This window comes from Paroedura picta, chromosome 4 (genome assembly GCF_049243985.1).
Source record: "Paroedura picta isolate Pp20150507F chromosome 4, Ppicta_v3.0, whole genome shotgun sequence".
In the NCBI taxonomy this organism is placed as follows: Eukaryota; Metazoa; Chordata; class Lepidosauria; order Squamata; family Gekkonidae; genus Paroedura; species Paroedura picta.
This window is the reverse complement of record NC_135372.1, coordinates 114,033,446-114,147,053: the sequence shown is the minus strand read 5'-3', so window position 1 is coordinate 114,147,053 and position 113,608 is coordinate 114,033,446. Positions and strand designations below refer to the sequence as shown.

At 45.2% G+C, this 113,608-nt stretch overlaps 1 protein-coding gene across 4 annotated transcripts; it reads right to left on the bottom strand.

The window, feature by feature from the left end:
- Positions 1-15,032: 15,032 nt before the first annotated feature.
- Positions 15,033-113,011, bottom strand: MTCL2 (microtubule crosslinking factor 2). 4 transcript variants are annotated; one of them, XM_077335250.1, is made up of 15 exons: positions 112,007-113,010; positions 84,884-85,108; positions 74,699-74,857; positions 61,176-61,238; positions 53,125-54,354; positions 50,694-50,861; positions 49,415-49,540; positions 48,364-48,594; positions 45,309-45,416; positions 43,235-43,402; positions 33,304-33,555; positions 32,200-32,271; positions 31,408-31,478; positions 27,971-29,414; positions 15,033-26,015 (listed from the first exon to the last, which is right to left on the bottom strand). In XM_077335250.1, the coding sequence occupies exons 1-15, from the start codon at positions 112,742-112,744 to the stop codon at positions 25,866-25,868; spliced, it is 5,205 nt and encodes a 1,734-aa protein (XP_077191365.1). In that variant the 5' UTR covers positions 112,745-113,010; the 3' UTR covers positions 15,033-25,865. The 4 variants fall into 4 exon arrangements, with proteins under 4 accessions (XP_077191365.1, XP_077191366.1, XP_077191364.1 ...); XM_077335251.1 differs by having other exon boundaries at positions 43,235-43,405; positions 50,694-50,858; XM_077335249.1 differs by having other exon boundaries at positions 43,235-43,405; positions 112,007-113,009.
- Between the last annotated feature and the right edge of the window lie 597 nt (positions 113,012-113,608).

Genomic DNA, 113,608 nt, shown 5'->3' with positions numbered 1-113,608 from the left:
AGCTGTGCAAGATACAGTTTAGGGCCTCAATTTTTGAAGAACCTGTAAATACACAAACCAAAACTACTGCAAATTACTAAATTACCATTTTTGGTAATATGGTGGGGCCTCTTAAACTTGCCATAGCTTAGGGCCTCAGCATGTTTTGATCCACCCTTGTATGCAGTAGTTAGTCCTTAACCCACTGGTACTTGGCAGTTTGCCTTTGCCATTCCAAGCAACTTCACTGTAATTCAGAACAGCATTCTCTAACTTCCATCAAATGGATTCAGGCTTCTTCGGAGGTCAATTTCTTACCGTGTGCTGTGTATTCACTAAATACAGTGCCTAGTAAACTCTGTTCAAGAGGGATGCTGTGTAGATCTGTTTGTGTGTGTTCATGTGTCTATGGGTGGGTGAGGTTTTTTTTTTTTTTACTAAAAATAAGTCACATTGCCCATTCCACAGCTCAATTTTCCATTTGACTCCCCGCAAACTTTGGCCTGGAATCATCCTTTTTGATTGATTATTTTATTTATATCCTGCCATTCCCACACAGTGGCTTGTGGTGGTTCACAACAACAAAAGCCCTCAATAAAATATTCTGCTAGAGAGAACTTTTTTTCTAATGGATCTTCTTTCTACTATGAATGGAAGACAATTTATTTGAATATATATTGATAGATATTGATGTTGTCTAAAATGACCGATGAATCTTCCCTTCTTGGTCCTAGCTGTCATGACAGTCATTAAAAATTAAAATAAGTGGATACGATATCGCCTGAACTAACAAATATTTTGATATGAGTTCTCCATTATCAGAGTACAGAACTTCTTTGCTTTATTTCATTTACAATCCTAAAAACACTTTCTTGAAAGTAAGCTCCATTGAACAGACTTCAATCTACTACAAAAATCACCTGTCAATGACCAGGGCTGAATCTGCACTGGGGTTTTTATCCCTGGTGACCCTGAAGTAAAGAAAGTCGTCTACACATTATATGATTTCCATTTTGCTATTTAGCGCTTTAAATATTCCCTCTGCAACATCTATGATTGATCTGTGGTGACACTATCTTTCCCCCGTGATATTAAGGAGCAGATATAAGTTGCTACATTTGACAAAACTGTTCTGAAACCTGTGGGCATATTGGGATGCGGGTCCCTTTAGCACCTTCCAGTGAACTTTTGCTGCATCAGCCAAGGTTGTATTTCACACACTATGTTGTTTTCCCTTTTTAAAATTTCCATCACATCTGTTTTACACTATGCTGCCGTATGTGTTTGCCTTCCATGCCTGGAGGTCAACCATCATTTTAACTGGTACAGGGCTGGTCACATTTTATCTTCTAAATGATTGAAAGGCTTGCTCAAGGCCTTATCACTTAATGTATCTGTTGGATGATAGCAGACAGGTTGGCAATAGGGCACCAAACGCTGACCTGGCGAGCCCTTAAGAGAAGCAAAACAGTTTTCCCTGGGGGCCGCAATAACCTACACAAAGCACCTAAAAACCACTGTGAACTAAAGAACAAAATGGAGATGTGTTTCCTTTGAAACAGGCTGGAAGAGAAAGTACAGCCTCAGTCTACGGGAGCTGAAGAAGAAAAGACCAAGGCAGCTGGAAGGAACTCATACTGACATTGGCAAATGCTTGTCGTGCCTCTGCAGTTGGGAACTATGGAAAGACCAGGCCAAGCCTCACTGAGATGGTGTCAGTTTACTGCTTGGACCATGAGGATGCGATCAAGGGACTGGGGAGTTAAGCTACAAAGGACTTGCCGGCTCCAGTAAGTTTCCACGATCAGACTTCTGTGTCAAGAAGCATACAAGAGGACACGAAGAAGACTTTTATGAGCCCACCTAGAAAAGCTGGAAGAAAGTTGAAAGTAAAGCATCATGTTTTTAATTCTATATAGTGGGTCTCTTTTCTAGGGTGGGGTTGCCAACCTCTAGGTGGTGGCTGGAGATCTCTTGGGATTAAAACTGATCTCCAGGTAACAGAGATCTGTTCACCTGGAGAAAATAGCTGATTCGGAAGGTGAACTCGATGACGTTGTGCACTACTGAAGTCCTTCCCCTCCTCAAACTTTGCCCTACTCAAGGTCCACCCCCAAAATTTCCCAAGCCAGAGCTAGCAACTGTATTTAAAGATCATTAAAATGTTCTTTCTTTCTTCCTTAACAACTACCAGTGGAATCCTAAAAAGAGTTACACCCTTCCAAGTCTATTGATAGACTTACATCAGTGGTCCCCAACCTATTTTTGGCTGGGGACCGGCAGGGCGACGGCCACGCCCGCGCATGCGCACATCTGATAACATCTCAGGTTAGACACAAGGCCGGGGTACGCTAGGAACTGCTGGCATGTTGATTTCCTCTGGCTTGTTGCATCTTGGCCTGGAAAACTCTTCATACTGCTCTCTGGTGGCCAGATAGCAATAAGCAACCTTCTCCCAAACGGGGTTTTTATGGAATGCATAATACTTGGGGCTTGTCTGTTTCCAGAGCTCTCAGCAGGCCAGCTTCACCTGTTCCATTCAAACCATTCCCAGTCTTGCTTCTACTGCTGCTGTCCTGCATTCAAAAACACACTATTTGAGTTGCAGATTTACTTTAAAATGCACTCATGACTTGAATCTTAGTTTAAAATTGGTAGTTCTCTTTAAACTCATGGTGAGGTAAATGCAATTGTGGGGGAGACAGTAGCCTGCAGAGTCCTTCTGTAAGCTAAGCAGGTGCAACATTAGACAGACGCACCTTCCAGCAGCACATTACCCACCTCTGTATGCCACCAGGGTGGAAAGAAGATTCAGTCCAAGCTGTGTATAAGTGACTTTCTCATTTCCTTCAGGCATTAAAACTGAAGGCCAGCATTGGTTGTGAAGTAAATTTCACCAGAACCCCAGTATTCATGTTCCTGACAGGTTGTGAGACATGCTAATTTTTTTGTGTTGGCAGATGCTACTGGCTTCGTCATGTGACTGAATAGGCCCACAGAGAGATTATAACCCCCCCCTTTTGGTAAAGAGTAACCTGTCCCATCTAAGAGAGGGCCATAAAAATGGAGGCGCAGGAAAGGGCAGGTCTGCAACAAACCACACAGACACCTCAACTGCAGGACCCCTTTTTGCGTGACCTAGGTAGAGCTGGAGCGATGCATTGCTTCAGGTCAGAAGTAGACTGTACAATTAGAGCGTGTAGGGCAGGGGTAGTCAAACTGCCACCCTCCAGATGTCCATGGACATCTGGAGGCCTGTAGTTTGACTACCTCTGGTGTAGAATTCTGGTGTTTGAAACATCTGTCTCAGGGTCAGTCCTAAGCAGAGAGTTGTAACCTTCTAAGTATTTTACAAGCAATGGTCTTGGAAGACCTGGTCCTGTTTAGATTGCACTGTCAGTCCTGAAACTGGAATGTTTTGCTGGACAGAATGAGAGACCTGTCGTGATTCGCGGCCCGGCCCTGATTCCCTTTCCCCCCGTCCTGCAGTAAGAAGCTTCCCGGGCCGCAAGCTTGCGGCCCGGGAACTTTTTTACTGTGGGGGGGGCGGGGAGAGGGAACCGCGGCCCGGCGCCCTTGCCTTCGCGGCCCGGCAGCGGGCCGCGGACCGCAGGTTGGGGACCACTGTCTTACATGACTTCTTGTTCCTTTCTACTTTTGGAGGATAAAAAACTTAGCAAGGCTATTCTCAATCCAAAACTGGTTTTGATGAAAAAGCATCAGTAAAGGGGAACCAATGGTGCCTGGTTTTGAAGAGGCTGAGCTACAAAGCAGGAAATCCCAGATTCAACTCTCTCATTAACTTGGTCTCAGCCTCCCTCTTGCAATATAAATAAGATAGCCAGCTCTGAGTTGGGAAGTTCCTAGAGATTTGGGGGGTAGAGCCTCAGAGGGCAAAATTTTGGGGGCGGAGGGGCTTCAGCCGACTATAATGCCATAGATACTAATTCCTAGAGTAGCCATTTTCTCCAGAGGAACTGATCTCTGTGGGCTGGAGATGAGTTGTATTTCCAGAAGATTTCTAGCAACCAATTGGAGGTTGGCAACCCTAAGTATAAGGAGAACAATGCTGGCCAAATGTACAGGACTGTTATACAGATTATAACCAAGTAAAGTATGAGAAGAGCCTAAAGCAGGGGTAGTCAAACTGCGGCCCTCCAGATGTCCATGGACTACAATTCCCATGAGCCCTTGCCAGCAAATGCTGCAGTTTGACTACCCCTAAAGCAAACTGAAAATGCTGTTTCACAAACTCTTCCTTGCTTTTTTGTTTATCCCAGTTATTCTTCTGGCCTACACCCAATCTAGTAGGAATGAGTTTTTCTAGTACACCCAATCTAGTAGGAATGAGTCTTTCCTTCAAAGAGCTCGGGGGGGGGGGGGGTACGCTGCTCTGTCTTCCTCTGTTTTGCCCTCACAATAATCCTGTGAGGTAGGTTAGCTGACCCCAAATCACTCAAGTTTCATTGTAGAACAGGGGCCTGAAAGTAGGACTCCCGGGTTCTAACACAATGCTTTCTCCACTCTACCACACCAGCTTTCAACACAGTTATGAGCTGTGTGAAACCCACTCGCTGTGTTTTCCCCAGAGGCTTATTTGCTCGCAAATTATAGTCAGAGGGCTTCAGGCAGGGAATTAAGTTGCTGTACTGCTATTTTCCAGACTAAAACAATAACATGGGAATTAACAATTTGCTAAATGTAAACTGTAGGAGATTTTTTATGCCGAATATTGCCTCCCATCTCCGAATTACATGTGTAGTAGCGGCCACAAGAAGGCATGCACGGAAGACTTAGAAGTAGCTGCAAAACTGAAATGTGGCATACCATCAACTGTCCAAGGAGCACTAATTTGCTTGTACTGGCAAACCACCCCGCATTGAGTCTGCCATGAAAACGCTAGAGGGCGTCACCCCAAGGGTCAGACATGACCCAGTGCTTGCACAGGGGATACCTTTACCTTTATACTATGAATGGTTTGCTGATTTCATTACTGTACCTCTATCCCTCTCTCAAGGTACATAGCAGATCGGGGGGGGGGGGGGCTAAGATTCAAAACTGTGCTGGGAAAGCTGAAGGATGGGAGAGATGCAATTAATCAGTGATTTGATTACTAAAATGGGAGGTTCCTACATTTATACTTCCCTGCTAATTTCCTTCTCCAAAGCTGAAAACAATCCCCTATTACTACAAAGAAATAAGGGAAACACTCTACACAGGCACAGTTTGTTTACAGTCTCAGCATTCAAAGTAGAGAGTATTCTTGGCTCCGCCTTTTTTTTTTAGATCTTCCCTACAACCTGGTTTTTCTGCAGAGAGATGATGGCTGTTGAGACTGCCTGGACTTTATGCTCCTTCAGCCCTTTTGCCTTCCACAGTGAAGTCCATCTTTCTCTGTACTGTGAGGTTCTCGAGCTTAATCTTGCCTGAGCATTATGCCTCTTCAGTCCATTAGCCCTAATCCCAGGGGAAGTGGGGACAGGTATATGACAGTAGCAATTTTGTACACGCTTACCCATTCAGTCTTCTCTGGCCCTAACACGAGAAGTGTACCTAGCTGGGAGGAAAATACCCTCGAGGAAGAGGCACTGCTATCTGCCAAGAGTCTGACCCTGAGGGGTTACGCTCTCCTTCCCATTTGTCCCTCCATAGGATCCTGCACCCATGCCTTCCCATTGTCTTTGCAATCATGTCCCCTTTGAGAGGGGACATGATAGCCCTCTTTAAGTATTTGAAAGGTTGTCACTTGGAGGAGGGCAGGATGCTGTTTCTGTTGGCTGCAGAGGAGAGGACACGCAGTAATGGGTTTAAACTACAAGTACAACGATATAGGCTAGATATTAAGAAAAAAAAATTCACAGTCAGAATAGTTCAGCAGTGGAATAGGCTGCCTAAGGAGGTGGTGAGCTCCCCCTCACTGGCAGTCTTCAAGCAAAGGTTGGATACACACTTTTCTTGGATGCTTTAGGATGCTTAGGGCTGATCCTGCGTTGAGCAGGGGGTTGGACTAGATGGCCTGCATGGCCCCTTCCAACTCTATGATTCTATGATTCAATCAGATGACCAATGTGCAAGGATATCATGCCATTCTTCCCCAAGAGGTTATATACATGCATCGCTATAACAAGATAGTTGTGGCCCTTTGTACACAACCAGGAATGCATTATTTTTTCCATAACATGCTATGCATGAACTTCTTGCAGGGAATGGGGAGGATCTGGTCTTCATTCACCTGAGGCAGCAGCACTGGCCACGTCTGGAAATCCTTTAAACAAGAGGCCCCTGCTCTGAGTGGACTCACACACTGCTGCCTTTCCTCCTCCCCTCTGGTTGTAATCTTCACTGCTGCCTGGGGCGGAGAGGGGGAGGTGACTGGCAAGAGTTATGCATTTCCCTTGCTCTTTTCAAAGATGGCAGACAAGCAGGCAACAAGAGTGCAGAAGAGAAACCCCAGGGTCAGGTGAGGGGATATAAGAACAGAAAACCAGTGGTCCATGTAGTCCAGCATCCTGTCTTACATGGTGGCCAACCAATGCCTCTGGAGGGCAACAACAGGGCATAGAGGTTGAGGCCCTCCCCTGACGTTGCCTCCTGGTTTGGGGATTGAAAGGATTAGTGTAGGGAGCAGATTCAAAGGAGGAGATCCATCCCACTAGGAAACAAGCCTGATTAGTGATGCCTCTGAAAGAAGACACAATAAAGTCTTCTTGGGGGTCGTTTTAGTGGGAAATTTGTACAGAACACAGCAGTTGAACTTGTGTTTTTCTATTCTTGAAGTAGACACCAGCGTCTTTGCCGAGAAACCAAGATGCTGTCTTAAAAGGCAGCGTTTATGCTGCAGCAAAAAGATAGGGTATACTACCCTCTGGTGGAGATATATGGATTTGCTTGAAGTCACTTGTTCCTCTTTTTTGGTAGCCAATTGGCACATGCTCTGAGGCTCATTCAACAAGAATCATAAATCCTCTTTCAGTCTTTCTCGTGTTATTTATGTTACCTCTGATCATTGTTAAGGTAGAAGAGAATGCAAAGGAGAGGATTTCTGGCCAATGTAGGTTTTACAAACTGGATTGCAACAAGAGTTAAAAATAGTCCAGCAGGTCCTTTATGTAGCATCCCTCCTTATTTGCTATATAGCCAATCGCCAGCCATTCAGTGGGAGAGATTCACATCTGCGGCCACCCAGAAGAGTGGCATTGGGGAATTAAATTATATTTCCAAGCAGTTCTCAAGGACTGAGCCATAAAAGAGAGACACGTCTCTCATTCTGTCCAGCAAAACATTCCAGTTTCAGGACTGACAGTGCAATCTAAACAGGACCAAGTCTTCCAAGACCATTGCTTGCAAAATACTTAGAAGGTTACAACTCTCTGCTTAGGACTGACCCTGAGACAGATGTTTCAAACACCATAACTCTACACCAGAGGCAGTCAAACTACAGGCCTCCAGATGTCCATGGACTACAATTCCCATGAGAATTTTAGTCCATGGACATCTGGAGGGTGGCAGTTTGACTACCCCTGCCCTACACGCTCTAATTGTACAGTCTACTTCTGACCTGAAGCAATGCATCGCTCCAGCTCTACCTAGGTCACGCAAAAAGGGGTCCTGCAGTTGAGGTGTCCGTGTGGTTTGTTGCAGACCTGCCCTTTCCTGGGCCTCCATTTTTATGGCCCTCTCTTAGATGGGACAGGTTACTCTTTACCAAAAGGGGGGGGGGTTATAATCTCTCTGTGGGTCTATTCAGTCACATGACAAAGCCAGTAGCATCTGCCAACACAAAAAAATTAGCATGTCTCACAACCTGTCAGGAACATGAATACTGGGGTTCTGGTGAAATTTACTTCACAACCAATGCTGGCCTTCAGTTTTAATGCTTGAAGGAAATGAGAAAGTCACTTATATACAGCTTGGACTGAATCTTCTTTCCACCCTGGTGGCATACAGAGGTGGGTAATGTGCTGCTGGAAGGTGCATCTGTCTAATGTTGCACCTGCTTAGCTTACAGAAGGACTCTGCAAGCTACTGTCTCCCCCCACAATTGCATTTACTTCACCAAGAGTTTACAGAGAACTACCAATTTTAAAATAAGATTCAAGTCATGAGTGCTTTTAAAAGTAAATCTGCAACTCAAATTTTCTTCATATCCATTTTTTAAAATCTGTAAATTACCAAAGTTCAGAGTGTGTTTTTGAATGCAGGACGGCAGCAGTAGAAGCAAGACTGGGAATGGTTTGAATAAAACAGGTGAAGCTGGCCTGCTGAGAGTGCTGGAAACAGACAAGCCCCAAGTATTATGCATTCCACAAAAGCCACGTTTGGGAGAAGGTTGCTTATTGCTATCTGGCCACCAGAGAGCAGTATATAATTACAGGTCTCTTTCCATGAAGAGTTTTCTAGGCCAAGATGCAACAAGCTAGAGGAAATCAACATGCCAGCAGTTCCTAGCGTACCCCAGCCTTGTGTCTAACCTGAGATGTTATCAGATCCACTGGGTTACCAGATATCCTCTTTTCTTGGTGTCTCTCCACTTTTGGGCTCCTTTTTTTAAAAACCTGGGGGGAAATGTCCTCTTTGGGGGTTGGAAGGCTAGCAATATTCCTGGTTGGTAGCAACTATCATATCTTAAATCTGCCTTTTTCAACCTTTATGACTGGGGAGTAACCCCTGAAATATTCTTCAGGCTTTGAGTAACCCTGAAAGTGATGCCAGCTGGCTACCCCTCTCTGCCACGCCCCAGAAATCACATGTGGGGCACAACTGAGAGTGTAGCCATCTGGTTGGTATACCACATGTCCAACGTACCACCAGATGTCCTGCTGACCCTGCTGGAGGTGGTGGTACCTGGTCGTTACAGTTCCCCAGACTACTACGTTTGGGAGACTTTAACATCCATGCTGAGCTAATGCCCTTTGGAAATGGGCTAGATCTGGTGTCAGCCATGGTGACACTACGGCTCCTTCAATTTGTCATGGGCCCTATCCGTCAGGCATGTCACGCCCTGGATCTCATTTTCGGCATGCAGCTGGACATGGAACTCATCATGGATAATGCTGTGCCATGGTCAGGCCACTACAATCTGAAAGCTCAGCTGTGATTGCCACCCCCTCCTTAGTTGGGTGCTAAGCAGATTTAACTCACCCACAGAAACTTATGGATCTGAGTGGATAAATAACAAATCTTGCCTGAACAAAACAAACAAGGATTCATCTCAGCTGCTATAAGCCCAACATGCCAAGGAGCAGTTCTCCTCAGAGGAAATTATCTGTGTGATAGGCAGAGCCAGATCACCTGTAACTTTGGGAGATCTCCAGGCACTACCAGGAGGTTGATGATCCTAGCAAGACCTGAGAATATATTTTCTCAGGGTTAGAAATGGCTGCCTGGGCAAGGGGAAACCTGGGAAGAAAGGAATCCTTGTCTAGGCTGTGCACAGTCCTTGCACCAGATCCAGGGGTAGTAGATGCTGGCTAGGGATGCCAGCCTCCAGGTGAGATCTGGAGATCCCCTGGAATTACAGCTCATCTCCAGACTACAGAGATCAGTTTCCCTGGAGAAAATGAACCAAGGTTGAGCCATGACATGGGACCAAAATCTAGAAGGCAGGGCCAGCACAAACATTTGGCTGTATAAACCCCCCATCCCTGTTGTTATAATAAAACAATGATCAGGATTTGCCAGGTGTATGGTTTTTTTTTCTTTTCTTTTTTTCCACCATTTTATCATAATATGGACTCCATTCTATGCTAGATTCCTGGGCATCAGTAGTAGTCCAGACTAGAATGCCTACAGTCATACATCAAAGAAGTGAGTTAATTGGAAAACAGAGGAGTTACATAGCTGAGGCCGGTCCGCTGGAACTGTTGCAAGCACCCCACCCACCCGAGCCACCCTGTTGACTTCGATGACTGGCCCAGGATTGCTGGAAAGCCAGTCTCCAGATGGCACTGGACAGGCAGAGCCAGCCTAGCCTGACAGGTTCCCAAAGGCCTGTGGCCCTGGGCATGCTGCATACACCCAGTGCAAGGGCACCTGGAGGAGCCCTCCTGGAGGGTATCAGAGGGAGGCAGGCAATGGGGCAGACATGGGTCAGGATTCAGAGGAGCTGCTCTGAGGAGGTGCCGCATCAGAGAGAGAGAAAGATAAAGAAGGTGCGGGTAGAAGGGGAGGAGTCATAGAATCATAGAATCATAGAGTTGGAAGGGGCCATACAGGCCATCTAGTCCAACCCCCTGCTCAACGCAGGATCAGCCCAAAGCATCCTAAAGCATCCAAGAAAAGTGTGTATCCAACCTTTGCTTGAAGACTGCCAGTGAGTCAGGACGGTTTAACGTCCCCACAGAAATGGGGCAGGCTACAGAATCGGTAGCATATAGGGAAGCAACACCCGCCCAGCAGTTCACTCAGAGTGCTGCCTGCACAGAGGGAAGGAGCCATTGTAAAAGCTGCGGCTCTGCAGGGATTCCAACTCCCCCCCCTTTCCATTTCTGCTCCACTCCTGTTTCCATAGAAGCCACCAAATCTGTTTCCATGGAGATGATAGTGATTGGTTTGAGTTCAGTGCAATGAAAACAAATGTGAAGACCTGACAGATCCACACAGGCTCTGGAGCGGGGGAGAAAACCATTAAAAGAGGGGCACGGGGTGAGCTGGCCTGAGGGTCCGGAGCTAGGGCGGAGGGCAAGAACAAGAGCTGGGGGGGCAGCATGCTGAGGGGGGTCTTTCTACAGCCTCCACTGCTGTCCTCTGATGACATGCCCAGCGTCCTAGGGCAACAAATTGGCTTTGAATACCTGGTGCTAAGAAGAAAGACCAAAGCAGACAACACATCCTCTATGAATAGGGTTGCCAGCCTCCAGGTGGGACCATGGAGAATCTCCCAGTTACAACAGATATCCAGACGACAGAGACCCAGTACCCTGGAGAAAAGGGCTACTTTGGTAGGGGGGTGGATTTTGCGGCATTATACTTCTTTCCCTCCCCCCCCCCCTTCCACCTCCAAATCTCCAAGAATTTTCCAACCTGAACTCGGGATCCCTGTGACCAGGCATGAAGTGGCTATTTCCCCTCGTTTCCCTTTTATCATGGCAGCTGTTTCTGACCCCGTTTATGGCAAAGGGATCACCTGATTTGATCACCATGATCAGAAGCTGAAATCTCTCATGCTAGCATCCCAAACTACCTTGGCAGGGATGAGCCAATAACATGCCAGGCTTAGGTGCTGCTGGGGGACAGACCTCCAGAGGGTTGAGAGCAGGGAGCAATGGGGGGGGGAGCAGAGGGGTCCCTACAAGCAGGACAGTCATTGCATGCCCTCACATATCCTGCCAATGCGGTTTTTACAATCTCACAAAATTTTACGGGATCCACCAAATGCATCCATCACCTGCAATTTACCGAGGAGTCTCTCTGGCATGTGCTGCTGTCCACACAAGGCAACTGACAGAGAGAAGAGCTCACCAATATAGGGGAAGGGATTATGGCCGTGAAAGAAAGAAGGTGGGACATGTAACAAGGAGAAATCAACATAGGTTTTATAAGGACGACTGGTGGGATAGGAAGACTCTTGCTTTCAAGTCTTTCCGGCAAAAGGCATACATCTTTTTAATTCAGATATAATGTCTGCAATGTGGAGCCCTTTTCTTTATGGCTATCAGTACGCTCCTACGGAAGATGAACGTTCCAGTGCTAAAGTATAAGTTGACTTCATGTAGCAGCCTGCTTCCTTTGGCATGAAGTGTGCACCGTCTTTTAATTAGGCTCCAGCACAAATGATTTCAGCATCAGGAATGAGGGCAAAATGGAAGCATAAGACTAGAAGATTTTTAATGTTTTCTGCAAGGCTAGCTAGAGCCTCTTGTGGCGCAGGGTGGTAAGGCAGCAGAAATGCTGTCTGAAGCTGTCTGCCCATGAGGCTGGGAGTTCAATCCCAGCAGCTGGCTCAAGGTCGACTCAGCCTTCCATCCTTCCGAGGTCAGTAAAACGGTAATGACTGGGGAAGGCACTGGCAAACCACCCCGTATTGAATCTGCCATGAAAACGCTAGAGGGCGTCACCCCAAGGGTGCTTGCACAGGGGATACCTTTACCTTTACCTTTTTAGCTAGATGGCCAGAGCACTCCAAGTGGTCCTTTTAAACAGGGGTCCCCTGACGTTAGCAGATCTGGCATCTGCTGTTCCTCTCTGAACCTTACCCTGTACAATGATTGGCTTGGAGTCCCCACCATATCAGACCTAACACCGTCACATAAAAGGCAAGCAGCTCATGGGAATCTCACTGCTACTAGCCATGGTGACTGTGGGAAATGTCTACATTCAGAGGCAATAATCCTCTCAATCCCAGAGCCAGGAGGCAACACCAGGGGAAGACCTCGGCCTCTATGCCCCGTGGGTGGCCTCTATGTGAGACAGGATGCTGGACTGGATGAACCATTGGTCTGATCCAGCAGGGCTCATGTTCTTAGGGCTATGATGCAATCTGTTATAATTATGTTGCAACCCAGCATGGTTGGATCTTGGGAGAGGCCAGGAAGGTGGCCAAGTGGCAGAAGCACACAAGGACCATTACAGAAACAAGGAGGTCACCCTGACATGAAACTTGTACTGTGGTGGTCACCATTTCCAGAGAAGTGCAAAGAGTAATGAGAAGTCCAGTTCTTTTTGCAAGCGGAGTCCCAGTGTGCTGTGCAATCAGCCCTGTTCTGTGCAGAATGGCCGCTCAGCATGCTTCGCTATCAAGTCTCTTGTTGTTTTGCGTTAACCTTGCTTTCCCCACCCCATGCGGGCTACTGGTGGCTGACTGACAGCATTGAGAGGGTTGGGGAAAGAAGACAGATGTTTGGGGGAAAGGGAGGGAGCTGGTTTCAATTACCATTTGGAGATATTTGCTTGTGCTGTTTAGTCCGCAAAGCTGCATACGATGGGATCAAATGGCAGTAATGTGTTTAGGGCACAGTCTTTTTTTTTTACAGTTGGTGGCTCTGCAAGAGCAATCATGTGCCAAATCCAGTGCAATGAGTTTGGGCAGCCTCTTCAAAGACGGCAAGCTCCCAGAGCTCCCCTGAATCCAGGCTACTGCAGTACATAATTCATTGCATGACATTCTCCACTGCAAATCTACACAAACAGCACTGTTCTCGCCTTTGCCTTCCACTGCCGTTACATTGGGCATTAAATGCAAACCTCTCAGCCGTTGTTTTTCAGACTGTTTCTGTTCCGGCTCTCTTTCGTTGTTTGAACCGGAGGCTGGTGCAGTTCAAAAATGTCCTGTGCTCTATACAGCTGCCTTGTTTGGGCCACATGGAACAGAAACTGTCCTTAGTGAGCACGTTTCAGTGAACTCCGCATGCCGGCCACTCTTCTGCTCCTCCTCCTCCTGCTCTACAAAGGGCTTTTGTTTTAAACCTGCCTATGCAACTCCTATGGAATGATCCCCATCAATAGACAAATTGTTCCTGTTTAAACTGTCTCACCACCAGTGACAGATCTCTGAGGGTAGGTGAAGAGCAGAAGGGAATATACTGGAGTTCTGCAAATTATCAGACAGTGGAAGAGGAAGAGGCCAGGGGAGGTATAGAATTTCCTCCTCTTGAGCCAGTTTCTAAGGCCAATAAACACAGCCATTTTGCCACTCCCCTAACCACTGCCACCACCCTCCATCCTAAGAGTCCAATTCAAAACAAAAAAGGAAGGTCCAATGCGATTGAGCCGACGGTCTAGTAGCCAAGCTCCCTGTCTCTAATGGCCAACCAGCTGCCTCCCAGAAGCCCCAAAACAAGGCAGGAAGACAGCAGTCTTCTGCCATAGTCTTCTCCCAGTTTCTTGTTTCCATGCATCTGGCAAGGTGGCAGGAGGGGGGGGGTCATTTGAATGCATGTTCATCTTTCACGACCAGTAGACCCATGAATATATGAAAACCATCTAAACTCTCAATACATTTTTTACCCAAAGGTAAATGTTTAAGAGTAAAATCAGCTCTGTGTGCAGATGCACGACACCCTTTAGCTTTGTTTTACCAGGCTGAATTGAATCATGCTTTGCATGTGTGATCCAGTGTGCACATGACCACTCTGCAAAAGCAATTAACATACAAAAAAAGTGATGTGGATCACCTATAAGAGAATGGGATTCAGTCACTGCATGGGACTGGCCAAGGTTGCCCTTGCTCTCTCTTCCATTGCTGTGGTTCATCATCTTCTCAGAACTACTCCAGCTGCAAGGAAGGTCCACTATGGTTGCATCTGCACATCACTGAGTACTGCAGTCTTGTTGCACCGACAGCTGTCATTTACTGGGGAAGGCACTGGCAAACCACCCTGTATTGAGTCTGCCAAGAAAACGCTAGGGGGTGTCACCCCAAGGGTCAGACATGACCCGGTGCTTGCACAGGGGATACCTTTACCTTTTACAAAATATTATGAAAGGGGGGCGGGATGGGGTGGAGAATGGCAATCGCCCTAACATCCAGAGTGTGAGTTCCAAATGCCTTTGTGGAGAGCAAGAGAGTCCAGAGGCTCCCCCCGCCTCTCACACTTTGCAGAACAGCAACACAACTCTACGCTACGCCTTTGCCAGTTGCTCTATGCTATGCTGAGGCACACAGTGGAGATATATTTACAGTGCCCATCTGGCAATTCAGAGGCACATTACAGATTCCACAGTAAATATATGGTCCATAACAAGTAATGTCAATGTAATTGAGTGTCATGACACACACCGTTTAGGTCTTTACTGCATCCGTTTCCAAAGCCACACACTAAAAATTAATGGCCATTGATTCCCCGAGTGCTACAGAATCATCTTGCTTTCATATAGATTCAGATGAGTTTTATTGCATTAGCCACTGGCCATCACAATCCTACCAAATATACGAAATATACAAAAGACACAGAATAAGATACAAGGCATAAAGGCTTTCATATTCATAAATAGTTATGCAGTTTCAGAAAATACCTTGAAGAACTGAAATTCTTCAATGCAGCACAGGAACTTTGATGGATCTGAGGTTTAAAGCATCAAGTGGCAGCTTAAAGAGTAACAACGCAGAGTCAGAGTTTTAATAGAGATTTTTTAATGGCTCTCTTAACAGACTTTTATATTCTCATTTTCTACAACAATTCTGTGTAAAAAGTCCCAGGACCATATACAAGAGTTTGAAAATATGGAGTAAAAAAGAAAAGAAAATCCAGCTTGGGGGCATTGTGCAGCTCCTATTATTAGTTCCACTTGCTGTTTTAATACAGGTAGTAACCCCAAGGAAATGGACCAGACAGAACGTTTCAACCTAAACACTTGGAAAATAAAACAGCAAATAAAATAAAAACCGTTTGTTATAACACTAGCAAGACATGCCCATTACGAGTATTTACAATCCTCTTTAAAAGGAATGGCATTGACTGGGAACAAGGCTGTCAGGAGGAGAATTTGCAACTCCACATGAGTTCATGTCTCTGGAATACAGCAAGATGGACTTCAGGGATAGAACAGGGAAGATGGTGGGAGGTTCCCCCACCCTTGAAAGAAGAGCTGGAACACTGTTGGTGACACCAAGGAACCTGGGTTCTTTAACCCCATGTGCCAGCCAGAAAATCTGAGACAACCTGGGACCAAGGCACGAGGCAATGTCTCTCCCTCAGAGTAAAACAGCTGTCCCTACAGAGTCCTAACTAAGAAATGCCAAGTGATGCAAGGCCTGTTCTTGTGTCACAAACAACCCCACTGTTTCCAAAACTTTTAGAAATTATATGTTTAGCGTACACATGCCCTTTCGCATTTGATGGGGCATGCATGCAGACAAAATGAAAAACAGAACTGCCCCTGATTGAGAAAGATAAGTGGATGCTTGCACACACAGGTGCAAAGCATACCACTGCATTCTCTGTGAGGAGATACTCAGAGAATGCCTTTCCCTTGCACAAACCGTGCAGCAGAGGGTGCCTGATGCAAATGAACCGATTCTAAAGTACAGTGTTCCTGCGATCTGGAATTAGGAGATGAAGAAATGTGGACAACTGGAGGGGAGAAAGTACAAATTACTGGAAAGCAATCTGAAAGGCATGTAGATAATATATCCTAAAGCACCAAAGACAACATGCAGAAATGCAACCACAGCACTGTGTGAGATCTCACAAAGGGGCAATCAGATGGAGGTGTGTCTTTCTTTGCACAACAGCTTTCTTTGAGTATCTGTTGTCAGTGAAACTGAGGAAACATCTGCAACCAGCATCACAAATAAAGCAGCAATAAAGAAGCGAAGGAAAGGAAGCTATAGCAGTATGCTTGTGAGTAAGGCCCAAAAGAGATATGGAGCCATGTTGAACGGTGACAAACCAGAAAGACAATAAGATGGCAAAGCACCGAGGAAAGCAAGAAGAGTCAACAGGAATACAGGAATTCGGTGCATTGAAGAAGCTGCTACAGAAAAAAGTAAGAAGCATTTGAAGGCGATAGAAATTGGTGGAAGAAGCTCATGGAGATTTGGCCAGGCCAAGGGAAAAGCTAGAAATGTGAAGAACAATAAACAGTGAAATAACAACAGAATCGTGTTGGAGGAACACACTGGAGAATGACTCAGGAGTAAAGCCAGAAGAAAACATGGTGATGCATGATAAGGCTGGAGATGTACAGTGCAATCCCAAGCAGTTATGACCTTGACAAGCTCATTAATGACAGCCAGCTTAGAAGCATGCAACTCTGGTTAAGACTGCACAATCAGTCGGAAACGAGGAGGCAGAAGAGCCAAACAATGGAGAGGGGCAATGAGATATGATGGCAACACTCTGGACTGAAATGAAACGAGAAGCAAGATACTGTGCAATTGGCAGAGGCAGGCAAAGATCAGAACATGGAGACAGAGAAGCACAAAGCCAGTGGTGGGTGGAAGTGAGGAAACAAGCAAGGAAACAAGCAAGGTTCAGAAGCACCAAAGATGGGACCTGGCTGACAATTACGCATCTTCCTTGGAGACTTTCTTCATGGTGCCTCCACTTCTGCAGCTACCACTAAGCATAGCTACTAGATAGGGCCTTTGGTATTGGTTGCAGAACTTCCTCCTAGCTCATATATCTTGATGCACACATTTCACATCATTTAAGTCCTAGGTTCCATTCTTTTTACCCATCCTCTTAATTCCACGCATGGTTTTGTAGTTTCTTTTTAAAGTGGCTTGAATCCAACACCCAGAAGGGCAGGCCACAACAAATGAAATGAAACAAAGTTTGAGTCCAGTGGCGCCTTTAAGAATTAAACTTGGTTGGTTGCCACTGAACTCATCTGGTTCAACTGCTTCAGACCAACACAACTACACACCTGAAACTACTGAAATGAAATTAAATCAAAGGGGCCCAGCCTCCTGACAAAACAGTTTTTCAGCGGAGCAGGCGGGGGGGGGGTGCGCTCTCTCTCTCCTTCTTTGGAGGTTTTAATCAGAGGCTACATGGCCATCCAACAGGAATGCTGATTCTGTGAATTTAGGTAAATCACGAGAGGGAGAGCAGGAGTTGGCTCTCACAGCCCTTCCTTATTTGCCCAGGGTAATGCTGATTGCCACTTTGGGGTCAAGAAGGAACTTTCCTTCAGACCAGGGATCCTGGAGGTTTTCTGCCTTCCTCTGGGCATAGAGCAGGGATCACTGGGGGAGTGGTGGGAAGGCAGTTGTCAATTTCCTGCATAGTTGTCAATTTCCTGCACTGAGAACAGGTTGGGAAATGATGGGTGAAGGGGATAAAAGGTAGATGTGGAATGATTCAGGCTGGAGGGTGAGAGCAGGAGGATCTTGCTGCAATTTAAGAAGGAAATATGGGGAAAGCAACGGGGAGATCAAGGGTGCCCAGCGATGGCTAAAGGGAAGAAGTGGGGAGAAAAGCTGATTCAGCCAAGGGTGGGATGGATGAGAAGAACAAGATAACGTTGGCATTTGAGGAGTGAAATAAATGGAAGTGGCTACTATGGAAAAGTAATAAATGGGAAATTATATAAATAATAATTGGGAAATTCAGACAGTATATGCATGACAAGGAGGCCAAGTTATACTTCATATACAATGTTCCATACACTAATTGCTGGGGAGATGGCTGTTGTGTAAGCATAGCTTTGCTAGAAGAGCTGGAACATTCTAGCTTTGTCGTGAGGAGTGGTGTAGGAGCCTTAAAATAAATAAATAAAAACAAATACATTTGAAAAGCTGCACAGCATAAAAATAACAAAAAAACCCACTTACAGCCCCCTCAAATGAACAAAGTGTGAAAATATAGGGTGTTGAGGGGGGATTTTAGCAACTTTAAAATACTGCATTCTTTGCATGTTTAGGAAGTCTGCACGGAGAGGGCAAAGGCGTCAGAGAATTACAGGGGAGTTTGCAGAAGTAGGACAAGAAACCCAAAAGAGTCAAAATAGTAGTGGGGAACCAATTCACACCGCTGAGTTTCTCCCTGGAACTATGTCCAACAGGGTAGTATGAACTGGTCAGCTAGCAGCCAATCAGCTGACTCTGGCAGGAAAAGGCTCAGCCATAGTTGTAAACAGATGCTTTACAACCTAGTTCATGTGGGCACATGCAATACATGATTATTGATTTACAGCTGAAAGAATGAACAACCTCCACCAAAAAAGCTCCTTACATGACTGAAAGGCACTTATGCTTGAACAGGGGAAGGAATGTCTGAGTTCCCACCCCCAATTTCCAGCAGAAATCTTCCAAGCCTCATCCCCACCTTTCTGGGGCATCCTTTAATGGCAGGAGTAGGTGGAGAGGAAGTGGAGAGGAAGTGTAAGGCCGGAAATTGAGGCCAAGAAAGCCCTGTTCCAGAACCAGAATTTTGTTCATGGCTGGCCTACTGGGTCACAGAAATTCTCAATGGTGCTAAACCCATGAGGGCTTCCAGAGGACAGTGAGCTCCTCAGAGGAATAAAACAAATTAATACCCCTCCTTGCAAGTCCCAAACTGATGCCATGATTACCAAATTATGAATGCTGATGTGATGATCCAGCCCTGGCCTTTCTCCCGATTGCTCATGGCCATTCCTGGCCACAGGGAGACATTCAGCTGCAAGTCTATGCTAAGAGATAGCCGTGATGTTAATGGGAAGGAGAAACACGAAGTATGAAGGAAACTGAAATGGGAAGTTACACATGAGGGGACAGGGAAGCTACAGAAGTGGAAAAGCTCCCTAGATAGTGACCAGCCAGGAGCAACACAACTGCAGAAGCATAGAGGTAGCAATGATTGAAACACCGGAGGGAGGCATGGGGGATACCTTCCTTACCACTTCCAGCAACCACCGAACTATACAGAGAAGGCAGAGTTCTCCTCGGGGCACTCTGGTCTCTGACTGCTGTGACATCAGAATCAATTTGGTGTTTTATCTTTCTCGCAGATCTGACCTCATCATCATCACTGCCTGAACCAGAGATCCAAAAGGTGAAGTTTAAAAGAGAAGTTCATTTCAGGGCCCATTTTTTTAGAGTTTGTTATGTGATTCTGAAAATCGATTTATTAAAAGCATAATAAGCTACACTTGATGTAAAGCAGCTAAGAAAAAGTGAAACACAGGGGGTTGTTTGGGAAACACAAGCAAAACAGAGAGCAGGTTCAAGCAAGATCTTTTCAAAGACCTGAAGGGAGGATGATAAAGTCACTGTCACTTGCAATATACATGTGCATTCTAAAAAATTCATTGCAATATTTTTTCTGGCTGTTTTTTCAAGGGCTTCAACAATCTGCAAAGTTGATTTGCAAAAGAGACCACAATGCGACAGAAGGAGGGGGAAAGAGAGATATTTATTCCAAAGCTCCACCATCCTATCTTCAGGTCTGTGGGGATGTGGGGGGGGGGAATCATATGCCAAGGCCTCAAATATTATTTTCTGAGGTGCCACAACATTGAATTCAGTGCCCCAGTTTCATTTGGGAAACTATATGGTAAAAGTTCCATGAGAAAGCAAATGGCAATTTACTGCAACAGAACGAATACTTGAAAATTAGAATTCTTCGTGACATAAGATTTCATTCTCACACGGAAGTTGTTTCATACAAATGAGCACAATGCATGAAAAAAGAAAAACGGAGTAACCGGAGACCACGGTAAACGTTTGTCAGAGGAAATATCCTCGTCTCCCTCCTTTGCTACAAGAAAGCCAGTATCAGAAACAAACTAGACATTGAAGGCAAATACCTGCAATATAGCCCCAATATTTTTCTTCTTAAAGATGGAATGAAAAACAGCCTGAGAAGTCTGCAATTTTAAGTGGGGGAGCAATAAGAGAGGGGATAATTCAGCTCTTCCCTATGATTATTTTTCTGCCCCAAATCACCCCCAGCTCACAGTGTCACAGACTTGCAGGCGTAAACATTAACAGACCTGCAAAAAATATGACAAGAGAAGAAAGAGCTAGGCATCCTCCACAAGGAATAAAAACTGCAGCCTCCTCAAGTTCCTTTTCACTCTGAACGGAACACTTGCTGTGGCTACATTACCGACAACAATCTCAAAGAACTGGGCTGGTTTCACACTCAACACAAGAGCCACTGGGCTGGCATAAGGAGACAGAAGAAGGAAGAAGTGAGGGAGAGATATTCAGCCTGAATTGAATTAGTCATCTAGTTGTACACGAGATCTCCTGGCTTTTGCAGGGCTCTTTCAGGCACACCAGTAAGGAAAGGCCTGGAAGTCATCGACTAAGAGCCAAGCACAATTTCTGGGACACACAGAGCATTCCTTGGAGACAAGGGGAAATAGGGCAAGACTGCCTCAGCCAGTTGTGCGGGTGGGAAGCGTAAAGCGACTGAACTAGCTTGTCTTTAAATCTGGGCAAACCATTTTTAGAACGGCTTATCCTCTGGGGATGCTTGTGAACATAGCCCAGTTTCCTGTTGAAACTCTGTTCTTCAGAAATTCAGAGCAGAGAGATGCTTAAGAACCTCTTTCTGAAGATGAATCCCTGTTCACTGCCCATGTCTCGGACTGTGTCGTCAAGGAAAAGCCCAACTGTGGCAATTGAGGCAGGCTGTTCAGTGGGGCACTATTGGCAAAGGAGGTGCCCCAGGCAGACACGGCAGGGCACCTTGCCTGAGGAACAAGGCTGAAACCCACTAATGGAAAAAGGCCCCAGAATCCATTCACTCCATACTCCAAACAAAACATAAAACTCAGTACTGCTAGTTACAGAGTAAGACAAAATTTGAGGATATACAAATAATTAAAAGACATTTGTAAAAAAAAAAACAAAAATCCCCAAAACCACAATCCAAAAAGTAGAAGATTCTTAAAAAAAAAGAAGTCCCCAATGAAAATGCTAAAAACCATCTAAAAAGGAAGTATTTACACCAGGAGTCAGCAAGCTCATTTAAGCTCCTACCCTGCCCACCCCCACCCCCTTTTTACAAGTTCATGCAAAGAGTAGAAAGGGGCTGCCTCAGGAAAGCCAGCCCAGCCCTGAACTGGGGGCGCTGGTTGGCTGCTGGTGCCTGCTTTGCATTCTGCTCTCCTTCGGGTGAGAACAGGCCTGCCTCTGTCCGTGGAAAGAAGGCAGCACCAGCCAGGCAGACAATGGTCCTGTTTCCCCAGCACAGTAAGGCGTTTGGTGGCGCAAGCTCAGCCCAGTCACTGCCAGCCCCTCACTTGCTAGCAGGAACCGAAGCGCTCGCAGGGTGGGATGCAGGCTGTGAACAAGGCCACAGATGTGATAGTTGCATGGATCTCACCGGTATGCCAAGGACAACAGCTCGGCCACAAAGGCTTGGGATACAACAGTTTACTGAGCTGTAACGCTAGGTAAGGCTGTGCTTAGCAGGTTCACAAAGGAGTTCACAGTCCTGAAGGCAGAGGCCCAGCACCTTGAGCCCCACACTGAGCATCTCCTTCAGGGCACGGGGCTTGCTGCACCCTCCAGCTGGCTTCGTTCTGGCACCTCCAGCCCTCTCCTCCCACAACCTCTGTGCAGTACTGCCGTTTTGACCTGTGGCACATATGAAGAGTGGTGTCCTATGTTACTTTAAGGGGGCTTGCTTGAAGGAGCAAAAACACGCTACAAGCTCCTGCTTGTCCTCAGCAGCTGACGTGACATCTGAAGGGCCATATCAGCTTCTGCAATGGAGCGCAATTCAAGTACCACCAGAAAACCCTACTGATGCTACCCTCAGGCTGGTTCCCTTTCCCTCCTCTCTTCCAAATATATTACACATGTATTCAAGCAATTGCTGGCATCTGTTTCAAGAAATGCTGGCTTTGAGCTGAAGGCATTAGGCAACGATGCTTGTAGAAGAGTTAAAGCTTCCCCAGTCTCAGATTTTTGCCAGTTATTTATTGGGCCACTTGCTTTCCCTCTGAAGGGACTAACTTGCTTGCTAAGCACAGGGACCATATCACTAGGCTGTAATACAAGGACAGTCCCAGGGCTGCTGCACACCTGCAGTCCTATTACCTGAGAAGTGTTTTTACTCATTTTCTATCTGGCTTCACCCCTCCAAGTCCTCGCAGGTAGAGAACATCTGTTATTTAAAGTGATTCCTTTTGTAGCAAATGGGCTGAAAACTGCTGGTTTCTCTACCCCTTGATCTGTGCTCAGTGTAGCCTCTAAATGCAGCCACAGAAGATGATGGGGAGGGGGGCAGTGCCTTCTAAAGACACAAAATGACCTGTGTGTGTGTTTGTAAACTGAATCAGAAAGATAATCTGGATAGGAAAGCCATGGTGCATGAATCCATCTAAATTCTCCCATTTTGTCTCCTGTAGCTTGCAATGATAGGCACATTTACTTGGGTCAAAGTGCCGCTGAATTCAGGGGGACTAAGTAAATGTAACGGGCAGGGACTTTGGCTCCACAGCAAGGAAAGCTGCAAGGAGAGCAAGTGTCTGTCAGTCAATGAGAAAACAACAAACCATCCCATGGGCAAGCACCACAACACACGCAGAGATCTCCACGGGAGTCCCAGAGGAACCATCCATCCCTCAGCCACAACAGCATGAATGGCAATGATCAGGGATCAAAAATGTAGCCAATACAGATTTGTAAAGAAGTGACAGAGCTGGACAGTGCAGGAGATGCAGGGGCAGAGCCAGGGGAGACTTGCACCAGTGCTCAGGGGTTGCTTGCAAGTGGAGTGCCAGAGTCCAGCAGCAGAAATAGCCCTTGCGGGAGAGAGGAATACCCACGCAGACTCCACACACAATTATATTGCTATGTAACTAATAGGTCTAATTCATGGACTCCTGAATTAGATCACTCAAATGGTGAAGACTCAATCTCATATGAATGAGAAATGAAAAGAATTAATAGTGACATATAATTAGAGCAGGGTGTTTAAGATCAGTGAAAATTCACTGAGGCTCCAGAAGGAGGGATACTGAAAGAACGTTATCGTTCACAGTGATCTAATGATCACAGATGCTCCGTATTCATTTTGGGTTCCTGATCTGAGTGAATGAGGGAGGAAAATTTCAATCTTCCCCACAGAATCATATGGTAAACACTGTCCCATGGCAACCCTGTGACCTGACCTTCAGTCATGGATCAGTCAAGTTTTAGTACATCTATCTCAAAGAGCATTTCTCCTTGAGCCTCCTCCAGGAGCGATCTATACAGAGTTTTTTAAAGGATGCTGCCTTCCTGCATCTTTCCCACATTAGAACATACTCTCTTAAAAGTTTTTGCCGCGTAGAAAGTTAGTGCATCAGTGGGAAGTGTACGAGCTTAGCTTTCTCCATGACTTGTTAATTTTCTAAATGCAGGGAGCAGTGTTGATTTTTCTAACATGGAGAAGCAGAGTTGTGAAGCCCAAGCTGTGAAGCCCAAGCCTCAGGAAAAGGGCATTCTTTCTGTCTTTAGAACAATTCTTCCCACAAAGCTATGCTTAGTTCATCTTGCACTTTAGATAGTGGTGGGACTGTGCACAGTGGCATGTATCCAACTAGCTGAACCCATCATGGAGTGGAACTTTCTCATGTCCTATACGTACTAAGCCCCAGCTGAAATTTGGTTTCTGGGTGTCAACAGTCTCTCAGGAATGGCACTGGGGAAAAAGTGACGGACTGCAGTGGAAGGAGGAATGGTGGAAATCAAAGTCCCCTTTTTTGTAAAGCAAAATGCTGTTCCACTTGAGGAAGTGCACAGCTGGGTAGATGCAAACACAACTGGTATCCTATGACATGAGAGTCATGAGAGGGCACCTCTAGATATATGATGTTTCCAGTGATGTTGCCCTAGCTTTTCAGATTACAATCCCGTATACGCATGGCACTCAAGGAGGGGAATCAATAACCAACCCTACAGTAATTATTCATTAGTGGAGTTGACAAACCCCCCCCCCCCCAAATCAGTCAGTAGAGAGAGGGGTTGCTGTGAAAATGGCCTGTAAGAATAATAAATGCTGGACTGTGGGGTTTAAGGGGCATTGATTAAGAAGATTCAGCTCTTCATTTCTTTATCCTGGCCTAAGGTTAGCTCACATTAACTACTAAACATCAAACAGCCTGTAAATAACAAACTGAGAATGGGACATGGAACAAACCCTGGTTTGAGATGTGAAGTTCCCAAGGATTCGGAATGTTTGGCAACCTTTCATCCCTTCTCCCAGCCCTGTGAATTTTCACTCTGTTGGTTCTGTCCCCATTTCTCCCTTAAGGTAAACTTTACTTCGAGGGCAGCTTATCACAAAACTTTGAAAACTCCTTTTTTAAAAAAGGGCACCCGAGTTTTGTTGGGAATGCTGACATCTTCCCATAGTGCAGGGGAAGTACAGGTGGAAATGGGATTGGTTTTGGAGATTCGGAGACATTTTTGCATTTCCATTTTCATGACCGCTCTAGACTCAACCGCGCCCAGACCGGCCAAAAACGGAAACAGAGGCTGATCGTACAAAGGAGAGATTGTTCTGCTCAGTAGAAATCATTTGCCTAAAGAGGGAAGACTGGCTTTGCTATAATGCATTTCACGAACCACAGAGAGTTTGATGCACGGGGACAGGAAGGCAACACCGGACATTATTTGCTGATCAGATGCAGGAGCGATGGTGCAGCACTGTCTCCCTACAGGCCCATACTCTGCCAATACCCAACTGCAGTGCAGACTGAGTGGCTGGCACCATACAGAAACTAATGGCTCAGCACACTTGAGGAGAACTACCCATGCACACACGGCCATAGAGAAGAGCCAGCCCATTTCCAGCCCACTTGTACACAACCCAACACCCAAGAGCAGAGACCTTACTGTGGTTCCCTCCCCCCTCTTAGCAAAGATTTGATCCTCCCTATCCCACACTTCCCTCTATATAACACAAGAACCCCATCTGGGAGGGAGGGGATTCTTTATCATGCAGCTGTTCTAGCAGATCATGTCCCTCAAAACCAGCTCTGCCCTGTTTCTGAAGGACTGCGGTTTCCTGTTACTTTAGACCAACACAGCTTCTTGGACGCTCCCCCAGATTCCCTGCCCCCTCTCACTGTGATGCCCTTTGCCTGGAAAAGGGGCTCCCTCCCTTCAGACTAGTGACCTTGGGGAAAAACTGCCACACTCAACACCACACACACAGACACACCATGTGCTCTGGAAGCGGCACAAACGGCTTCATTCCACTCCAGCAATGCTCCTCTCTCATGGAGTGTGGCTGAAGGGTTTGCAGGGACAAGAAACCACCCCACCCCAGCAATGCCCCTGCTCCGTCCCCGGGCTCTGCAGCCCGGCTCCAGTGTTGGTAAGCAGCCCTCTAAGGAGAGGCAGGAGGTGCGTGTCACTGCTACGAGTGTTGAAGAGTGGAGCCCCTCAGGATCTCTGCTGTGTCTGGCTTCCTCAGAGGCAGCCAGTCCGCAAGCTGCCAAAGGGACCGGCAGGTGCAGGGAGGAGCCGCTCTTCCGTCAGCACAGCAGCCAGCGCGGCAGCCCCTTCCACTCACTCACTCACTCAGCAGGCCCCCCCTCTCCTCCGCCCGGCTGCCGTCAGGAGGGTGCAACTTGCACTTGGAAGGGGAGTGGCGGGTGGTCGAGCGCGAGGGCCGAGCAAAACAGGAGGTCAGCGACTGGGAGCTGCAGTCACAAGCAACGTCCTGCAGAGAGGAGGAGAAAGCAGAATAGTGAGCAAAAAAGGGCAACAAAAGGAATGACGCTCACTAAGATCTGGTGTTGCTGTGGGGACTAGAGAATTCCTCATTTGAAACCTCCCTCCAGCATTAGGCGCTCTTAAGACAAGCTTTCAAACCTCACTCTCCCCTAAGCAACATGGAGATGATCACAGAGGCCTACCTCACAGGGATGTTATATTGATAATGTCACTTTGAACAATGGAAATGCATGGAACAAATGCCAAAAAATTAATCACTACTACTCCCACAGTTGCTGTGCATAGGCAAATGATGGCAAACCACCTCTGTTTGTCTCTAGCCTTGAAAACCCTACAGGGTTGTCACGTCAGCTGAAACGTGATGCCACGTCCTACCAGCATCATCGTCTGTACAGGCACACTGCAAGGATGTCTTCTCAATTAAGGTGGGGTTTATACCCCGCCTTTCACTCCAATGGGGACCAAAAGCAATATTCATCATTCTCCTCTCCTTCATTTCATCCTAACAACAGCCCAGTAGGGTAGGCTCAGTTGAGAAAGTCTGGCTAGCCCAGGATCACCCAGCAAGCTTTGATGATGACAGCATAGGGACTCCAACCTGGGCATCCCAGACCCCAGTCTGACAGTCTAACCACTACATCACACAGGCTCTGCCGTTGTTGTACTCTGAGTTGTAGCTTATCAAGGCCAAGATAGTTTCAAGAGAGTGATTGCTAGAAAAATGTGGCCTTGCCCAACACAGACAGGAATCCCCCCACCCCTCCCCAGACCAGCTAGATATGACAATTTAGGTTTAAAGGCTAAGCAGTAGCCACATCCAAAAACGGTGGAGGCTGTAGAGCTCTCCAAACTCTATGTTAGGGAGTGTAAAGAAAGAGATTGGGAATAAAATGGCTCATATTGTAATGCCCCTATAAGGTTCTATTGTGAAGCCTCGTTTGGAATACAGTTCTGGTTACTGCATCTCCATGTCAAAGGTACAGGGGAGGGCAACCTGGATGATTACGGGGGTTGGAGCACCTTTCCTATGAGGAAAGTCCAGGACTTTTCAGTTTAGAAAAGAGGTGACTAAGGATGGGGGCATGATAAGCGAGAAGGGTTGTTTTATTCCACCATCTGCTGTAATATTATTGTTGTTAGTTGTTCTGGAAGATTGGGTTTTGATATTATATGGGTTTTATGGACAATATTGTTTGATATTGTTATTCTGTAAGCCGCCTCAAAACAACTTTGTCAAGAGAGGTGGGATATAAATCAAACGATGGCTGGCTGGCTGGCTGGCTGGCTGGCTGGCTGGCTGGCTGGCTGGCTGGCTGGCTGGCTGGCTGGCTGGCTGGCTGGCTGGCTGGCTGGCTGGCTGGCTGGCTGGCTGGCTGGCTGGCTGGCTGGACGGACGGACGGACCGATAAAAAAGCTTTATAAAATTATTCAATGGGGAATAATTTAATCTCCCAAAATGCTAGAACATTAGGGCTTCCAATGAAACTGATGGATAGTAGGTTTATGGTGGACAAAAGGGTAAAGCATTTTACATAAACAGTGATTAAAATGTAGAATTTGCAGCCAGATGATGTAGTGATGGCCACAGGAATAAACAGCTTCAAAGGGGACATTAGCCAGATTCATGTCTATCAGTGGGCAATACCCACATTCAGAGGCACTGAGCCTCTGAATCCCAGAGCTGGGAACCAACATCAGGCAAAGGCCTTGGCCTCTGGTTGGTCACTGTGTGAAACGGGATACTGGGCTAGATGGACCACTGGTCTGATCCAATAAGGCACTCCTTACGTTCATATATCCTTTGCTCTGTGGCCACCACAAGTTTTCAAAAGATAGAAGACATTCTGTGCTAGATTCAGCCCACAGAAGAGGCTTGAGAGCAGGTCAGACCAGGATGGTTTCTCTGCTAGCATGTTATTTCTTGGGACAGAAAAATGTTACCTCATTGGCAATAGTAGCAGAGATGATGTCCGGCTCCCTTAAGGCTCTGTCCTTGCCTCCTTGGGTCAGGGTGGACAGTTTTGGTTCCTCAATACAACCCTGTTTCAAGGGTTTTTTGTCAAGGGTCTTGGAGATGCTTTCAGACTGGTGGGGCACAGCTAAAGAGGGATACTCTGCTTTCTTGTTGCTGCTTTCTACTCCTGTGGGGTCCTTCTTCTCAGGAGCTAAAGTGGGGCTCTGAGTTCTGCCACACACATTCCGGAAAAACTCCTGCACTATCCCATACTTGGGAGCTTCTGGCTTGGCTTTGCTTTCCTGGCACCCTGGCTTCCAGATGGACTCAGTGCTCCCAGAATGCTCCACAACATTGAACAAGCTAGACAGGCCATCGTTAATATTGCTGAGGACTGGACTATCTCTGGTGGTCGTGGACCGAGCCCAAGCAGACCCATTTTGCTTGCTCTGATGGAGGTTCCACAGGCTTCTATCCTTAGAATTGTCCAGCTTAGAAGACGATCTTCTCTGGAGTTTGGGGGAGCCATACTTTGGCGAGCAACAGGGCCGTTCAATCCTGGAGTGGACTTTGTCCAGAGATGAGGAAATCTGCTTGCTGCGGACAGAAATGAGGGAGGAGCTCCGTGGGGACCAGCTTTTGCTGCTGTGGATGCTACCTCTGGGCATGTCTGTCTGTAGGCCAACACTGACAGTCTGGGTGGTCTGGGTACTGACGTTGGTCAATCCCACCGTCTGGCTGGAAGCACTCTTCACCTTTCTCTCCAGAGAGCTGGAGCGGATAGCTTGCCGGACACAGTTGGTGATCTCCTTCATATCATCACTCATGTTGCCAGAGATCTCCAGGTCGTGCAGGGAGGATGGGAACCTGGGGACAGAAGCCACCGCTTTCTCGCTCACAGTACTTCCATCAAGCAGCTCACGGTGCTGCTTGGAGAAGTTGCACAGCCACCTGCTGTACATGTTTTCTGAGTTGTCCGACTCCTCCTTGGGCTTGGCCATTGTGAACAAGAAGCCAGGCTCAACCATAATCTTCCCCTCTCTGTTCTGCACTAGAGGCGCTTCCAACCTCCGCACCACCGGAGGGCTGTAGTATATGCGGATCCCAGTCTTGTCCGGGGCTGTGTGGCTCCTCTGCATTTGCTTCTGGGATGGATCCTGCACAGCCAGGCTGCTTGTCTTGGTGCAGTCACATGATGAGACGGGGAGGTCCTCTGTCGCCCGGTTCTCAGTTCTGGGTTGCTCATTATACGCACAGTTGTTGGGGGTGACCCCCGCTGTGTCCTTTAATGTGTCAGGCAACGTCTGCGAAGCTGGAGCCCCCTTTCTGATGTTGGCATTATCTGGGATCACTGGGCTGGTCTTGCCGGAAAGATAAGGCGAACAGTCGAGCAAGCTTTCAAATTCAGACATTGAGGAAACAGACTTTGTCCTGATTAGGAGGAAGGAGGGAACAGCACAGCATACATTAGTGACAATTTTGAAAATTGGATTATTTCTTGCTCTTGACTCAGAACTTCCTAGGAAGAAGCACTACTCCATGGCTAAGCTGTATACCTACTTGCCTGCCTCCATGTGTCTCACGAATAAAAGTCAATTTTGCTATTATTTTTCTGACTGTGTCTTAAATGCATGGAGAAGGCGGCTGTAGATAGTGGAAGAGATGCCTTCCGAAATGATCAAGCTAATCATAGGATAGGCCAGGCTTTCTCAAGCATGGTTTCATGAAACCCTGGGGTTTCTTGACATCCCTGGAAGGCTTTCCCAAATAGGAGTTAGTTAATTTTTTCTATATTAAAAAAAATTGATCAACATTTATTGGGTCATATGACCACATATGGTCATGCCAACCTGCTCCCCTTCCCAAAATGGACAGTGATGAGCCTGGAGGGATGGGAAGGGGAAGGGGAGGGGCCCTGGGTGGGCATGTACACAACTAGGTTTCTCAGCCATATTCTGCACTATATATGATCACGTTGACCCACCCCTTCTCCCAAAATGGTCAATAATGGGCTAGACGTTGGTAGGAAAGGGAGGGGCCCAGGATGGATGTGTACATAGCTCTGCTTCCCAACCATATTCTGCACGAACTTGCCACTTCTAGGGTTTCTTGAAGCCTGAAGAACGTTTCAGAGGTTTCTCAATGGTAAAAAGGTTGAGAAAGGCTGGGATAGACTGAGGCATGGAACGGGAAGATTTGCCACAACATTTGTGTTTAAATATTCAGATATGACTCATCTTCTGTCCAAAATAGCCAAAAACATAAGCAGTAAAAGTAAGGCTGGGAACTGTTCAAAGGAACACTTGCCATTGCTCTGTGATTGAAGACTGGGTTGGACTCAGTCACCTTTTCTGCTCCATCTCACCCAATTTCCCCTCTTTGCTGTAGCCCCCCCCCCAGTCCAACAAGTAGGTCCCATAATCCCTGGCATAGACTTTTTAGTAGCCAAAAAGGGACTCTCTTAGAGCCTCTTGTAGCGCAGAGTGGTAAGGCAGCAGAAATGTTGTCTGGAAGCTTTGCCCATGAGGCTGGGAGTTCAATCCCAGCAGCCAGCTCAAAGTTGACTCAGCCTTCCATCCTTCCGAGGTCGGTAAAATGAGTACCCAGCTTGCTGGGGGGTAAACGGTAATGACTGGGGAAGGCACAGGCAAACCACCCCGCATTGAGTCTGGCATGAAAACACTAGAGAGCGTCACCCCAAGGATCAGACATGACCCAGTGCTTGCACAGGGGATACCTTTACCTTTTTGAGGTGTAAAAGTTCCCACCCTCCATTATGGATGCCATCAACTCTGTTAACCGCACTTACACACAGCTCTCTTGTTATGGAACCGCTTTGAAACTCCGAATAAGAGGACCCTCTCCTAGACAGTGTAAGTGGTAAAACTACAAGGAAACCTCTGCCATGAACAGCTTCCAAGACACAACAGTTATGGAATAGACTTTTGCTAGGGCTCAGCTGGGATAACTCCCTACCCTTTAAAGTCTCCCAAATAAACCACTCCAGAGAACACAGAGGAAATCAATCAGGAAATTAAACAAAGATCATACAGATCATACATAGCTATCATGCAACACACTAGAAAGAGGAAGACACTAATGGGGACCAGCAGGAGAGTGGATATTTACACTCCCAGAAGACATAGCCCCAGCAATTTGGCTCACATGGGAAAGGCCAGGCATTTTTGTTAACCAGCCAGCTGCAAAGCTAAGCTGAACCTGACATAGCATCCAGTAAGACTGACTGCAACTTCTAATGCACTCAAAGGAAACACAGCATTGCTGCTTCCTATGGATGGATGTGCTTCTCTTTCTAATCATCGGGGGAGGGGGGTTGGAAACATGCTAGCTACTTTCTAGACAGTGAAGAATTGAGAGAAATAAGCCAACCCCTGGTATTTTGCAAGCACTGCATGCCTCTCACCTTTTCAGATTACTTTCTTTGATGTCTGTTTCAGAAATGGTTTCTTTGTCAGTGATCTTCTCATTGAGAGTCTGAAAAGATGTTGAGAGAGTTTTATCATCATCTGTGCTTTGTTCAATTTCTGTATACTTAGAAGTCCCAGTTGAGACTTGGCAGTAGTTACAGGTATCTTGGTAACTTCCAGAATGGGTTACTGTAATTTGCTGTACATGGGGTTGTATTGGAAAAGTTCTTGGAAACTGAATGGGCCATAATGGGCCATAATTCACAGTCAGAGTAGTTCAGTAGTGGAATAGGCTGCCTAAGGAGGTGGTGAGCTCCCCCTCACTGGCAGTCTTCAAGCAAAGGTTGGATACACACTTTTCTTGGATGCTTTAGGATATTTTGGGCTGATCCTGCGTTGAGCAGGGGGTTGGACTAGATGGCCTGTGTGGCCCCTTCCAATTCTATGATTCTGTGATAATGCAGCTGCCCACTTTCTGAAAAAAACTTTGGTTCAGTTTTCATTAATTCTCGGTTCAATTCAAAATGCCAGGTTTGTTCTCCAAAAACAGCCTACTTAGAGACACCTTGTTCCATGTTCCATCACTATCAAAGACTCAATAGGGGATGAATAGAAGCATAGCCTGAAGGGTCGTGGCTACCTCTGGGATTTGTCTCCAGAAAAATTATACAGCTTCCCTCCAAGCCTTCTGGGGTATGATTTTACTTCACAGGCCCAGCTGCAAAAGGCAAGTTGATAAAGATAAAGATCCTGGATCTTTCAGCAGCGAATAAAGTCACTCCTCTTACCTCTTTCCAGCTACTGCCATGCTTTTCCATCTCTGAATTTTTCAAAGCCCATCGGTCGGCTCCCTTCTGCAGCTGGAAGAGGATACACACAAAGCAATTTGCAAGCTTGGCTTATACATAAAAAGCCTACTGTCCTTGGCATGTCATTGCTCTGGATGCTAATTTTACTTGTTTCAGTTCCCACTGGGCACATCGCAAATCCTAACTGCATGCAGGGACTTCTCACTAGCATGACAATATCAAGCATTCCCTACAGGACCCCTCATATCATTGGCTTACTTACTGCTCTAAAAGGAAATCAATCTCTTAATACAAAAATGGGAGCTTAGAGGCAAATGTCTAGCTTGGTATCCATGTTGACACAGGGTCAGACTGAGGTTGCATCTGTGAAGCATTAACTGCGGGTAAAGATAAAAGTTCAGTAGGTCACTAGGAGGGAGGCAGATCTATTTGACTGTAGCCACCGACAACACTGAGAAAACTCATAGGAGTTGCTTCTGCTACAAAGGAGGGTCCACCAAAACTCTGTGTTCGCAGCAGAGACTCTTTAATCAAGGAATAATGAACCATCATTATTGTAGACAAGATCACTGTATAACACAGATTCGCAGTTTTATGTTTTCCCTTGGAAATACTCAAAGTATTCAGGACCATATTTGTAATCAAAAAGGAATTTCCCTCAAGCCAAATGATCCAGCGACCTGTCTATCCTGGGGCTCACTTTCCTCTATTGTATGCATGTCTGGTTTCACAGGGCTTACATTAAGCAATTTACTAAGCAAGGGAGACCTGCTGCAGTTAGCCTGTTTGCCTTGGCTCTTTGCTTGGAAAAGCCATGAGGTCTAAGTTATGTACATGTCTTACTCATACCCTGACATATATACACATCCTAATATTCATGCTGGTCAAGGTGACACCTATTAGAGGTAGTCAACCTGTGGTCCTCCAGATGTCCATGGACTACAATTCCCATGAGTCCCTGCCAGCAAATGCAGGAATGGGAATTGTAGGGAATTGTAGTCCATGGACATCTGAAGGACCACAGGTTGACCACCCCTGACTTAGAGGAACAGTGATTATCTGGGCCACCTGCTCAACTCCTACCTGGTTCAGCTTGTTCTGTAGCTCCCGCACTTGCTGCTCTGCCGCCTGCTGCTCAACCTTGAAATGGCCCAAGAGCTCCAGCTTCTCCTGGTCCCAGTTCTTCTCGCTGATTTGCAGCTGTTTGGTCAGGTCCATGACAGCACTGTAGGATTCAGCCAAGAGGTGCTGATGTTCTTCCCGCTCCCTCTTCAGAGCTGCTTTCCAGTCTGAGAGCGCGCGGTCTGTCAGGCCTTTCCCGCCCTTGGATTCCAGCTGCAAGGGCCAAACCAGCAACTGTGTCAGGGAACCCGATCAAATCAAAGTCTCTGGGCAGAACATCTGGATCTGGTGGCAGGAAACGGCTCAGCACTATTTTTCTGCACAGCTAGAGGATGGGCTGGTTCCCTTCCCTTCTGATGGAAATGCTGGGAGAAGAATGGGAATAGAGATTCTTCCAGAATTCACTAGGACTGAACTTCTCTCAATCTGTTCTGTGCATTCACTGGCACATCTTTTAGCATTTTATGGCCTATTCTGTTATTTTTTTCAGCCCATTCTATTATATAACTGTATCCTTTTAGTTGTATTTACATATGTTTTATGCCAATTAAAGGTGACTGACTGACACTGGCACATCTGTGATGCCTTTTTTGGCTATGAAGCCACCTGATAAGTTATTATTTTAAACACATGTATTAACCTATTTATGTAGCTATTTGCCTGGACACTTATGCCCTGCTTTTCTCCCCAGTAGGGATCCAACATGGCTCACAACATCATTCTCCATTCTAGACTCACAACAACACAGTAAGGTAAAGTTATGTGAGAGTTTATGACTTGGCCCAAGATCATCCAGCGATCCTCCATGGCAGAGTGGGGATTCAAACTTAGGTCTCCCAGATGCTAAACTGACACACTAACCAGTGAGCCATATTGGGTCTCTTGCACTAAGTTCTATATTTCTCCATGTGATGCCATTATGCACAGCAGTCTATGCTGCCAGAGGAGGAACAGCTGTGCTCAGAGGCCAGCATTTCATCTCCCTCATCCCAAACAAGCCTGCATACATATACAACGAGCAGTGTTCACTCAGCCAAATACATAAGAAATGTCATTCTGAATAGCAAAGTAAAATATATATTCAGATATGTACTTTTGGGTGCAATGCAAAAGAAAAAGAAAGAAAATTCTCAAGAGAGGAGTGGAAGGCCAGAGGAATGGAATGTCTGTGTACATAACAAAACAGAGCCTGGGGGATTTGCTCTTCCCACACAGGCGTTGTCAAGCTAAAACGACAGTCCACAACAGACGCAGAAAATATGCCTGCAACTTGCAGCACAATGTAGCAGCATCTTTCCTAGCATGCTGGCAGGGGGAGCAGAAAGAGGGAAGACACTGGCTGTGTGACAGAGATCCCCAATTCAGAGCAGGAGGAGATTAAAGTGGGGCACTCCAAGCATTCACACCAGGGATTACATATTAGAATTTGGCCAGGTGAGACATTTCCACCCTTTTCCTCCAGAAAAGCTAGCCAGTGGATTTATAGCCTTTCATGCAAGATGAGTTCCTTTTGTTGTTGTACACAGACCACCCCAGACTGCTGCTGCTTTATACACTTAAGATGTTCTTGCCAGGAATTACCAAAGGCTTGGTTATGCTTCATGCCTTTTTAAACACAGCGGCAATCAACACATGACATAAGCCCACATTACGGTTTCAAGAAGTGCCCTTTTAATGTTAATGGTAAATATCTGCAAAGGTGAAAAGTGGAAGGAAGCTATAACAAAAATGAAATTATACACGTTATCACTGCATGAGCTGTATTAGCAGAATAATTTGTGGTACTCTGGGACTGAATACAATATTCTGAGACTGAATGCTACTTCTGGAACCGAAGCAGCCTTGGTTGCCTCAAATGACGATCTCTACCTAGAGAATGGCAGGACAAACACAACCCAGTTGATTCTTCTGGGCATTTTGACAGCTTGTGATATTATTGATCATGGTTCCCTTTTTGTTAGGCCCCAAGGGGTCAGCCAAAGTAGGCTGCCACTTGACAACACTTTGTGTGTGTGCGCATGCATGCACACACACACACACACCCTATCTAAAGGTCAGAACAACCCCAACAATTCTACCATGTCTTTATGGACTGAAAGTCAAGCTGCAGCATCTGTCAAAACATTCAGGATTCCAGTCACGTGCTCATGCCATGAAAGTCACTTGCATAACATCTTGTCGATGAAGATATGTGGGGCAGGGAGTATCTTTGCGGTTAACATTCTGAGTGCTCTCCTTTGTTCTAAGGATGCATACGGATGTAAGTGTAAGAGGGTGTTTTGCTTTCGGTCTCCAACAAATATCTGAACAGATCAATAATGTGGAGTGGAGACCAAGGGGGGAGCCAGAGACCATATGTGTGTCAATTCAGCAGCAAGGAGGTCAGACCCCTCTTTGCAGCAGAAAAACTTGCATCAATGTATGAAGATACATTTTTATGCTTTGTGAGAATGGGATCAGACAAGCATGACAGAGATAATAGCAGGCAAATTTTAAGTGGAAACAGAATCTCTTTACTTTGGTACAGTTGGAGGAGGGATAACTAACAAGGAAAATCAATCTATGGAGAGGAATAAGAGGGTGCATTTTTGGACACAAATTAATCACGTGGCCCAATTAGAAAAAAAGCTGAAGCACTAAACTCCTACGGCGTTCCAGAGAATGGTATGCTAATTTTAGAAGTCCCATTCCCCATGCTTGCTGGCACCTGACAGTTCAGATAGCTGAAGAGGAAATGATTATTCTAATCAGATAATAATTGGGCATGTGTATTGCATTTATGCACAACAGCCGCTCAGCCCAGATGCCTTTCTGGGTGATAACAGGCATCTGGGGGTGGGGTGAGAATCCACAAAACATCTAATAATGGCATCTCCAGAGTACAGTATCAGCAAGTGGGCTATCATTCAAAACTTCTTTATTACAACCCTAATGAGCCTTCTCAGAGATGCTGAAATGAAGGTGCAATCAAACTAAAGCGGCACCAATTTACAAGGATTTCCTCATGCGCTATAATCGGATACAATAACTAATCTCTCCTGCTTCTCAGGCCCCACCATGTACATTCAGTAGCAGGCCAGGGATGGGCAGGGAAGGCATATTGTTGCAGAAGAACAAGAAACTGATCAATAAACCAGAGCACCCTGCAGATTTAGTTCTGTTGTAATCTCTAAAGACTTATCTAAACAACTTCTAAAATTCCTGGGGAACAATAGGCTCTTATTTGCAGAGATAGCATCATACTTAGCATGGGATGACAGCTGTATACTCTGCAGTCAAACTCCCCTTCTGCACTGTGTACATGCTGTCAACCACCAGCGTGGGACGAAGCAGGCCATAAAGTTATACTGTGGCAGGATCGCAAATGCTAACCTAGTGCTCCCAGTTCTCTAAATGAGGACCATTTGCACATGTCATAACTATTCGAATAAATGAAGTATCTGATTTCTCACTGCATGTTACCAGTGGCTTGGGTGCACTGAATTTGTAGCTGGTAACTGTAGCTTAATGCCAGTCTACAGCTCATTAGGGGCCCCAGCCATCTGTGCAAAGTCCAGGACGATAATTGAGGAGGCTGGCCAGTTCAGCTCAGACATTCTGTGCTCCACCCCATTAAAAAATAGCCTCCTCACTCACTGCCCTCAGTATTAATCAGACTACCCACTTTATTGACGCGTGTGCTGACTCCAAACAGCAGGTATCTCTGGACTGCTGAGGATGGTGTGAAAGCCCTGCCTTTGGAGGAGATACGTCGGATGCATTAGTCTTCTCCCAAGTCCAAAAATCCACTAAGTTCCTATGTTTTTCTGTATGTGTATAGAGCACACATTTATAACTCATTAAAAAAGCAATTTTTAGGTTGGGGTTGATTGATTTTAGTTTGGCAAAGGCACCAGAACACCTCAAAGGAGTTTGCTCATCTCACTGTCTACTTTAGAACATCTCCAAAACTTTTTTAAAGCTGAGAAGCAAGACATACATCTTTAAATAAATATGACCATGAGGCTCTTATTGACAAGACACGCCTAATGCTCAAATACTTTGGCCACCTCATGAGAAGGAAGGACTCCCTGGAGAAGAGCCTAATGCTGGGAGCAATCGAGGGCAAAAGAAGAAGGGGACGACAGAGAATGAGGTGGCTGGATGGAGTCACTAAAGCAGTAGGTGCAAACTTAAATGGACTCCGGGGAATGGTAGATGACAGGAAGGCCTGGAGGATCATTGTCCATGGGGTCGCAATGCGTCGGACGTGACTTTGGACCTAACAACAACAACACACCTAATGCACCTACTATCTTCTGTTGGAAGGTATGCACTATCACACATACGCACAATCTTGTCTGACTCAAAGAAGATTCTACATCTTTCTTATTGCTGCAAGCCTGAGGATGGACAGTAGGGTTTCCAGCAGTGCAGCTAGAAAAGAATGAAAAATATTGATCCATATAACTCTGAACAAGGACCAAGCTTCTATTAATTGCCTTCTTACAGACGTATTTCCCCAGAGGCCCTAGGTGCGGCACACATAATGCCAAATATCTTCCACTCATTTCAGCCAAAGGTTGGGGAGAGAAATCAATAACATTCATGAATAGAGCTCGCTTCAATAGCAGCCACTGAGATTCTGATGATGTCAGGCTGAAAGAGCAACAACGTAAGTGCACCCAAACACTTTGTGTGGTGCCAAACACACAGCTGGCTATAAGATGGGTATTTACAGGGATCAGCAACTAATGCTGAGAAGCCGGCCCAAGTCTATACTTTTCTTTTGGGGACAGCCCATGGAGTAGACCCCAAATGACCAACAGAACAGCCTTTGCATCTTAACAAGACGGCTCATCGATACTGACTTAAAGAGCAAATCTTGAGGACTCATTCATCTTGATGAAAGTAAAAGGAAACACAAATGGATGGGGTGGTTCCAGGGAAGCCTGAAAAGCCCACACTCCCACAGATAAGAAATTCTATCACAGATACCAGATAGATGCTGGCTGATTTGGCTTGCTGCCTCTGGAGTCAATGACAAGGCAGCCACTTTCCACTGGTAAAACATGTACTTCGGCAAGCCTCTTTAGTGGCTTCAGGGTTGTGCAAGGAACAGAGGCAGAATAGGAAAAATTGTTATACTCTCCAGCTGATTTTTCCATGTCTTGTAATTAACAAAAAAAGGTTAGCTGTACATTCAACTGTAGGATCCAAACACTGTAGGATCCAAACACTAAGTGCTGCAGTGAGGGACAGTGCAGTGCAATCCTAAATAGAACTATACCTTTCCCATTCCATTGAAGTCAATGGGCTCAGTAGGGTGTTACTGTGTTTAGGATTGCACTGGTAGTGTCTCTCTTCTTCCATTCTACAAATTATGTTACCCTCTTAACTAATATTGCCTGCACACACAACTTGTCCACATCCCCTTATGCTTCTCTTCTCAGCCTCTGACCTCAGCCTGCTACTTAGCTTCAGAGTTTCTAAAGAGGTCTCTCACTTATTAATTTGTATCACCACACAAACAAAACCACAGCATTTTCCCCTTCAATCTTCTTAGGTTCATAATAGTGTATAAACAGGAAATGAGGCATGCAGGACTGGAGCCAGGACCAAGAGCATGGGGATGCTGCAAAACCAGCAAGCAGATCACTATATGCAATATATGTAACTCTCTAGCAGCCAGCTTAGTGTAGTGGTTAAAGGCAATGGCTTCTAATCTGGTGAGCCGGATTTGATTCCCCACTCCTCCTTCACATGCAGCCAGCTGGGTGACCTTGGGCCAGTCACAGTCCTTTTGAGCTGTTCCCACAGAGAAGTTCTTTCAGAGCTCTTTCAGCCTCACCCACTTCACAGGGTGTCTGTTATGGGCAGAGGAAGGTGATTGTAAGCCATTTTGGGACTCCTTTGGGCAGTGAAAAGCAGGGTATAAAAACCAACTCTTCTTCATTCTGTTTGTTTGTTATCCATTTCCTTTAATGTTCAGAGGAAAGCTGAAGCACAACTGGGCTGGGTCTGAAAGAAAGAAAAGGGGCAGACGTTCACGGGAGTTGCCAAGCCCCTGAGAAAACTGGTACAGCATCCAGGGGTCATTGTTCCAGGGGTTATTGATACAGGACTTGGCCTGTCACAGATTGTTCAGAACTTTTCAGGATCATTTTGGAAACCTTTTTTATTCAATCACCGCCACAGGGCACAAGGCAAACCAAAATCAAGGTCTTCAGCCAAAATTAGATTAGCGGAGAAGAGGGACTAAGGCAGGGTTTTTTTTAGCCCACCTGGTTTCTTACTGTGCTGAAAAGCTGCTGAAATAATGCCATGTGCAAGAAAAGCCACACTGTTATTATGATGAAACAGTCCATGACAACAGTGTTGTGCAGATCTGAGTGCAGAAATGAAAGCAGCATTTTACAAAAGATGGGGGGGAAGACAGGATATGAACACAAAAAATAACATGAGTTATTTTCATAGCAGGGGAAATAAAGGCGTGACTCAGCAAGTCACAAAGGGGGAGGATGCTACTCTTCCTTTTAGCCACAAACCAGCCAGCTCATTTCCCTTCTCCTACACACTAACCTAACACATATGCTCTTTAGGAAAATGGTGCAAAAGCAGCCTGAAGCTTTAGCGTTGTGCATTCACCTACATCCACATAAACACACAAGTCAAATGCATGACTAAGTCTTATGTGACGTCAGGCTGCCAGACTTTCAAAAATCACTGCTGGTATACATCAGGGATAAGCAACTTGGACACCAACTTTGGAGGGTAGAGATACTATCAGAATATGAATTATTCTCTTGATGTTTGCCTACCACTGACAGAGTGCACAGAAGGCACAGAAAAGAATGAGATATATTCCTATCTCTTTCCTCCATTATCACTGACAAAGAACTGGAAATCTGACTTCAAGGAAGGACAAGATAAATAACTTTAAGGTTCTGTAAGTAAGTAAAGATTCTGTAAGTAACACCTTGAAATATGGCAACCCCAAATGTTCTCAGACTAGATATGTGGTCCACAATACAGCTGGAGAGTCAGAGTTAAATGCACTTGACATTACTGTTATTGAGGACTAGATGACATAACGCTTCCTTCACATGGAGAACATAACGTATAACGGGTGAACACCTGCATACAACTGCAGCTTCATGACCACTGCTCTCTGTAAATTGTGACTGCATCTGCTCACATGTTCTTACTGCAATCATGGAAGAGGATTTAAATGAGAATAACACAGAGTGAATTGGCTGGACAAGCTTCACTCCATATGGACCAAATTACTGCATTTAGAAGAAGAGTTGTTTCTTATATGCTGCTTTTCTCTACCAGAAGGAGTCTCAAAGAAGCTTACAATCACCTTCCCTTTCCTCTCCCCACAACAGACACCCTGAGAGGTGGGTGAGGCTGAGAGAGCCCTGATATTACTGCTCGGTCAGAACAGCTTTATTAGTGCTGTGGTGAGCCCAAGGTCACCAAGCTGGTTGCATGTGGAAGAGCAGGTAATCAAACCCGGCTTGCCGGATTAGAAGTCTGCACGCCTAACCACTACACCAACCTGGCTTTATAAAAGAAACAGAATGTATGTGAATGTCCACAAGGCTGTCATGGCACTGCAGTAATGTTCTGAGTTGACAAAAGCAGAGCACAGGAAAAGGGGAACCTACTCACAACTGTTTAACACATATGTGTTATGTGTTAGAGAGCCAGTTTGGTGTAGTGGTTAGGAGTGCGGACTTCTAATCTGGCATGCCAGGTTCGATTCTGCGCTCCCCCACATGCAACCAGCTGGGTGACCTTGGGCTCGCCACGGCACTGATAAAACTGTTCTGACAGGGCATTGATATCAGCGTTCTCTCAGCCTCACCCACCCCACAGGGTGTCTGTTGTGGGGAGAGGAAAGGGAAGGCAACTGTAAGCCGCTTTGAGCCTCCTTCGGGTAGGGAAAAGCGGCAAATAAGAACCAACTCTTCTTCTTCTTCTTCTATGTATATACAAAGATCTCTGTTGTGCTTGGAGTAGCTGTTCTGAGTTTTGCTGCTTTTGTAGATTCTCTTAAAATAATATTTTAAACAACTATATGTGTCTCCACCCAGAGCTTGAATTTATAAAGACATTAGGCTGAAGGCAACATTTACAGCCACTGCATTGTATATATCTGGGGAGGGGGGGGGGGTTGTTGCAAGCATCCACAGAGCCAGAGTGTTTTAAAACACACGGAGAGGAAGCTTGTGAGTTGCTTGCAGCCTGCTCTGAAGGGAGCCCTTTGTTGGGCAGAACCACTGTTGCATAGCTCTTTCCACAGCAGGCTGCTGCAGGGCTACAGTAAGAAGACTTCAATTTTATTGCATTTTTCCAAAGCCACACTCCAAGGCTGAGTGCCAGATTACATTAGTCCTAACAGTATGCTGACTGCCAAGAGGCTTTCTTGCAGCACATGCCATACGCAGTGGAACGCATGGGAGAAATAAACACAAAAAAGGGACGAGTACGGGGCCCATATCTGCGGAATCTCACACATGTAACACCTGAATCCAAAGGGCAGACTAGACACTGTAGAAACTGCAGATGCTCCGTCTATTACTCTCTCTCTCTCTTCCGCATAACGTCTAACACAAACAACAAATGGTGATTCATCATCGTGCTACTGTGAATCTCCCAACTCCCACCTCACTGGAAAGATTATGCAGACACGGAGAGAGGCAGAGCGTGATGACGGAACGCTACACATTGATTGTATTCAACAAGGAGAGTAAGGAAACACAGTGTCAGCTTCATGCCTCTTACAACATCTAGTTAAGAAGATCTGAAGCAGGCTGGTTATTTTTCCTCTTAGAACAGCAGCAGGTCACTCGTGTTTTTCTGACAGGGCTCCTGAGGCTTTGCAACCTGCAATACCAGGCAGAAGTTCAGCTTTTCCCATCACTGTGCATGAAAAAGGGCCAGCTGTTGAACAGCTATCAGGCAGCCATCAAAATTACATAAGGCCTACCATAAAAAAGCCTTTACTCCTATACTAATCATATCTAGACCATACTTTGTTGCATAGAGTTATGCTCTTATTCAAACCCATTTTTTCAGTGTCACTTATACACTAAGGACATGAAGCTCTATCCTTAAGCTTTCTCTTTCCACCCAATCCCACATCTCCAACGACCTGTCTGAGGCAGCAATGAAGAATCCAAGCAGATGTCAAACTAAATCCTTTCCAAATTTTTCATCTTTCTTCTTATTACTTCTCTCTTCATATGGTTTTTGAACCCATGGACATCAACATACACTTTGCTGATCAGATACAAAATCTTGGTTTTATCTTTCATTCACCCCCTCCCCGTTCTTAGTCATGCTGTGTAATTTCTGCCAGTACAACACTGCTAAACGTACAGTTCTTCTTCCCTTTCTCCTTTAGCAAAAGTCTGACTCATGCTCTGATCATGTCTTGACTGCTGTAATCTCTTTCCTGGTCTTTATCACCTCTAAAGAATCTCACCCATATCTACTCTAAATTACTCCCCTCCATGTTGATCAGACATGCCACCCCCCCCCACAAACACACACACACTAGAGCGTCACACTGACATGTGTAGTTTCATACCAGCATTTAGTCCTCACCCTCACATTTAAAGCCCTCTGTTTTTGCTCACCTCATCTTTGTATCCTTCCTTCTCAAGATTTTTCTCTCCTTGACCACTGCTTTTCCACTCTTATCATCTTCCCTCATCCAAATTCTCCTATTCCTTAAACTAACCTTCACTTTCTCCCTTGCTGCCTCTTATGCCTGGAAGGCCAACCATGCCAAGTGGTGGTGGGAAGAGGAAGCCGGGGCAGAGGGAAATGGTACCCATAGCTTGGAATAAAGCTCACACCGGGAGTCGACAGCATTAAATGTGGTTCTTGAAAGTCTGACCTGTGTGATGAGACATTTGAGCTCCGTCCTCTCCATCTCCCAGGTGGCCTTGGCCTTGACAAACTGTTGCTGCAGCTCATTCATGCCACTCCTCTCTTCACGCAGCTCTGTGCACAGTTCCTTTAAGATCACCTTCATGTCTGACAGCGTCTTAATGTACTCATTTGGCTGCTAAAGCAACAAAAAATGTGCTTAATGAATTCTGACATATTTTGGACAGGGTAGTCACTGGTTACCACCTCCTATAAACCAATCTGGATGGAGTGCAGCTAAAAGTGGCCCACTCCACCAGGAACCTGGGAGTGATACTTGATGCCTCCCTCTCAATGGAGGCTCAGATCACGACGGTAGCACAGCTAGCATTTTACCACCTTCGCCAAGCCAAGTGACTAGAGCGGTACTTGGCCCCGGAACACTTGGCCACAGTGATCCACGCGACGGTCACCTCTAGGCTGGACTTCTGTAACTCGGTCTACGCTGGCCTACCCTCATCCTTGATCTGGAAACTGCAACTGGTCCAGAACGCGGCTGCCAGGGTCCTCACAGCAACACCTCAGAGGTCCCACATCCGGCCCATCCTCCAGCAGCTGCGCTGGCTCCCAATTGAATTCTTGATCAGGCTTAAGGTTATCACCTTTAAGGCCATACACGGTCTGGGCCCAGTATACCTGAGGGACCACCTCTCCACCTACACTCCTCAAAGAGCCTTGCGCTCTACTACATCCAACCTCCTGGTGGTCCCTAGCCCCAAAGAAGCCCGCTTGACCTCAGGGCCAGAGCATTCTAGCCCCCACCTGGTGGAACGGGCTCCCAGAGGAGATCAGGGCCCTGACAGAACCTAAACAGTTCCACAGGGCCTGCAAAAGGGAGCTCCTCTGCCAGGCATTTGGCTGAGGTCAACCAAACCGCCGCTTCCAGTTGGCCTTCAAGCTCCCCGCCTCTACAACCAACATTAATCACGGGGTTGCCCACGGGGTCCAGGAAGAGTTGAGCTGAGGCTCCCACAATTTCTATTTTATGGTGTTATTGTTATGATCTGGTTAAGTTAGGATTGTTATAATATTATTGCTGTTACTGTTGCCTGTTACCATGTGTTAATTGTATCCTTCCCTGTTTTCTGTAAATGCCCTGAGCCCTCGGGGAGGGTGGTGAATGAATGAATGAATGAATGAATGAATGAATGAATGAATGAATGAATGAATGAATGAATGAATGAATGAATGAATGAATGAATGAATGAATGAATGAATGAATGAATGAATGAATGAATGAATGAATGAATGAATGAATGAATGAAAGAAAGAAAGAAAGAAAGAAAGAAAGAAAGAAAGAAAGAAAGAAAGAAAGAAAGAAAGAAAGAAAGAAAGAAAGAAAGAAAGAAAGAAAGAAAGAAAGAAAGAAAGAAAGAAAGAAAGAAAGAAAGAAAGAAAGAAAATTAGCTTGGTGTGAGGTATATCACTTCTCACAAACATTGAATTCTGGGGGGGTGGGGGGGGGATGTGGAATTAACCTAATTTGTAAACTAGTTTGGGAAAGCCCTGCCCAGTCTCAGAAATTAGATCTCTGTGTTTTATAAGGAGTGGACAAAAAGCGGGAAGATTGTGCCACCCAGATGAAAGTGACTCTGGTGCTCATAGAACATAACCCAAAGGCCAACTCAGATGCTGAATGGAGCTCCTAGCAGGGTGTTCTTTCTTTTAGTTCAATAGGTTGTGGGGCCCAATTCTGGTCATGACTGTGGCATCTGGGGAGTGGGGTTGTGCCTTCACACCATTTTCCTGACTGGTATAAGAACCCTGAAGCCAGGAAACTGAACTAATAAAACCACTTCATGCAATTCATGGGATCTGCTTATATTCCTGAATGAGTCATCTCAGATCAAACACTAGAAACAAAACTTTCACATCATGTCAGCTCATACATTCAGATGCATGCAAATCATCAAGTGAAGCTATCAAGGGATACACATGGATGGGAGGAGGCGGTGAGCCAGTCCTAAAATACTGCCAAGGATCTCCAGCAGTCCCTGCTGCATAGATGATGGCCTTCCCATTGCTCCCACATCCCTTCTCACCGCGTTCTGAGACCAGCCATCCCCAATACACGTCTTGTTATCTGCTTGCTGTTGGGGGTTCAGTTCCTCCTCTTCTATCAGCAGGTACAGTTCTTTCATGCTGTTCACCTGCAAAAGCACAAAATGCAGCAAAACGTAAGTGGGAGAGTCTGCAATGACTGCGCAACATGTTTTGTGTACAGAAAAACAACTTGTGGCCCACTGGGAAGTCCAGCCAGTGGAAAAGGGCTGAAGACTATCTGCAGCAAGGTAAAGAGAAGAGATCAGAGCACAAGATGAGGCTTTCTGAAGCGTGTGCAGAGTTGCTCCACTGTCACATCATCCTTGTTGCTTTTTCTGTACCAGGCAGTCTACAGTACACTTGTGTCTGAAGAGAGAGTCGCCATTTGAATGCTCTATAAAGAGGCATTTGTTCCAAAGCCTACAATCATTCAGCTGCCCACTACTTCGATGAATCTGCTACAATAGCAAGGGGTCATTTTATTTCTCTGTCTCACTAAGACTACCCTTCTCATATTCAGATGAGGGACTTTCAGACAAATAACATAAACAAAAAATTATGCCTCTCCTAACAAAAGCAAGGAGAAAGTGGATGCATGCTATGATGGAGCGTATAGGAGCCAAGGCCTCAACTTCAGGCAGCAGTAGACTTTGCAGCTCTCTCTACGTTTATACAGAGGCCAATTGTTCTAGCACATATTCATCTGTAACAATAGGTAAAAGGTAAAGGTATCCCCTGTGCAAGCACCGAGTCATGTCTGACCCTTGGGGTGACGCCCTCTAGCGTTTTCATGGCAGACTCAATATGGGTGGTTTGCCAGTGCCTTCCCCAGTCATTACCGTTTACCCCCCCAGCAAGCTGGGTGCTCATTTTAGCGACCTCAGAAGGATGGAAGGCTGAGTCAACCTTGAGCCGGCTGCTGGGATTGAACTCCCAGCCTCATGGGCAAAGCTTTCAGACGGCTGCCTTACCACTCTGCGCCACAAGAGGCTCTTTCTGTAACAATAAAAAGCACTTTTATACTTTTTGTGCTCCCCCTATCACCTGTGAATTTTATTCATGCATAAATGCCAAATGCATACTGCAGCCAATGTAGATTTCTTATGTCCATTAGGATCCATTCAAAACTTATCTCTAAATAAACAAACTTAAATCTCATGCGCAAAATCACCCTGACCATTTATGCACTGGGACTTCACTGCCCCAGCTTCCGTACAGGAGCACAAATCAGGGGCAGATGATGTGCACCAGGCTAAATGCTCCCCCACATGGGTGCAGGAAGAGGTGGGGCAACCTGCCACGACTAAAACTCCAACCTGCAGCCTGCCATGAAACCTCCAGTGCATAAACGGTCCCTGAATGGATGACCTTTGCTATATTTTGTATGGCTGAGAGGACAGTCTTGCCTCGCAAGGCAGAGAGGAAAGTCTTGCCTCCCAAGAACAGACAACAACAGACAGGAGGAGTAAGATACAGCTGACCTGACATGAGACCCTTCTCAACACACACTGTTTGAGCCCACACTGCAGGAATATGGTATCATGTGCTCTCCTCTATTGTGTGGAGAAATAGTACCACACAATTCATCCATTCAACTGTTTCCACACTGGAGGCTTCACGCCAGGCTGCAGGCTGGAGTTTGAGCTGGGGCAGGTTGCCCCGCCTCTTCCTGCTCCTGCACGGGGAAGCATTTGGCCCAATGTACCTTGTCCGCCCCAGATTTGCGCTCCTGCATGGGAGCTAGGGCAGTAAAGTCCCCAGTGTGGAAACGGTGTCCTATCATCTTTCTCCTCCTTTTTTCTTTGGTAATATAAACATTCATGGGAAGTGGAGGGGGAAGGATGTGGCTATGTCTGCAGAACCGAAAAAGAAGTAAACGCAGCAAAAACCATTAACAGAAGTGTGAGCGAATAATGTCATTGTCTATTCTAAAACCAAATGCATTTGCATTTATTTATTTACATCCCACTTTTCTCCCCAATGAGGACCCAAAGTAGCTAAACATCATTCTCCTCTCTTCCATTTTAGTCTCAAAACAACCCTAGACTAAGAGTGCGTGATTTTACCAAGCCAGTTTCCACAGCAGAGTGGGGATTAGGCCTGGATGGTTCTGCTCAGATAAGCCAAAAAGTTCCCAAATAAATGCTGTTTTGGAATTCTTTTGGGCTCATCTGACTCAAATCGCCCATTCCCTGCATTCAAACAGTCTGAATCAGAGTGGTTGTAACATGATCTGATGATTCAGCTATTTAAATGCACCCCCCCCCCCCACTTTCTCAGGCAGTGCTTGAAAAGGTGGGGGAGAGGGCAGTGCACTGAACAGATGATAATGACAAGCACACCACCTGCTCCCTTTAAATCCCACCCCAGTTTGGGCAGGAAGCCATCTTGGGGAAAGTGAGTGTGGAGTGGATGAGTCTAGCCTGGACCCGTCTTTCCCAGCAGCTGGCTCAGTGGACACGAGCTGGACTCCTCCATCCCGCACTTGCTTTCCCTCCTCGAGCTGCCTGTAGCCAGCTCAAGCAGAGAGCAAGTGCAGGGTAAGGGAGTCCATCCCACACCCGCCCTCCCTGAGCTGCCTGCAGCCAGCTGGCATTGGGGAAGGGCCACGCTCTCCCCCCACCCACCATGTCCCAGGTAGAACCTGAAAAGGCATGGGGAGGCATTTAAAGGGAGCACCTAGCATCTGATCTGTCATGAGCAGCTGACTGGAGGGCCCTTTAAATGCCACCTCCATTTCTCATGCAGCTGCCTGGGAAAAAAGAGTTGACAGAGAAAAAATCTGGATCCTTTCCAATTTGGCCAAATCGATTCAACCAAATCTGACCCACTGAATAGTCATTCGGACGAATCAATTTTGGGCAAATCTGAAATGGTCCAGATTTTTTTTCTGTGTACATGCTTAGTGGGGATTCAAATCCAGGACCTCCCAGTATTCTAGATTAGCACTCTATCCACTATACCACACAAGGTCTCAATGATAACACAGAAGTTCCCCAGGCATTCATTTGCTCTGGAGAGGACAAGCAAGCCTGTGCTTGCAGCTCACCATACCTCCAAGAAGTCATTGCCTTCATTCTGGAGAATCTTGCCCTGTCTCCAACGTTTCAGGAACCACTTGAGCTTCATGAAAAGGAGCAAGAAATTTTGTTTGAACTGCTGGGATTCCTGCACCAGAAGATTTTTTTCTTGGCTCCAGAATTTTTGCTCTAGCCTCCTCTGGAGGTTCAGGCTCTGGAGTTCAAATTCCCGCCTCAGGAGGGCCTTCTGGTGATCTTCCTTCAGCTAAAGGGAAACAGTGAGATGTTAGGCAGAGAGCAAGTATGTTTCAGAAAGTAAATTAATTGCAAGGCCTGAAACCAAGATATTGTTTATGGATTGATTACAGCCACTAGCAGTTAAAGATACTGTACTTTAATAGCCACAGGTGGAATGGATACTCTGCTCCAACGGACCCTCTGGAAGATGATGGAATTCAAAGAACTGCCTGAATCTGCTCCACAGCCTCCCGTGAAATGGTTGGCTATTAATCAAGTTTATGAAGCAAAGGAATCAAGAAATCTGTATTTCCATGTGCTCTATTCTGACCTTATGAGGTAATTTTGAACATTCTGTCAAGTTGTAACAGGTAGCAGACAGGAACACACAAACACACATACTCACACACTGTTTAAATTTCTGAACTTGCCATTTATGTGGTGCATTTTTTTTTACAAATCTCTCTGTAACCAGGAGCACCCAAATTGTCTTTTTGTTGTTTGGTGATTGGGGGGGGGGGGGGGAACACAACTGCTCCAGAAACTTGTTCTCACATCTCCAACCATTTTTATGGCTTTCAAAAACTACTACGTACCAGCACAGCTTAGGTATGACATCACAGCATGCATGCTACAGAACCATCCCAAGCAACATGTAGGGAGATCCAGACGCTCTGTTGGATTCATTTGCCTCTTTTGCTAAAGAAGGCAAGGGGCTGATTTGTACTTCCACACATTGCTGTACTAGGATGTGCCTGAAGCTGTAAGGCCTGTACAAGAGACCTCTGCACCTTTGTACCATGTCTGCCTCACAGCCTAAAGAGTAGCTCCAAGCAAATCTCTCTGACCTGGCAGATTTTCTGGGTGAAGTTCTCTGCTTCCTCCTTCCTCAGTTGCCTCTCCTGGGAGAGCTGTTCCTGCAGGCCCCTCAAGCTCTCATTGGCCTCTGAAAGAACCAGCTGCAACTCCTTGATCTGCAGGAACAGTGCCAAAGACAACAGTCACAGTGGACATCATAGGGGGAAAGCTCCAAGCGTCCTTTTCATGTAAGGTTTGCTGCCGGCCTCAGTCAGCGGGGTCCTGGGCATATGCTCATGATTCTGTACTTTCAGGTCACTTGTGCCACTGCAGGCTTCACTGATTTCCTAGATTTGCTCTGCGCATTTTTTTTTAAAATCTGCTTAATAGTGTGACAACTTGAAAAAACAACAAGAAATCAGGCAGCTTGGAAAATAGTTGATTAATTAGTAGGCTTATTTGTAGCTACTGAACAAGCTTTCTTGCCTGGCACTGGAAGGCAAACATCTGACGCAAACTGAGTCACATAGTTGCTCAGAAACAATCACAGAGCTGTTCTGAAGTCTTGCTGATCAGCAGCAAACAGGCATATAAATATTTTAAATAAAATAAACAAAGTGCTGATGCAAAACCTGCGCTATTTCTTTTTTTGATTTAACAAGCTGAAAAGTTGTTAAATCAGTAAGCATGCTGTTATTCTTAAACACTAGCTTTAAAAAAAGCACTGCCCTTGTCTCCAGAAATTATATGTTCATGCTATGTAGGAACACACAGGAAAGTAAGACATGTGCAAAACAAAATCAAATGCCTCCTCTGGATCAGCACTATAAAAAAATGAGACCTTTAAATCTGAAGATTTCTGACTGCTACATCTGCCTTCATGACCATTATGTTCCATTCCCAAGTTTTATTTTGCATCTCATTAAAGACGTATATTCCTAGAGGAGATCAACCCCGACTGCTCTTTAGAAGGCCAGATCCTGAAGATGAAACTCAAATACTTTGGCCACCTCATGAGAAGGAAGGACTCCCTGGAGAAGAGCCTAATGCTGGGAGCGATCGAGGGCAAAAGAAGAAGGGGACGACAGAGAATGAGGTGGCTGGATGGAGTCACTGAAGCAGTAGGTGCAAACTTAAATGGACTCCGGGGAATGGTAGAGGACAGGAAGGCCTGGAGGATCATTGTCCATGGGGTCGCGATGGGTCGGACACGACTTCGCACATAACAACAACAACAAAGACGTATATGCTTTGAACTGTCATTTCTCCAGCCAGGGCATTTTCCCCAGAGCCTGTCTCCTCTCTTCCCTGGGGTTGGTGGGTACATACCTCAGATGCATAAGAGTCTTTCTCCTCTGGTTGATATGACTTGTAACTCCGGTCAAGTTCCACATTGGCACCCACATCAATGGTGCTGGTGTTGCTACTGCTGCGGTAGAGGTCAGAGGGCCTGCTCTCCCCGACGTCCCAGTCTGGGGCCTCCCTAAAGTCAGACTGCTGCATGCATGGGCAAGTTAATGAGAACAAACCAAAAGAGCAGGAAAAAAGAAAAGAAAAAACAAACAAAACAATGGGTCTTAGGAACAATAAGAGAACTACAAGACAACAAAAAGAATGAAGAGGAGGAGGAGCTTCACTACTGTGGTGGAAGACAAAGTGGAAAACAAAAGGAGACACAAAATGAGCAGACACGTGGGCTGGATTGTTTGGGGGAGGGGGAAAAGAGAGAGAGGGAAAAAATGCGCAAACACCAGTTATGGTGCCATGCAGTGCCAGGGGTGGGGTTGGAGCTAGTTGGGGTTGGAAGGGAATGGCCAGCAGCATGCACAAAAATAGAACTCTGAAAAATTGGAGTGTGCTTCAGGAGGTTGCCAATCCAGTCCAGCTCTCTGATCTCCCCCCCCCCCTCTTTTTAACCTTTTCTTGGGTCTTGGTGTAACACCAGTTCCTGAAGAGCCAAGGTGGTCTTAGCTACTTTGTTTTGTTATCCAGCAGTCCAGTCAGAAGGGCTGACAGCTCATGGATAGAGGACCACCAGATACACCACTTGTTTGTCAAGACATCATTTCCAACACCTAGTTTTAAGCCCAGTCTAAAAAGGGCAAATGCAGGAGAGACTGCTGGTAGGTAAAGAACACCTTACTTCCATAGCCCCCATGAACCTCCAGAGAAGTGACTGCATCAACCAAAGCAAGCATTTGGGCCAATGACTGCCTTCTGATGCTACAAAGGCTTGCAGCACAACTCCCTTCAGCTTTCTGAACTAGGAAAGATGAGACAACACTCAAAATCGGGAAATAGTTTGATCTTTCCTCTCTCTTCAAAGTTTGTCAAACAAGCCTTGAAATTTTCTTCCTGGGGCACGGCTTTGAAGCATAAATCCTAGAGTTAAGAAGAAATCTAATCTCATCCTTCAATGAACATTCCCCATCTTTTACACCCATAAATTATTACTGTCCAAAGTAAAGTTGGAGTTCATGCTCTTGAATTCATGTGAAAAAGCCAATACTAGGGGTACAACATTCATGTGTTATGCTCAAGATTTATTGTAAAGCCCAACATCTGATACTCAAGAGTTCTAGTGGACTGTAGACTTTAAAGCCATACCCAACTTGAAATAAAATTCAATTGATTTGAGTAAGTAAAAGTTTGATATTAAGCAATTGATTGCTTAATATTTCAGTTAGGACACAGCTAGGCCCAGAGTTGGGATATCATATTAATTTTTTTACATTGTAAATCGCAACAGTAGGGAATCCAGCACAGATTAGGTTTGAGATATATTTGAAAGGGATTCACTCTTTACCCCCCCCCCATGCTTCAATCCTGATCTCAATCTGCACCTCTTAAATGCCCTGTGATAGAAAATATATAGGCACCTATAAACACCTTTGTGAATTCCACATAGGACAACTTCCGGGAGCCAAGAGCAACTGCCAGAATAAATGGAAGAGGGGATCCAAAATCCCTGCACTGTAGCTCCGATCCAGATAATTTTTTCCAGTGAGAAATTGGTTTGTGGAATTCCAAACAGCACATCCACTTGTGGCTTCAAAAGCTTGCTTTTGCAGCCTGAAATAGCAGCTGCTAGCATAAGTAAAGTGCTATATTAACAGAATGTTTAAACTGATGATTGCTCATAAATTGTAGTCCTTATCACTTTCTACCTCCAGAACAATTATTTTGAGCTGGTTAAACCAATGCACTCCTCGTGGGAAGCTATTTCTCTGAAATAATCCCCAGTTTTAAAAATCAACCATGTTATCTCATCAGAGTTCAAATCTACCGGTTCCCCCCCCCCCAACCTAGTTAACTCTCACAGTGGTGCTATTTCAGGCAACTCTCTCCATATGTGAAAATGAGTTGTTAAAACTGAATGTTGTTTTTTCCCACCTCAAAAAATAAATAGGCTATCCGCTGAATGGCAGCCCTCTGGGCTAGGGCTATGTCATTTCTCTGATCTGCACAACACCTGCTACTAAATAAAATAAAAGCCAGCAGCAGACACAGCACGGCACACGAGTCTCTCCACCTCCTGCCCCACGCACACTCTGCTAAACCAGAGTCCTATCTCATTGGCCTTAGTTCCATGCAGTGAATCAGTTGTTAGTTTGTCATTGCACTCTAAGGAGGCAGAAAGGGGAAGTTATATTAACAGGGTCAGGTCCTGATTTGTTAAAGCAGAAGAAAACACCATGGCGAATAAAGCGATAATCACTGCAAGGGAATCACAGCCAACAACCTGTGGGGAAGCCCTCACCTGGAATTCAGAGCTATGCTCTTTCCGCAAAGCCTCTTTTGTGGCATCCTGGGAGTTGGGACTTGGCAACAAGTCTTTCTGGCAGTCACCAATGTGGTCCACCTTCTTTATGAAGCCATTCAGCTCCTGCTGGAGGACTCCAAGCCGCATCAAAATGGCACTGATCAGCTTGGAATCCGTGGTGCTCTCGTTATCCATGGCTTCGCTCAGGACTAGCTCTGCACAGTCATTATCCATGCAGAGCTTTAGGCTGGAGGTAAAACCGTTGGCATCTGAGATCAGGACATCAATGGCTTTGCTGACCAGCGCTGCCTGGTCCCTGACGTCAAGGAGGGTCTCAAAGTCCTTGGATCTGAGAAGCCTGCTAGGGCTGGTTTCATGAGATTTGCTAATATTGCTAAGACTATTTCCAGGTGCTCTCTCCTTAATATCGTTCTCTCCCCCAACTGGCACCTCTTTCCAAAGGGACGTTGGAATGCACTGGGCAGAGTCTCCAGCCTCAGCATCTGTCTCCAGCATGGGCCGGGTGGTCTGACATGAGGCAAGGTCACAGCGCTGCAGATTAGAAAGCAGGACTCGGTTCTCGTACTGCAGTTTCTTGACCTTGCCACTCAGCTCACTGATTTGGACCTTAGCCGAGGCCAACTCTTCTTGGGAGGTCTCACTGATCACCGAACAGCTGTCCTCAGAGAGGGTGATGTCCAGGTCATGATCTGACTTGTACTTATTAAGCTCATTCATGAGGAGCTTGTTCTGCTCCTCCAGTTCCATCAGTGACCTCCTCAGCAGCTCCGCCTCCTCCTCCACAAACTGTAAATGCCTTCTGAGTTCCATTATATTCTCCCCTGAGTCCCCACAGTTTGTCATGGAGAAGGAAAACCGGATGTCTTGCCCCAAGAGTTCTTTGTCTCCTTGCACCTTCATGTCATCCATTTCTGCTCTCAGCCCTCGGTTTTCAACCTCAAGCTCCACTATCCTCCGGCTCAAGATGTTGGCTTCTTCCTCAACAAGCTTCAGGTGGACCTTCAGCTCTGCCTCCCTGGAATGAGGGGAGTCAGCCAGCTCCTCTATGGAGAGGGAACTCTCCAGGTCCCCATACAAGGATCGATATTTCATCAGTTCTTCCTTCATACTGTCATTCTCTTTGGCTACCTTTGTCAGTTTTTTGCACATCAGAGCAGACTCCTCCTTAGCAAAATGCAATTGACACTTGAGGTCTGCATTGTCTTCCTAGGATTAAGAAAGAAAATGAGACACATATTAAAAAAAAAAAAACCCTGACATTTGTAAGGTGTATATATATGTGTATTGAGAAAAGGTAAAGTCCCAAAAGTATTTATACAGTGATTTCCAAAATCTACCCACACACTGGCAAAAGGTCTTAAGGGATTTATATTCACATTGAGAAGACAGCACTAGTCAAGACTATACATGGCTATCAAGCAAAGCTTGCTAGAAGAAACATAACCAGCAGAACAAGTTGTCTGGGTAATTCTGGGATTGGGTAAGGGGACTGGACTAGATGGCCTGTATGGCCCATTCCAATTCTATGATTTAATAAGGGACTAATTCAGCAACTATTATGGCTGGTGTAATCATACAACAAAAGAGCCTCTTGTGGCGCAGAGTGGTAAGGCAGCAGACATGCAGCCTGAAAGCTTTGCCCATGAGGCTGGGAGTTCGATCCCAGAAGCTGGCTCAAGGTTGACTCAGCCTTCCATCCTTCCGAGGTCGGTAAATGAGTACCCAGCTTGCTGGGGGGGGTAAACGGTAATGACTGGGGAAGAAAATGGCAAACCACCCTTTATTGAGTCTGCCAAGAAAACACTAGAGGGCATCACCCCAAGGGTCAGACAGGACCCGGTGCTTGCACAGGGGATACCTTTACCTTAATCATACAAGTCCAAAGACCAAGGAATGATCTAAGAGAACCGCAAAGAATGCTTTCGTGTAAAACATCTAGAGGCTAGATGATGGCAGCAAGCCTACAGTTTTCAAACTCTACAGGTTGGAACAGGTAGGAAAATAGAATGTCTGTGAAAAGGGTAAGTTACAAAAATGCCAAAAGGTCATCAAAGGAGAGTCAACCATCTTACAATGATGGGGAAAATCTGCAATCATATCTGCTTCAGAATTCTATCGGAAACTTCATCTCAGGGGAGCCCCACTTTCATGGCCACACTACCCACATGTAGATGTTTGCTGATTTTTTAAAAATAAAATAAAATCATTCAATATGTATATGTTCTATAATTTTAACATGTTTGCTTCTAGTACCAATAATTAAGAATAAAACAATCTCCAACAGAAAAACTGCCAGAACAGAAGGGGTTAAGAAAAGAGATTAAAACTGGGGGGGAGGGAAGGAGAGAGCAAGAGAGCTAGGGAGGGAGGGAATGAATCTCCACAACTGTAGTCTTTCCCCAAACAGTTTACCACTTGACTTGCATCTGACTCACATTACTATTCAAAAGATACGACACTGGATCCTTACAGGAACTTCCCAATACCACAACTAGAAGGGTGTGGGCTCTCCCAGAATTTTTAAAAACTTGGACCTGACATCACCTATTGTTCTTCTCTTACCCTCAAGGGAAGGAATCAGTGTCTTAGGATTTGGCAGAGGGAGAAGTCTATCTCTGAATCATGTTTTCCAAAGAAGGAAGGAAGGAAGGAAGGAAGGAAGGAAGGAAGGAAGGAAGGAAGGAAGGAAGGAAGGAAGGAAGGAAGGAAGGAAGGAAGGAAGGAAGGAAGGAAGGAAGGAAGGAAGAAGCCTCATGATAAATACATATTAAAAACAGGGGGAAATGAGCAATACTTCTAAACAAGTATGCAAAAATATAAAAATTGTAATGAAGGCCCACTGATTTCTCCTCATAATGATTTTTCTGTACCTTGGATTATTTTATCTTCCTTTCTTCAATAGTATGCAAGCTCGCTTTGGATAATCAAGTTCACTATCTTTCCAATTCCATGCACTCATTTAAGCGTACATGTATATATTAAACACACATACACACATTCTTATTACTTGTTTTTAAATAAGCCATAACGAAGAAAACAAGGCTACAGTTGGGATTGTGCTTCTGTTTCCAAACACAGTCAGAGAAATGTGACTAGGCCACTGTCTACACATTTCCATGCGCTGGATTTGTTCCCTTTCTTGAAAGAAATGGAGGGGGGGGGGACACAGCTCTGTTCTTACAGACTTTTGAAAGCAAGAAAACTATTAGGAAATGCTACACAGTTTAGAGAGTTCTTGGATTCCCTGTGGCAATTTGAGGATTTGAAATTTTCCCCTCAATAAATATTACCTCATAAAGAATGACCGTTAGTTTTAAACTTCAGTGTTCATTTCCTGTTTCCATGGCTCAGAGGGGGGAAGAACTCAGACAAATCTTTCCCCCAGTAAAGATATTCTCCACCAGGCACTCAAGAGCTCCTTTCCAGATGGCCAGTACAGTATGAACACTCAATTGCAGCCGTCATGCCTAAGATTGCATCAGCCCAGAGCTGAAAAGAGGCTATTATTAACTTTCCAAAAGTCCTAGACTGTTGTATTACAAAAACTTCATTGGACAGGACTCCAACGCAGCATGAAGAAACACCAAAAATTCACTGTCAAATAAGCCACCCATAGAAAAGCTGGGGACACAGTGAGCTTAGCCTTTGATGCAAGCAGGTATTCATGCTCTTGGGTGAGGCTGAGAGAGCTCTGATATCACTGCTCGGTCAGAACAATTTTATCAGTGCCGTGGTGAGGCCAAAGTCACCCAGCTGGCTGCATGTGGGGGAACGCAGAATCAAACCCGGCATGCCAGATTAGAAGTCCGTACTCCTAACCACTACACCAAACTGGCTCTCGCATACAATGCCGCATGTTTCTGGATACTGGGGCCTGATTTTCAAATGCTCACCGTCCTTCAAAAAAATTACATGCCAAATTACAAAAGCAACAGTGGTGTAATAGACTTATATCTGTCCACAGGGTTATCAAGATAAGAGACATTCAGGGGTGATTTGCCATTGCCTGCCTCTGTGCGGCTTCCCTAGTATTCCTTGGTGGTCTCCCATCTAAAAGCTAACTGGGGCTGACTCTGCTTAGCTTCCCAGATCTTATGAGATCAGGCTAATCAGAGCTAGGCAGATCAGGGCTACCTATTCCTTTAGAATGCATCAAAATATCACAACAGAGTGAGCAAGCTTCTACATTTCCCAGTCTTCACCAGGCGGAATGTACAATCCCCTGTGTTTCAGGGGATTCTAGTTCTGCAGCTGGGGGGGGGGGGTGTTAAAATAGAATCCTCACCCCCACCCCCAAAATCTGATACCAAAGATCCAGCCTGATTAAGTTCCAGAAAACCCAAAACTTTCATCACTGTCTTGTGATATTCTGCTTGGGGAGAAGTTCCTGCCAAAACTAAATGTAATATAAAGGGGAAACTCCTGAATGGCACCCAAATTACATGGTGAGTCCTGAAATTAGTTAGGTTGTGCTCTGTCTGAGGCACTTTTGCTGCATAGGCAGTCTAGAACAAAAAGAAACAGTGGATCAGCTCAATGTGTACACTTACATAAATGTTTAATATATGCACTGTGCATCTCTACTCAGAAGGAAGTCCCACTGTGTTCAATGGGGCTTGCTCTCTCAAGTAAGTGTATGCAGGACTTCAGTCTTAAAGAATCTGATGTTTTGAACACAGATCTCCCAAATCCTTCTAAAGAGTAGACAATTCACAGGAGAAGCTCTAGCCATTGGTATATAAGAATGGGTAAACCACTAACCCAGTATACCAACTGCATAGATGGCAGTCATGAACCTACAGAGAGAGACGATAGATTGGCCTTTTAAGGTTATTTTCCTTTCAAAAGAATCACATACTAGAGTATATTTGGCTGATATATGTGGACAGGAAGTCCGAGAGCTCTCACGAAGAGTGTGTAGCTTGGGAATCCCAACTGACAGAGTGTAGGGCATGTAACCTTTCTCCCACACAGCTGGATACTTTCTACGGACATCTGGGCTCTTCCCCTTGCACAGGCAGTGATACGGAGTGAAATAACTGGTACAGTCACCATCTTTTCCAGGTGTCCATATACTATAGATAAAATTTTACCTTAATTTCTGCACGGAAAGCAATTCCTGTGTATTGCCTTGCCTAGTATTTGCCAAGAAATACACAACCCGCCATCTGCCCATAGCATTCACACAGTGCACCCTTTCCAAGGCAGTGGAAGGACAGCATGCTGATGCTTGTTATGCTACCCTTTTGACACCTGAGGAATCTGAAGTACAAACAAGGATGTCATATCTGGCCCTGGCACTCAAGGGCACAAAAGAATCCTAGTTCTCAAGAACCACAACCCCTCTGGATTATTTTTGTTAGGGAGATAAAGCTGATGCTTCAATATATTATATGCTGTAAACATCCCCCTTTCAAGGAGAATCATGAATATACTGGCAAAGCAGCTCAGACACCCCAAATCACAAATATACTACAGATTTTCATAAAAATATGAAGTCTCTTAGCTATTCATCAAACAAATGTCCATGCACATTTACAGTATCAATTTTTGTCTTGGTGAGGGGCATAAACTCCATTTAAAAATCCACAATACATTTCAATGTGCTGCAATTCTTCCAAGCCCCCCATTTGGCTCTGCCACTGAGCTATTTCCTTTGCATCATTTGTTTCTTTTTAATGGAACTCCTTGACATTTGGGGGGATTTGGTTTCTTGATGTTCTACTGTTATTTGGGATCAGCCAACACACTACAGAGCATTTAACTATTACAACCCAAGCACTAAACCTACACATGAAATGAAGGGAGGGGGTTGCCAGCATAGTGTAGTGGTTAAGAGAGGCAGCTTCTAATCTGGTGAGCTGGGTGTGATTCCCCGCTCTACTACATGTAGCCAGCGGGGTGACCTTGGTCTTGCCACAGCACTGATAAAGCTGTTCTGACTGAGCTGTGACATCTCATGGTTGTCCAGTTCAGATGTTTGTGTGTGTTTGGTTATGTACTAGATCATACTGGGAGTTTGGAGAGGCCTCAGTTGGACTGAATGGGTATGACTGATTCCATTGTTGTCTTGATTGTTGGATGATTTTTGATTTAGAATTAGAATTAATTGGTGGAGTTGATATTAGGCATTAGTTAGGTAATTAATTTGGAGCAGATTGGGTAGTCAGTTTGGGTTGAGTTGCACTGAAGTTAAGCGGTTGAATTGATTGGGGTTGGGGAAAAATCAGTTTGGGGTAGATTGCAGCAATCAGTCAAGGTGAAGTTGGGTAGAAGGTGAACCACTGAATTGATTGGGGTTAAGAGGGGTAATCAGTTTGGGTTGTATTGGATAGAAGGTTAGCCTTCTCCCTTTCCCTCTTCTGGTTTACTGTTCTGGGTATTTCTTTCTTCTTCTTGGTATTTTCCATGTTGATGGGTCTGGTGTGGTTTGGGATCCATTGCACATGGTTCTCGGACGGCATAATATAAGGTCGGCAGGACTCCCAGCACCGCCTGTGGGTCAGGCTGCAGCAACAACTCCTGGCACCTCCTGTCAGATTGTGGCGATAGCAGAACCAGCCTGGAGCAGTATTAGTGGCTCCCGGGGCCATCTGAATCATGGTAATGAGGTGGCCCAACACAGTTTGGGCATGATGGCAGCAGCAGCCCAGCACAGTCTCCAACATCCTGGGCATTGGTGAGTTGAAGGTGTCCTGGGCAGTGATGAGTTGGAGGTGGTACGGGGTTCTCCACACGGCGTGAGTCTGCAGGGCAGCAGCAATGGGCTCAGTGCGTGTCTCCCACAGCTAGTGTGGCACTTGGCAGCTGCAGGTAGATTTACCTTTGTTTGTTTGTTTCCTTTATTTCGGTCTCTCTTTGTTAGGTTTCTTCTGTATCTTTCTCTTCTTATTATTAAGTTTCTTGGGAAACTTTTCGTCAGGGTTAGTGTGTTATCACTGTCGTTTAGATTTTTCCTTTGGGAGGGGGATCCCAAAGTTTTAATTGATTTGGCATTTAATTTATCATTTTGATTGATTTTTGGTGGCTTTTCATGGGCTGGGCTAATTTAATTTGGGGAGCAGTCTGCTTGTTTGACTGCTCCGGCCACCATCTTGACATTGACATATAAGAACCAACTCTTCTTACTATTATTTAAAATGTATTCATTAGCATTCCAATATGCATAAGAAAGCAACTGCATGAGCAGCTATCCCCAAAATGCCCCTGCTGTACCCTTACACCTTCAGCTTTGATTCTTTGCATCACGGTACTAACGTATTTTAGAGCATCTGGAAAATTAAAAAGCTCTCAGCTCATCAGCAGATGGAAAGTACTTATTTATCAGAGCATGTTGCAACTCGTAAGTATGCAACAGCAGGGTAAAGGTGGGCAAGCTAAGACAATTTGGAAAATGTACAGATCTGCTGCCCATTCCTAATTAAGGCTTTAATTACTGTGACGTGCACGACTGCTTGAACCATAAAAGCTATAGTGCGTAGCGTCCGATGAAAGATGAGTAAAGCAGAGCTCACCACCCAGCTTGTCTACAAAAACTCCCTCCTCACCCAGTCGCCCCACTTATTTGCACCACGTTTATTGTGCTTTTTAAAATGCCACCCAAGCTTGAGCCTCAAAGCTCAATGCACGGCTTTCCTAACACAAGGAGCAGCTATAGATCCCCATGTTAGAGCACGGTTGCACTAGGCTTAACACATTTGGCTCAGGAAGCCATGTGCTAGAACTTCCTTTCATAACCCACACATTTCACACAGCCAGTGTACAAGAGTCAACATCAACTGTGAATGACGGTCTAAAAGAACATGAATTCTGTCCTTGTATACTAAGCAGTTATTTATATTCTGGCACTGCTTCTTGTATTTTATATAGTTTTGTCCTTCACAATCTGCCTTGAGTCTCAATGAGAAAGTGGGACAAATAGTCAGATATTCCCACAGCTAGTACAGCCTTTTATGTTGTGCACACACCACAGGCTGAATTGCCAAAGACAGCAGAAACATACGCACAATATGGCTTTAGAGCGATACCTGGGCAGATGATTTTTTGTCTGTCTTCCCAAGAGAGCACGATCCTCTTTTCTTCAAAGAATTCTGAAATAAAAGGGAAAATGGATTAAAGACTAAGCACTGGTGATTATTTCGCAGCATAAGCAGACTTCATATCAGTTCCAGGCCCTCCTGATTTTGTATTGTTCAGGTATCTCCATCTACCTGGATATAAATACATGGTAAGAAGGGTGGCAACAACACTGGATTAAGTACCAACATGACACTTGAGTAATCTACTCCCTTTTCGATTTAATTTAAGGGCTGACTCTGAGAGAAATGCGTTGGTTTATATTCTGACATCCATAGTTACATTCAGAAGGAGAAACTTAAAATTTCCAAAAATGCTGAAACCATGGAAAAAATAGTTTTTTTAAAAACTCAGTATATGCAATACCTATTCTCAAATCAAGTAAGCTTATTTTACTGATTTAACAACATGAATCGACATACTGTTAAGAGTTTCCATATAAAATTATACTATTTGGTATATTTATGAAACTTTAACTATATAAATGCCTTTTTTCCTGTAATATCAAAACATTCAGCCATTCAACAGTGCATCAGCATCACACACTTATCACCTCTGGAAAAAATTAATCACATACTCATATTAATCACATAAACAATAGACATGTATATTAACATACTTTAGGATGCTTTGGGCTGATCCTGCGTTGAGCAGGGGGTTGGACTAGATGGCCTGTATGGCCCCTTCCAACTCTATGATTCTATGAACATGTATTGTACAAGAGTGGGACTCACTACAGCTTATGTGAGGAGGGAATTTCATCTCCATACACTCCTTTTCTTCCTCTTGTGTTTCCTCTTTGCCACACCCTGGCAGTGCATGTAGCTTTCCCCCCTACTAACCTCCCTCTTTTGGGACCCTGCCCCCATTTGCCCTCTCTATAGCAGTCCTTCCCCTTTCCCATTTACCCTGCCCCCGGCTTTCCCTCCCTCTAGCAGTCCACCCCTTTCCTTTCCTTCCACCCACCTACCCTTTGTTCCAATTTCCCCCTGGCAGCGGCTATCCCTCAGCTTCTCTTACTTTTTCCATTTCTCCCCCCCCCCTTCAGCTTTTCTTTTTTTCCTTTCACCTTGAATAAAAAATCTAGCGAAAGGACAGTACTGACCAGCATCCCAAGTAAGGGAGTATATCCTCCCACATTAAGGCTTGGCTGTAGTGACATTTACAGCAAGAAAAGCATAGCTGGTCAAAAGTAGCAATGTGTGTTATAAATGAAGCAGATATTCCCAAGTGATCACAAATAACTTGAAACTACATGGAAATTTTGGTCAAAATGTGCCATTCTGATCTGGACAGGCAAAACCCCTCATGGCATATAGACAGGAACCCTCCATGTAAGACCAAAAGCATAGCACAGGGAATTATCTCCAACTCTGTCTTCAAAGCAGGGAATAGACTTAGAAGGCGAACAAACACAGCTCCAGGAGTAGCAACAGAATCTCTTCAAGTGCTTTCTGGAGAGCAACTAAAAACACCTATTAATTTTGGAATGCATCACTTGAGGATGTTATTAGTCCATTACATTAAATGGAAGCACCAATTTAAGTATATATTCTGCAGTGACCTTTTCATTACATTTGCAAAAACAGGAATTGAAAAAACAACAACAACATCATGGAAACAATTTGTCAATACTGATGATGGAATATTAAATGGTCAGTACCCTAGGACTGGTTTACACATGCAGGTCTGCAGTGCAAATAAGGTGACAGAAGGTCAAATGGACCATGCCATTCCAGATTGCAGATGAGGGATTACAGCGTTTCAGAGTTCTCCTACAGTATTTATTCCTTAGAAGCACAAAACGAGTACAGCACATAGGAAAATTAGGTCAGGATCTTTCACCCTGATCATTTGTTTCAGGAAGGTTTTACATGGAGAGCATTAAAGATGGGCCTCCCCAACACGCAGTCTGAAGTGGTTGAGCCCATTCTGCCACCTCCTTATTCTACCACCTTATTCTGCTGCATCTTAAACCAGGTCCTTGGTAGGTTTACAGCCAAGTTAGATGCATTCATGGAGGGAGGACTTATGGCTATCAGTGGCTATTATTATGAAGTCCCCAAGGCAGCATCTGTCTGGTGCTGAGGATAAACAACAACAGAAGAATTGCTGCCTTTGTACCATATTATGAGCTATTGGAGGCATCTGTCTTGCTACTGTTGGAAAGAGAATACTGGGCTAGATGGGGTTTGGTTGCACTAGGATAGCATACATACATCTGTCTTTCTCCCCAATAGCACTGCCATCCTAAGCAGGTCTACTCAGAATCCTACTGATGTCTATTCAACGGGACTTGCACCCAGGGAAGCATTCTGAGGATTGCATTGTCGGCATGGGCTCAGATTCCAGAAAGGAGCAAGAAGAGCAGAATACATTCAAGTGATGTTAAAAATTCTATCTGCCAGATTCATAGCTTCTCTTTTTTCTTCCTCAACAGCTTAATGTATCGCCAACTTTTTCATCAAATACCTTGCTAACCAATGTGGAGACACCACAGCTGCAGCTGGATCATGAAGACTTGAACCCTGATGCCAAATCAGCTGGGAATTTGCTGGGCAGACGTATCAACATTGCTCTCATCAAGTCTCGCTCCCTACTTGTAAATCTGGAATAAGGATCTTTAAAAGATGCTTTAACGCTGACTAACATTATAAGGCATTTGATGCACTTAAGTGATTCCATTCTCCAGTTAAGCAGATAGCTTTTATTGGGCCTCTTTTTGAAGCTCCACAGCTAGTGAATACACAGCAATAAAAGGTTTCTCTTTACTTAATTTATGTCGCTATTCCTTTTCCTGCCAAGCATCCCCCACCCCCACCCACACCTCCACTGGAGAAACCTTGGAATAGAGCCAATGCTTTTAAAGAGCTCAACCTGATGAAGAAATGACAAGCCAAGCTGCTACCCATCGAAACCTCCAACCGCCCCCCTGAAAGTGTTTCACAAACTGTGGAGGGAGATACACATCAATAACTTATACCATAGGGGTCTCAACAATGCCCTCTTGGATGCCATTCTGTCCACATACCCTGAGCCAAAAATATTCGCAAACTGGTGTTAAGAGTTCCGTAGCCAAGAAATGTAGCTGTGAAATGCAAGCGGCTGCCTCTGCCAAGGCTCAGAGACCCAAGTCATTCCTATTAAGGATAAACCTTTTCTTCAAAAGCTACAGCTTCTTTCTATGGCTTGGCACACCCTGCATAACTAGCACAAGGGAGGAGTATGGAGGCTGCAGTGCAAATAGCACAGTACTTGATCACAGCTCCTACAGAAATCTAACACACTTCCACTGTAGCAGTAGGTGATACTCAGAATGGTAGCTAAACAGGCCATTCCTTTTCCTAGCCCCTCCTGAAGTTAAAAAGAGAGAGGAAGAGAGAGAGTGCAAGCTAATAAGTTTCATGAATACTAATAAGATCACAGCACAGCAATCAGCCTGGGAAAAGAGGGTGTGACAGCTACTCACTATGCTTCGGCAGGCATCTTCTGCAATCTATATAAAGCCAAATCTGAGGATACTTAAATCCAGTAATTGGAGCTGAGAATGGGCAAGACAGATCTATTTACGAAACTGGAAAATATCCCAGGTTTGCCAAAAAATGTAAAATCTAAAAATAACCCCAAAACATTGTGGGGTTAGAAAAACCCCAAAATGATAAATAGAGCACCTGTGGCTTTAATCAATGGATTCCCTCAGTGGTCAGGGACCCACAGATTACATGCTTGGTTGTGTCAGTTAAAGGGATGGGTTGTGTCAGTTAAAGGGATGACCGTTTCTAGACCTTAAATAGTCTTTGAGAGAAGATTCACTGGGCCAGGTCAAGCTAGGATTGCCAGGTCCAGGTTTGGGAATTCCTGGAGATTTTGGAGTGGTTATAATGCCACAGAGTCCACTTTCCAGAGCAGCCATTGATTCTGGGGGTGGGGACAGAACCCTGTTGTCTGGAGTTCAGCTGTAATCCCACAAGCAACCATGACACCACCTGACCTGCATGATTCAGCTAGGCCTGGCTGCTTGCTGCTGTTCAACACCCTATGAAAACCAGCGTCATATAGTGGTTGGAGCTTCAGACCCAGGTTTGACTCCCCATCTTCCTATGGAAGCTCACTGGGTGATTTTGGACCAGTCGCATACTTTAACGTATCTCACAGGACTATTATGTGGAAAAAAGAAAGGGAGGAGAATAATGTAAGCTGCTTTGGTCCCACTGTGGAGAAAGATGGGGTATAAATGAGGTAAATAAGTAATAAGTATAGCTAAAAATGGGAGGAAGATAGGAAGCAGCCTGGTGAATGACTGAGAAGGAGAAAATGAGGTAGGGGAGGGGATACTGAGGTTGCCAGAAGGAGAAAGCAGTGGGGGAAGAGGAGTACATGGGAAAGTGAGGTGCTACTCCAGAAATACTTAAGAGCTCCCTGCCATGGAAGTGGGTCTAACACAGTTTTCCTACTCTTAAGTCAGAGGGATAAATAAAGGTAGGTTGACTGTGGTTGGAGGGAGATAAAGTACCAACCCCAGGTTAAGAAATACCTGGTAATTTGGGGGGTAGAGCCTGGGGTAGGTGAGGTTTAAGGAGAAGAAGGACCTTAATAGGGTATAATGCCACAGACTCCATTCTCCTAAACAGTTCCTCTAGAGGAACTAGAGTTGCCAACCTCCAAGTAGGAGATGGAGAGCACCTAGAATTACAACTGATCTCCACATGACAGAGATCAGTTCCCCTGGAGAAAATGGCGGCTTGGAAGGTAGACTCTATGGAATTATAAACCACTAGAGTTGCTTCCTTCCCAAAACCTCACCTCTCAAGCTTCCATCCCCAAACTCCAAGAATTTCCCAACTGAGCTGACAACCCTAGGGAGAAGGAAGCAGAAAAACAGGAGAGGCTATGGTACTTTCAGGAAAGTGAAAGCGGAAATAGTGGTAAAGAGGAATATGAGATGCTTTCCACAAGACCTTGTGGGTTCCCCTTTATAAGGCTATAATACATAATGCATTGCGATACTTTAGAAAAATCTCTCCATAGGTTACCACCACTTACACCAGCACTCATCTTTCGGAGCTAAGGGTGTTCTGTGATTACACAGCTGAGCTGCAATTGTCAAATGCAGACGAGCATTGCAAATTCTAGGTTTAATGGGCTAAAGAATGTCTCAGCAATACAAGATGACACAATCAGAAGTTTCAAAGGTTTACTATAGTCAGCATCCAGAACATTCGTTACTCTTCAGATACTTATTGGTCACTTTCCAGGGCTAGCAACTTTAAACAAATAAAGAAAATACGGGCACATTTGCAGAATGCAAAACGGGTTACAGAATTCTGCTTCTTCCGAGGCAGAGTAAGGGTTGCCTTAGCTGGCATAGCAATCTAGATGAGATAATGCAGATCAATAATACCTGGCGGTGGCGGAGGAAGAGGAAGAAAAATTGGTTCTTATATGCTGCTTTTCTGCATCCTCAAAGCAGCTTACACTCGCCTTCCTTTCCTCTCCTCACAACAGACACCTGTGAGGTAGGTGAGGCTGAGAGAGCCCTGATATTACCTCTCAGTCAGTACAATGGAAGTCATGCTGTCACAAGAAAAAATGCACTTGCCTTCTTTTCAGAGAAAGTTCCAGTGAACAAGGGGGGCCCCTGTCTCAGAACATGTATCTTCAGCAGCACAAGACAACACAATGACTGTGGCCATTCTATCATCACAACCAGCAGGTGCTGCAACCAGGATAGTCTGCCTGCCACCTGTCACGGCCGCCAGCCGTATTTGATTGGGCTTATTTTCTTACTGCTTTGCCTCTGCCCCGCTTTTTTCAATGCATTTTTATGATGTGGTCTGTGTCTAAGTTCATTGGAGAGCTAAAGCTGACAAATGTGATTAGATTTGACTGCTACCATACTGATGCCACCAGACATATGCATGAGATCCCTTTCACCCCCTTCCTGGGTGATGCCCCAGGCTCAAGAGTAAACAAGTCGCTCTGAATCCCTCCCAGCAGGACAAATGAAGCCACAGGTGCAAACAGGCACAAGTGTGACAATTAATTGGCCTTTCCAACACTTATCCAATTATCAGAGATGCTCCTTCCAGCTGGAGAATAATCAGCACATAATCCCCTTAGGAACAAACTTGCCCCCCTGCTCAGAGCCTGCTAGAGGCAGAGGTGGTGGGGGAGGGAAGAGGAAGGCTGTTAGCCAGGCAGTAGCAAAGGCCTGATAACCTGCTTATTAAGTACTGATTATGCAAACAACAGAGTACTTGGAACTGTACTGCAGGCAGCAAAGCTAAGCCTGAAAGGTCTCTGAGGGCTCTACTTCATACTAATGTGTAAGAAGTGTAACTATTCCAGGATCCAGCCCAGGGAGCCCGTAAATATGACAGCTCTTCCTTTCACAGAGCAGTCTAAGACAGTAACATAGTTTAGGGCCACTGCCAAAGAGGGTGGTATAAATAAATTTGCTGAAAGGTGTGAATTCCCCAATGGATGCCAGCTGGATTTCGTGAGCCAAATATTTGTACTGCCTGCATTTAAAAAAAAATGCTAGCTATTCATGCAGCGTTCCTCAGAGAGGGAGTTCCCATCCGTCTCTCTGTATCTGAAGTAAGGTATTTTCTTACCTGGTCATCACAAACCACACACAAAGAAGAGTCAAAAGAACAAAAAAGTCAAAACAGAAATCCCTTCATTGAGAGCGAGCTTGGTATAGTGGTTAAGAGAAGTGGAATCTAATCTGGAGAACTGTGTTTGATTCCCCACTCGTCCACATGCAGCCAGCTGGGTGACGTTGGGCTTGTCACAGTTCTCTTAGGCCTGGCTGAGTAGCTCTCTCAGCCCCATCTGTTGTGGGGAGAGGAAGGAGAAGGCGTCTCTAAGCTGCTTTATGATTCCTTTGGGTAGTGAAAAGTCGGGTATAAAAGCACAGCTCTTCTTCTTCTTCATGGCCTAGGCCCTAGAGCAGGGGTAGTCAACCTGTGGTCTTCCAGATGTTCATGGACTACAATTCCCATGAGCCCCTGCCAGCATTTGCTGGCAGGGGCTCAGGGGAATTGTAGTCCATGAACATCTGGAGGACCACAAGTTGACTACCCCTACCCTAGAGGACCCACAAATTTGCAGGATCACTTCTTGAAGTTGCCCCACTGTAATAGCTGCACTCATCTGGGCAAAGTCTGCCAAAAGTACCCCTATGCAAATCGGTTAGACCAACAGCTGCATTCTCTGTGTGTGCAGCCACCAACTTGTGCAATAGCTGGCCTGAGGAGGTCAAAAAGGTGTCTACATGTCTATCATTCTGCAGAATGCACAAAACGGAATTGTTCAGGGTTGTAATTTATTACAGTGGTCCCCAACCTGCGGGCCGCAGCTCCCTCTTCCCGCCCCCCCCCCCCAAAGCGAGAAGCTCGCGGCCCAGCAAGCTTCTTGTTTTGGGAGGGGGGGAGAAGCTTGCCGAGCCGCAAGCTAATCGGCCGCTTTGGCGACCGATTTGCTGGCGGCCCGGAGGGGCCGGGAGTGGGAGCCGCAGCCACCGGCATGGCGGCGGCGCAGACGTGCACGCACAGACTGCCGCGCGCGCACGTTTGCGCCCCTGCCGTGCGCGGGGCCCCGGGCCGCCTTCTCCCGCCACTCCATTGCAGTGGTCCACGGCAACCGGAAGGTTGCAGACCACTGGTTTATTACACAGGTTATTTTTTGAACTGCATTGTTTTGCTAATTTTGTACTCCACCTCAGGAGGACACTTAGCCTTCTGTACCCTCATGTTCCCTTCATAAGAAACTTCCACAAAATTCACTTTTTCCAAGTAGCTCTAAGAGCTGCAGACAAGGATACAGGCAAAGTTACATTTCATAGTGCTTCTAGGTTAAGGTGACCAGATTATCCCACTTTTGGAGGGACATCTGGGAACACCTGGCAAATTGTACTTATGTTGAGATAAAATATATATATATATTACAATACTATTTTTGCGTTCTATGCGTTCTATGAAAATTTTTGTTTCTCCATATAGACCAAAATTTTAATCCAGAACCCTCCCCCCTCCCCCCGGTCAATGGTGTCCCTCTTTACCAATGTTAAAATCTGGTCACCTTATTCTAGGTAGAAGATCTTTATGCCAACTACCTCACTGTTTAGAAGAAAACAAAGAGGCCAAGGAGGGCTGAGCTTGGATGCTGCCAAACATCTAGTAGGTTAAGGGCTCAGCATCCTTCCCCCTCCATGGGTAGAAACAGCTGCTGAATGTATGACTGATTAAACCCATTTATTCATGAACAGCACAGAGGTCAAACCACATATTGTGGGGATCTCTAGAGATGTATTTTACCTGCAAAAACCAACTGTGAGGATGGAAAATATGGATCATGTTTGCAGAGCTGGACAAAGGACGGTCAACTCACACACACAATTTCCCTAGTCAGAAACACTCTACTGTGCTTGTCTTTTCCCCCTTTCAATGCTTGAAAAGAGTTGGAGGGGAACTATTTAGTAGAGAAGTGTTAAACTCATCCCTTCTCAAGCACCATAGCCCTAGTCTATATTTGTTGGCCCCTTCATCTATTTTTTGCAGTTAATATATACATTTAGAAGGATTACAGATCCAAACCATTTATATATGATTGGAGTACATGAATGACTGAAAATTCCGAGTAGCTTGCCAACTGCCTGGAAATAAAATGTTCTGGCCATTTAAATAGAGGCTTAATTTGTGGATGTCTGAGGTTTCTCCTTATTAAAGGAACATGACATTTCCCCTCTCAATTGCCTTTCTGCAATTGCCTTTTCTTTGGGCATCATCTATTTACGTTTTGTTGCACACACTCTGTTTCAGAATGGTATTTGGGGGGGGGGGGGGAAATAGCATTCCCTGGAAATCTCAACCCACCAATCTACCTAACCCACTGGATCCCAGTAAGAGTTGAGCTGAGGCTCTTTTACAGTTCCATCATTCTCTAATGTTATTGTTATCATTTTAAGGTTATTGTTTTTATAATGTTATTGCTGTTATCACATATTGTTGCCATATGTTATCTGTATCCTGTTTCCTGAAAACCGCCCTGAGCCTCTGGCGAGGGCGGTATATAAATATACATAAATAAATTCCAAGCAACTGCGGGATCTTCTATCTTCCCCAGCTCTGAGAAATCAGATAGGGTGGTCTAGACAGAGCAAAGTTCTTTTGAGAATCCTCAAACATGTGGAGTCTATCGTCACAGAGTCTGTGAACAAATATTATCACAGGCCAGAACAGCCTGGGCTTGTTTTCTTATTTCCTATGAGAACAACACAGCTTGCTTGCTTAGGATTAAGATTTGTTTAAGATCTCGTTAAAAGTTTATTCCTATATCCTACAGCCATCTCTGCCACAGTGTACCATAATGGCTTGCTACATTCTTTGTCGATCTCATTTTCACCTAACATACCCCAAGAACTATCAGAATGTAGAGACACTGGATGACCCTTGGGGCCCTTTCCTGTCCCACAGCATTCTTATTCGAGATCAGAGTTCCAAACCCTTTTATCAACATGAAGTAATTTTGGATTCCCACAGAGCCTGACAATTCTAAATACTGTGAATACACATGATACTATGCTATAACAATATATTTGTTAAGTGCCATCAAGTCAGTTCCAAATTATGGCCACCATATGAATTAATGTCCTCCAGAACGTCCTATCATTAACTGCCTTCCTCAGCTCTTGCAAACCAAGGGCCGTGGCTTCCTTCACTGAGTCAATCCATCTCATGTTGGGCCTCCTTTTCATAGCATTACTATCTTATCTTCTCAAAATGCTACCACAATGGGGAAGCATGACGAGGCAGACAAGTTACAAACAAACTGCAAATACGTTGTTAAGAGACTGAAAAACGCAATCAGCAAATATATCCACACAGATATTAATTAATCCACACAGAGCTCTGTGAGGAAGAGATGAGACCTGTGGAATCTGTGCCCCACAGAAAACTTAATTTAGAATACAACTGATTCCACTGGTATGAAGATATCCATCTAACTTTAAAAGGACACAAGAGCAAGTCTCTCCTCTTTGGGTCCTAATTAAGTTGCTAAGAGGTTTGCAAACACACCTCATAAAGCCCAGAAGCATTATAAAGCATCAGTTTTCTCCGTGTGACTTAAAATAAGACATTGTGTAGTTCTCTGTCATGATGGATGTACCATGTCTTTTCCAGGCCACACAACTGCAGAAATGAGAGGCTGTGCTTCCAAAACTGGGTGACATTCTACAGTATAGCAGTACTGCTGTGTATACCTTCAAGAACACTGCACCAAAGTACGGAAAGCCTAAATAGTAGGTTTCCATTCCCCATTTTTAATTGGTTAAGAGAAGAGACATTCCTCAAACCAGTCAACCAAGGTGGGAAGAAAGGAGAAGGGAAACAGTGTATGATAGGCTGGCACGCTACGCTGAACATACTAAGCAAAAACAAATTGCATATACTGCATTGATCTGTATGCAACACCTCTCCCTTGTATGCATGTCATATGACTTCTGTCTAGCATGCTGCCCACAGGACAACCCTCTTTTTCTTCCCACTTCCCAATCCCTCTCTAGCAGCCGCTCCTTTTCTATTCATTTACTATTCAGCTCATGCTTTCAGGCTGCTCAGAAACCAATCTCATGCCCATTAGTGTTGCCTGCTGTGGGGGATAAGCCTTACACAGTGCCTAGAGAGCAATACCAAAGGAAAAAAGTGATCAGTCCTATCAGCCAAGGGCAGGAAGACCTGAGGCGCCTAAACTGCCTGTGTGGCCATTTCCCACCGAAATCAAATCTAGGCAAAAGGTTACACAACCTATTCTCAATAGTGAAAATTTCTCTGTGTTATTGTGTAGGCAATGCAGTTGCACAGGGAAAGTGTCGTGTGAAAGCCCTAAAAACTAAGAACAAGTCCACAAGGAAGGGCTGCTGTGCGGACAATCCGTTAAGACACAAGTCTTTCTTGACAAGATCATATGCTGCATGCATATGACTGCATGGTGGAATTGACTGGCGTGAGCCCGCACTGATTCTTAGTCGTGCATGATTAGGAACAAAAGAACTCCCCATAAACAGAGAGATGAGATCCGTTTGACAGCAGGCAAAATGTATCAAGAGTACCCAGGTGTCCTAGACCAGGGGTAGTCAAACTGCGGCCCTCCAGATGTCCATGGACTACAATTCCCAGGAGCCCCCTGCCAGCGAATGCTGGCAGGGGGCTCCTGGGAATTGTAGTCCATGGACATCTGGAGGGCTGCAGTTTGACTACCCCTGTCCTAGACAGTCCCACACCCAGCATGGTGTAGTGGTTAGGAGGGCAAACTTCTAATCTGGCAAACTGGGTTTGATTCCCTGCTCCCGCACATGCAACCAGCTGGGTGACCTTGGGCTCGCCACAGCACTGATAAAGCTGTTCTGACCGAGCCTCATCTTCCTCACAGGGTGTCTGTTGTGGGGAGAGGAAGGGAAGGCAATTGTAAGCCGCTTTGAAACGCCTTCGGGTAGAGAAAAGTGGCATATAAGAACCAACTCTTCTTCTTTTTCTTCTTGTCTGGCAGAAGATTAAACGGCATTACACAGAGGGGTTTGCCAGGAAGGCAGCCTTACCAGGACAGCACAGCAGACTCTGCGAGGGGTTCATCTTCTTTGTGGCATGAACCAATTCAGAAGTGCTGCAACAGGGTGGGAATGAAGTAATGCTTTGCAAGAGTTCAGTTTCTTAGAGTAGTGATAGCTTGCAGAACCTGTCAGCTGTGAGCTGGGAAAGCTGACAGAGACTTTGCAAGAATCAGGGCAGTAAGGAAGGTTGCCTGGCCCCACTCCAGCGAGGATACTTCCATACTGCCAGCACTGTGTTTCTGCTGTGATGGCAACTGGCACCAGAATTCTTTTGGCCTACTGCCCTGGCCTCTCACACAGACCTGAGCCTTAACTGTTTTGACAACCCTGTAAGCACCATGAGCCAATTCTTTATTCTGAAGATAATAAGATGCCCTGCTGAACACATCTGTCTTGCCAGCTTTCTTTAATTTGGCTTGCCAACTTCCAGGCAGCGCCTGGGGATCTCCTAGAATTAGAATTTTCTAGACCACAGAGATCAGTTCCCATGAGGAAAAAGGGGAAATAATTGCTTTCAAGGGGGAACTCTTAAGCATTCATTCATTCAGGGCAATTCACATAGATCTAAACAGAACAATTCATCGAACTATTAGCAACTCGTACATGAGCTCTCTTCAGTTTCCAGTTGTTTTTTGATGTGGATGGAGATATCCATAGATATGGGAAATACCTAAACCAGGGTTTTTCAGCCTGGGTTTTCCAAAAATCCGGGGTTTCTTTATTGTTCTGGAAGGATTTACTGAATGTGTCAGAGTTAATGATTTATATCTTTTAAAAACTCTGTTAAACATTTACTGGATGATGTGACCATATATGGTCATGTCGACCTGCCCCTACCCACAAATGGCCAATGATGGGCCTGGAGGAGGTTGAATGGGGCCCCAAGTGGGTATATACACAGTTATGCTTCCCAATCATATTCTGCACAGTTGCATGACTTCTGGGGTTTCTTGAAGCCTGAAGAACATTTCAGGGGGTTCTCAATGGTAAAAAAGTTGAGAAAGGCTGATAAGCTATGGGACATAGACAATATGGAATCCCCAAGTCCACCCCAGGAATACAGTAATATATGATAGGAATTATTCCCCACCATGGAACTCTTTTTTTATAATGCCACATGGGCAGGGCCAGTTTATCCATGTATCACGTGCTACGGGCCCCAGACTTCAGAGGGCCCCACACAGGGCTGCCCCCTTACGGATCACGGTCATAGCCTCTCACCTTCCCTCTTTTCCCTCTTTAAGGACACTCGGAGTGACACCCCTTTCCACTGTTGGGGACCCCTCTGCCCCCAGTCTGGCTGTTCCTGCCACAACTGAACTCTGCTAGAGCCCTGCAAATCCTTAAACTGGCTCTGGTGCTCCAGGCCCTGTAGGTTGGGACTAGACATGGAAACTAAGAAGAAGAAGAGTTGGTTCTTATATGCTGCTTTTCTCTACCCGAAGGAGGCTCAAAGTGGCTTACAGTCGCCTTCCCTTTCCTCTCCCCACAACAGACACTCTGTGAGATGGATGAGGCTGAGAGAGCCCTGATATCACTGCTCGGTCAGAACAGCTTTATCAGTGCTGTGGTGAGTCCAAGGTCACCCAGCTGGTTGCATGTGGGGGAGTGCACTATCGAACCTGGCATGCCAGATTAGAAGTCCGCACTCCTAACCACTACACCGAACTGGCTCTAAGTGCATATGTTCTCCAGCACAGCTCATGAAGCTAGTTCTTTGGAGAGCTAGTTCACAAGTCCATCCTACTCAGTCTATCCTACTTCACTACCCTGTTGTGTGCTCAGGACAAAACTCTAAGTCGCTTGAAAGAAAACCAGAACACAAGGGCAACAAAAAAGTACCCCAAGAGAAGCACTTACCTCCCGCAGTTTGTCCATCTCATTCCGCAGCACCTGTTTAGCCAACTCACTCTCAATGAGCCGCTGGCGTAAGTCCTCATTCTCCTCCTCCAGTCTAATCCGCTTTTTCTCCACAGACTCCAGCTCATTATGTAGCCGGACAGAGACATCTTTGGCTACCTGAAAATGCAGCCAGAAAAAAGAAAGAACACATGAAACTAAGCCATGAGGACAGGGCTCTATCATTTAGCAGAAGTACCAACACTGGGCAGTAGAGTCTATATTTTAGATTCAAGGCCATTCCCGGTCTTTACTCCAACACGCTCATGAGTCTCAGACACTAGCACTGAGCCAAAAACAGCATCCCTAATCAGCTTTAAAAGATTTTCTTCCAAAAACGCATATGAATGTTTAACAGCTTAAACAGGAACTATACTTTATGTAGTAGTAATTAACCAGCTTTCACAAATTAAATTTTACAAATCCTTTAGCTCTCCCTTGACACAATCGAATGCGTCAAAGGACTGAAAAGTTGCCAGAGATAAATTTTATAGATTCCAGTGAGGCTCTTCTTGTGGCCTAGGCCTCATGCATGAATCCTGCAAACACTGAGGCTTTTCAGACATTAATCAGCAAGCTGTGAAAGGAAGTTCCAGTGAGTCATGCTTTGGGGTAGCGTTTGAAGAATACATGTATTTCCCCAATGAGAGAATGCATGAGCTATGCCCTTCACTGGAAGTACACACATGTCTCCACGTTTACACAATATCCAGAAGTAAGGAGAGAAGAAGTACAAATCAGTTACACACCATCTGTTGCTGCTTCTTTGCGATGCACCATGAAGCCTTTGGTCTGCAGTCAAAGTTAAGGTTGCGTGATCCTTTCAAACCTTTTGCTCAGTCCAAGAAAATAAGTGTTTTTGGAAAACAAAGCTTCCGTACAATAGTGCTCTGAATGCCAACTCTGGCTACAAGGAAGGTAATTTCAGAATTCAGTGGCACACAGGGAAAGTGAGTGCTATATTGCCCTCCTAAGAGTCAGAGGATATTTTTGAAAAAATCATTTATCAAAGTAGCAACATAGGCAAAAGGTCAAAGTGCATATTCCAGATAAACTGCCAGAAGCTTCACAGATGCTGTCATCAATGGAACAAGAGACAATCTAAAGATTTCAGCAGCACTGGCCAAAGACCCACGATTATAAGTGTGCGTATAAAACCCCACAATTCTCAAACGTGGGTACAGCAGAATCCAAGAGGCTATGGTACTAACACTCAGAGAGCTTAAACATAAGCAGAGAACTGGAGCCACATTGGAAAGAAGGAGTTAGCCCTTGTACCAAAGCCCCCAAGTAGATGGAAACAATTAACATGAAGCTGAAAGCCTGAACTGCATCTTCTGCTACTCAGCTCTCAGGACTCTGTTTAGATTACTGCTGTGTCAGGGTCAGCTGGTACTCATTCCTGAAATGGTCACAGGCAGGAAATGCAGTCAGAAGGCTTGTGTCCAAAAAGCCAGCAATGAACAGGAGGCATGGTCAAGGCGGGCAGAAGACAAGTCTAATAAACAGGCAGAGTACAGCTAGAGTACCCCTTTCACATTGGTTGCTAGGACCAGGAAGTCAGAACAATAGCTTATGAAGCCCATGCCCTGCCTGATTGGCTGTCTCAGAGCCATACTTTACAGGGGTGTTTAACATGGTCATCTGCCCAGAAATGATCTCCAGTTATACCAGTTGCTAGGTGGTCTGGGGCCTCCACCACACACTCAGCCTTCTGTGCACAGTGCCCAACCCCCCCCCCCAATCAGACAATCTCGCAGCTTTTTGTCTGTAGCTGCTTGCTGATGCATAGGGGTGGTGCATCTTGCCAGAAATCCCTGGCTTGAACCCCTGGTGTTGCCCTTCCCATGAACTGCCTAGCAGCCTTGTCCACCATACTGGTTTATTGGTTTATTGGGCCTGGGTCCCACTGCGTATGTGGCTTCCTATCTTGCCCTCCACCACCCCACACTCATAGGCAGGGGGGCTAGTTCAACTACTATTCCTAGTCCCCTTTCTCAGGGGCAGGGGAAGCTCACAACCCCCAGTTGCTTCGCATTTTCACTCTGGAGCCTGGGGTCTCAGCATTAGTGATGGGATCAGGATAGGAAAAGGAAGGGGTTTGCCCACCCAGGCAGTGTGGAGGCATCTGGCCAGTCCCGCACTTCAGCCCCCAAAACACAGGTCTATGTGGATAACCAGAGTACAATTAAGCTTCTTTAACAACGTCCTTTTGCCACATCCATGAGGAAGGAAGGCTAATATAAATGTTACATGACTACATGAAAGACCCCCCCCCCAAAAAACACTGTGATTCCAGCTGAGAAAGTTGCCAATGGAATAGGGGCACTCTTATATCTCATAAGCCCTAAGCAGCCTGTAAGCACCTTAGTACCATAATTCCCCCTGTCTTCTAGGAAAGGAGCCACTTTTATATTAAAGGACTTACTACAAAGTATTGTGAATTACACCTCCCTCCTTTTGAGAGGGGGGGTTGTTTCCCATGATGGTGGCACAGCTGCATATATCCAGGAAGGCCACCATACCTAACTTCTACACCTGGTGTCAGGTCCTGGGCTATAACATTTTCCTCCTAGGGCAGTACATTGACATGGATTTTACAACACAACAGATGTGAAGGTCAAAGGGTAGCAATACAGTACTTTAAAGTAATCATGATGGACAGGGCAAGCTGAAGAAGAAGGGGTGTTGTACTGGATTATGGGGGGGGGGATATGCAATGACCCCCTAGGCAGCTGATGGGGGAGAGGGGGTTGCATTGTGCTTTTCCTTTTCCAATTATTTACACAAATCCCCAGCTGCATCCTGCCTATGAGAACTGAAAACTGAACCAGCAGAGAAGCAAGTGGCAGCCCAATGGCTGCTACGGAATTAGCACAGTTTGGAGATGTAGCATGAGCACCAAACGGGGAAAGCTCCAGTTATTTCCTGTTTCTGCAAGCAAAATACTTGATCATAATGCACAGTAAGACAACCAGCAGACAGCTGTTAGGGGCTTTAGGGAAAGAGAAGAATAGAGAAATGCAGCATGACAAGCATATGGGAGCAATCACATCATATCCAGCTTAGAAGAGAACCAGCCCATGCGATGATCTGTATAAATTAAAACAGAAGGGTGAGAGAGCAAAATGAAATGCTGCATTCCTGACTCCTGAAATTTTTCTCTAATGAACCCCATAACCATATCCTTAATTTTTAAAAATTGTCACTTCTCTGTTCACATTCATGATACGGAGTATACTCTACATCAGGGGTAGTCAACCTGTGCTCCTCCAGATGTTCATGGACTACAATTCCCATGAGCCCCTGCCAGCAAAAGAGAACTCCTGAGCTGAACCTATTGAAAATTCATCTGTAAGCAAGAATAAAGACCTGAAAACACCCTGAAGACTCCTGAACAGGCAAAAGCCTAGCTATAATGAAGTCAAAAATAGGAAGAAATGTATGGAAGGAAAATCTTGGGGGTTTATTCCCCATAAAATATTCTTTGTCTCAAAGTAAAGGCCATGAAGCACACTCAACTCTAAAAGAGGCAGCAGAGGGTGCCGATCAAGAGTTCTGACATCACTGCAGTGCATCCTGCTATGCATTTTTCAAAAACCCTCAAAGATGTGTGGGGTGGTGTCAGCTTTCCCTCCTTTTAAGCAGCCATGCAAGCGTACCTGTTAATTATAGAGCAGTTAACGCTGGATGCTAGGGCGGAGACTATCAATCACTTGTGACAGCCTTCCTTTCCAGAATCAGCCATATTGTGGTGCCTGGGGAACTTGGCAGCAGCCCCTCTCCTTTGTGTAAGGCCTCAGCTTGGCTCAGCCTCAGACTTTGTTCCCATTTGGCACAATGCAAAAGCACTCTGCTGCAACATAAACAGTGGCGGGTTACTGCAAGTGGAGAGGCTGCTTGTGCCTACTGTTAGTGAGGTAGGGCAAATGCAAGCAAAGGGGCTGACTTTGCAGAAAGTTACAAGGGAAGGCTGCAAAGAGCAGTGATGGGCATCGATTCTTCACCTTCCTCCAGATGGATGCATTAGAAAACATAGCAATAACAAGTCAAAATAAGCCCAATCAGCTTATTGAGCATCCTTAGTAAATTATACGTGAGGAAGTTACTGGACTGGCTAAATCTTGGAAAATATTTTATAGGAGGAACAAGCTGGTTTCAGAGCAGGCCATACAGTAAATTAAGGTCTTCTTCTCTGGCACTAAATACTTCTCACCAAGAGGCGGAGCACTCTGCATGGCGTTCATCAATTTTAAGTCAGCATTTGATCGTACCCCTCGTGATAGACTGTGAAGTAAATCTAAGAAGTCCAGTATTGATAGATGGCTATTAATTCTTATCCATCACCTATACGAGAACACATGGCTATGGGTTAACCCATGCTGCGTATTGTCAGCTTCTGTTTCTACTTATAATGGTGCTCCAGGGCTGTACTTTGGCACCCATTTTATTCACTTTTCATATTAACTCAATGCTTAACAGTTTCTGACCCCAGTTTTCATCTTCCTACATTGCTCTCTAGAGCAGGGGTAGTCAACCTGTGGTCCTCCAGATGTTCATGGATTACAATTCCCATGAGCCCCTGCCAGCAATTGCTGGCAGGGGCTCGTGGGAATTGTAGTCCATGAACATCTGGAGGATCACAGGTTGACTACCCCTGCTCTACACCCCTCTCAATTATACTTTGTGTGGATGTGGATGATGCAGTCCTGCTGCCTCAAACCAGCAGAGGTTTAAGGCATATACTGAGGACTCTTGCATCATATTATGATAAAGATCTTTTGGCTATTAACTACAGTAAGTTCAAAGCAGTGGTGTTCTCCAGAAGAAGATCTATGAATAATTGAATGATTAATAGGAATGTTATTTAACAGGTGGTGTGCTTTTAGTATTCAGGTGTGGTTTTTCATTCTTCTGGGATTTGATACACTCAGTGTGGTTGGGAATGTCCACAGAAGTGTGTCTGCTCTGAAAGATTTTTTTTACTCTAGACTTACAAGACTGTAGCTCTCCAGATGTCCGTGGACTACAAGTACCATGAGCCCCTGCCAGCACTATATAGGCAAAGGCTCATGGTAATTGCAGTCCATGGACATCTGGAGTGCCACAATTTGGCCACTACTGCATAGATGCAGCCAACATGTTCCTTCAGCTTTGTGTGTCTTTGTGGTCAAGGTTGCTCCACAGCTTCTATATGGCTCTCAGTTCTGAACATGTCCTACTTATAGGCCTTTTGAAACGTGCAGACTAAATTTCTGAAAGCCATACTTGCAGTTCTCTGCTATGTTCCCAATGCAGTTTTATTTTGAGAAGCTGGCTTATTTTCTCTGGAAGCCAGGGCATCAAAATACAGAATTACTGGTTGAAGCTTATTTTTCCCCCTTATGGGTCTTGTACCTCTGACACTAACAGACACCTTCCAATCAAAATGGGAAAAGTCCCCTTTAGAGGAATTATGATCCATTGGATACTATCCTGGCAGTTTAATACCCTTGGGATAAATCAGAAGTTAACTATAGGATATGAGGCACTGAACTTGAACACCATGTATGTTCTTCTGCACAATACCACCAGCCCAAACAAGAAATTGGTGTTGTCAAATTATTTAGTTAAGTTTACTGATTCCAAAACATAGGATAATTTTCACTTCGGCTTGTTTTAATGTTTTGACATCTGCATTACTAGAAGGGAGATACTGTGGGGTTCCATTCCATGAGAGTCTGTGTCTTGCGCCTCTGAAGGAAACAATTGGACATGTATCGCTGCATTTTCCTTTGCATGATGACTTCAGACACATGAATCCAGCCTATCCTCCAAAAGATGTCAAGAAGGCTGGAGGTATGATATACCTCCTTTCTACTAGCCAATCTTGAGCCTGAAATCTTGGGTTCTGTGCTGCTGCCAGAGCCTACCAGGTGACAGTGCCGACACAGTGAACTTTATTATAAATATTTTAGAAATATTTTTCTCTTTTTTATTGTACCTTTTATACACCTCTTCTTGGAATTGGAATTACTTTATCATATATCAGTTTTGCTGCTCTTTAGCCATAATAAATGTCAAATATGTCAAAATAGCCTTTGATAAGGGAATGCCATATTGCTCTTACACCATTCAGATACGCACATCATAGAGTACTATTCAATTCCACTGGGGGGGTTTCACTCTCAACCACCCAGAAAGATGCCATGAAAAGTCTGCTCAGTTGCAAGGCTTGTCCTTGTTCAGAATGAATGAGAGTTCTATATTTCCCCATCCTGGAGCATCATGGAACGATTGAGAGCATGGTATGTCCTTACACAGCCTGCAAATGAATTAATCTTCTTTTCCCCACTGTGAGTGCTCAGGGCATACACAAAACACAAGGGTGACAGAATGTACCAGAGCAAAAAGTGTGATTACTATGCCACCTAGAATAATGGCCAAAGCATACATTATATTAATATACTGTTTAAATGTAAAAAGTAGCAGCCATTGGAGGGGTGTGGCACCTATCATGTATGTACTTACAGAGCATTAAGTTGATGTATATTGTTGCTTACTTCAATAAAAAAAAGTTTGGCAGAAAAAAATGCATGCTGAACCTTCCACAGCTGCTCTTTCAGTTCAAATTACATGGTGCACAGATTCAATCACAAATCGCCAACATAACATGTAATTCAGCCTGGATTACACCTGCTCTAAAGGAGATCCAGTCCATGCGCAAAACTCCTGTCAATGGCATCACCAAGAGTTCTGATGAATTCGCAGATTCCTCATTATCCAGATAGCGAAGAACAAGAGTCTGGAAGGAAACTGAACCAAGTGTTTGGGAATCATCTATCCTAGGCAATGTTATGCGTGCAGGATGTTTATGCAAGTCACTGTCAGGGAAAGTTCAAAGAGCTAAAGCTCTGGAGCTAAATATTCCTACATTTGTAATCATGTCAAAAGGACTCCCTGGTGGTGCACATGCAGTGTAGCTCCTAAGCCTGCCTCATCAAGCAGCCTAATCTGTCTTTATTTTCCCCTCATGCCCAGCCACACTAGTCAGGCTTTTATCATTTCTCTGACACACTGTCCCTGCCCTCTCCCACTCCAGCTGCTTGCACTTCTATCCCTAGTTGAATACCTAAACTATTAGCTAAAGAAGCTACAGTCAAGAGACCAAAGCTACAGGCCTGGGAGGCAGCAAGAGAGGATACATTCCTCTCAGAGGCTGTGTTGCCTTGCAATGCCAAGAAAGTGCCACGCTGGAACAGCATATGCAACACCCAGCTGGCCTCTACAATCAACATGTGAAGGCCCCTCAGGCGGCTCAAAAGGAGGGAATCAGTCTCTCTGGTCAGCTGCTTAGTTCCTGGACTGTAAAATGAACTGACAAGAAAGCATATCCCTTATAACTAGCCCTTCCCCATGAAGCGTAAAGGCCATGCAATGGAAAAAGACTGCAGACTGCTGAAAAAGGGAGAAAGAGAAGACCAGCTGCAACAGAAAGGATGCCATCTCTAAGCAGAGCAAGAACACAAGACTTAGAAGAAGAGCTAGTTTTTTGTATTTTTTACTAACCAAAGGAGTCTCAACGTGGCTTACGATCACCAACTCTTCGTTTCCTAACAACAGACCCCCTATGAAGTTGGTGGGGTTGAGAGAGCTCTGACAGAACTGGGACTGGTTCACAGTCACCCAGTTGGCTGCATGTGGAGGAAAAGTGTGGAATCAAACCCAGATCTCCAGATTAGAGACTGGACTCTTAACCACTACACCAAGCTGGCTCTTGCTTAGAGAACAACGTAACATTGCAGTAATAAGGCATGATCCAAGCTTCAACCATCCCAATGTGATGCAGTGATCAGAGAGGGTAGGGCCAGGCTGAAACTTCCATATGCTAGATGTTGTCACTATTTTCCAACTTGACTAACACTCAAGAGGCTGTTGTGAGAGAACTACCACTCTAAAGCTCATCTTTATCCATCCATCCATGATTCCTCTATATCCATGGTTCCTCTATATATTTGTGAAACAGCCTGGGGGGGTGGAACCTGTCTGGCTGTCCAAGCTGGAATAGGGCCAATCAGGGCCCTGCAGCTCCTACCCTCCATCCCTGGACTCTAGCCTCTTTGCTTTCAGACATAACTCAGTGCCTGGAGCCAGCAGCAGGTAAGGGGACAGGCCCAGGGCAAAGGGTTGTGGTAGAAGGCCTCTTGGCCTGCTAAAGAGGGCCTCTTGGCCTAATAGGCTGGGCCTGCTAAAGAGGGCCTCTTGGCCTGCTAGGCTGGGCCTGCTAACGAGGGCTTCCCGGCCTGCTAAGCAGGGCTTACTAACAAGGGCCTCCCGGCCTGCTGACTCCCTAAGGAGTTCTGTCCCAGGCCTGCTAACGAGCTTGCCAGCCCCGGCTCACCCCACTTGATCTGGCTGCAAGCTGCGGTCCAAAGCCACCTTCAGCTGCCTGGCCGGGGACCAGGGGAAGGGACCCTTTCAAGGCCCATTCTTAGGAACAGGCTTTGAAGCTAGTTAGAAATAAAAACATAAGCTTCTTTTCTAGGCAAAGGGAGAGGCCAAGAACCTGCAATTTTCTGTAACTCGCTCTACACTGGCCTGCCCTTATCCTTGACCCAGAAACTGCAACTGGTCCAGAACGTGGCTGCCAGGGTCCTCATAGCAACACCTCAGAGGTCCCACATCCGGCCCATCCTCCAGCAGCTATGCTGGCTCCTGGTTGAATTCCGGATCAGGCTTAAGGTGTTGGTTATCACCTTTAAGGCCATACACATTCTGGGCCCAGTATACCTGAGGGACCGCCTCTCCACCTACACTCCTCAAAGAGCCTTGCACTCTACTACTTCCAACCTCCTGGTAGTCCCTGGCCCCAAGGAAGCCCGCTTGACCTCAACCAGGGCCAGAGCTTTCTCCATTCTGGCCCCTACCTGGTGGAACGGGCTCCCAGAGGAGATCAGGGCCCTGACAGAATCTAAGCAGTTCTACAGAGCTTGCAAAAGGGTGCTCCTCCGTCAGGCATTTGGTTGAGGTCGACCCAAACCATCGCTTCTAATTGGCCCCCAAGCCCCCCCCCCACTACGACTGACACTATTTGGCCTTACCCATTGGGTCCCAGTAAGAGTTGAGCTGAGGCTCTTGCAATTTCTATTTTCTAATGTTATTGTTATGATCTTGTTATTACTGTTATCACCTGTTACTATATGTTATCTGTATCTTTTCCTGTTTCTTGTAAATCGCCCTGAGCTCTCGGGGTATATAATTATATAAATTATATAAATATAATAATAAATAAATAAACTTGAGACTGGGGCTTGCAATGTGAGACCAGCTTACACACAGTCCCTCCCCAGAAACTCTAGGATTGGCTAGCTCAAAATTATCCCATAAACCTTCCAGGAATTAGGAGCTGAAGGAAGCCTACTCCCCAATGGCATTTCAAGCAGGCTGGATCCTGGCTACATCACACACAAAAAAGCTTGAACCCAAAAATTTTATTGGATACTCAAAAGAAAAAACAGAAAACTAATTTAAGGAACTCAAGTTCTGCACCTCTGTAAGCATTATCAGTCACATCTGCATATATTTGATATGCTTTATTCTGTTTGTGTTAAGTTATGGGGATGCAGGATACAGTTATGACTCCCAAGTCCTGTTCCTCTCTGCCCACCCAGCCATCTGGGATTTAACTTTGCTAGCAGTTTTCCATACATTTGCTTAAAAGTAACTTGTGACAAATCCAACAGAAACACGAAAATTATTAAAAACTCTAAAACTGTAAACCAACACATTTAAAAGTGGCATAATACACCATAAGCCAAAACAGCACTTTTCCTACAAATTTCCCTGACTTTAAGAGCTAGAATTGTTTTTAAGTGCAGAGCATCTTAGGATGCTGAATTCTGTATCTCTACCAAATGCTTTGACTGTGCAAATTGCGAAACGTACAGGAGTCACAGCTCAGTAACAGCACATGATTTCTATGCAGATAATCTCAGGACCAATCCCTAGTTATCAGAACTGGGAAAGGTCACGGCTTAGCGAGATGCAGTTAGCATTACTGATCTGCATGGACCAATGAAATGGAAAAGGACAAAGCAGCTCCTGATATAGACCCATTCAAGTGACTCCTCTCTTGTGAAATGAGACAACTTGCAACTGCAGGCTTACTTTGACATCTTGTTCAAGGCTGTGGATGAGCTCTCCGTCCACTTGGCCAGTCTGCGCCACACGGAGGCTGCGGCGTTCTGCCTTACGCAGGCGGTACTGCAAGATGCGGCAGGTCTTACTGGCTTGATCCAGCTGCTGCCGGAGCTCCTGTAACTGGTAAACATCTTCCTCCATGTAGACATCTCTCATCTCTAGCATTTCAGCTCGTAGCTCTTCAATCTCATCCTGAAACAAACAGGCACAAAGGTCAAAAGAAAGATAGAGAAAATATCAGAAAACCACAGCTTCTAAACTAGTGTGTTTATTGGTGACACGCTGCATAGGCATGAAGCCTCCAAAGATAACCTCATCAAAATTGGTCCCTTGTAATTACTTTTAAATTCTTGGCACCCATATCTCATTCTCATTCTCCTTCGCAAATTCTTCTGCCATAATGCAGGGCAACCAAGGAAGGTGTAATAGCAGGAGGAAAAACAGTAAAATTCTATGAAGGCATTAAAGACATTGGTAATTTTGGTGCATTATAGACCTGCAATGAGAGATGCTTAATCCTTCAGATAAACACACTCCTACCTTGTCCCACCTACAGGTAGGAAGCTGTTCCTCTCCCCCCCCCCAAATATCTGTGAAAGACATCAGAAGAAATGATAGCAGGGAAAGGTGGATGGTTAACAGGGCATGCAGCCTCCTATTATTAGCAATAGAGAAATACACAAGTCTGTTTTTCAGAACAGGGCATCAGCAGACATACAGTTGGAACATGGGGTAGAAGTTTTAGTGGTGAATGAAATGACAAATACCTGTTCTTCCTACAGAATGTGACCCAGACTAGGGCTATGATACATCCCTAAAGGAGTAAACTGCACCATCTGTTTACTGCCATTATGTACGAGAGACTTCAGCTTGCAAAGAAAACTCAGGAGTTCCCAAATTCTGCTTCCAACACATATATAAGTTATAAATGCAATTCTTAGGCTGCCAGCACCCCAGTAATGTTTCAAGAGCAATGCTAACACTCCCATTGCAATTACAAACTCTTAACTAGTTTTCAGAATTACACCTGAGAGCAACAAACAACAAAAGAGATTTAACAGCTACAAATTCAACATTTACAAAGGAAAAACTCCCATGCATAAAGCTCTGAATCTATGCAGCACGAGAGCACAGGCTGGTAGTGCCAATACACCACACTGGCCCTGGGAAATTAGAAGCAGTTGCTAGAATTTTTTTCCTGAGCAAAAAGAAAGGCTGAGGAAAAGTGCCCCCTTCCACACACACACACACACACACACACACACACACAACAAAAAGGTGTGCAAATGTATAGTGGAGAGCACCTATGGAGACCATAATTGGCTCCACTCTGTATTTAGTGTTAGAGCATGCAGTGAGTCATAATAGGATCTGGAGCCCTGGATTGCAAGGCTGCCATGGTCCCGGATACTAAAAGGGCAGCAAGACCGCCTCCCCAACGTTTCCACATATGCCTTTCAGCTGAGGCCTATTTACAGAGCATATACATGCACACACTCTAAAACACTTTCATCAGCCACCAGCCCACAGCAGCCCATAGCTAGGATATCATCTGCATGCCTTTCCACCCAGCACCCTGGCTGTTGGCACCACGGAATTCTGGCCGTGTTTTCAAGGGCTTAGTCAGGGGTAGTCAAACTGCGGCCCTCCAGATGTCCATGGACTACAATTCCCATGAGCTGCTGGCTCATGGGAATTGTAGTCCATGGACATCTGGAGGGCCGCAGTTTGACTACCCCTGGCTTAGTTCATATTACCACATCCAGGAACTACTGCCTACTGCATATTAAAATAAGCTGAGTTACAGGGTTCTGTTCTGCATTTCACCACCACCTCCTTCAGTCACTTGCAAATCGTCACTGTGTCCTTTTCCACAGAAAATTACAAAAGTTCCTAGGCTTGTTGGATTAGATGAAGTATCCTGAAGATTGCAAATCCTGTTGCCATGTAAGGAGGTGGTATGGATATTGGGCTGGTTCATTTATAGTTTTGGTTAGTCAGCCGTTTAATGGCAATTAAATGGTTATGCCAATTGTTCAACTCCATAGCATAAAAATAACAGTTTATCAGACTGAGAATAAGTCTGGCAGCTGAAGTACTTGAGCATTTTTCTTGTCTTTTCTTTAGGTTGCCCCAACTTGAACAGCTTCTATTTATTTAGAAAATGGGGAAATCATCTAGACACCATTCTGGTTGAGTCCTGGTGGAAATTATAATTAAGTGGTAACAGAGGCTCTTATATTTCTAATATTATTTGATTAAGCCATTGGGCACATTCTTTTTTATCTTGTGTGTATTATTATTGTCTACTTTCTTCTTGCAGCCACCTCAGAGACAGACTTTATTGCTAATCCACAAGCAATACCTCATTGGTGCTATTTGGGGGTGCTGACCTCAAATGCAATTCTGACATGGACCCGCATATCACTTTGCCTCACCAGCCTCAACCATGTGAAACATTAAAAAGCCTGACAGCCTGGAAGAATAACTCCAATATCAGAAAGGGACTCACTGAACACAGAGCCTGGAGCGAGGGCGGCTCGAGAGAGAGAGAAAGATGTTTGCTGCTATAAATATTTTACAGAGAGATAAAGAGGAAATCGTGGGTGGAGATGGGATTCTCCTCACTGTGAAGCGTGAAACAGGAGGAACAACTAAACCCAAAAATGTAGGTCAACTTGAAGGAGAAAAACGTCTTCCCTAGTGGATAGAAATATTAGCAAGCTGTGAAGTGACAGCATCATTTCCTACAGACGAACACAAGGTTGCTCCAGTTACAACTGCCACCCTTGGAGAATAATCAGGAGAAATGCATGCACTTCCATTTATTAGGTCAAGACTGATGGTAGGCTCAAAAGAGAAACCTAGCTCAAATCATATTCATCATAGGCTGTTTCTCTGTGGGGGCAGGGTATAAATGTAAAAACAAATAAAGCAACCTTGCCACAGCAGCTGCTGTAAGCGGAGCAGAAATTGGCAGAAGTGGTTCCACATGCTCCAGTTCTTGCCATGCTTTCTGTAATGCTACAGGGCAGCTTGGCACAGAAGGACAAAAGGGGCGGTGGTGTAGAACTTACCTCCATTCCACAGTCCACTATGTCTGTGGGTAAAGCATCTTATCCCACCATTTCCCCTTTGAGCTGGAGAAAATTAGATTTAAGAACATAAGAAGAACCCTGCTGAATCAGATCAGCAGCCCATCTAGTCTGGCATCCTCTCACACAATGGCCAACCAGTTCCCCTGGACAGCCAACAACAGGGCATAGAGGCCACGGCCTTCCCCTGATGTTGCCACCTGACTCTGGGATTTAGAGGTTGATCAGCTCTAAACATGCAGGTTTTCTTTGGTCCCCAGAGCTAGTAGCCATTGATAGACCTATCCTCCATGAATCTAATCCCCCTTTAAAGTGATCTTTGCCTGTGGTCAACCCTACATCCTTCTGGCAGTGAATTCCACATTTATATTTTCTCCAGATTGGGGGGGGGGGAGGCACAGAATCTAAATTGGGCACAAAATCTGGATGCTCTCATCTGTTGTAGGAGCTTCCTGCAGTCCAAGCAGGGGGAAATTCCCCCTGCGACTATTAGATAATCCAATCATAATGTAAACTGAAAATCATGCATTGTATAGGCAATCTAAGCCTTTTCCCTTGAATTTTCAGTATTTGGACTCAAAAACAAAACCAGTGTTGACAATGCCTATGGAAACAGTGGCATTCTAGTGTTTATGGGTAAACATTTCCATGAATAGAGTTCTCTTATATCTGGGAGTGGGACTTAAATCTGAATTCAGGAAGTGGGAGTATCTTTCTATTGATGATAGGAACAATGAGAGCCCCCCACTTCTACCAGCAAAAACTAGCCAAAAGCTACTCCAACCAATATGTTGTACTGATTGGGAATATTTTTCTCTGTATATAGAAATCAGAACTATTACATCAAACGCAGCTATACTTCTCTTTTAGCTCACTAATGAACTGGAGTGTCCCTTCCAGTAATCCAGAAACAAGTTTATTCCACATCTTGTTCTATTTCAGACTTTATCAGCTGATGGTACAGAGAAAATTCAAGTGGCCCAGAGCTGTAGTGCCCACAGGAAAACAATGCAAATCATGTATCACTTCCACATACTGGTTAGATAAAGCGAAAGTATATGGCACCTGGGCCACGTTACACTATAAGAGAAGAGAAGAGATCCCTCATGTTTGGATCTCTCCAGCCCACTTCTCCCTCACAATATTGGATGTTGCGAGAATCCCAAAGTCTGACCATCTGTTGTTTCCCGTTTCACTGGCAATAGATTCCCTGTGGGAGAACCAAACTCTCTCAGCCATGTCCTCTGTCCCTGGCTAAATTCCCTGCTCCCTCTGGGAGATGATTCTGATTTTTGCTCATCTGAATCTGGAGGGTGGGAGCAGGTACATAAAATCCCTTCTAGTCCTTTATGGGCCTGTGGTTAATGATCAGTGAAGGAAAGCCAATCACACAACGGCATCCATTAGGAAGCCTTTCGATTGAGCAAGTGAGCAAAGAGGGAACACAAACAATAGCTTCACAGCCAGCCTCCCAGCCTGCACGTCAAATTCAATGATGAAACGAGGCATCATCTCCACGGGCACCAGAGGACTCCGTTTTCTGTACAAACAGTATCCCAGCAAATTGCAACCACAGAGCCATCTTCTTCAACCAACTTCTTTTTAAACTAAATTACACTGTGGAAAATCTCATCAACTTCCCAAGTCGCAAACGTCTGTACAATTTATGGGATGAGCTTCTGCAAAGGAAATTCATTCGTTGTAATGAAACTGGCTCCCACACATTAAAAGCAGACAGCAAAAGAAGCCCTGCCTTAATCATATATTTCAGCGTGCCGCAGGAAAAGCGCTTCCCATGTGCTTAACAATGTACCATGCACCGAATAACATATTGCAGAGGACTGTCAAAAACTAAATCCTGTTCACATCCAAGAGCAGCTCTACCAGGCAGAATTGGCTGGGAGGCAAACACCAGGAAGACTTTTCCAGTGGCTTCCATGTGATGGAAGAGAGCATGAGTCACACTAGTTTGCAACTTGAATTAGATAACCTCCTTAAAGGTTATCTAAAAGCCAATCCGCTTTATACAACAGGCTAATTGAAGACTTTATTAGCAAATTCAACAAGGAAAAGAAACTGCTCCATTTCTTCTAATGCCATGCTCATAATTGTTGGACAAATTTTGCACCATGATATAATACTAAAATTGTAATTATGAGAGTACTTAAATCCACACCATTACTGATAATTTTAGTTACACACATTACTCATCCTGGAAGTATTAGCATTGCACTGATCCCATTTACGTGCTTGGTGACACTGCTCAAGCATGGGTAAAGGAAAACAAGTACACTGTATGAACTATATGTAAGAAATGTGACTGTATATGGGAGGTGGGCACATGTTACATATTTGCATGAGGCTTATAGAAATAATGTTTAAGTCTTGAATGGCAGTCCACATCACAGAAGAAAATAATTGCAAAGCCAAGCTGGCTGCACAGCCAGCCTTTAGTTTCAAAGTATGTTTTCTTAGAGATACTTTCCATGTTTCAAGTTTAGCCTGAGGATACATGCCAATCTAAGCTCCTGGCATGTATATCAGCACAATGAATACATTTCCAAATATGCATGGCATGTTCATCTTTCACATGTATTAAATTGATATCTGAAATGTTCACGTACACACCAACAAAGAAAAAATACAAAAAGCAGGCTTCTGAAAACATTCCTCAGATTTTAACTTCTTGTCACAATGTCAAGGACCTGGGAAATACCTAAAGATTTTTGCCTTGTGAGAAAGCAAATAATAAGCCCTTGTTTTCCCCACTAAGGAGATCTTAAGAAGTACCACTTTGCTCTGTTTCCTACAACTTTCCAGCAGACATTTTGAGTGGACATTAGACAATAACAAATGGCCATCCATCTACCACAGTTACCAAAAGCCGCTGCTTCTGTTTTGTGGCTGCCTCAAAGGTACTGAAGACTAGACTGCAGCCTCAACCACTGCCAAGAAGGGAGGTCCTGTGGCTCAGTGGTAGAGCTTATGTCTGGCATGCAGAAGACTCTGAGATCTATCCCCAACATCTCCAGTAATTATTTTTAACTGCTGTGAACTGCCCAGGTCAGCAACCGTGAAAGGGGCAGTATAAACATTCATAAATAAATAAACAAAAGGTATTTGTAAAGACTTTTTTATGTCTGGAGAGCTGCTGAAGTCACATTTCAGAAGACTAAGCTAGGTGGACTGACTTAGTACCAGGCAGTTTGGAAAAGCTACCTCTGGAGCCCTTCCATAACCAGCTGAAGTTGCCACTGAAAATGACATCTCTGCAATGTCACTTAGATCAGTGGTTCTCAACCTTGGGGTTGGGACCCCATTGGGGGTCACCAGGCCCCTTCCCCGGGGTCGTCAGGTTGCCCGCCACCACGGTGGCAGGCGGCAGCGTGTGGAGGCATGTGGGGCCACGGCGTGTGGAGGTGGGTGATGGAGGTGGCAACCGGTGACTGGCAGAGGTGGACTGAGGTGGTGGAGCCGTGACAATGGCTGCCTCCATGCTGCCTCGATTGTTGTGCGCATGCATGTGTACACACGTTTCCAGTGCAGCACTGGCTCCTTCTGCAGCTGTCCAGCCTGCGCCGAAATGCTTCGCTCAGCTCTTTTAGAGCTGGCAAGAAAGCAATCCCCACCCTCCGCAGGTCCAAAATCGCCCCATCCCACCCGACTCCAACCGACAAGCCCTGCATGCTCTGCAGCAGGGCTGCCGCGGAACCCCCCATGGTTAAAAGAAGGGAGAAAGGAAAGAAGCGGGGAGCCAAGGGAGCATGATGCCCACCCAAGGCCGGCCCAGAGCAGGACGCCAAGCAATGTGGATACGGTGGCGGCGGCAAAAGCCCCCTCCCCCGGGCAGGGCCCTTGCGGGGAGGTGACCCATGGCCATGCCTGGGGGGGGCAGTGAAAGTGCCTCTGCAGCGCTAGCTGGCAGCTCCTTCGGCTGGATCCCCGCTCGGCTTCGGCGCCAAAGTTGAGGTCACGGCGAAGAAAAGTTTGAGAACCACTGACTTCGGTCATATAACCAGCTTCATTCACAAGGGAAACTTTGATCAAAGTAAGTGGGCAGTAAAATGAATGAATGCATAAGATTATTAGTTGTTTGGAACAGAGAATTCTGCAGCAGAGCAGAGATGTGTGTGATGTTTTCTGCTGGGTCATTCAGTGTTGTAAAATACAAAAAGAAGGCTGCTTTTGAAAAGAAACCTACCTTGTTCTGAACTGACTGGCAGCATTATTGCAGCAAGCCTATCTTTATTAAACAAGCCTTGCATGAACCATGTTGATCAAGTTTCAATAAGAGACTATAATTAAAGGCCATATCATAATGATGCTTGTCCTCCTGTTGAAAACAGCATTATAACAATACTTATTTAAAACTAGGGCTGGAAATAAAAATGAAAGGGAGAGAGCAATTAAATCCACCACCCCATTGGCCCCAACATCAAAGTACTGCACACAGGTATCTATGTCGGGGGTGGGGGGAGGGGAGGAGAGCTCGGTTTTGACAGCTGCAATAAAAAAGAAAAGAGAGCTCAACCTGAACAGGCAAACACAGCTTCAAAAGCCAGACCAACCTCGGAAGACTTGGAACAACAGTAATGCCACCAAGTGATTTCCCAAAGGATGCTCATTCATTGGGTTGTTCAGACAATACGGACTGCCTCCCGTAACAGCAGCAAAGAGTGCACAAAAAGAGGGCTCCCTTGATTATGCACCCCAAACAATCAGTTCTTGCAACAAGGGTGCATACAGGGAGTCTTGGCAGCTTTCCTCACATTCACAAACTGTTCTCCCTCCTCCATCCAGACAGCCAGTGTGGCTTTGAAGTATCATCTGCTTCCATATGTCCCTGTGCAACCACTACAGTCATCAGGCAGCAAGCCTTTGGCTATCCCACCATTTAGGGTGGCCTGTCTGGAATCAACCAGGGCTTGGACCTTTTCCATCATGGCTCCAGCACTGGGGAACGGGCTCCCTGAAGAAGTGAGGGGGGGGACACTCCTATTTGGAGATCTTCAGGTAGCTCTGCAAGGCCTGTCTGCCTACCAGGCAGGCATCTCTTAAGCAGGGGAAGAGGGGAGAGGTTTGGGGTATGCTCTTCTATTTTCATTTTAACTGACCAGATTTTTTGCTATTATTGCAATCTGGCTTAAACTACGAGGAAAAGAGGAATATACGTGTTTTAATCAAATGAAGTGGTTCAAATGTTGGACTAGGACATGGAAGAATCTTGTTCAAATCCCCCTTGCCAGGGAAGTTATTGGGTGACGTGGCTAGGACCTTAACCTACCTCACATTGTTGTGAGAATGAAATGGGGGGAAGAATCATATGCACTGGCTTGAATTCTTTGGGGGAAGGAGGGAGTAAAAATTCAGTTGAATAAACAAATTCGCACCAAGAGTTCCCCAGAGCTCAAGCATTCAGAAGTACTGCCAGGTGTCCTCTTTAGCAGACCTGCTTTTTTGGGTAGCTAATATTTTTTCACCGTTTTGCATTTTTGCACCATGTTTTAATTCAAAGGCAGAGAGAATCTTAACTGTATTCAGTAATACATGCAAATAAACAGAAAGGGTTAATGGAGAATACATCTGGCAGACAAGAAACAGAACCAAATGAAATATTTGAAGAATAAAGAAGACAGAATGCTTTGATCAGGGTTTTATAGAAATTATATCACTGTCTCACAAAGACCATAAAACCAGCTAATACAAACAGGGCTGAGCATATAGATACCACAATAAAAGAAAACGACTCAGGATACACAACATAAAATTGTGGACAGCCATGTCCAAGAGAGCAGCTAACAGCCTAACACATAAACCTGCACCTGTCTCATTAAGTACAAGACCAGTATTTTTAAAAAGTTTGAAGGATAAATAATGATTTTGAAGATCCAGGCTAGAAAGAAAGATTTGATTTCTCAATAAAAAGCAGTATTTGGATTTCCAATACTGTATTATGCATTTGCAATCTATGTAACGCGTAAACACACAAGCAACAATTATCCTTCCTCCTGGTGGTAAGGCGGATTGCCCCACTAAGGCTTTTGTCCTTCACATCTACATACTCACATACTTCACATACTTCACATCTACATACTCAGAGCACTTTTGTAAATTACAACAAGAAAATAAACACAACCTGGTGAAGGCTGAAAGTCCTCCAGAATCACAATGGAATTTTGTGAGCCATTAATTTAGAGGGGGGAAGGAAATTAAGCCTGCTCAAATTCCTGAGAACTCCTAGAATCAGGGGCTTGACGAAGAGTGCTTGCACTCGAAAGCTCACGCCCTGAATAAATCTTTGTTGGTCTTAAAGGTGCTACTGGACTCTGATTTTATTGTACCATATTTTAGATACAACTGGAACATATGAAACTACTGTTTACGAGTCTGATCACCAGCCAGTTGTTTCCCACCCTAACTTGCAGGGGATCTCCAAAGTCAGAAAAAAGTCTTACTATTTTGACACCCTTAATGGAATTTCCAGGATTCTAACACAGGATCTTATCCACACAAAGCAGCAAGCTATGGCTTCTAGCTTCAAAGCACTCCTCCCTGTACTGAATAAATATCTTCAAAAACAACTCTATTCCATCTTTGCTTTCCATTTGAGCATCCAGTATTTATATTCTGGTGAGAGTAAGGAATGCATCATACCCCCATTGCATGCACATGCACACACAGAGAGGATTTGGCACTCACAGGATTTTCAAGGCAAAAGTCATTCAGAGGTGGTTTGCCTGCCTCTGTATCATGACCCTGGTGTTCCTTTGTGGTTCTTCTGTTCAACTACTAACCGGGGCCAACCCTGCTTAGCTTCTGAGATCTGACAAGATGAGGCTAGCCTGGGCTATCCAGCTCAGGGCACAAACAAAGCCCTCTTTATTTGAGGGAAAATATAAATAAGAATTTGACATAAGATGGTTGAAAATATGTGAGGCATGCATGCATGTTGCTTAAAATTCTAAAATAACTGTCTGCAGTAGACACACCCAGAACCCTGAAAGGGTCCTTTACCTGACAAGGTTTGCCTTGTCCCAACAGGTACTCCAAGAGGTCAATGGGAGGTTGCACTAGGAAGGCTTAGGATAGCAGCATCAGATTGATTTGGAATCAGTGTGTGTTCTAAAACTTCCAATAATAAATCTGCCAACCTGTCTGTACAGTCCTATAATTGCAAGCTGTCTCCAAACTACACAGGAATGGCTCATTTTGCTAAATTGCTCCTCTAAGTCACATTAAAAGGGATCTACACTAGATATCAGGGGAAGAGTGGGGTATAATTGTCTGAAGGTGATTAAAAACATCAAATATGCATGTCATAGCTACATTAAGCAACAAAAGACAAAACAACAGTACAACCGTCTATCAGGAAGCGATATGCTTCCAAGAATTACTTGGGTGGTTAGTTGAGACTACTATTTAATATCCCTAATTACATGACAAAAATATCTCTTCATGGGAACATCCTCCAAGATGTTCACACCAGCTCTCATGGCTTCCTCCCTCCCCCATTTTATCCTTTCCTGTGAGGTAGTTTAGGTTAAGACATGGGTCACTAGACCAACGTTTCTGGAAGAGCAAGGATATGAACACAAGTCTCCCCAGTCCTGGTCCAGGGTTGTCAGAGCATTGGATCTGGGAGATTCATATTCAAATCTCCATTCTGTTACGGAAGCTTGCTGGGTTACTTTGGGCCAGTCACACACTATCAGTGCAACCTACCTCACAGAGCGGCTGTGAGGATAAAATGGAGAAGAGAACAAAACATTGGAACTTAGGCTGACATTCCAGTTGTGTCCAAGCAGTATACATGTAAAAAGTTAAAGGTATCCCCTGTGCAGGCACTGGGTCAAGTCTGACCCTTGGGGTGACGCCCTCCAGCGTTTTCATGGCAGACTCAATATAGGGTGGTTTGCTCACCCATTCCCTTCCCCAGTCATTACCATTTTACCCCCCAGCAAGCTGGGTACTCATTTTACCGACCTCGGAAGGATGGAAGGCTGAGTCAACCTTGAGCTGGCTGCTGGGATCAAACTCCCAGCCTCCTGGGCAGAGCTTCAGACAGTGTGTTGGCTGCCTTACCACTCTGTGCCACAAGAAGCTCTAGTATACATGTAGAACTGCTGTATATGTTCTCCATGTGTATTTTCCTTAATCTTCCTTGTTGTGATTGAATTCCTTGATGCTCTTTTTCCCTTTCTCTCTCTCTGGCGGTAAGAAGTGGATGACTTCATCCCAGTGAAGAAACTTCCAAGTAAGTTCCAATGTTTCATTTTCCTTCAGTGGAAGAAGTCATCTAAGTTTGTTAGCTTACCTGTTGTACTTCTGGGTGGGTTCCTTCTAAGGGTTAAGTTTCCATCACCTGCTGCAGGACCCCTTCTGCCAAAGTCTGCTTCTTCTGAGACCATCTGGTCAATCCTATAATGTCTGATGAATATTGAAATGGATGCCCGACAGCTCTACAAATCTCCAAAACCTACATTCTTGTGGAGAAGGCTGCGGCTTCAGCTAAGCGTGTAGTAATCCTGCTGAGTGTCTTCAACTCTTGTGCTTCATATGTGTAAATATGCACTGCTTCACCCAGGCCATGTTGGTAAGTCTGGATACTCTTTTGCCCAAATTTTGACTGCTGTGCAACATGAACAAAAAATCCAAGTCTGAAATCAGATGTTCTGTTCAGGTAAATGCACAGAGCTCTGCACATGTCTATGACTTATGCCAGGCTTACTATTGGATGCCTCAGGTCTGGGGAGAAAGATGGTAGTATCAGTGACTGGTTGAGGTGAAACATTGAGTTAACTCTGGGTATGAAGGAGGGTTCTATTCTCAGTGTTACCAAGTCTTCCTGGAAGATGCATAGCTCCTATCTGGTTGATAGTGCTGCCATTTTTGACACTCCCCTGGCTGAGATTACCATTACCAGAAAGGCTACCTTCCATGACAGAAATATAGACTCTGCTAATTTTGACAGTTCTAAAGTGTTTGTAATCGCCTAAAGCAGGGGTAGTCAACCTGTGGTCCTCCAGATGTTCATGGACTACAATTCCCAGGAATTGTAGCCCATGAACATCTGGAGGGCCACAAGTTGACTACCTCTGGCCTAAAGCACAGCTGAGAGGCCCAAGTGGGAAATCTATGTCTAATAGGTGGGCCAATTGTCGTGTTCCCATTAGGAAGTGCTGAATGTGCTTATTTATGGATACATTCTTGAGTCTCCAATGCCCTAGAATGGAGTTGAGGCCTGTGACCTGCCTCCCTAACATGTTGGGGTTTAGGCCTTATTTCCAACCCTTGTAGAGAAAATCCACAGTGTCTTCGTAGCATAGATATAGTGAGTTCAACTTCCCCCTGCTGGCTCATTTTCTGAGCAGGAGCCACATGTGGTTATAGATGTGTCTTGAAGCAGGTCTTTTTGATTGTAGCATTATGTCCCCTATCTTTCTTGGGAAGCCTTGAATTGCCTTAAGTCTACCCTTTCAATAGTCAGACTATCAACTGTAGCAAGCTGAGTCTGGATAGACCTCTGCACTAGGTCTGAGAACCAAGGACACCTTGGCCCAAACAGAGGTGCAAATATCACTTTTGCCTCCTCCCTCCTGATCCTGTTGAGCATTCTGCTGATTAATGGAATAGGCTAGTGGTGAGACAGCATGTTGTCACCATCGTGGAGGTGTGGAATCTCGATAGAAACCTCCTAACTTGACAGTTCCTTTGTGCCACAAACAGGTCCATCACTGGGTCCCCAAATCAATGGGCGATCTCTCCACTCTCCTTGAGCAAGGAGGCAGTTAATTAACATTTTAATTATTTAAGGGAAATTATGGTTAATGTTATGGTTGTTTCGATGGGTTTTTTATGGGATGTACTGTTTTTATGGTTATATTCTGTAAGCTGCCTCGAGGCGACTATGTCGCAAGAGGCGGGGTATAAATCTAATAATAAATAAATAAAATAAGTTCTCCTTGGATTCCTTCCTACTCCTCCTCTTCTTCTTCTTGTGATCGTAGTCAGTTTCTTGGTCAGTGCTGCCACAAATGCTCCAGCTGTGTCTAGTTCAGGCTCCATTGCTTCCCAAGTCCATTGGCTAAAGTCTCCAGGGAACAGGAAATTTTTTCTTTATGGTTTGGCATGGAGCAGATCTCAAGTCTCCTACCTGAGAAGTAGAGCTATCCAGAGGGTCAGCCTATGGTCTCTTCACAAAATTCACATAGCCCTACCTGAGCGAGTGCAGCAGAGACCTAACCAGCTTGGATGACTTCCCTTACTGAAGGAGAACAATGTAAGTACTTTGGGTCCCCATTGGGAGAAACGTGGGTACAAACAAAGCAAATTAATAAATATCCACTATACTGTACTGGGTCAAACTGTACACTTCCATTTCTTGCTTGGTCTGAAACTAGTTAGTATTTTGAGGGAGGGCTTGAGCAGCACGGAAATTGAAATTCGACACAGAATTGACCCCATACTGCAAGAGTTGTACTTGTATTCCTACCACTTCTCACTGTAACATGGAAATCAGCATCAAGGAATAACACGGAAACATTTCCTTGGAGATTAAAAGAGAACACAAGCAGCAGCCTTCAATTAATTCTAAGCCATAGGCTGACAGAAAGAACAGTACTGTGACAGAGCAAGAAAAAAAATAAGATTTCCACAGGGAATTTTAAGAGAAGTCTCCAGCATGCTGTGGGGTCAATGTCTCTGGCTTAACAGGTTCATGTAACCCAGAAACCAGACCTCTCCTAATAGGATCTATTACAAGTACTTTGTGACTGAAGCCACCAAGCCTCAAAGCACATTGATCATCATAAAGCCTCACCATCTGTGATAAATCTAGCAATACTCAGCATTTATACAGGAATTTTAGTGTTTGCAAGCTAGCCCAAGCTCAGAAGGTAAGCAGGACCCAGTTTGTACTTGGATGAAAGACCACCAATTGCTAACTGCTGCTGTGGGTAGGTGAATTTCCTCCAGGCTAGGTGAGATTCTGGAGATTTTTGGTGGAGGAATCACTTGGGCATGAAATTGGGGTGGTTGTGAGTTCCTGCATTGTGCTGGGGGTTGGACAAGATGACCCTGGATATCCATTCCAACTCTTATGATTCTATCATTCTATGATTCTAATTATATGCAAAGGTAGGCAAACCTAGACTGAAGCCCCCTCTGAACTTCTCTTGCCTTGAAAACCCTACTAGGCCACCTCTGGACAGGACTTCCAGGTCAAGGTTGGGAGATACCTGGAGGGTTTGGACATGGAGCCTGAGGAGGGAAGGATTTTGGGAGGGACTTCATCTAACTATAATGAGTTCACCTTCCAAAGCAATAATTCGTACCAGGTGAAATGATCCCTGTTATCCTGAAATCAGTTGTAATTCCAAGATTTATTTATTTTATTTTATTTTATTTATCATACTTTTATACCGCCCTCCCCGGAGGCTCAGGGCGGTTTACATTATAACAGAGATACCTCCAGCTACCACCTAAAAATTGACAACCTTATCTATGGCTGCAATGTGATGGTATTTTTAATTGTTCTCCACATATATTATTACAATCCTTAGTTTTAATTTCTGTAGGGTACCCCAATACTTTACACTCCACATTACAGACGAGGAGGAGCAGAGTAGCTGAAGAAAGAAGACCTGACTGAAAACCACTTTACAAATCTAGGGCGGGGGGGGGGGGGGAGATTTGAACCAAAGCCCTCCTGGAACTAGGCTCATTCTCAATCATGCTCAATCACTACCACCCCTTCTACAAGCTATATGTCTTGTTAAATAGCAACCAGGACCACCACTTAGAATCCTGGTCATGAAAATGCTAAACATGATGCAAACAATATCTCAGGTAGCATTCTCAGGTATCAACTTCAGGTACATCTACATCACCACATGAAGGATTAAATTTTAGCATCTATTTTGAAATTGGCATTTGACTGATCAGCAAAAACAAAGCCCTACAAAAATAAATAACTAAAATACAGCTTATTCTGATGGGGAAAACAGAAAGAAAGCGCTGAACACTGGTTGTGTGCTTTGTGGCTTCCTGGGAAAGAATACAAAAGGATACATGATTAGGGAAATATTATTTCCACCTCATGATGCTTTTCAATAATTTATTTGCTAGCACTAAAGGGAAAGAGGCAGTCGTGTTAGCAACATGGCAGAGGCCAGGAACATCGAAACCCTCCGCCAGAACAACCAGGGATGCCAGCCTCCAGTTGGGACCTGGGAATCCCCTGGAATTGTAGCTCATCTCCAGACTACAGAGAACAGCTTTTCTGGAGAAAATGGATGCTTTGGAGGGTGGACTCTATAGCATTATAGCCCAGTGAGGCCTCTGTCCTCCCCAGGATCTACCTCACATCTCCCTGTTTCCTAACCTGGAACTTGTAACCCAGCCCTACCCCCTCCCACACACACACACAGTTTCTGCCAGTGACCAGGGAACCTGGTGGCCCTAAGAACAACAAATTGGGCTGCCAATGGTCCTTATGATGGTGAAGAGCTGTTTTTATACCCCACTTTTCACTGCCTGAAGCAGTATCAAAGCAGCTTACAATTGCCTTCCCTTCCTCTCTCCACAGCAGACACCCTGTAAGGCAGGTGGGGTTGAGAGAGCTCTGACAGAACTGCTCTGTGAAAACACTATCAGGGCTGTGATGAGCCCAAGGTCATCCAGTCAGCTGCATGCAGAGCAGCGAGGAATCAAACCCAGCTTACCAGATTAAAAGCCAAACCACTACACCACCCTGGCTCTCCAGACCTTTACCTTTACTCCAGAATTGTGCCTCACAAATAGAAAACAAGGAGTCTGTTTTCTATCCCCTGAAATGTAATATAATGAGCCACAATTTCTCAAAATACTGCAAGGCAGCAACACTGACTTACATCCTGCCAAAAGACAGCTCAAGTTATAACAAGGGGTGGGTGGAGAGGACAGAAAACGAGGAAAACACTGTTGCAAATGTATCCCAGTCTGTATAAATTATCAGCCCCCAAATTGGGAATTTATGAAGCAATGTTAATGCAAAACATGTTACATCTCAAAATTGACAAGGCTTTGCAAAGTTCTTTTTTATTACATATTACACTGGAAAAAAACATGCTACTTATTATATAAAATTTATATTGCATAACAATGCCTACCATTCTACCAGTTTTTGCACTGGGGAAAAAAATAATTGATAGTAAATCCTAAAATGTAGTTTTTCCAGCCTCATTAAAGAAGTAAAAGTTTTAAGAGAGGACCACAGTTTGTGCATCACCTACCATCCCCTCCAGGAATGCTGTTAAAAAGCAGTAAAAATAATAAACTGCTTATCCCCATAAATGTGAATTTGGAGCTAATTATTTGTGTGTGTTCTTACAGGCAGGCCTTCCATAAAAATTACACAGAATAAAGCATTTCCTATTGGGGCACTGAAGGTGGAGAATGTCTGTTGCTTAGCCCTTTTCACGGTTGAGGAAGAGAACACACCCTATCAATTCATAGACAAGTTTCACTTTCCAGCAAGAAAGGTCTGAGACTAACACATTAACACAGGAGTGAAAGAGGGGACAGAACAACAAGCAGACAAGACCTGAATCTGAAGATGAGCAGAAGGCCAGTTAGAACCCCTGAGCTCACATCAGTCTGAATCCCATATGTCATTTATCTATGGCGTATGTCTGCTACTTTGACATGTGACTGACTTGAAGCGTTCTCTTGCCCTTGTTGCAAATGGGCTCCCCAGTGCCCATTCTTTGTCTTCCTCTCCTTCTGCAGCTGCTGCGGGTATCACATCTCACATTTTCCATTCTGCCGAGCAGAGCTCTTGTTTCCGCACACAGGGATGGCAAGGCGGTGGCTGGCAGGGCTCTTAAAGGCACAGTATCCCAGTATGGCTGCTGTCATTAACAGGTCTTTGAAATCTGGTAAGAGGTCAGGCAGAGAAGGTCAGCAGAAGCACCCTCAATATCACCCTCATAGGTTTATCACAGGAGATAAACGGCCTGGTTAGGTCCTCCAGCACAGCACTGTCAGACCAAATCAGAAAGAGAAACTCCGACAGCATTGGCTAAGCTAAAACACACCATGGTGTTTCTGGGATCAGTAGAGAATTGAAACATTTTCACACAGATGGCAGCCGTCCAGGTTTTGCTGCAGTCCTTCCCCAAACTTTACAGCAAAGCATGTTTGGGAGACGTTGGAATTCCTGGGAGGAGTGTGAATTCACCACAATGCTGTGGGGCAACAGGGAGAGCAAATGCCTCTTAACAGCATCCAGCCAGAGGCAAATAACCCATGTGGAAACATGAGTCAAATAACCCGTGTGTAAAAACATAGTTTAAACAAACACATAAAAAGCCACTGAGAACTTGCTATTAAATAATGAGCCATCAGAGATAAGCAACATAATAACTATCCACAAAATATTACAGAACCATTAGAAAGCTGATAAGATTAAACCCTTAATGAACTAATGTTGTCACCAAAGTTCACTTTTACCTGCTTCAGAACACACATTTTTCCTGTTTATCAAAAGCCACATCCTGAAGATATTTTTAAAAGTCATACATCTAAAATTTTCAAGGCCCTGATGTGCTCTTGTTGGTTGCTGGGACCCAGTGCTTTTCCTCACCCTATGAACCTGCTGAATTCCACTTCACTTTATTCCCAGGGTTACAGGGATTGGGAGGCTGCAGCAGGAAGCAGGAAAAGACCAACATCATAGTCTCTTCCATCTTTTGCTTTTAGAGGAGCTGACAAAACTTTCCTGAGGTCAGAATGACCTACAGTGGGAGAAAAGTGTAGGAGGCCACCAGTCACCTGGGTCCTGCTGGATCCAAACCCTTGAGTTTGACCCAGAATTCATGGAAATTTCAAGTCTTATTTCCATCTAGTACAACCAATTTACTCCGGCAAGGGGCTTTCCAAGCAAGTGAGAAACAGAAGTGGTTTGCCATTGCCTTCCTCTGCAAGAACTAACCCTAGTTAGCTTCTGAGATCTGATGAGGCTACAGCAACACTGCCTTCCCTTCCCTAGTCCTCATAATTTATGTAAGGTGACCAGATTTTAACATTGGTAAAGCGGAACACTATTGACCAGGGGGTTCTTGATTTAAAATTTAGTCTATATGGAGCAACAAAAAGTTTCATAGAACGCATAGAACGCAAAAATAGTATTGTAATATATATATATTTTAATTTCAACATAAGTACAATTGGCCAGGTACCCCCAGATGTCCCTCCAAAAGTGGGACAATCTGGTCACCTTAAATTTAGATAATACAATTAAAGGTACCAGTCCTCATAATTTACTTCTAGTCCTCATAATTTACTTCTCATAATTTATGACAAGACTTTACCACTATGACTGATGTATAAGAAAATAAAAACATTGCATTGATCTCAACAAAAAGTACAGCTTTTTAAAACAGTATCAGATTAGGCTACAACAGATCCTATAACATCCTCAAGGAAGGAATACCAAGAAATACTTGCTGTTTTTTTTTATTGCTTCCCTCCTGGCATCATTTTATTTCCAGTCTCCACCCTTCCCAGGTGGCAACAGGTTCCAGAACAGTTCTAAATTAGGTGTATTCTTTCTTACAACCACAAAGCTGTAAGACTTTGTAGTGGAGGGTCTCGCTAAAGCTCAATACCCCCTCCTTTTTTGTGCACCTCTGTTTACATGTTTTGTTTAACTTATTAAAATACATACAGTTGTTTATATTTTAACACTGTTTGGATGGTTTGCTGCCTTGGGGACCCTAAGCTAGGTTGAAAGGTTGCATACAATGTTGTTAATAAAGATCTTTCTTCAAGATCTGAGCTTGTATTCTACCATTTCCATCAACCAAAACTGAGGCTGGCCTCAAACATAAAAATCACTAAGAGGTAGCCATGTCACTCTGTCATAGCAAAATAAAATAAAAGTCCATTGTCATCTTAGAGGCTAATAATGTTTATTTTGATTCAAAGTTTTTTGATTTATCCATCACTTCCTCATGAAAGCTCCTATGTTGCTACTCTTTTAAGGCAACACTGGGCTTCTGTTTTATCCAGCCTAAAAAGTCTTGCCCTGCCCTGGCCCAGGCTAGAGCCATCTCATCAGGTCAGGAGAGCAAAACACAGTCGGTCTGGCGAGTATCTGGATGAGAGACCCCCAAGGAATTCCAGGGTCACTCCGGCAGAGGAAGACAATGGCAAACCACCTCTGTTAGTCTCTTGCCTTGAAAACCCCACAGGATCGTCATACGTCAGCAATGCTCTCATGGCTCTTTATACACGCACACTCACACAAACACAAAGCCTCTGATGGAAGGCTCCTTAGACTGGAGGCAGACTTCTAAGGGATGATCCAAGTGGTAGGGTTTCACGTCTTGGTATTTCCTGTAGTAGCATCACATGGTAGAACTATGATTTGGCACCCTACCCAATCACTTTTAAGTTGTACACGATCTTCAAAGATCTATGCACTGCCCAATGCTTACTGTGATATCTGTTTCGTGCAAGAATGTTTATTAATATATACAACTGAACAATCTATTAACAAAAGACAGGCTAGTATATTCCAGCATTTAATGGTTGAACTACAGTATTCTCATATACTTTGTGGGGGGACATGCTATAACTGATTCCTCCTTTATCCTGAATCATCACAGATGAAGGATATTTCTTCCCATTTCATACCCACAAAGCAACGTATCACCATCCCCAAAAGGTGTACCAGACAATCAAGTCATTAGACTAGAATATGGCTTCAAGGGATACATATCAATATCATCATCATTTATATAATAAAAAAAAAACAGATGGAACAAAAAATCAAATTACTTGGAAAATCTGTCCTTCCTATGAGGGCAGCAATGATAGTGAACATAAATATGCCAGATAAGTAGAGACTTTAGGATGCTTTGCTTTAGGATACTTTGGGCTGATCCTGCGTTGAGCAGGGGGTTGGACTAGATGGCCTGTATGGCCCCTTCCAGCTCTATGATTCTATGACTAAACATTCCCTGAATTCTGTCCTTGAAGGCGTGTTTTTGCATCTGTATAAAAAGCCAGAGCAAGTGAGAAGTTACGATTCAATTTGCATAGAATTAAAACCAAAAGGCCAACTTCCACAATGCCAAGTTTGAGCATAAATTTAGAAATCTCAGCCTTCCTGACCCATGCTAAAAGTAAATCTTAATCCAACATCTATCTGCATGCATTCAGATCTCCTTACGGTATGTTCTACAATCCATTCTACCACCATGTTGTAAGACTGTTATTGTACTCACTCCATTTTTTTGCTCTGGAATATTTGTATTTGAGAAATTTACCTTGGTTATAGAAGCAGAGGCTTTTGTAAGCAATTCTGCTTTGACAGAGCATACCAGTTCTTGCAAAGTTTAGCTTATCTATACTAATTGTCAGAGATACTGAGGAAGAAGACAAAGGCTTTAGCTGAAACTGATCAGATGAAAAGCAAACTAAAAGGTGACAACATTCTGTACAATACAAATTCAATACATATATCAGACCTTCAAAAATTAGACCACCACCCAACTGTGATGTTTGGGAAATTAAGCAACGCTTCCATGACTAAATTCTTGTGTGAGATAAGCCAAAGCTCTTCTACGGTCCAATGATTTCAGAGGAAGAGTTATAAAACCAATAGAGCAAACACTTGACTTTCCCTGAATTGTGCCTATCATCTTTAACATAAGTATCCTTGTTTATTTCTAATTAATGAGAAATGTTGTAACATTGCCATGACAACACTAAATCTCTGCATGGGCTTTCCAACAGAATACTGAGAAGAGCCAACATAAATGAAGTCTTGACTTCCTGCCAATTTTCCTTTAGTTAGAAAGCGGGGGAATAAATCATCAATGACTTTATTTGGTTTTGTAGTAAACTGGCTCTACATATGTAGTCCTTAGTTTTAGCCCAAACGCTCCACCAGATTCTGAAAGCCACATCCCTTCTCCCCAGCAGCTTTCAAGAACCATGGAACCCCAATTGTCATGTGTACTTTGGCCCTCAATAGCAAGAAAAGTAGTGCTATGACACTCGATTTTAAATCATCAACATTATGATTTCGCCACATGCCACCAAATAGGTTATGTTCAGTTTTGGTGGGTTCCAAATGTGTCAAATGTCACAGAATGCCTGCAAGCAAAGTATAAACCAACAGTTAATGCTCATTATGAGGGCTGTGTTCAGAATTAGTATTCATTTCACAATTCAGCAGACAGTGAAGCTATATGGGAGCCAACAGTGATGAAAGAGGAAGAGTTGGAACACCATGCAAGGACTTCTAGCAATGGATCTGGCAGAGACTGACTTTCTCAAGCACAGGATACCCATGGATGCATTTCTAAAAAAACCCACAAACTTCCAGTGCTGGCTTTTTTGTATCAAAAAGGTGTAGAACTGCTCTGCAGAACAGGGTGGATAAAGTATCCCTACAAAAAGCAATACACAAGCATCTTCTATTTCTAGGAAACTTTCCCCAGCTTCTTCCATACAGAAAATCAGATTAGACCATTGTTTTATGTGTTTCTTTTCAATATGGCCTTATATTTCTAGGACATGTGTTCCTCCTCTTGCTAGATACCTCCCTAGGAACTCCCGCTTCAGCCGACAACCTTATCCACTGTCACAGCAAGTTACACACAGCCATTCAATGAATCCCCTTGGAGTGTTGCCATGCCAACACCAACCTTGCAAAATAAACCCATCACTGCAGGAGAAGCAGGGCAGGAACTGAACCAAGAAACAGCCCAGCTACTACCTTCGTTCCAGAAACTACAAGCACTGCTCTAGCAGCCCCTGCACACCACTCTGAAAGTGATCTGCTAGGCAACTTGCCAAGCTATTAATTTAGCTAAACCACATAGCAAAAAAAAAAAATCCTTCAAGAAAGAAGGTACATTTTCCACTTGTTGAAGATGGAAAGCAATTGTGCTGGATGTTTAGCTAATGCAGAACAGCCCTATGTTGGAATGGCAGCTGGGAACAATGCATTTCCAGCAACAAAACCATGTTTGGGAACACACTGCCAAATGCTTTCAAAATCTCCACGTGGATGGTCTCTCAGAGCGTGTACAAGGCTATCTTAAGACTACTTTGTAATTATGGATATGGAGAGGGAAGCACACCCAACAGGACCAAGAGTTTTCCAAGACCACACCAATGCGTTCAAAAATGCAACTTCCTCCAAAATAACAAACTCTCAGGGCCAGGAATAAATGCCTCCTTTCAAGAATGCCGAATCTTCTATACTGGAAAGCTCAACTCTGACCAATGTGGAACTTGGAGGTATCTACCTTGTGGCGCTTGGAGGTACCAACCCTATGGTGCCACACCACAAAACAATATATTGCATTCATTAATTGAAGAAAGGGGAGCATTTACAGGGGAGAGTTAGCAAGTGGGGACCCCCATTCACTGAGTACCCCTGCAATTGTCACCACAGGCTGCTTTTAATCAATTTTCCCCAAATAACCTCTGAAACTAGAAGCAAGAGCAGCTGGGAGGAGTAGGTGGGGGAAGGCATTTGCAAAGAAGGGACAGAAATATTAAGCCCTTCTACTCTTCCCTAGAACCATTTCAATCCAGATTAAGGGCCTATGATCAGGATAGAAATGACCTTGGTTGACATGACAGTTTTCACTGGGAAGGTAACAAGGGGAATGCATCCCTGTTGATTCTCCAGACCCTAACAGCTGTTGATGCCATTGATTGTGGTATCCTTCTGGAGAGGATGACTGGGTTAGCAGTGTGGGACAATGTGTTATTAGTGGTTTGATGATTACTTGGTGGGGTGTTTCTGGAAAGTGATACTGGGGGACTGCTACTCCAGCTTGTGACATAAGAAACACATGAAGCTGCCTAGTAGTGAATAAGATTGGCCCATCAAGGTCAGTACTGTCTACTCAGACTGGCAGCAGCTCTCCAGGGTCTCAAGCAGGGATGTTTCCCCATCAATTACTACCTGGTCCTTTTAACTAGAGATGCCAGTGATTGAATTTGCTACCTTCTGCATGCCAAGAAGATGTTCTATGGCTAAGTCATGCTCTCACCCATACAGAGTCCTGTAGGAAACAATACTGGCCCCCATGCTGTTTGGCATCTCTAAGAAATCACTCAGAGAGAGGATCTGGACTGAGGTGCCACCAGCTCTATTTCTTTATAACAAAGCCAGGTAGAAGTCCTAGACAAATCTTTGGAAAAAGTAAAAAGAATGGACAGGAGCCAATAAACTAAAGCTCATTTCAGACAAAACTGAAGTGCTGTTCGTCAATGACAAAGTGCTTGAAAGTTGAGGAATCAATCAGTCCTGGAGGGGGCTGCACTCACCTAAAGGAGCAATTTCAAAGCCTGGGGATGCTGCAGGATCTCAACCTATGGTTGGAGGCTCAGGTCTCTTCCAAGACATGTATCACTTTTTATCAGTTTTGGCTGATATACTTGCTAAAGAGGGGATAACTGCCCCAAAGTCACCCTGTGGGTTTAATGGCAGAGTAGGGATTCGAACCTGAGTCTTCTAAATTGTAGTCTTATAGGGTTGTGAGTGTCCTGCATAGTGCAGGGGGTTGGACTAGATAACCCAGGAAATCCCTTCCAACTGTATTATTCTATGATTCTATTATTCTAACCATGCTGGCTTTATATGGGGCTGCCTCTGGAAACTTTAGCTGGTCCAAAATGCAGCAGCCAGCATATTATTAGGGCTAGATATAGGAATTATATCTAGAGATGTGCAGGCCCGGGGAGGGGGTGGGGGAGAATGACACAGTACATGTTTAATGATAATACATTATTTAAAAGTTCAATCTCTTTGGTGTTATGAAGTTTAGCTCAGTAGCAAAACATGCTGGCAGTACTACTAACTGTGATTCAATGAGAGCGTTTCTGTTCAACTAATTCTGTCTTTTGTTTACTACAGTTTGTTTTCTACCTTCAACTTTTATTTTTGCCTACCTCTCAGCAAAAATTAAACACATATGCTACAACAGCATAGGGTATAACAGTTTGCTACTCTTTCTCATACATGATGAATACCTGCTGCTTTTCCTATAGAAAGCAAAGATAATTACTGCTAAATTCCATAAATATGACAAATAACACAATTTATAAGTTCAATGATAAATCACTAAAAGAAGGATGCAGACCTGGAGGAAAGGTTCTGCCACACCGGGGGCGGGGCGGGGAAGGGATTGCGTAAAGGTGGGATTGCGTTAGAATGCAATCTCACCTTCCGGGGAAAAAAACCAAAATTCTATGGAGCCAGGTGGGGCATTTTTTGTCCCCTCTTTGCCTCCATAAGAAGGGGAGGAGCCAGGCCTGGAAGACCCGGCTCTTCCATCTAAATAGGCCTCCACCAGGCTAGGCCTCGTTGGCCCCCAGAGCGCTTAAGGCAGTGGTTCTCAACCTGGGGGTTGGGACCCCTTTGGGGATTGAATGACCCTTTCACAGGGGTCGTGGCAGGGCCCTTCTCTCCAAGGGGGTCCCAAAGTGGCTGACATCGCTCCTCTTCCATTTCATCCACACCACAGCCTTGCAGGGTAGATCGAGATAGAGCATTCGTCTGTCTGGAGCAGCGGAAAAGAGCGAGATTGGCATGGTGGGATAAGAGGCAGAACTGAACTGAGAAACCCTGGGAAAAACCCAATGTATATACAATCATGAACAATGGATCTTCATGCCATTGGTCAGTTTCGGTTTGATTTCTGTATAAGAACACCTGCATGATTTCATGTTTTGGGGTCACCACAACATGGGGAACTGTATTAAAGGCATTAGGAAGGTTGATAAACCACTGTCTTAAGTGAATGCAGAAAATATCCATGTACCCTTAAAACGAGGCGAACAGAGGCCTAATGTGCACCAGGACTGGGAGGGGGCTAGGCCAGCGGCGGCATAATGTGGAAGGGAAGATTAGCCCAGCTTCCATATAAGCATCCTCCCGGCCTTTTCCACCTGAGCAGAATCGGCCTGAGTACAGTAAATAAATCTTCCAAGACATGTATTGCAAAAAAGGTAAGCTTATGTTTATTCAGGTAGATCCACATTCAGGTTGCAGTTGAAAGGAAAGGGAGAACCCTAATATAAAGAGTACTTTCCCTGTCACAAATGGCCAGTTAATTCAGAATCATGTGAATGAGAGCATGAGGGCATTGTATCTACAGGAGAGACCCACAGAGTCGCATACTTCCATGGAAGGCCATGTAAAGAGAGATGACAAACTGGGAGAGAGGAAGGTCAGAAGGCTCCCAGGTTACGACAAAGAGTGACATCCCATTGAAGTAGATGGTGGTGGTGTGTGTGTGTCTGTGTGTGTAAATGTCATCATTATTCTACAAAATAATTCCACAGCGTTATCAAACTGCAAATTAGAATTTCTCAAGAAGTATATATTTCCAATTAGCACTAACCAGTGATAATGTTTTCAGAGTTACACCCTTCTGAATCCACTGAACATAGAAGGCTGTAACTGTTTAGGATTCTGGGTTATCACTTGCTACTGAGGTGGTGAACAGCAATATATGAGTTTTGTAGATAATTGTCACAGGCTGTACCGCTTGTGTTTCACTGCTTCCTGACCTTTGTCTGTGTTATCTGACATCTGAAGGCACCTGCCAAACATATGATACAGTGAACTCCAGTTCTTAAAAGCTAATTTATTTCTTTTTTAAAATATGTAATTAGCCACCACAGAGATCAAGGCTGCTTAAAAAATTAATAAAATAATTTTTAAAGCATACAATCTTTAAAATAACAATGTGTGAATGCTTTAATTGAATGCAGTTCAAATGCAGTTCTAAACAAAACAGCCTTCAGCTGCCTTCTTAAGATTAAAAGTGAGGAGGCCAGGCGCACCCCATTGAGGAGTGGATCCATAAATATGGAGCTGCCACTTGAAAAGGCTCTTCCTCATGTACCCAACAAACAAGTACATTTGATTGATGGAACAGTGAGGAGAGCCTTTCCCTGTAATCTTAGGTATATTAAAATATCTTATCGTTGTTGTATTTATTAACTGTCCTATCTTGTGAGTCTCAGGGTGGTTTACGATAGTTTATCTTTAAGGTACCATAAAACTCTCTCTTTTTTTTTTTTTTGGTATTGATGTGATGCATCGATTTGATGGGACCAAGGATTATTTTTTCCCTGTGAGTTGCGGTAAAGCGTAAAATACCTTATATGGGACTGTGAGTCATGACTTCCACCCTAGCTTTGTATGGTACCAAAACAAAGGGATTTTATCATGTCACTGCATCTGATTCCATTTGCTGACTGTGACACTGGAAGTAAGGTACATTCTCTTGAGATATGAAGCTCAATTGAATGTGGCTGTGGAAAACCTTTTCCCCTCAGGTTCTAGGAAAGGAAAGTCGTCAATATTATAGATCGGCCATCCCAGAGAATCCATACTGCCGGGTGGGTGGATTCATGAGTGCTCCATGAGGCAGAAGAATGTCTATCAGAAGGAGCTTTATAATGATGGCAGGTGGAAATCAGATGCAGGGGGAGGGAATTATCCATCTTTACAGGGTATCTATGCCAAGGGGAATGTCCTAAAATTCCTGGCAGCAACAGGTCCAGTCTAAGGATCAGGCCCAAAGGATGTGGTCTGCATTTGTCCCAGGGAGCACTAGAAGATATTTTGCCTGGACATGTGCTACCAGGCCTGCCTGTTCCGGAGGTTTAAGAATTCTGTAAGAAGTCCTCCCTGTACATATGATGGGGTTGCGTGATGCCCAAAAGCACCTGTTTCATTTGATTTTCTGATTTGAATTTTTGGGGGGGCATGGAGTGTGCTCCTCCCATTCCTTTGGGGGCAGCTGCTCTGTTCCGAGGGGCTCTGCAACGGTGGGAGGGGGCATGGCTAGCTCACATGCCCCTTAGCGTGGCCGATGCTTGCAGGAGGGGACTCTGTTGCATGTGGCTGTTGCACAAAACGCTCCCTCGGCGAGGACTGCCCTGAATCCCGCCAGCTCCCCCCCCCCCTCACCTTGAGATAGTCGTTCTCGGAGCGCAGCTCCTCCAGCTCCCTGGCGACGCCCGCGTCCAGCAGCTCCTCGGTGAGGTCGGAGAAGGCCAGCGAGGTGCTGAGCGGCAGGCGGCTGCTGGCGACGGAGGCGGCCGTGGACGGGTCGTCGGGCAGCGGGGACACGCCGTCGGCAGAGGCGCTGTAGGGCTGGGCCGGGGCGCTGCTGCTGGGGGGCGACTCGGTGTCGCTGCCGCTCAGGCCGCCCAGCTCCAGCAGCGAGAGCAGCTTGGCCTCCTCGGAGGCGCTGCAGTCCGACACCTCCGAGCTGCTGTCGGTCAGGCTCAGGCCCGGCGGCCCCTGGGGGCGCCCCGAAGCGCCGCCGCCGGCAGCCTCCTCGCCGGCCCCGGGCAGGCGGCTCCGCCCCTTCATTCGGGCCCCTGCCCGCCCGCCCGCGCCTTTGCCGGAGCCCCGCGCCCCCACCGCCTGCCCGGCCTTGCCCTTCCTCTCGCCGCGGCCGTCCTTGGGGGCCCCGAGGCGCCGCGAGTGGCCGACCCCGGCGCCGGGCTTGGCGGAGAAGGAGGCGGGCGAGCCCGGGTGGCTGCCGCGCCGGCTCCTGGCGAGCGACCAGCCGGGCACATCCCTGGGTCTGGCCGGGGACGGCGCCCGCTGCAGCTTCTTCTTCTCGGGCTGAGGCGGTGGCGGAGGCGCGGGGGCCGGAGCGAGGGGCTGGCTGCACTCCGCCTCGGCCGGCGCTGCCATCCCCGGCGAGCTCTCCGAGGCGCGCCGCTGGAGCCTCACCGGAGCCGTCTGGGGCTGGAGCCGCTCATCGTGCCGCCCGGCCAGTCCTCGTGCGCTCCCCGCGGGCTCGGTGGGGCTGGGCTCTGGCGAAATCCGACCCGCCCGGCCGTTAAGCTGCTTCTGCCACGCCGCGCTGATGCCTCCTGCGCCGTCTCCAGCTCAGCAGCAGCAGCAGCTCCTCTGCCGGCCTCTCTCGGCCCAGCCGCTAAGCCGGTGACGCGCACGCTTTGGGAACAAAAGGCGGAGAGAGGCGCTGGAGGGGCGCTCGGATCCTCGAGGCAACAGCGACCCCCTTCTCCGGACGGCCGAGCCGGAGAGGGAATTTGCTCCGCTGGCCAAGTGTTTTTCCAGGCACAGAAATCCGGTGCCTTTTCGACCTCTCCCTCGCGCGCGCCCGTTTCGCCAGCAGCAAAGCTCATTTCAGGACAGGCTGGCGTCGGAGCCGATTTTGAAGCCGGGCAAGGTTCATGTTTGGATCAAGCGCTTCTGAACATATGTAGAGTGCAGTAGCGCGGCTTCGTTCCTCTTCAGGACTTCTAGTTTCACTCTCCACGGCCCCAGCCTGAAAACACCACCTACTCACCGACACACTCACACACACAGGCACGCGGCAGAGGACTTTCTGTGTAAAATCGTGATGTCAATCCACGCGACTTTGCCTCACTTACGTGCCCCAGTAGATGGGAATACAGTAACACAACACATGAACTTAAGTGTTCCTGAGTAATTTTAGAGAGTTTGTTTGTTGGGGGGGGGGGGGACACGACATGAGGCTTCTGTTTTTACTTCTGAAAACAGTGACTAGCTGCAGAGCAGGAAATGACT

Coding starts and splice junctions, on each gene's coding strand:
- MTCL2 (XM_077335249.1), bottom strand. CDS start 112,744: ATGGCAGCGCCGGCCGAGGCGGAGTGCAGCCAGCCCCTCGCTCCGGCC. Junction 85,109..112,006: donor CCGAGAACGACTATCTCAAG/GTGAGGGGGGGG, acceptor TGTTTGTTTCAG/GATGAGATTGAAGAGCTACG. Junction 33,556..43,234: donor TCAAATGTCTCATCACACAG/GTCAGACTTTCA, acceptor TGGCCCTTGCAG/CTGGAATCCAAGGGCGGGAA.